Source organism: Salmo trutta, chromosome 30, assembly GCF_901001165.1.
Source record: "Salmo trutta chromosome 30, fSalTru1.1, whole genome shotgun sequence".
Lineage (NCBI taxonomy): Eukaryota > Metazoa > Chordata > Actinopteri > Salmoniformes > Salmonidae > Salmo > Salmo trutta.
The window spans coordinates 2,373,802-2,517,980 of NC_042986.1; the positions used below are offsets into that span (position 1 = coordinate 2,373,802).

The 144,179-nt window shown below is 42.7% G+C and overlaps 1 protein-coding gene across 4 annotated transcripts; it reads left to right on the plus strand.

Annotated features, from left to right (window-relative positions):
• The first annotated feature begins 318 nt into the window (after positions 1 to 318).
• On the plus strand, positions 319 to 96,458 carry LOC115168949 (MORN repeat-containing protein 1). Of its 4 annotated transcripts, XM_029724504.1 has the most exons (15): positions 324 to 701; positions 845 to 916; positions 1,351 to 1,449; positions 2,845 to 2,955; positions 3,443 to 3,533; positions 3,854 to 3,941; positions 8,737 to 8,833; positions 17,162 to 17,272; positions 17,495 to 17,621; positions 18,357 to 18,565; positions 30,627 to 30,698; positions 54,301 to 54,443; positions 54,712 to 54,788; positions 90,591 to 90,661; positions 95,982 to 96,458. In XM_029724504.1, the coding sequence occupies exons 1-15, from the start codon at positions 629 to 631 to the stop codon at positions 96,122 to 96,124; spliced, it is 1,584 nt and encodes a 527-aa protein (XP_029580364.1). In that variant the 5' UTR covers positions 324 to 628; the 3' UTR covers positions 96,125 to 96,458. The 4 variants fall into 4 exon arrangements, with proteins under 4 accessions (XP_029580368.1, XP_029580367.1, XP_029580364.1 ...); XM_029724508.1 differs by lacking the exons at positions 90,591 to 90,661; positions 95,982 to 96,458 and adding an exon at positions 62,630 to 62,834 and having other exon boundaries at positions 319 to 701; XM_029724507.1 differs by lacking the exon at positions 1,351 to 1,449 and having other exon boundaries at positions 320 to 701.
• The last annotated feature ends 47,721 nt before the right edge of the window (positions 96,459 to 144,179 follow it).

The window sequence follows — 144,179 nt, forward strand, 5'->3', positions numbered from 1 at the left end:
GGCAGCAAGAACCTATCGGTGGATGCTGCAGTGTACCCAAGTGGCATTGGGAGCAAGCATTACCACTCCACTGTCTCCCTGTCATGGCTTTTGCGCCATCGGTACAGATACCAACATGAGCAGCAGCTACGTTTAGCTACTTACGGACTGTTAGTGGAATTCCCGTGAGAGAGTAATGGTTAATGTGATTGGATGTTAATTACTTGACTAGGCTACCTGTATTTGTGTTGTTATTTCGTGCTGGAGCCGCCTTATTGGGGAGATGCACGTTTGGTAGCTATGTCACAAAATTGGAAGCCAGACTACCGCGTGTTAGCGTCTGTGGACTGTTGCTGCGTTCAAAACAACTGGGAAATCTGAAATCTTCGACTTCCGACTCCAGTGCGTCCAAGACAACTGGGAACTCAGAAACGAGCTCCAACTGGGAAACATCTTTAGAATTGTCATCCAACTTGGAATTCAACATCTTTCTAAAGGTCAACATTTCCGACATGAAGAGCACTTATGTCATGATTTGATCTCGTTTTTTCCCCCCGAAGCCCAGTTGTGTTGAAAGTGCCCTTTAATTTATGCTTGAGCCCTGCCCCGCCAGAGATGACTGTTGCTAAGGACGCATTTCCCAAGCAAGATGGCTGCTGTCAAAAAACAAATAAGAAACTCTCGCTACTATGTCGGAGAAGTAAACAATCTTACCCGGAACGGTAAGTTTAGACAGTATACGCTCAAAATAACACTTATGATTTTCTTCACGATTTAAGTAATGACAACCCGTCAAATATTTGCTATAAAAAGCGTATTATCAGCATGTGCGTGAATCTGTCTATCTATCCCCACCACCATGCAGGGTTTGGCGTGTATGTGTATCCAAACAGCTTTTTTCGCTATGAGGGAGAGTGGACTAAGGGCGAAAAACATGGTGTGTATGCCCTATGTCTTTGGTAGTAACTAACTACGTTCTTTTGGTAATAGCAGAAGGTTACACTTGGCTATGTTGCTGACAATATGATTGCTGATGATATGAGAAACAACAATAAATGAAAAACATAGCTGAACCTTATGTCTAGACTTTGCTACCATGTTTGCTTGTTATATTATGATATGCAAACTATATGTTTAGGCTATGCTATCTAGCTAATCGCCGTTTGACATAGCTAATCAAACACAATTATATAATGTTGTATAAGGGAGGGAAAGCATCGGCATGTCAGGCTTTGCTTTGATGCAAACAAGATCGTTTTTACAGAGTTTTTACATTGTGATGGAGGTAAAAAAGTATGTGTAAACTCTATTGGTTGCATTGAAGCTAGGCTAGGCTATGCACTTGAATGAAACTCCAACTTTTTTATCCAGGGCATGGAAAACTCTTGATGAAAGATGGAAGTTACTACGAGGGAGAGTTTGCTCGTGGGGAAATAGAGGGGAATGGGTCAAGGTTCTGGGCAAAAACAGGTACACGCACTCACCTAGCTTCGATGGAACCAAGAGAGTTTTCACATTGTGCTGGATTCTCTTGAACAGTAAAAACTCTCTTGGTTGAATCGAAGCTAGCACTCACCTAGGTTAGTCAGTTCCAGAGCCAAATATACACTACATGGCCAAAAGTATATGGACACCCCTTCAAATTTGTGGGTTTGGCTATTTCAGCCACACCCCATGCTGACCAGTGTATAAAATTGAGCACACAGCCATGCAGTCTCCATAGACAAACATTGGCAGTAGAAGAGCTCAGTGACTTTCAATGTGGCACTGCCATTGGATGCCACCTTTCCAACAAGTCAGTTCGTCAAATTTCTTCCCTGCGAGATCTGCCTGGGTCGACTGTAAGTGCTGTTATTGTGAAATGGAAACATCTAGGAGCAACAACGGCTCAGCCGCGAAGTGGTAGGCCACACAAGCTCACAGAACGGGACTGCCGAGTGCTGAAGCCTGTAAAAATTGTCTGTCCTCGGTTGCAACACTCACTGCCGATTTCCAAACTGCAGCTGCACACAAGCCTAAGATCACCATGCGCAAAGCTCGCTGCCATTGGACATGTGGAAACATGTTCTCTGGAGTGATGAATCACGCTTCACCATCTGGCAGTACAACTGACATATCTGGGTTTGGCGGATGCCAGGAGAACTCTACCTGCCCGAATGCATAGTGCCAACTGTAAAGTTTGGTGGAGGAGCAATAATGGTCTGGGGTTGTTTTTCATGGTTCGGGCTAGGCCCCTTAGTTCCAGTGAAGGGGAATCTTAATGCTTCAGCATACAATGACATTCTAGACCATTCTGTTCTTCCAACTTTGTGGCAACAGTTTGGGGAAAGCCCTTCCCTGTTTCAGCATGACAATGCCCAACTGCACAAAGCGAGGTCCATACAGAAATGGTTTGTCGAGATAGTTGTGGAAGAGCTTGACTGGCCTGCACTGACCTGAACCCCATCGATCACCTTTGGGATGAATTGGAACGCTGACTAAGAGCCAGGCCTAATCGCCCAACATCAGTGCCTGACCTCATTAATGCTCTTGTGGCTGAATGGAAGCAATTCCCCGCAGAAATGTTCCAACATCTAGTAGAAAGCCTTCCCAGAAGAGTGGAGGCTGTTATAGCAGCAAAGGGGGACCAACGCCATATTAATGCCCATGATTTTGGAATGAGATATTCGACAAGCAGGTGTCCACATACTTTTATCCATTTGTGTGTGTGTGTGTGTGTGTGTGGTACACACATACACTCTGGTCAGTCCACTTCCTAAATTTTATAAGAATTCAGTGCTAGAAGACTGTATAAAGCATCAGAATTGTAGCCTAAAATGTAATATCAAGTAGTTTTAATGAACAAAGTATTTATGAATCTCTCAGGTGTATCCTATTCTGGCCAGTTCAGTGGAGGGGAGCTTCATGGCTATGGTGTGATGCAGAAAGGCAATGGAGAGAGATACGAGGGAGAGTTCTCCTACGGACTCCGAGATGGTGGGTAATACTAGACCTATATCCCAAAAATACATGTCCTGCACCGGAAGCAAAGTATTTTTTGCATATTTTGACATATTAGCCTATGTGCTAATATGCATCTACTGCAGCGTAAAGGAAAATATCTATAGGACTTCTCTGGGTGTGTCTGCAATGGCACCTTTATGTGGTGCAGGAAAATGCCATTGTAACAGAGTGATGCTGAGACTCAGATTTTTCACTTTAAAATGTATGCCAAACAAAAACAAATGATTGCAAAGTTAAACAAACCATACAACTATGTGAACAAGGACGACTTAACAATTTCCACTGACAATTTTACAAAAACACGTTTACTTGAAGAACAGTGCAGATGCAACGTTTGGTAACAGAATGACAGCACCAACAGCACTGTACCATTTCAGATGTAGCCAGGACTTCTGTCTGACCTTGATATGTGAAGTCAAATGTCAAGATTGTGTCATTCAATTATATTTATATCATCCAGGCAATGGGTTTCTGGTGGATAAGGATGAACAAACATACGAGGGATCATTTCATCAAAACAAGCGGCATGGTGAAGGACAAATGCATTACAGGTACAACGTTGTCCCTCTCTTGATTACGTTGCAAATGACCAGATTTCTGAGTTAGATATTACTGTCTCAAGAATGTATTGCAAGTACTAAATGTTGTTCATACCAGTCAAGATTATTCATTAGATTATGCAATTTTCATCACACTGGAAATTTGAACCCTATAGGCTGGACAAAGTTGTTTCAAACTGAAAACATACCCAGATTAAGTTTAAACATGTTCATGGACAGAAGTATGCCAAACCCAATGAGCCATCCTGTTGGAAACCAATGTCCGGTTGTTGTTCAGATGAACTCGAGATGAACTTTGCTTAATTTGACAGGAATGGGGATCAATATGAAGGAGGTTGGCTTCTGGACCAACAACAAGGCCACGGAGTGATGCGCTTTGGGGATGGATCAGTGTACGAGGTGGGTGTCCATTTTGATTTCAATTTCTTCACAATGCATGTATGTTCAGTCAAATCAAATGATTGATACATGCGTGGTTTATTTTTCTTTCTTCGATGTGATATAATGTCCAGATGACAGTTTTTATTGGGGTGTACTATTCTCGTCCTCAAACTTTTATTCCCAAAAATAAGATTTGATTTGTCCTCAAGCTGGCCACAAATAAACACGTTGCTGTTTTGAGCACCTCATAATTAGAACATATATTTAGCTGCTGTTCATCCAAATTGCCACTGCGGGTCACCATTGTATTTCTACTTAGGAGCAGATAGTATGTCAAGCATGCCGTAATTTGCACTACATCCTAGGACAGGAGTGTCAAACAAATTTTGCCCCGGGGGCCGCATTTGGTCTTCAACGAAGTCCGGAGGGCCACACTGAAAATGTGTTATATTTCCTAGCTGTGAAAATGTGCAAATGTGCAATCCTTTTGGAAAATGTCGATGCTCCTTGACTGTCTAGCTTTCATTTCAGTGATTATTTGCAAGCTGAACACAGTCAAGAAAATGTATGATTGTAAGTCCAGTATCATTTCTACACAGTTTAAATTTGGTTTTAGTCATTTTAAAGTACATCAGCGCTTCAAAACACTTCTTAAATACGCTGACTGCACAAGCGGCAGGACTTCCGGTTTGTAATTTTGCCAAATAAAATATACACATTTCATTACGTTCAGACCACATAATAGGGCAACAGTATGTGATTATACAAATATACTAATCACGATATTTCACATTGTTCATCTGCATAATTTAAATCTAACATTCATTTGCAAGAGACAAAGCCCACTTGATCAGTAGTTATTGCTCTAATATCCTTAGCTCATTCATAGACACTAACTACTGCACCTCCAGCATCTATTCATTTAAGGATTCATTAAGGTTTCTTCTGGCAAGGGAAGTTTAAGAGCCCCGATGCTTGGTCTGAACGTTAACACGCAGTTAAATTACAGCACAACTTTATAGGGTTAGGGTTCCTACACGGCCATATCTCCATGTTACCGTGCTTGTTTACGGAAGTCAGACAGAAGACAGAGGCGACCAACTGTGCTAATTAGCTATCTAGCGTGCTTGAACACCTGTGTGTAAGCGTAACTGGGAAGTGTAATGGAAGTGTAGTTAATCACTGGAGCCACACACAGCCGTATTGATCTGTGCAAACCTGCTACAGTAAGTGTATATTTTTTTATTTTAAAGATTCTTTCTCGCTGATAGGAAAGAGCTATCTCTCTATAAAGGTAAAATGTTTCAAAAACCATATCGCAATCTATGATTATTGACATTTCTAAATGTTAAAACAGAGCGTCGGGATTGTAGTCCACACTGGTAAGCGGTGTTTATAGCTGAGAACCCTTGGGATAAGGCAGAATTCCTTGTTAATGCCTTGGGTTCTCGAGAGCAATTGTATCCTATAGTGCCACTGGTGCCAATGACATCTCTAGCCTATGTGCTAATATGCATCTACTGCAGCGTTTTCCCAACTCGGTCCTCGGGACCCCAAGGGGTGCACATTTTAGTTTTTGCCCTAACACTACACAGCTGATTAAAATGATCAAACTTGATTAGTTGATTATTTGAATCAGCTGTGTAGTGCTAGGGCAAAAACCTAAATGTGCACCCCTTGGTGTCCCGAGGACCGAGTTTGGAAACCTTGATCTACTGGTATAGTGTGGCCATCTTTGAATGCATCAACGCTATTTTCTCAAACTCTTTAGGGACTATTGTGATGCGTCTAAAGACCAAATTTGAAGTGAATCTGACTTTCAGTCCTTGAGAAAAAAAAGTTTGATTATTTTCAGCATTAGTGTTACATAGTCAAAGTGAATTGTTAATAGTTTCCTTATTTTTTTAAGAAATCAATGCCAAACTTAACATGGCTCATTATGGTAATGTCGCTGTTGACCCTAAAAAGTTGATAGGCCATTGTGAAGTGGATTTACAAAGGATTTAAATGCACACGTAAAATCAGATTTTCTGATTTATCAATAACTCTTATCCAATCCCTTAGCTTTTTTCAAAGTAAGTTACGATATGTACCATGAAGAGAAACAAAATGGTGCAGTTTCGGGCCGTGTGGCGGAAAGTGATGCGGGCGCTGGAGATGGGGGTGTGATGATGTTGTCGTTTGTATGTGTATATTTTGTATTGTTTATAAAATAAAATCTTATAAAAAAAAAAAATATGTACCATGGGCATACATACCGAATTTGGACTTATGGCTCATGACAATTTGTTTTTGAAAGATTTTCAAAAATGGCCAAGATGGAGGAAAATCAAACCTGACGGACCTTTCGGAAAATATGTTCAGCATGAGTAAAGACACCTACATACGAAGTTTCAAGTCTCTAGGTCAAATGAGACAGCAGGTATGAGGGTTTAATGGTAGACTTGGCGATATGACGTAGATTCAGAAAGTAAATAGCGTAGTGGCTCAATTTCCAGAACAACAACTAGCGTTGAAGCGCAAGGCCAACTGTGGAGATGGGAGAACCTTCCAGGAGGACAACCATCTCTACAGAACTCCACTAATCAGGCCTCTATGGTAGAGTGGCTAGATGGAAGGCACTCCTCAGTAAAAGGCACATGACAGCCTTCTTGGAGTTTGCTGGTCCCTAAAGGACTCTGACCATAAGAAACAAGATTCTCTGGTCTGATGAAACCAAGATTGTACTCTTTGGTCTGAATGACAAGCGTTACATCTGGAGGAAACCTGGCACCATCCCTACAATGAAGCATGATGGTGGCAGCATCATGCTGTGGGGATGTTTTTCAGCGGCAGGGACTGGGAGTCATGATCGAGTGAAAGATGAACGGAGCAAAGTACAGAGAGATCCTTTATGAAGTCCTGAGCGCCCTGGAGCAGGTTTTCAGACTGGCGTGAAGGTTCACCTTCCAACAGGACTATGACCTTAAGCACACAGCCAAGGTAATGCAGGAGTGGCATCGGGACAGGTCTCAATGTCCTTGAGTGGCCCAGACTTGAACCCGATCGAACATCTCTGGAGAGACCTGAAAATAGCTGTGCAGCGAAGCTCCCCATCCAACCTGACAGAGCTTGAGAGGATCTGCAGAGAAAAATGGGAGAAACTCCCCAAGTACAGGTGTGCCAAGCTTGTAGCGTCTTACCCATGAAGACTTGAGGCTGTAATCGCTGCCAAAGGTGCAAAAAATGTGCTAAAAGTTCGAAAAACCTGTTTTTGCTTCGTCATTATGGGGTATTGTGTGTAGATTGAACAGGGGACAAAAAAACAATTTAAACTATTTTAGAATAAGGCTGTAAGGTAGCAAAATGTGGAAAATTCAAGGGGTCTGAATACTTTCAGAAAGCACTGTATATACGTTTTATTGAAACAATTGAATAGTTTGTTTAAAATGTGTACAGTGAAAATAGCCCTGTACCCTACAGTAACTACCTACATTCACAGTAAACACAACTACAGTTGTTTGGATATTTACCCCCACCTAACCCTCGATCCAGTGTTTCTATTAAAATCTAAAGGAAACATATCTCTCCTCTGTGACCTGAACTTGAACTTTGTAATGAGTTGCAGGACTCATTGATTTAGAACTGGCAGCAGGCTGTGGCTATGGGGAGCCAGGGGGGGTAGAGACCCAGGAAAGACAAGTATTGACTATTCACCACACAGCTTCTTGACAGCTGCGCTAAGCCAGCACTAAACTTCCAACCAGAGAGAGAGAGAGAGGAAGAGAGAGAGACTGCCTAAGCAGATGACGCCATAATCCAAGTCGATTTCACCTATGACATGAAAAGTCTGATTATTGATGATTATGAATGTGGAAATATTATGTGCTTTGAAATGATCTAGCCTATATGCTGTCAACTGAAAGCATAGGGGTGAAGATCATTTTTCATTTACAAAGATAACGAACAACGTAGTTCACCAACATGAACTCATTGATATATGTGACGGTTGTCCAAAAGACACAAAGGTTGCAGTCAAACCTCTAGTTCTTCCCCTTGGTACTGTAGGTCATCAAAATTCCCACTGAACATGGTCCAGCAGCAATTACAGCTTTATTTCTTTACTGTATCCTGTTGAACAACTTTCTATCTACAACACCTCTCAAGGCCTCAAGACATTCAAAGGTTATGATTGATGTAAATCGTGATTTATTTTCTTTAGGTTTATTAAAGGAAATGGTGCATACTGTAGAATACCCATGGTAGTCTCTCTGTCTCTCTCTCTCGCTGTCTCTCACTGAGCAGTGGCCTAGTTTTTCTCTGCACATTTATGCCTGTGCCATAGCCTTAGGCCTGTCGATGCGATCAGAATTAGAAATTCTAATGGACGTGTCACCACTTTGAAGTAGTGTTCGAGAGCTTTGAGTCTGGAGCTCCCTTGGATCTGCCAGGCAAAGTCTGTGCATTGATCCCCCTGAATTTGTTTGACTTTGACACTCTTTCTCTGTCTCCCTTTCCCCCACTCTCTCTCGCCCACTCTCTCTCGCTCTCTTACTTTCTTTCTCTCACTCACTCTCCCCCCTCTGTCTCTCTCTCTCTCACATGCGCATGCACACACACACACACACATACACACACGCACCTGCATGCACACACACACACACACACACACACACACACACACACACACACACTCCTCCCCTCTTATCTCAGAGGTATTGCTTTCAGCGTCTCCTGATGTACGTCTTCCTTGTTTCTTAACGAGTTGTATACTAAGAATAGTACAGTAGTATAAATATGATGCCTCAAACCTAAAATACAATCTCCTTAAAAGGGCCAATGGCGTAATAACCTCTTCAACGGCCAGGGGACCATGATCCACTGTTCTGGGATTATCTATGAGGGGGTGTGGACCAACGGCAGACCGCTAGGTAAGTAGGACCGCAATATACCTACAAACATATTCACACACACAGCCTGGGTGTCAGGAGGTTTTCCAAGTCCCAAATCAACCCCTAGACTCTACCCCTAAAGGGTGAGAGCTTATTGGCCTTTTAACAAGACTAGACTAATGGCTCTGGCCCAGTCCAAGAAGACAGTGGCTGCATCCCAGATTATTCCCTATTTAGTGCACTACTTTTGACAATAACACTATGGGCCCTGGTCAAAAGTAGTGCACTTAAAAGGGCATAGGGTGCCATTTGGGATGCAAATTTAACCTTTTACTGCAGTGGGCTAAATCAGGGTCACACAGTATTTCTTGGTTGTTTTAAACAAGTCTACTTTGAATCAAAAGTATATACCTCACACACATGGTTATGGGCTTTAAAAAAGAAGACATCTGTACCATGTCAGATATAGAGTGTATTCAATTTTGAGTTTGCATCCCAATATTACACTTAATATACACTGAACAAAAATATAAACGCAACAATTTCAAAGACTTACAGTTCATATAAGGAAATCAGTCAATTTAAATAAATTCATTAGCCCCTTATCTATGGATTTCATATGACTGAGAATACAGATATGCATCTGTTGGTCACGGATATCTAAATAAAAAAGTAGGGGCGTGGATCAGAAAACCAGTCAGTATCTGGTGTGACCACGATTTGCCTCATGCAGCGCAACACATCTCCTTCGCATAGAGTTGATCAGGCTGTTGATTGTGGCCTGTGGAATGTTGTCCCACTCCTCTTCAATGGCTGTGCGAAGTTGCTGAAAATTGGCGTAACCTTGAACACGCTGTCGTACACGTTGATCCAGAGCATCCCAAACATGCTCAATGGGTGTCCTGTCTGATGAGCATGCAGGCCATGGAAGAACTGGGACATTTTCAGCTTCCAGGAATTGTGTACAGATCCTTGCAACATGGGACTGTGCATTATCATGCTGAAACATGAGGTGATGGCGGCAGATGAATTGCACGACACTGGGCCTCAGGATCTCCTCACGGTATCGCTGCATTCAAATTGCCATTGATAAAATGCAATTGTGTTCGTTGTCCGTAGCCTATGCCTGCCCATACCATAACCCTGACGCCACCATAGGGCAGGCACTCTGTTCACAACATTGACATCAGCAAACCGCTCGCCAACATGGCACCATACATGCTGTCTGCCATCTGCCCGGTACAGTTGAAACCGGGATTCATCCACGAAGAGCACACTTCTCCAGCGTACCAGTGACCATCGAAGGTGAGCACTTCCCCATTGAAGTCGGTTACGACACCGAACTGCAGTCAGGTCAAGACCCTGGTGAGGACGATGAGCACGCAGATGAGCTTCCCTGAGACGGTTTCTAGCAGTTTGTGCAGAAATTCTTCGGTTGTGCAAACCCACAGTTATATCAGCTGTCCGGGTGGCTGGTGTCAGATGGTCCCGCAGGTGAAGAAGCTGGATGTGGAGGTCCTGGACTGGGTTACATGTGCTTCTGCGGTTGTGAGGCCAGTTGGACGTCATTTTGAATTCTCTAAAACGACATTGGAGCGGCTTAGGGTGGAGAAATGAACATTACAATCTCTAGAAACAGCTCTGGTGGACATTCCTGCAGTCAGCATGCCAATTGCACGATCCATCAAAGCTTGAGACATCTTGGCATTGTGTTGTGACAAAACTGCACATTTTAGTGGCCTTTTATTGTCCCCAGCACAAGGTTTAATCAGCTTCTTGATATGCCAAACCTGTCATGTGGATGGATTTTCTTGGGAAAGGAGAAATGCTCACAAACAGTAATGTAAACAAATGTGTGCACAACATTTGAGAGAATAAGCTTTTTCTGGGATCTTTTATTTCAGCTCATGAAACATGGGACCAACACTTTACATGTTGCATTTATATTTTTGTTCACTGTACATCACAAAAGACTGAAATATAACAAAACCGTTTGAAATAGAAACACCAGATTTTCGGCTGTTGTTTTTAGTGCGGGCTCTGGTGAAAAGTAGTGCACTATATAGGGAATAGGGTGCCATTTGGGATAGCCAGCGACAAAGCAGGAACAGTATGTTACCTACCTAGGCTAACCTATCCCGTACATGACAGACACGAGCCTGTCGACCATACACTGCACCTTGTACAGTAGACTGAGTAGGTCATTGATTTAGCTGGTTTTTGGCCTTGAATTATGATCAGTCTATTCCTTGCCATAACAAAATCCTGGGATGTGTGCTGTTGTCATGGACATCGTCAGGCATGCACAGCAACATTTTTCCATCCAGAAATATCTAAGGAGCGTCCATGATGATGTGCGTCTCCTGATTGGTTTTTCGATGACAACTATAACTATACCATTGTTACATCTCGACGCTCTGCATCCTTCATATTCGTACTTCAATAAATAAAGCGTCCTCCTAATGGTTACTCTGTCCTCAGCCATTTCACAAACCACCATATTACACACCACTCAGACTGTGGAGTGGATCACATTGTCATTGTCACAGATCAAACCTGAGGCTTATTTAGGAAGGCGGAACGTTACAGAAAGTTTAGCTATAAATACATAATGTAGAAAATACTTTTGCCTTCGTCACTATGAGCTACATCGAAGCGACCCTCCGGAAACACACCCAAGAATGTATACAGTAATACGTCTAGTTAGGCTCAGCCCTTTTTCTTTTTTCTCTGTGGCTGACTGGCTGAGTGGTTAACTGGCTGAGGGAGGAGGGAGGGATTCGTATTGAGTGTGCCTACTAGTGCCTACTGATGTTTTAAGACATTCCATAGTCCTGCCTGCTGCAGACATCCACAGGTTGATCCCCCTCTGGTCGGTGTTGGGCTAGTTGCAAGACCCTGGACAGGTGTTGGACTGGGACTAGGAGAGGGGGGGGGTGGGGTGAGTGATGGGGGGGAGCAGAGCATGTGAGCAGAGTTGAGCGGTAGGAAAACCCACTCATCGTTTATGGAGCGGTCTTTGCACACCGCTACGGGGCTCAACGGCCTTTCTCCTGCTCTGCTAAAAAATCAATCACCACTCACAGAAAAAAACTGGCACTTTTAAATAAATGTAAAAAAATTATTTAACAAACACTTTTGTGACTATCGTAAGAAGCTTCAACACTTCAACAACTACTTGCTTTTTCTCTAATCTATTAATGATCAGATACTTCAGTTTTCACTGTGGCTCTGTTGTGTTTACATTTGACAGTTTATAGAAAACTTTAGCACCGTTACAAACTTAGACTCCTCTTTTATACAGTTCTGGAGCTGCGGAATGCACTCATTCGTTGTCTTGCTATCAATTACATAGGCTGTGTGACCTATTTCTTGGTCGATTCATATCAACATCTCTGCGCATTAGTGGTGTGGTAGGCTAAATAAATACATCAGAACAGGCATAATTAAAAGAACAATGATGAAGGAAATGAAAAATGCTGGGCCAAGCATGACCAAAGCTGGTGGCTGAGTGGGACCGGAGCGAGAGAGAAGGCCAAATCTCAAATTTTTTGAAAATCCAGCCAATCTACACACGCTCCGCTCCTCTCCGCCCACATCCTCTGAGGCTGAGAGGAAATGGCATTCCTCTGGAAAGCATGCAGGTAGGGATCTGGAACTTAAGCATTGTAAAAAAGGCTGGCCCTCTTGTTTGTTCATGTATGCCTTTTTGTATTGCCATATTATCATTAGCCGACTGCATTGCTACCGGTGTCCGCGTGAGTGTGTGTGTGGTGGTGACCAAGTTACTGTAAGGGGCCTCAACATCACGTTCTAACCGTGAGCAGATTTTAGTGAATCAGTTCAAGTGTACTAGCGGGTAAGGGCATTCACAGCTGACCGCTAAGACGAGCTCCAGCTAGCCATTTTTCATGGTCCTTAGAGCCTGATTTAGCATCCAACTGTGTTTTTCATGGTCCTTTATATAGCTGGATTCTGACCTGCTATAGTTTTGATGTTGAGGTACCCCGAAGAGGACTTTGTGCGTCTCACCACGAGACACCTGTCACCACCCACCTCAGCCCATACTGCCACAAGAAGCCGTCACGCACCTGAGGGGGATGAACTGCGAGGCCTTACACCCCTCTTTCATCCAAAATACTACAAGCCCTGCATCAGGCCTCCTCATTGATCATTGAGTGGAGTGATCACACCCTCTCCAGTTGGGGGATGCAGAGAGACTGTGAGGAGCTGCTCTATGAGAGGGAAGAGTCACCACCGCGGGATCACCGCCACTAATCTCCTGACTACCCCCCCCCCCCCCCCCCCCCCCCCCCGCCCCACTTAGAACCATCGTCAACGCCACGGGAGCACCATCACCGCCTCTACTCCCTGAGTTGGCTAGGCTACTCCCCTGAGAAACACTACACCGGGGCCCCCGGCCTCAGCGTTCATCTCCACGGTACTGTTGGGACTTCCACTATATCCCAAGGTAGCCTAGCTACTCACCAGATTGACGTCACTCCAGGCCCTCCCGGTTGGAGCATACTCCATATCTACCAGAACATCGGGAGCACCACACACTTCTCTAAAAGCTAAATGGAGCCTGGAGTCCAATCAATGAGACGAGATTGGAGATGTTGGTTAGAGCTGCCTTGCCCTATAAAAAAACACTCAAAAAATTTGAGTTTGCTATTCACAAGAAGCATTACTTGATGTGAACCATACCTCGAACAAAAGATCTCAGAAGACCTGAGATTAAGAATTGTTGACTTGCATAAAGCTGGAAAGGGTTACAAAAGTATCTCTAAAAGCCTTGATGTTCATCAGTCCACGGTAAGACAAATTGTCTATAAATGGAGAAAGTTCAGCACTGTTGCTACTGTCCCTAGGAGTGGCCGTCCTGCGAAGATGACTGCAAGAGCACAGCGCAGCATGCTCAATGAGGTTAAGAAGAATCCTAGAGTGTCAGTTAAAGACTTACAGAAATCTCTGGAAGATGCTAACATCTCGGTTGATGGGTCTACGATACATAAAACACTAAACAAGAATGGTGTTCATGGGAGGATACCACGGAAGAAGACACTGTTGTCCAGAAAAAGCATTACTGCACGTCTGAAGTTTGCAAAAGTGCACCTGCATGTTCCACAGCGCTACTGGCAAAATATTCTGTGGACAGATTAAACTACAGTTGAGTTGTTTGGAAGGAACACACAACACTATGGGTGGAGAAAAAAAGGCACAGCACACCAACATCAAAACCTCATCCCAACTGTAAAGTATGGTGGAGGAAGCATCATGGTTTGGGGCTACTTTTCTGCCTCAGGGCCTGGACAGCTTGCTCTAATAGACAGAAAAAAGAATTCCCAAGTTTATCAAGACATTTTGCAGGAGAATGTTAGGCTATCTGTCCACCAATTGAAGCTCAACAGAAGTTGGGTGACGCAACAGGACAACGACCCAAAACGCAGAAGTAAATCAATAACAGAATGGCTTCAACAGAAGAAAATACGCCTTCTGGAGTGGCCCAGTCAGAGTCCTGACCTCAACCCGATTGAGATGCTGTGGCATGACCTCAAGAGAATAGTTCACACCAGACATCCCAAGAATATTGCTGAACTGAAACAGTTTTGTAAAGAGGAATGGTGCAAAATTCCTCCTTACCGTTGTGCAGGTCTGATCCGCATCTACAGAAAACGTTTGGCTGAGGTTATTGCTGCCAAAGGAGGGTCAACCAGTTATTAAATCCAAGGGTTCACATACTTTTCCCACCCTGCACTGTGAATGTTTACACGGTTTGTTCAATAAAGACATGAACACTTATAATTGTTTGTGCCTATTGTTGTGACCTAGATGAAGATCAGATCAAATTTAATGACCAATTTATGCAGAAATCCAGGTATTTCCAAAGGGTTCTCATACTTTTTCTTGCCACTGTATGCAGTGGGTTAAACAGTATGTAAACATTATTAAAGTGACCAGTGTTCATGACTATGTAGGGCAGCAGTCTCTAAGGTGTAGGGTTGAGTGCCAGGTGATAGCTGCCTAGTAACAGTGACTAAAGTTCAGGGCAGGGTACTGGGCGGAGGCCAGCTAGTGGGGACTATTTATTATCAGACTGTTATAGCAGCAAAGAGGGGACAAACTCCATATTAATGGCCATGATTTTGGAATGAGATGTTTGACGAGCAGGTGTCCACATACATTTGGTCATCTAGTGTATGTTGGTGTGTGCAATGTCTGACCCTAGCAGGATTAGGCCGAGTTGTTAGGTTTGAGAGTTTGTTTTGTCATGCTTTGCTTATAGCTAATGCTAGTGCTATTGTTTGTTCATGCATGCCTTTTTGTATTTCCATATTATCATTTGCCTACTGCATTGCTACCTGTGTTAAGTGGCCATTAACTGTTATATTTGTAGTGTCTATATCACATGCATACCTCAGTGATTTCTATCGGTTTTTTTTTTATGGTACTGTTAGCAGGCTGCCGTTGCATAGTGTCTGCAGCTTTCCGACCCTATCCAGCCTGCTCTCGTGCTCTAGCACATGTGCAGTAGGCCAAGCCATCAGATGAACATCTGTAGCCAGGCCTGAGAGAGAACCATAAATCTTAATAACCCTAGGCTCAGTTCTCTCCCCCTCACTGGCAATAAGTTTACATCGCTGATGTGTGAATGTTATACTATAGCAGTCCTTGTTAGAACATCATGCTTTCTGTTTGCACATATTGTTATTGCATTCTTAATTATGTAGAGTCCACCTTTTACTATTGCATGATGTATATTTATCTCAGTGGTCTCTTAGAAATGGATCCTAATGATTGTTTTACTCTGCCTTTCCCTGTTAGAACGCAATGTTGAGGCCCATTACTGTAACTTGGTCACCACCACATACCATGCATATAAAACATCTTCAAATGGAAGCAGCAGTGTGTGTGTGTGTGTGTGTGTGTGTGTGTGTGTGTGTGTGTGTGTGTGTGTGTGTGTGTGTGTGTGTGTGTGTGTGTGTGTGTGTGTGTGTGGTGACCAAGTTGCAGTAATGGGCCTCAACACCCGTTCTAACCGGACAGCACTATAGTGGGTAGAACCAATCAGCATTAAGGACTAGCGGGTGAGGGAATATCCAGCCAACTGCTCAGACCAGCTCTAGGTAGCTGTTTTTTTTCAAGCAGGCTTGACGTCTCCTCTCCTTGGCAGGCTGCTGCTGCTCAGGGTGAGGCAGGTGTGGAGTGAAGGTGGGGGGGATCACTCCCATCGGGGGATTTCCTGTGTGTGTGTGCGTGCATGTGTACATGCACATGTTGGAGGAGGCAGGTTACTTACGCCTGATTCATTTGAACCAGCACTGAGCTGACAAGGGTGTAAATTGCTCCGATTAGGATTCTGAAGATTGTGGCATCTGTTTACTCTTCTCGGTAATGCCTGCTGTCAACGAGGAGCCATCGCTTCCAACGTTATTGATCTACCACTCTTCTCTGCCCGTTGTTTTCACCAGGTGCCCAACACAGGGGTGATCATCTCCAATCATAAGACTACTATGCATCGCGCCCTGCGTTGAATGCTAATGCCCATCGTGGATAGAACACACAGTGCTTCTTGGCACTAGGAGATGGCAGATTTCTGATTTCTGAGTGCTGCCCACTACTGAATGCTAAGCCAGTGTACCGTCCTGCATGGCAATGCACCACACACAACTTCTTGGGCCCATATTAATAACGTCTCAGAGTGCTGATCTAGGATCAGGCCCATGTAATCGTGTTCATTATGATCACGACTGTGGCAAGGCAACGCTGTTCCTAGATAAGCACTCCTACTTCGAGATGCTTTCTGAATACAGGCCCAGCTCTTCGACTTTTGGCGTCTGTTTTTGTTCTTGGTAGATTTGAAGCGGCGGTACATGAGTGTACATGACGTGGCGTGATGACTTCCTTGACATGACATGACAAGGTTTGTTAATGGAGTCGTCTGATCTGCATGCCAACTAATGGGTGGGGATGGGATGTAGTTGGGGATCTATTCATGAGGTGGGACCTGGCAGGCGCTTCGAGACGACTCAGAACAGTGACATATGCTAATTACCTATCCTACTGAGGGCAGAGAGAGAGAGGAGAAGGGGAGAGAGAGAAACCAACAGAGGGAGAGAAAGAAAAATAGTTTACTCAAACTAGAGAGTGAGGGGAGAGAGCGAGAGAAAGAGCGAGAGAGCTAGTTTCCTTTTGTTATACACTAACACGTTGACCTGTCTCAGCGTAGCTCCGATCAAGGGGTTTTAATGAGAGCGTGGTTTTGGATGTCGAGTGGTATTGAAAAGAAGTCTCTTTGGTGATGTGGTGCATGGAAAACTGAATGGCCTTGATTATTCATTGAAGCCCATTTGTATACCACGGCAGGTGGCGCTTCGAAAGTTGTAATAGAGGGAGGAGATGTCTTGGAGGTCTTCCAAGAGACTCCATTTTGTGTGGAAGTGCAACTGCAGACGGAGGTGGGAGAGAAGGCAACGGGTGAGACACAAAATGGACGCCAGATAGGAATATCACAAGAGTTTACTTTACGGTTACCAGGGTTGGGGATTGGGTCAATTTCAATTCAGTAAATTGAGGAAAATTCTAAACTGACTGTTACACAAAAATGCAGTTTTAAAAAATACAATGTGTACATCTGATTGAGAAGTGTGAACTGTAAACCGTGAACTGTAAACCATGTACAATCTCTTCTATTTCCAGGTGAAAATGGCAGAGTCTTACAAATATCCACTGCTATCAGACTCTGTGGTCTCTCCCTGTCAACAACTCCAGCGAGCCTGCTGAAGATGATGGAAGACATCAAGGAAACACCCATCCCCACACCATTGTAGGATATGCCAATCAAATAATTAAATAGAAAATGTATCCCTGACCAAGATGCCTGCCTTTATCAGAACATAAGAGCAGGGATGGGCAACAGGTGGATGCGGCCGGCAAGCCCATTAAATACAGCCGGCGGTCAATTTAGTAAATATAAATAAATTGGGGAAACAACACTTGAACTTCTAAAAGCTGATTATAATTATTTTTTGAATGGACCAATGTATTTTGAAATAACTGTCCTTTTTTTCCATTCTGCAAATGCATTTTTACATTTTTACGGTCCACATTTGTTTTTGCGTCACTGTTCAATTTCCAAGTCTCGATGTGGTCCTCGAGCCTTGACATTGCCTATCCCTGCTCTAGAGCTATGCAGGTCAATGACATTATCCACTCCGGTGTAATTTCTATGACGCAACTTTATTCCAACGTAGTTCCATGTTTCCACTGCTTCCGCCATGCCCATGTTTGTTAATCTTTTTTTTGTCCCATGGTTGGCAGGATGTGCTGTGTTTGAATTGCATGGTCTCTAGTTCTCTTGGCATAGCCTAGAGATTGGGAGCTGTGTGGATTACACGGATGTGTCATCTCTCTGTTTTCATTCTTTTTCATTCACTCGCTCTGTCACACTCTTTTTCTACCCCTTCTACGCCTTTCTCTCTACCTATTTCTTCTCGCTCCCTCTTTTTCTCACTCTCTCCCCCTCTTCCTATTTTATATCTATTTCTCTCCCCCCACTCAGTGGCTTTCAGGTTGTCAGCTACCCTTTGATGGAGAGAGCCTTTGGAAGCCAGGTCATAGACACTGCAGCCCCCCTAGCCGTGGCTGCGGTGGCTGCTAAATCGGGCTCAGCGCAGGCTGACTCGCCACTGCTTCTCGAGGGCGAGTGGGAGTCTGGAAGCGGATCAGACGGGCTGCCACTCATGGGGGGCACCCCCAGCTACCTGGATGGTAAGGGATAGCGAGATAGTCACGGAAAGTCATTCGCCACGCCACCCTTTATTTCTCTCTCGCGCTGTTTACTGGGCCTTCTGTTATTTGTACACACACTCACTCACTCACTCACTCACTCACTCACTCACTCACTCACTCACTCACTCACTCACTCACTCTCTCTTTCTCTCTCTCACTCTGTCTCTATTTTTCTATATTTCTCTTGCTTTCTCTTTCTCTCTTTAAAAAAACATGGCTTCTTTATAGGAGATGCCTGGAGAGCAGAGTCTCTACCAGTATGTGTGCCTATAAAGATGTCTTTAATGTTTTGGCTGCTGTAATGTACTTTGCTTAGGATTTTCCTCAGGGAGGTCCCATTTTATGGAGCGTTTCAAGTCTTCACAGACATCTCAATCAGCTACAGAGGTCTTGGCAGTAAAATGTTGTGTTTGATGAAGCAAAAACGAAATGTCTTAATTTGTTTAATTAATCGCAAACACAGGATAGACTTTGTCTTTCTTATAGAAAAGCTTGTGAACAAACACGAATAATCATATTTGTCGTATCCACTCACTACCATACCATGTGTCATTGACACTGTTTTAACCAATAGATTATTAAATTGTTCAAGCCATCGCGACATGCGACCTATCACATCTAAGTTGCCCCCTTTTAAAAAAAGGCTCTCCGCAATTCAGACGCCAATTCAGACGCTATTTTATCAACAGCATTAATCTCAGCTAAATGCCACTTTAACCTTAAGCTGCTGTTCCACCCCACTCACCATGCTACCAGCCCATCCCATCACCCTGACTCCGGGAGCTAGCGCGCCGCCCCTCGCTTACCGTTAGAATTCTTGAGACAATTACCTTGGCAGGCAGGATGTAGGGGTGATAAATATTTCATACGGGCGTCCATTAAAGACACAAGAGGCTCCTCTTCATCGAGATGAGAGACCAGGCCTCTCGCTGTCTAGAATGTTAATGATTGTGTAGTGCAGTGGTAGAAGGGTGTGTGTGTGTGTGTGTGTGTGTGTGTGTGTGTGTGTGTGTGTGTGTGTGTGTGTGTGTGTGTGTGTGTGTGTGTGTGTAGGAGGGTCGAAGGGAGAAGGCGGAGGATCAGTGATATTCCAAACAGATTGTTGTTGTGGTTTTTAAGTTAATTTGTGTTGTGCTGTTTGGTACACTCCATTGCTCTTGTCAGTGTTCTGGGTGCTTGGTAGTTTTTTAGTTTTTTTTTTAGGGGGTGGATCAGCTTTAATATTGCAAATAGATTGTGGCTTCTATCAATGTAATTGTCTGCATAATTTCAAATCCCCCATATATACATACAGTTGAAAGTAGGACGTTTACATACACTTAGGTTGGAGTCATTAAAACTAGTTTTTCAACCACTCCACAAATGTATTTTATTAACAAACTATAGTTTTGGCGAGTCGGTTAGGACATCTACTTTGTGCATGACACACAAGTAATTTTTCCAATATTTGTTTACAGACAGATTATTTCACTTATAATTCACTGTATCACAATTCCAGTGGGTCAGAAGTTTACAGACACGGAGTTGACTGTGCCTTTCAACAGCTTGGAGAATTCCAGAAAATGATGTCATGGCTTTAGAAGCTTCTGATAGGCTAATTGACATAATTTGAGTCAATTGGAGGTCAAATCAAATTTTGTCACATACACATGGTTAGCAGATGTTAATGCGAGTGTAGTGAAATGCGTGTGCTTCTAGTTCCGACCATGCAGTAATATATCTAACAAGTAATCTAACCTAACAATTTCACAACAACTACCTTATACACACAAGTGTAAAGGAATGAATATGTACATACAAATATATGAATGAGTGATGGCCCAACGGCATAGGCAAGATGCAGTAGATGGTATAGAGCACAGTATATACATATGAGATGAGTAATGTAGGGTATGTAAACATTATATAAAGTGGCATTGTTTAAAGTGGCTAGTGATACATTTATTACATCAATTTTTCCATTATTGAAGTGGCTAGAGCTGAGTCAGTATGTTGGCAGCAGCCACTCAATGTTAGTGATGGCTGTTTAACAGTCTGATGGCCTTGAGATAGAAGCTGTTTTTCTGTCTCTCGGTCCCCGCTTTGATGCACCTGTACTGACCTCGCCTTCTGGATGATAGCGGGGTGAACAGGCAGTGGCTCGGGTGGTTGTTGTCCTTGATGATCTTTTTGGCCTTCCTGTGACATTGGGTGCTGTAGGTGTCCTGGTGGGCAGGTAGTTTGCACCCGGTGATGCGTTGTGCAGACCTCACAACCCTCTGGTGAGCCTTACGGTTATGGGCGGAGCAGCTGCCGTACCAGGCGGTGATACAGCCCGACAGGATGCTCTTGATTGTGCATCTGTAAAAGTTTGAGTGTTTTTGGTGACAAGCCGAATTTCTTCAGCCTCCTGAGGTTGAAGAGGCGCTGCTGCGCCTTCTTCACCATGCTGTCTGTGTGGGGGGACCATTTCAGTTTGTCCGTGATGTGTACGCCGAGGAACTTAGCTTTCCACCCTCTCCACTACTGTCCCGTCAATGTAGATGGGGGGCTGCTCCCTCTGCTGTTTCCTGAAGTCCACGATCATCTCCTTTGTTTTGTTGACATTGAGCACTGAGTTTGAAGGCCTACCTTCAAACTCAGTGCCTCTTTTCTTGATATCATGGGAAAATCAGAAGAAATCAGCCAAGACCTCAGGAAAAAAATTGTAGACCTCCACAAGTCTGGTTCATCCTTGGGAGCAATTTCCAAATGCCTGAATGTACCACGTTTATCTGTACAAACAATAGTACGCAAGTATAAACACCATGGGACCACACAGCCGTCATACCACTCTCCCTCCTGAGTGGTATGATGGCTGCGTGGTCCCATGGTATTTATACTTTAAATTGTTTAACTTGGGTTATACATTTTGGGTAACCTTCCACAAGCTTCCCACAATAAGTTGGGTGAATTTTGGCCCATTCCTCCCGACAGAGCTGGTGTATCTGAGTCAGATTTGTAGGCCTCTTTGCTCGCACACGCTTTTTCAGTTCTGCCCACAAATATTCTATAGGATTGAGGCCAGGGCTTTGTGATGGCCACTCCAATACCTTGACTTTGTTGTCCTTAAGCCATTTTGCCACAACTTTGGAAGTATGCTTGGGGTCATTGTCCATTTGCAACAAAGCTTTAACTTCCTGACTGATGTCTTGAGATGTTTCTTCAATATATCCACATCATTTTCCATCCTCATGATGCCATCTATTTTGTGAAATGCACCAGTCCCTCCTGCAGCAAAGCACCCCCACAACATGTGCTGCCACCGCCGTGCTTCACGGTTGGGATGGTGTTCTTTGGCTTGCAAGCATCCCCCTTTTTCCTCCAAACATAACTATGGTCATTATGGCCAAACAGTTCTATTTTTGTTTAATCAGACAAGAGGACATTTCTCCAAAAAGTACATTCTTTGTCCCCATGTGCAGTTGCGAACCGTAGTCTGGCTTTTTTATGGCTGTTTTGGAGCAGTGGCTTCTTCCTTGCTGAGCGGCCTTCCAGGTTATGTTGATATAGGACTCGTTTTACTGTGGATATACATACTTTTGTACCTGTTTCCTCCAGCATCTTCACAAGGTCCTTTGCTGTTGTTCTGAGATTGATTTGCACTTTTTGCAACCAAAGTACATTCATCTCTAGGAGACGGAGCGTGTCTCCTTCCTGAGTGGTATGATGGCTGCGTGGTCCCATGGTGTTTATACTTGCGTACTATTGTTTGATGAACGTCGTACCTTCAGGCCTTTGGAAATTGCTCCCAAGGATGAACCAGAATTGTGGAGGTCTACAATTTTTTTTCTGAGGTCTTGGCTGATTTTTCATTTGATTTTCCCATGATGTCAAGCAAAGAGGCACTGAGTTTGAAGGTAGGTCTTGAAATACATCCACAGATACACCTTAAATTGAATCAAATGATGTCAATTAGCCTATCAGAAGCTTCTAAAGCCATGACATTTTCTGAAAATGTCCAAGCTGTTTAAAAGGCACAGTCAACTAAGTGTATGTAAACTTCTGACCCACTGGAATTGTGATCCAGTGACTTATAAGTGAAATAATCTGTCTGTAAACAATTGTTGGAAAAATTACTTGTGTCATGCACAAAGTAGATGTCCTAACCGACTTGCCAAACTATAGTTTGTTAACAAGAACTTTCTTCTGAAACTCAGTCTATTTCTTTCTTTCGGGATATGAATTCCGAGTATGTCCACTTCACCGTCAGACCATTTTTTAGGTAAACTATACGGTAATGTAAAAGTTGTATTTTTTTGTTATGTAATATGTACACTTATCATTATTTGGTTGCAGTCCAGAGAGGTTAGAACAATTTATCTAGATCCTCCATGAGGCTATGGAAGGATCCAAATTGTGGATTTAAAGGAAAACATGAATAATCAACATACAATGACACCTTTGTATTTAAGCCCTGGATTTCTAGCCCCTTGATATTATTGTTGGGTCTGATTTTAATAGCTAACATTTAGATATGCTGATAGTGGACAACCTTGTTTTACTCCTCTTTTCAGTGTCATACTTTCTGAGAAGTAGCCATTATTTACTATTTTACTCCTAGGGTTACTATACATAGCTTTAACCCATTGTATGAGATTCTCCTAAAATTCAATTTTCAAGGCATTATATATAAATTCCAGTCGTACTTTATCAAAAGCCTTTTCAAACTCAGCTATGAATACCAGGCCTGGTTTCCCAGATTTTTCATGGTGTTCTAATGTTTCCAATACTTGTCTTGTATTATCTCAAACGTTCCTTACAATTAGTGGAGATGGAGGAAACTGAAACGAAAACATATGCTGAACTGACTTTACTTCCTCTTTCAAAATATTATTTGGTGAATGATGGGTGACTCTGTCATTTGTAACAAGTTTCAGTAAATTATTTTTGGTAGCATTTCTATGTTGAATATAAAAAAATGATTTGGTGCATTTTCCCCCCCCATATTCCATTCTGTTCATTTTATTTTTAGAATATATTTGAGATTATTCAAATGGCCACCGTTTGCCTTGATGACAGCTTTGCACACATTTCACATTTTAGTCATTTAGCAGACGCTCTTATCCAGAGCGACTTACAGTAGTGAATGCATACATTTCATACATTTTTTTCTGTACTGGTCCCCCGTGGGAATCGAACCCACAACCCTGGCGTTGCAAACACCATGCTCTACCAACTGAGCCACACGGGACCACACTCTTGGCGTTCTCTCCAGCTTACCCTGGAATGCTTTTCCAACAGTCTTGAAGGAGTTCCCACATATGCTGAGCACTTGTTGGCTGCCTTTCCTTCACCCTGTGGTCCGACTCATCCCAAACCATCTCAGCTGGGTTAAGGTCGGGGGATTTTGGAGGCCAGGTCATCTGATACAGCACTCCATCACTCGCCTTCCTGTGTATAGTCCCACTAAGCCTAAACCAGATGGAATGGCGTATCGCTGCTGAATGCTGTAGTAGCCATGCTGGTCTGCCTTGACTTCAAAATAAAACACAGACAATGTCACCAGCAAAGCACCCTCACACCATAACACCTCCTCCATGCTTTACGGTGGGAATGCGGAGATCATCCGTTCACCCACACTGCATCTCATAAAGACACGGAGGTTGGAACAAAAGTTCTCCAATTTGGAGTCCAGACCAAAGGACAAATCTGCAACGGCCTAATGTCCATTGCTCGTGTTTCTTGGCCCAAGCAAGTCTCTTCTTCTTATTGGTGTCCTTTTAGTAGTGGTTTCTTTCCAGCAATTGAACTGTGAAGGCCTGATTCACACAGTCTCCTCTGAACAGTTGATGTTGATGTGTCTGTTACTTGAACTCTGTGAAGCATTTATTTGGGCTGCAATTTCTGAGGCTGATAACTCTAATGAACTTATCCTCTGCAGCAGAGGTAACTCTGGGTCTTCCATTCCTGCGGCGGTCCTCATGAGAGCCAGTTTCATCAGAGAGCTCAATGTTTTTTGCAACTGCACTTGAAGAAACTTTCAAAGTTCTTGAAATGTTCCCTATTGACTGACCTTCATGTTTTAAAGTAATGATGGACTGTTGTTTCTCTTTGCTTATTTGAGCTGTTCTTGCCATAATATGGACTTGGTCTTTTGCCAAATAGGGCTATTTTTTATATACCCCCTACCTTGTCACAACACAACTGATTGGCTCAAATTTTATTTACCAGGTAAGTTGACTAAGAACACATTCACAGCAACAACCTGAGGAATAGTTACAGGGGATGAATGAGCCAATTGTAAACTGTGGATTATTAGGTGAACATGATGGTTTGAGGGCCAGATTGGGAATTTAGCCAGGACACAAGGGTTAACCTCTAGGGGCTATGTGGGACGCAAGCGTGCCACCCCTGGTACACCCTATCAACAACAGGTGAAATATCAAGAGCTCCAAATTTGAAAACAATTAAATGTCATAATTCAAATTTCTCAAACATACAACTATCTTACACCCTTTGAAAGATAAACATCTCCTTAATCTAACCACGTTGTCCGATTTCAAAAAGGCTTTACGGCGAAAGCATAAAGTTAGATTATGTTAGGAGAGTACATTGACAATAGCTGTGTGCAATGTTTTGTCAATTCAAAGACAGGCGTCACCAAAAGCCGAAAACCAGCTAAAATTATGCACTAACCTTTGACAATCTCCATCAGATGACACTCCTAGGACATTATGTTAGACAATACATGCATTTTTAGTTCTATCAAGTTCATATTTATATCCAAAAACAGCGTTTTACTATGGCGTTCCCCTCCAATAACCGTTATCGTTTCCCTCCAACACTCCAAAGTTAACGAGAGTCTTGTCTTTAAAATGCTGTAAAATAGTCATATGTTTAAAAAATGGAAGTTTTGGGATTTTAGAGGAATTTGTATTTCGCGCCACGCCCATCATTGGATATTGGAGCAGGTGTTCCGCTAGCGGAACATCTAGATGTAAGAGGTTAAAAATGGGCACATATTTTTTTCTAAATTCTCAATACTGCCCCCTAGCCCTAAGAAGTTAACCTCTCTGGCGCAGGTGGGACGAATTCGTCCCACCTACGTAACAGCCACTTCAATCCAGTGGCGCGATTTTTGAATCGTTTGAAATACTATTACTTCAATTTCTCAAACATATGACAATTTTACAGCTATTTAAAGACAAGGCTCTCGTTAATCTAACCACACTGTCCGATTTCAAAAAGGCTTTACAACGAAAGCAAAACATTAGATTATGTCAGGAGAGTGCCCAGCCAGAAATAATCAGACACCCATTTTTCAAGCTAGCATATAATGTCACATAAACCCAAACCACAGCTAAATGCAGCACTAACCTTTTATGATCTTCATCAGATGACACACCTGGGACATTATGTTATACAATACATGCATGTCTGTTCAATCAAGTTCATATTTATATCAAAAAACAGCTTTTTACATTAGCATGTGACGTTCAGAAAAAGCATACCCCCCGCAAACTTCCGGGGAATTTACTAACAGTTTGCTAAATTACTCACGATAAACGTTTACAAAAAGCATAACAATTATTTTAAGAATTATAGATACATTACTCCTCTATGCACTCGATATGTCCGATTTTAAAATAGCTTTTCGGATGAAGCACATTTTGCAATATTCTAAGTACATAGCCCAGCCATCACGGGCTAGCTATTTAGACACCCGGCAAGATTAGCCTTCACCAAAATCACATTTCCTATAAGAAAAATTGTATTACCTTTCCTGTTCTTCGTCAGAATGCACTCCCAGGACTTCTACTTCAATAACAAATGTAGGTTTGGTCCCAAATAATCCATCGTTATGTTCCATCAGCGACGTTTTGTTCATGCGTTCTAGACACTATCAGAATACTAAATCACGGTCACGAGCATGGCGCATGGCGTGACAAAAAATTTCTAAATATTCCATTACCGTACTTCGAAGCATGTCAACCGCTGTTTAAAATCAATTTTTATGCCTGCCATAGGAGTTCTGTTATACTCACAGACACCATTCAAACAGTTTTAGAAACTTTAGGGTGTTTTCTATCCAAACCTGAACAATAATATGCATATTCTAGCTTCTGAGTTGGTGTAGGAGGCAGTTAAAAATGGGCACATATTTTTTCCAAAATTCTCAATACTGCCCCCTATCCCAAACAGGTTAACAGCCCTACTCTTACAATAAGTGCCATGGGATCTTTAATGACCTCAGAGAGTCAGGACACCCGTTTTAACATCCCATCCAAAAGACCACACCCTACACAGGGCAGTGTCCCCAGTCACTGCCTTGGGGCATTGGGATATTTTTTAGACCAGAGGAAAGAGTGCCCTCCAACACCACTTCCAGCAGCATCTGGTCTCCCATCCAGGGACTGACCAGGACCAACCCTGCTTAGCTTCAGAAGCAAGCCAGCAGTGGTATACAGGGTGGTATGCTGCTGGCTTATGCATTAAGAAGGAAAGAAATTCCACAAATTAACTTTTAACAAGGCTCACCTGTTAATTGAAATGCATTCCAGGTGACTCCCTCATGAAGCTAGTTGAGAGAATGCCAAAAGGGTGGCTGTTTAAAGAATCTCAAATATATTTAACACTTTTTTTTGGTTACTACATGATTCCATATGTGTTATTTTATAATTTTGATGTCTTCACTATTATTCTACAATGTAGGAAATAGTAATAATTAAGAAAAAACGTTGAATGAGTATGTGTTTTAAAACTTTTGACCGGTAGTGTATTTAAAAGAATCCATCTACTTGCAGATCGGTTTGTGCAATTTGCACATTCGGATCAAAATGATTGTTAATTAAAATCATCACCCCTTTTGAGTTTCTTTGCCCATGGTAGAACTATATTTCACCCCCACAGTCCTTTTCCACACAACTTAAAGAACTTTTCCACACAACTCTAAAATTGTTGAATGCGTTTCCTATAAACAATAGATATTATATTCCTTCTCTTTTAGCCAGGTAAATACTGATCTGCTAAGCCATTACAATTATAACTGGCTATACTTATTTCACCGTTTACCATAATGATATACAAGTTTCAATTCTATTTATTATTGTGTTTGTAAACTTACCATTTAAAATGTACCACAATGATTGAGTGTCCATATACTGTAGCAGTACCATGATATTTGCACAGCAACTGAGTCAACCTCCAATTGTTCTCCACTATTGCCATCCCGGTGACTGGCAGACCACCCCTGTCCACCTGTATCCTAGGGCCTTTGAGAGATTGAGAACCGTCCTTTAAAAAGAGCACACAGGTTGTCGTCCCAGTGACTGGCAGACCACCCCTGTCCATCTGTATCCTAGGGCCTTTGAGAGATTGGGACCCATCCTTTTAAAAGAGCACACAGTGCCACCCACAGAACAGAAGCAGATTAACTGCCAAAAGCATTTCCAAAACACTCACCCCAATTGCATACTGTTATTTGAAAATATATATATGCAAGATTTTTTTACATATATATATATATCTTAATTTATTTCCTCAATTAACAAATACTAATATGTAGGCATTTCATACGAAGGATTGTTATCTATAACCAGGACCGGCATTACGAAAATATATTTTTTTGGCAAGCACTGATTATTTTGGGAAACAATTATTGTGATTCATCCTATACTGTCCCTGACATCATTACCCCTTAGCAACAAATGTGGGATACATACCCTTCCCCCACAAACAACCACAAGCTCAGATGTTCAACAGTTGGGCTCGGGGATGGAACAACTCAAGAGAAGACTTGATGTGCAAATGCATATACAGTTGTAGCTGTTTGAGAAGGCATGCAAAATTGAGCAAGAATGGGGAGATTTGCTTAACCAATGTCAAGTCCTAGCCGATGGAGCTCATATACATCCCTTTCCCCTGAAAAACAAACACACGCTGGTCCCCCGTTGTGACCATTTTCCCAAGTGTCTCTGAGTAGTCAGACCTTTGGATTATTTTTGTGCCGCAAGGGCCACATTAGTTTGCCCCCTCTCTGATTGTCTGAGTGTGACCCCCTCCCCATGGGTTACTGCAGCTAGTGTTGCCAGCCCTGCCACTACCTGCGTGGGGGTTTCCACCGGAATTCCCACCGGCTAGGTACAAGGTCGTCAAGGTTCTCATTAGCAGCTTTGAGAAATCCTTGTATATTATGCTTACCCACCCGGGGCTTTGGCTTTGTTGGACCAACACTGCCAGGCAGGCTCAAACTCTTGAGGATGCTGCTTTAGTGGGTCTCTGACCATGTTTATCTTTCTGTCTTGGCTACGTATAGGCTACTTGCAGTAGGCCTATAAAACAGATAAGGACTTCTCCTTAGTGTGTCTGTTGCTCAGATGGGTGTCAAGGGTATAGGGTTCGGGATCGTTCGATCATGATTGAACAATAAATAAATAGACCTATATTTGTAATTTATTTTTAAATGTGTATCCCATATCTGCACAAAATGTAAAACTGTCACAACTCCTGCTCGCAGACGCACATGGGCTCTGGCATTTGCAACCATTTTCCTTTTTCAGTCACTTAACTCACCACACTTTTCCAATCACAAAAACACACACCCCATCTTCCATTGCAACCACACTCCCCCACATATACACCCGCACATACCCACACTCTGCCTTCTATGTCCTCTGTTTGGTGTGTTTTTATCCCTACTATGTTGATTCCTACTTCATTTTCGGCTTTTGAGTACTTTTGTGTTCCAGTGCCTTATATTTGAAGATGATTATTATTATTATTATTATTTCAATAATGATCCATTCTTCTAATGCTATCTTTTATCTGTTAATAAATACTCGAAATTATTTTACAACATTCCCTATCTTGAATGGTATAGTGTATTTGTAGTTTTATTTCTTCATCAATTTATGTATTTTAATATTTTCCGTTTTTTTATTTTTTATTACAATTCCTACCATGGATAGTATTGCGTGTTCCATTATTCGACTCCTCTATGGGAACTTGGTATTATTTAGAATAGCCATGGAGTAGTCTTGGTGTCTCAGAACAGCTGGTTATCAATGTACAGTTTATCTACTGCGAGAGCTACACGTTTCCCTTTTAGTCTATTCGCTTTGAAGAGTGGGTACAGAACTTTGCGCCGTTTTGCAATTTCCTTCGGGAACTGATTATTCATGCCTATCTTCGTGCCAGCGAGTCTTTTGCCCAGGTTTTTAACCATTATTTTATTGTTAAAGAATGCAAATTTGGCAACAATCGGGTGCTCATTTCTCTGTCCGAAAAGATGTACACATTCGATTTTGATTTTGTCGACCGTATTGCCTGGGATCTGTAACACTCTCTGGATCTTCATCCTCATTCTCTTTAATACCGTTAGTACCATATTTTCTCTCATAGATCTAGTCTGTACTTCAAGTAAGGCTTCTCTCAGAAACATGTTCGTTAACATCCGTTTCAAAAGTATGGATTGTAGCGTTTAGATTTTTTGTTTCTTTCTCTATTGTCATAGATTTTTCGTCACTCATCTCGAGGCTCGACTTTAACTCCTTTATATCTTTACCAACTAGTTCAAGTATGCCCAACTTATCATTAATCGTCTTTAGCAAGACAGTCTCTACACATATACATTGTTTTGTGTTGTTATCCAGATTGAAGCTTATTGCCCACAGGTAGGTGGAGTGAAGTGCTGATATTTAGTCAGATTTACAGATATTGAATATTACGTTTTTATCTTGAGGCATTCTGTTCCGCTGTCTTCAGTCTGCCATTGTTCCTCCCTACGCTCTGTCCTGCTTGGTTGTTTTTTGTTTTGTGAGGGAAGTGTATTCTAATTCCATTACTACTATCCATAATATTATAGCCGGCCCTACACATTCCATTTCCCTAACCAAACTGAGACACTGTCACTCTATGGCCTGCAGAGTTCTGATTCTGTGTTGTTCTGAATTAGGCAGATAATGACGATATACTATCTGGACATGATGCATTATATCATATATACCAGAGCCTTATCGATATACTATCTAGTAGTGTATGTCAGGACCATGATAGAGTTGAGTGTGCTTTCTCTGCTCAGGAAAGGAAGCGAGTGGGGAGCAGAATCAGTCAGGAGAAGGGGAATCGACCATCATCACCGAGTTCTTCTCAGGTAATCATGCCTCTCGTTAACTTCTTATGGGCAGGTGGGATGGTAGCATCCCACCTGGCCAACATCTGGTGAAATTGCAGAGCGCGAAATTCAAACTACAGTATTATAAATATTTTACTTTCATAAATTCACAAGTGAAATATATCAAAATAAACCTTAACTTCTTGTTAATCCAGCCGATGTGTCAGATTTCAAGAAGGCTTTATGGCGAAAGCATGCTATTATCTGAGGACAGCGCCCTGCATACAAACACATGAAAAACATATTTCAACCAGGCAGGTGCGACACGAAAGTCAGAAATAGTGATATCTTTGATGATCTTCTTCTGTTGGCACTCCAAAAGGTCCCAGTTACATCACAAATGGTCCTTTTGTTCGATAATGTCCTTCTTTATATCCATAAAAACTCAGTTTAGCTGGCGCGCTTCAGTCAATAATCCACCCAGTTTCCCTCCATCAAAATGCATACAAAATGAATCCCAAACGTTACTAAGAAACTTTTCCAAACAAGTCAAACAACGTTTATAATCAAACCTTAGGTACCCTAATACGTAAATAAACGATAAAATTTAAGACGGAGAATCGTTATTGTCTTTAACGGAGAAAAATACCGAAGAACGCGCTCTCTTCCACGCACTTGGAAACACTACAGCCAAAATGGGAGCCACCTAGAAAAACAACAATTTCTAGCTCATTTTTCTAAAAAACAGCCTGAAACTCTTTCTAAAGACTGTTGACGTCTAGTGGAAGCCCTAGGAACTGCAATCTGGGAGGACTTGGCCTTATAATAAAAGTGATAGCCATTGAAAATAGGGGTAGGCTGATTTAAAAAAAATAAATTAGGGGGGGTATGGTTTGTCCTCGGGTTTCGCCTGCCATATCAGTTCTGTTATACTCACAGACATAATTTTAACAGTTTTAGAAACGTTAGAGTGTTTTCTATCCAAATCTACGAATTATATGCATATCCTTCAAAATACTGCCCCCTACCCAGGAGAGGTTAACACATCTGCGTCTTTAACTTCTTCAAGATTCATGCAAATGGTTTGGAGATCTGGATTGCCGTATAAGTTATAGGCTAGAGTTGCCAAGAGGGTCCATCAAGTTCACTACCTTAAAACCTTTTAAATGTAATTGTCAAAATGTAGATTTACACCTAAATAGATGTACCCAAAAGTAATGATTTACCATGAGGGCCATAAACAATACCTAGTAATGCTTATACTGTCTGAAAGATTAAAATCTCACCTTTCTGGTAAAACATAATTATAAATTGCTGAGATGTAGTCACATTTATGGACACAAGCTGAAGTACACAGTACAAATATGATAAAAATATGAACAATTATATGGGAATAGGACTTGAACTGATTTGAAATGCTTTCTAAATATAGTAACAATCAAATTATAAACTACTTAAAACATTTCACCTTTCTTATAACTGTAAAATAAATATGATCATACTTAGTACAAAATTGGCAGTATTTCATATAACTGATGACCGAGTATTTCTGCCCAGCGTCCTCTGAGTGAAGCACAGACACCATTCAAATGCCTGCTGACTCGCTACCACTTCAGCTTTAAGCATGTCTCTGTTACCAAGAGAAAGTGGTCTTGTTAAAATTCTACAAAATAATTTTGTATTTTTTCTTGTTGAGAAAAATCCAGATGAGACTGCATTTGCTGCAATCGCTAGAGACTCCGGTTTAATATGACATATTGTTAGCAGAGCTGCGAGGTTCACAACAAGGGGAGTTTGATCCTTTGTCTGGATAGGCCCGAAAATGTGACGTATCGCTTCCTATGAGGTCTCAGATTTCACATACTGCATCTCAGATGAGAGCCGAGAACTGCATGCAAAGCGGGACAACCAAAGGTGTGACGGCCAAAGTGCAATCATTGGATAATAAAATTGATGCGCTCCGATCAAAACTAACCTACCAATGGGACATTAAAAATTGTAATATCTTGTGTTTCACCGAGTCGTGGCTAAACGACAACATGGATAACATACAGCTGCTTGGGTTTTCCGTGCAGCAGGAAGATGGAACAGCTGCCTCTGGTAAGACAAGGGGTGGCGGTCTGTGCCTATTTGTAAATAACAGTTGGTGCACAAAATCTAATATTAAGGAAGTATCAAGATTTTGCTCGCTTGAGGTAGAGTATCTCATGATAAGCTGTAGACCACAGACTGGAATATGTTCCGGGATTCTTCCGATGGTATTGAGGAGTACACAACATCAGTCACTGGCAAGAAGCACAGGCATTTCGCTACACTCGCATTAACATCTGCTAACCATGTGTATGTGACCAATAACATTTGGTTTCGTCAATAAGTGCAACGACGCTTGTCGGATGTGGCATGGCTCGCAAACTATTATGGACTACAAAGGGAAGCACGTCCACGAGCTGCCCAGTGACACGAGCCTACAAAACGAGCTAAATGACTTCTGTGCTCGCTTCGAGGCAAGCAACACTGAAGAATGCATGAGAGCACCAGCTGTTCCGGACGACTGTGTGATCACACTCTCCGTAGCCGATGTGTTTAAGACCTTTAAAACCGGTCAACATTCACAAGGCTGCAGGGCCAGACGAATTACCAGGATGTGTCTTCACTGACATTTTCAACCTGTCCCTGTAACACCAACATGTTTCAAGCAGACCACCATAGTCCCTGTGCCCAAGAACACCAAGGTAAACTGCCTAAATGACTACCGACCCAAGGCACTCACGTCAGTAGCCATGAAGTGCTTTGAAAGGCTGGTCATGGCTCACATCAACACATCCAGAAATCATAGACCCACCCTAATTTGTATACCGCCCAACAAATCTACAGATGACGCAATCTCTATTGCACTCCACACTGCCCTTTCCCACCTGGACAAAACGAACACCTACGTGAGAATGCTGTTCATTGACTACAGCTCAGCGTTCAACATCATAGTGCAGTCAAAGCTCATTGCTAAGTTCAGGACTCTGGGACAAAATACCTCTGCAACTGGATCCTGGACTTCCTGACGGGCTGCCCCCAGGTAGTAAGGGTAGGTAACAACACATCCGCCACGCTGATCCTTAACACGGGGGCCCCTCAGGTGTGAGTGCTCAGTCCCCTTCTGTACTCCCTGTTCACCCATGACTGCATGGCCAGGCACGACTCCAACACCATCATTAAGTTTTCCCGACGACACAACAGTGGTAGGCCTGATCACCAACAACGCTGAGACAGCCTGTAGGGAGGAGGTCAGCGACCTGGCAGTGTGGTGACAGGATAACAACCTCTCCCTCCACGTGATTAAGACAAAGGAGATGATCGTGGACAACAGAAAAAGGAGGGCTGACCACGCCCCCATTCTCCTCGACAGGGCTGTAGTGGAGCAGGTTGAGAGCTTCAAGTTCCTTGGTGTCCACATCACCATCGAACTATCATGGTCCAAACACACTAAGACAGTCGTGAAGAGGGCACGACAACGCCTATTCCCCCTCAGGAGACTGAAAAGATGTGGCATGGGTCCTCAGATCCTCAAAAAGTTCTACTGCTGCACCATCAAGAGCATCCTGACTGGTTGCATGGTCAGGAGTCTTATGGCTTGGGGGTAGAAGCTGTGCGCAACATTTGCCTTGCAGTCGGAGGCCGAGCAGTTGCCATACCAGGCCACCGCCTGGTATGGCAACTGCTCGGCGTCCGACTGCAAGGCACTACAGAGGGTAGTGCGTACGGTCCAGTACATCACTGGGGCCAAACTTCCTGCCATTCAGGACCTCTATACCAGGCGGTGTCAGAGGAAGGCCATAAAAATTGCCAAAGACTCCAGCCACCCTAGTCATAGACCGCATGGTAAGCAGTAGAGGTCAACCGATTATGATTTTTCAACGCCAATACCGATTATTGGAGGACCAAAAAATGGCGATACCGATTAATCAGCTGATATCTTTCTTTCTTCATATTTAAAAAAAAAAAATGTATTATTACTAATTTGTTTTAATTATATATATATATATATATTAAAAAAAAATGTAAATGTATTTATTTGTAATAATGACAATTACAACGATACTGAATGAACACTTATTTTAACTTAATATAATACATCAATAAAATCAATTTAGCCTCAAATAAATAATGAAACAAACATGTTCAATTTGGTATAAATAATGTAAAAACAAAGTGTTGGAGAAGAAAGTGAAAGTGCAATATGTGCCATGTAAGAAAGCTAACATTTAAGTTCCTTGCTCAGAACATATGAAAGTTGGTGGTTCCTTTTAACATGAGTCTTCAATTTTCCCAGGTAAGATGTTTTAGGTTGTAGTTATTATAGGAATTATAGGACTATTTCTCTCTATACAATTTGTTTTTCATATACTTTTGACTATTGGATGTTCTTATAGGCACTTTAGTATTGCCAGTGTAACAGTATAGCTTCCGTCCCTCTCCTCCCTCCTACCTGGGCTTGAACCAGGAACACATCGACAAAAGCCACCCTTGAAAGCAGCGTTACCCATGCAGAGCAAGGGGAAACAACTTCTCCAAGTCTCAGAGCGAGGTACGTTTGAAACGCTATTAGCGCGCACCCCGCTAACTAGCTAGCCATTTCACATCGGTTACACCAGCCTAATCTTGGGAGTTGATAGGCTTGAAGTCATAAACAGCGCAATGCATTGCGAAGGGCTGCTGGCAAAACGGACGAAAGTGCTATTTTGAATGAATGCTTACGAGCCTGCTGCTGCCTACCATCGCTCAGTCAGACTGCTCTATCAAATCATAGACTTAATTATAACATAATAACACACAGAAATATGAGCCTTAGGTCATTAATATGGTCGAATCCGGAAACTATCATCTCGAAAACAAAACGTTATTGCACAACCTTCAATGTTATGTCATAATTACGTAAAATTCAGGCAAATTAGTTTGCAACGAGCCAGGTGGCCCAAACTGTTGCATATACCCTGACTGCATGCAATGAACGCAAAATGACACAATTTCACTTGGTTAATATTGCCTGCTAACCTTTCTTTTAGCTAAATATGCAGGTTTAAAAATATATACTTCTTTGTATTGATTTTAACCTCTCTGGGCTATGTGGGACGATTTCGTCCCACCTACGTAACAGCCACTTCAATCCAGTGGCGCGATTTTTGAATCGTTAGAAATGCTATAACTTCAATTTCTCAAACATATGACTATTTCACAGCTATTTAAAGACAAGAATCTCGTTAATCTAACCCCACTGTCCGATTTCAAAAAGGCTTTACAACAAAAGCAAAACATTAGATTATGTCAGCAGAGTACCCAGCCAGAAATAATCACACAGCCATTTTTCAAGCTAGCATATCATGTCACATAAACCCAAACCATATCTAAATGCAGCACTAACCTTTGATGATCTTCATCAGATGACACACCTAGGACATTGTGTTATACAATACATGCATGTCTGTTCAATCAAGTTCATATTTATATCAAAAAACAGCTTTTCGCATTAGCATGTGACGTTCAGAAAACGCATAACCCCCGGCAAACTTCCGTTGAATTTACTAACAGTTTGCTAAATTACTCACGATAAACGTTCACAAAAAGCATAACAATTATTTTAAGAATTATAGATACATTACTCCTCTATGCACTCGATATGTCCGATTTTAAAATAGCTTTTCGGATGAAGCACATTTTGCAATAATCTAAGTACATAGCCCGGCATTACAGGGCTAGCTATTTAGATACCCACCCAGGTCAGCATCCACCAAAATCACATTTCCTATAAGAAAAATGTTCTTACCTTGCTTGTTCTTCATCAGAATACACTGCCAGGACTTCTACTTCAATAACAAATGTTGGTTTGGTCCCAAATAATCCATCGTTATGTTCCAACAGCGACGTTTTGTTCGTGAGTTCTAGAATGCTTCTTCGCGGTGTCGCGCATGGCGCATTGGCGTGTCAAAAATGTCTAAATATTCCATTACCGTACTTCGAAGCATGTCAACCGCTGTTTAAAACCAATTTTTATGCCATTTATGTCATAGAGAAGTGTTAATATTCCGACCGGGAGTATGCATTGAGCCTAAACAGCCGAATAAAATTTCTCCTCAGAAGCGACTCATGCACGCGCATCATTGAAAGGTCCTCCGAGCATCCACTTACAAAAGGCGATAATATATTTCAACCTGAGGTTCCCTCGTAAACCTTCAGTTATTTCGCGGGCTCTGAGAGCCTATTGGAGCCCTGGGAATTGTCACGTTACAGCTAAGATCCTTACTTTTCAATAAAAAGAGGTAAGACGCACGACTCCTTGTCAGACAGGGTACTTCCTGCTTGAAGCCTTGTCAGGTTTTTGCCTGCCATAGGAGTTCTGTTATACTCACAGACACCATTCAAACAGTTTTAGAAAATTCAGAGTGTTTTCTATCCAAACCTGAACAATAATATGCATATTCTAGCTTCTGAGTTGGTGTAGGAGGCAGTTAAAAATGGGAACATATTTTTTCCAAAAATTCTCAATACTGCCCCCTATACCAAAGAGGTTAAGAAAGGCATTGATGTTTATGGTTAGGTACAGTTGTGCACCGATTGTGCTTTTTTCGCAAATGCGCTTTTGTTAAATCATCCCCCGTTTGGCGAAGTCGGCTGTCTTTGTTAGGAAGAAATAGTCTTCACAGTTCGCAACGAGCCAGGCGGCCCAAACTGCTGCATATACCCTGACTCTGTTTGCAAGAGAAGTGACACATTTTCCCTAGTTAAAAGAAATTCATGTAAGCAGGCAATATTAACTAAATATGCAGGTTTAAATATATATACTTGTGTATTCATTTTAAGAAAGGCATTGATGTTTATGGTTGGAGCAACGTGTACCTAAGCGATTATATGCAATGCAGGACAGGCTAGATAAACTAGTAATATCATCAACCATGTTTAGTTAACTAGTGATTATGATTGATTGATTGTTTTTTATAAGATAAGATTAATGCTAGCTAGCAACTTACCTTGGCTTCTTGCTGCATTCCCGTAACAGGCAGGCTCCTCGTGGAGTGCAATGTAAAGCAGGTGGTTAGAGCGTTGGACTAGTTAACCGTAAGGTTGCAAGATTGAATCCCTGAGCTGACAAGGTAAAAATCAGTCGTTCTGCCCCTGAACAAGGCAGTTAACCCACCTAGGCCGTCATTGAAAGTAAGAATGTGTTCTTAACTGACTTGCCTAGTTAAATAAAGGTCTAAATAAAATATATATATAAAAAATTGGCCAAAGAATTTGCCAAATCGGCATCCAAAAATACGATTTCCGATTGTTATGAAAACTTGAAATCGGCCCTAATTAATCGGCCATTCCGATTAATCGGTTGACCTCTAGTAAGCAGTACAGGAGCGCCAAGTCTAGGTCCAAAAGGCTTCTTAACAGCTTCTACCCCCAATCCATAAGACTCCTGAACAGCCAATGAGATGGCTACTCAGACTATTTGCATTGACCCCTCCCCCCCTTTTTACGCTGCTGCTATTCTCTGTTTTTTATCTATGCATAGTCACTTTACCTCTAGCTACATGAACATATTACCTCGACTAACCTGTGCCCCCACACATTGAATCTGTACCGGTACCCACTGTATATAGCCTCACTACTGTTATTTTATTGTTGCTTATTAATTATTTGTTATTTTTCTATAGTTAAAAAAAAAATGTTTTACATCAGTTTATTTTAGTAAATACTTCAACACTTATTTTTCTTAACTGCATTGTTGTCTAAGGGTTTGTAAGTAAGCATTTCACTGTAAGGTCTACGCCTGTTGTATTTGGCACATGTGACAAATAATATTTGATTTGATTTTGAAATAGGGGACTAAATGTTTTTAAATGGTGAAAGCCTACATTGGCGCTCCCCGTGTGGCAAGTGTGCCCTTCCGGCCTGGAATTTCGTGATTTTAGGGGCAAGGCCAATTTGCCTTGAAATGGTACCCAATCTTCCAGGGCATCAAGGCCATCTGCTAGGCCAGCAAGGCCATTAACCGAAATATCCAATTAAATTGATTTGAAAATCGAAAAACGCAAGCTAAGAATCTATGTACATAAATAATTAGCCTACATGTCAAAGTGTAGGTGATAGCCTATGCATATTAGCTACAGCCTGTCATGTCCAGACCGATGCCGACATGAGGGAGGCGCTTGAAAATGTAGCCAAACTTTAATGGGACTTTTAAGGGCATATATACTGTATAGGCTAAACGCCTGTCAAGTTTGAGAAATATAACGCATGATCATTATTAATATTAACATCTAAAGGCTTCTGTTGACATTCTCAAGGCACTGTTCATTCAGATAGGAGAGAAAGGCAAGTGCCTGTTGCGCACTGCAACCTCAGTCATCTTGCAATCTGAGCGGAGACAGTCAACATGTTGAAACCATAAACGTAATTTTTTTTAAACTGTACTTTTTTTGTCATTTTTCTGTGTTCCGACCATAAGAATGATAAGAGGATTATTTTACAAACAATTCCCCATATGCCATTGAACCCAGAATTTCTGTCATGTGCTCTACTGTCTTTTGTTGTCCAGCAGCCAAAGACGCATTTGCAGTGTGCTTTTCAATCATTTAATTTTGGAACATTTGCGCTTATAGACAACTGCTGTGCGCGCATTGCTGCGTTCATAATGTGAAGAAAGCCTAATAGTTTATCAACATTTTAAGTTAAATGTTCTGATCTGTAGCAGCAGCCTCATTAGCTTTTAAAAGTTGTATTTTATGTACAGTTGTATTCTTTTGGGATCTATCATCCCACAACTGTCCCAGTTGAGTCTGTTATTTATTTCTCTCACAGAATGACAAGCTGACCAATAGAATAGGGAAATGTTGTACTATGGAGGATAGATTGACATACAGTAGGTTTGTGCTTTTGATGTTTGTTGCTCATTTTGTTGGCTGACGAAAAGTAAATGTGGACAGTTCTTCTAACATCTTCAATATGCATCTTGGAATTCGATAAGCACGTGTGCCATTGCATCCCCAATGTTTCCGTCTTCACTTGTAGCCAACTTCGGAGCTGCTAGGTCTTTGGAAAGGAACCGATCATGTGACGGCATTGGCTAATAAGAATTGAGATATCTGAGTGAGCCACCTGAGTGATAGGTGCTTTGGGGCACTGCGATTGGCAGCCGGGAGAAGGGAATTATAATTATTATATTCAGCCCAAGGGCACAATGGCCACTTTTTCCGCAAGGCATGGATTGTTTTTGGGGACATTACAACAACACAAGGGGGCATTGGCGGCCATAGCCGTCGTTGCCACCGGGTCCTTTCTCAACTTCACCACCAATGACCTTGAAATCAAATTTTTTGTCTGAACAATGTTCCTCCCTATGGTCGCTTAGTCCTCTTGTTAAGTTGTTATTGACAGCATTAAGATGTTCTCTTGGAATTAAGTGAAAGTACACTATTAGTGTATTTTATTTTCCTCTTAAGGGACTCTTTTGCGGGCCTTGTTTTTTGACCGATTTACAGTTGTTTGTGTTCTCTGTTGTCCAAACTCTGAGGATCAATGCTATTTGATCGAGCCTGAGCTCTACTTCGAGTCGAGAACTTGCTCTTATCTCTGTTCAAAGTGCCACTGATAGTGAAAATCCATCGAGGCTCTCTTCGGACAGCACGAGCAGCTCTTTTACTTTATCTCTCTCGCTCTCTCTTGCTCCCCAAGCGCATCTCCCATTCATTTGCACTGAACAACAGTGGACTGCGCAGGGCTTCGCCCGCAAAGTTCAAAGGAAGCCCTCTCAGTTAAGTGGAAATGCACAGGGGATGATAATTCACTGCTCTCCATGCTGCGAGAGAGAAAGAGGGAGGGAGAAAGTAATGGAGTAACTGAGAAGGAGAGAAAGGAGTGAGTAAATGAGATGAAAAGGAGAGATGAAGGGCAGAGAAGTAGGAGCGAGAGAATAATTAAGAGTTTACAGAAGCAGCACAACTGAGTACATTCGTGACTACTAAAACAGAGCTTAAATTGTATTAACTTTGATAAAGTATCAGGACATAGAGATGGGATTGTGAGGAAAAGAGAGGCCGTGCAAGAGACCGAGATGAATTGCGAGGACGTGTGTTTGTATGCGCGGGTGTGTGCGTGAGTGTGTCAAAAGAGAGTAGAAGGTCAGAGTGCCGGCGAGGCTGCTTCCGACTCGCCTCGTTAATTTCCTGACGACCTCGGCTCATTTCGCAGCAGTTAAGCTAGGTGAGAAAGCAACTGACCCCTAAGGCTAATCCTCCCCCCGCTGGCACCTTCTCTCTCTCTCTCTCTCTCTCATACCTCTTTATCTCTCTCCCCTCCCCCCCTCTCTCTCCCCCCCTCTTCCTCTCTACTGGTGTATATGGTTGCTGTGTTTTCACCATCAAGCCACTCCCATAGGAGCTGCAGCTTCAACAAGTCTAGGAGCATACGAAAGGGCATCATCATTAGGTTAGTCTCTGATCGCCCTCCCTAAGTAATTATCCCTCGCCTAGACTCTGGCAGCAGACATAATTGATTTAATGGAGTGTTCTCTCTCTCCACTTCTTTTACGACGCTCAGGAGTATGTTTTCTCTTGTTAAAGATTGGGATACATTTTTGATTAATGGCGTACAACACCGCATAACACTTTTATTGAAATCTGAATGGGATTTAATGTGGAGTGTAAATGGTTAATGTCATAAATGGAGATCCTTTTGTAAGGGGTGTTCTGTATTTCATCTGCTTATTTATTTCTGTATCAAGGAGAGAATCTTTCTCTCACCATAGAAAAGACCCAGAGACATTGGAGGTGTCAATTTGAAACGATTATAACTTTTTATCGGTACAGTACATCACACATAAAAGGCCCATAGCCATTTCAGAGAGATTTATTTACCGAAGGTGCCATTGACGGGCATTAAAACACGGAATTTACAGTTTTCCATCTGGTTTTATAATACTTCTGGTCAAATATGTGCGAAAAATCCAATTACGTTTTATTGATCATCAAAACTATCTGGAAGCTTTGGCCTTGAATTTATGAGAGTGGGGTGCAGACGTGATTCAGACCTGATAAATCAAGGTAATTTCAGTTGGCCTCCAGAGGTGGGGTGCTTGTAGAGGTGCGCCTCTACCTCCTTCATCCATCCATCCATTCCTCTCTCTTTCACCCTCTCTCTGATGATTTAATCATGGCGTTTGCTTAAGGACCATACCTTGAATGTGATGTATATCTTAAAGGGTGCCCCGTCGACTGGAACAGAAAACAGACATGCATTTAAATGTCCCCCCCAAATTCTTCAATCTTTTTATACCTTCATCGATAGATGTTGAACCTGGTTAGTAATGTTAAAGAAGCAGCACTCTACCGTAATGGCTTTTTCCTGGCTGTGGCTTAAGACGAACGGTCCTTATTGTGGTTTAGAGTGATTCCATATGAAACCAGGACAAAAAAAGACAAGGATTTGGGGGATTTATGACATTTATATCTAAAAGCATAATTGAGAAATAATGTATCAAAGTTGGCATATTTCTGACATTTTGGCCTTTCCTTAGCCTCCTTTAAGACGCCATAATATTTCATCTGTAGGTGCTAGAAAGCAACAATTGGTGTCAAATGAAGCTTTACCACTTGCTCTGTAATATTAGTATTTTGATTTCAGTAACATTTTGTTTTACATTAATTTATGAATATTGTAAAATATAAACATGAATATTGAAAAATACATTTTGGATTTGGCTAATATACGGTAAAGGCCTATCAAAGTTCCAGAGTGGGATCTCTGCTCCTTTAAGGGTTATGATCCAATTTGTAAGCATTACAACAGAGTGAATGTGAAAATGGATTCAAAATGGTCACCCTATGCTGGTAATTTGCAGGATGTGCAATGATACAAGTAAAAGAAGGGCTGTGATTGGTTACATTGCCTTCTATTCCAATTTCTCTGTATAAAAATGGGCCATAACTTTAAACCTAGCAGAGATCCCACTCTGAAACTTTGATATACCCATAGAATATGTTCAACAATATAGAACAATTAGCAACATCCAAAATGATGTTTTCAATATTCATTTTTATATTTTCAAATATTTTGATCAATGTAAAAAAACATTATTGAAATTAAAATACTACACATACTGTATTACAGAGCAAGCGGTAAAACTTTGACACCAATGTTTGCTTTGTACACTGAACAAAAATATAAACGCAACATGGAACAATTTCAAAGATTTTACTGAGTTACAGTTCACAGGAAATCAGTCAATTTGAAATAAATTAATTAGGCCGTAGTCGATGGATTTCACATGACTGGGTGGCAGGTAGCCTAGTGGTTATAGCGTTGGGCCAGTAACCGAAAGGTTGCTGGATAGAATCCTCAAGCTGACAAGGTAAAAATCTGTCGTTCTGCCCCTGAGGAAGCCAGTTAACCCACTATTCCCTGGGCGCCGAAGACGATTATGGCAGCCCCTCGCACCTGCTCCTTCGGATAGACTTGATCAGGTTGATGATTGTGGCATGTGGAATGTTGTCCCACTCCTGCAATGGCTGTGTGAAGTTGCTGGATATTGGCGGGAACTGGAACACGCTGTAGTACACGTCAATCCAGAGCATCCAAAACATGCTCATTGGGGTGACATGTCTGAGTATGCAGGCCATGGAAGAACTGGGACATTTTCAGCTTCCAGGAATTGTGTACAGATCCTTGCGATATGGGCCCGTGCATTATCATTCTGAAGCATGAGATGATGGCGGCGGATGAATGGCACGACAATGGGCCTCAGGATCTCATCATGGTATCTCTGGGCACTCAAACCGCCATCGATAAAATGCAATTGTGTTTGTTGTCCGTAGCTTATGACTGCCCATACCATAACCCCACCGCTACCATGGGGCACTCTGTTCACAACGTTGACTTCAGCAAACCGCTTGCCCACCCGACGCCATCTGCCCAGTACTATTGAAACCTGGATTCATCCGTGAAGAGCACACTTCACCAGCGTTTCAGGGGCCATCGAAGGTGAGCATTTACCCACTGAAGTCGGTTACGACGCCAGTCAGGTCAAGACCCAGGTGAGGACAACAAGCACTCAAATGAGCTTCCCTGAGACTGTTTTTGACAGTTTGTGCAGAACTTCTTCAGTTGTGCAAACCCACAGTTTTGTGGCTGATCTCAGACGATCCCACAGGTGATGAAGCCGGATGTGGAGGTCCTGGGCTGGCGTGGTTACATGTGTTCTGCGGTTGTGAGGCCGTTTGGACGTACTGCCAAATTCTCTAAAACAACGTTGGAGGTGGCTTATGGTAGAGAAACAAAAATGTAATTATCTGGAAACAGCTCTGGAGGGCATTCCTGCAGTCAGGATGCCAAATCCACGCTCCCTCATAACTTGAGACATCAAATTTTATTTGTCAGTGAAATGCTTTCTTACAAGCCCCTAACCAACAATGCAGTTTAAAAAACACAAATAAGAAATAAAAGTAACAAGTAGTTAAAGAGCAGCAGTAAAATAACAATAGTGAGACTATATACAGGGCGTACCGGTACAGAGTCAATGTTCGGGGGCACCGGTTAGTCGAGGTAATTGAGGTAATATGTACATGTAGGTAGAGTTAAAGTGACTATGCATAGATAATAACAGAGTAGCAGCTGCGTAAAAGAGGGGGGGGGGGGGAGTCTTATGGCTTGGGGGTAGAAGCTGTTAAGAAGCCTCTTGGACCTAGACTTGGTGTTCTGGTACCACTTGCCGTGTGGTAGCAGGGAGAACAGTCTATGACTAGGGTGGCTGGAGGGCCTTCCTCTGACACCGCCTGGTATAGAGGTCCTGGATGTCAGGAAGCTTGGCCCCAGTGATGTACTGGGCCGTACGCGCTACCCTCTGTAGTGCCTTGCAGTCAGAGGCAGAGTAGTTGCCATACCAGGCAGTGATGCAACCAGTCAGAATGCTCTCAATGGTGCAGCTGTAAAACCTTTTGAGGATCTGAGGACCCATGCCAAATCTTTTCAGTCTCCTGAGGGGAAATAGGCTTTGTCGTGCCCTCTTCACGTCTGTCTTAGTTTGTTTTTGATGTGGACACCAAGGAACTTGAAGCTCTCCTCCTGCACCACTACCGCCCCGTCAACAAGAATGGGGCCGTGCTCGGTTATCCTTTTCCGGTAGTTCACAATCATCTCTTTGGTCTTGATCATGTTGAAGGAGAAGTTGTTGTCCTGGCACCACACGGCCAGGTCTCTGAACTCTTCCCTATAGGCTGTCTCATAGTTGTCAGTGATCAGGCCTACCACTGTTGTGTCATCAGCAAACTTCATGGTAATCCTTCTGGCCTTGCGTCCTTGTGAATGTTGACCTGTTTAAAGGTCTTACTCACATCGGCTGCGGAGAGCGCGATCACACAGTCATCCAGAACAGCTGATGCGCTCATGCATGTTTCAGTGTTATTTGCCTCAAAGCGAGCATAGAAGTAGTTTAGCTTGTCTGGTATGCTCATGTCACTGGGCAACTCACGGCTGTGCCTCCCTTTGTAGTCTGTAATGGTTTGCAAGCCCTGCCACATCTGACGAGTGTCGGAGCCATTGTAGTACGATTCGATCTTAGTCCTGTATTGACACTTTGCCTGTTTTGATGGTTTGTCGGAGGGCATAGCAGGATTTCTTATAAGCTTCCAGGTTAGAGTCCTGCTCCTTGGAAGCAGCAGCTCTACCCTTTAGCTCTGTGCGGCTGCTGCCTGTAATCCATGGCTTCTGGTTGGGGTATGTACGTACGGTCACTGTGGGGACGACGTCATTGATGCACTTATTGATGAAGCCAATGACGGATGTGGTGTACTCCTCAATGCCATCGGAAGAATCCCAGAACATATTCCAGCCCATGCTAGCAAAACAGTCCTATAGTATAGCATCTGCTTCATCTGACAACTTTCTTATTGACTGAGTCACTGCTGCTTCCTGCTTTAATTTTTGCTTGTGAGCAGGAATCAGGATAATAGAATTATGGTCAGATTTGCCTAAATGAGGGTGAGGGAGAGCTTTGTACGCTTCTCTGTGTGTGGAGTAAAGGTGGTCTAACATGCTGATAGAAATTTAGTGAAACAGATTTAAGTTTCCCTGCATTAAAGTCTCTGGCCACTAGGAGCGTGTTTTGGATGAGTGTTTTCCTGTTTGCTTATGGCGGAATACAGCTCATTGAGTTCCTTACATATATGCATAGCAGCAACATTTATGTACAAAATAAGTTTTAAAAAACTTGCAAAAAATGAAAATAAAAACGCAATCGGTTAGGAGCACGTAAAACATCAGCCATCTTCTCCGGCGCCGTCTCTCACATCTGTGGCGTTGTGACAGAACTCCACATTTTAGAGTGGCCTTTTATTTTCCCCAGCACAAGTTGCACCTGTGTAACGATCATGCTGTTTAATCAGCTTCTTGATATGCCACACCTGTCAGGTGGATGGATTATCTTGGCAAAGGAGAAATGCTCACTAACAGGGAAGTAAACAAATTTGAGCACAACATTTGAGAGAAATAAGCTTTTTGTGCATATGGAACATTTCTGGGATGTTTTATTTCAGCTCATGCAACCAACACTTTTATCAGGTATCAAGGTAAGACCCAGATGCAGACCGTGTCGAAGTAACAATGTTTATTATAGCAACAGAGGCAAAGATACAGGACGGCGGTCAGGCAAAGGCACAGGACGGCAGCCAGGGTCAGGGGCAGGCAGATTGGTCAGGCGGGCGGGTTCAGAGTCGGGACAGGCAAGGGTCAAAAACCAGGAGGGCGAGGAAAAAGAGAGGCTGGGAAAAGACAGGAGCTGACAGGACAAACGCTGGTAAGCTTGACAAACAAGACTAACTGGCAACAGACAATCAGAAAACACAGGTATAAGTACACTGGATAATGGGGAAGATGGGCAACACCTGGAGGGGGGGTGAAGACAAGCACAAGGACAGGTGAAACTGATCAGGGTGTGAGAACTTTACAGGTTGCATTTATATTTGTTAAGTGTAGCACCTATATTATGGAGTCTTAAAGGAGACCTGAGTAAGGGCAAACTGTCATAAAAATTCCTAGTTTGATCAATTATTTATCAAATATGCTTTTGAGATTCAGCCTTATTTTAAAAGGGATTAAATAAAACATTTTCCTCATCAATCTACAGTGAGGGATACAAGTATTTGATCCCCTGCTGATTTTGTACGTTTGCCCACTGACAAAGAAATGATCCGTCTATAATTTTAATGGTAGGTTTATTTGAACAGTGAGAGACAGAATAAAAATAAAAAAATCCAGAAAAACACATGTCAAAAATTTTATAAATTGATTTGCATTTTAATGAGGAAAATAAGTATTTGACCCCCTCTCAATCAGAAAGATTTCTGGCTCCCAGGTGTCTTTTATACAGGTAACGAGCTGAGATTAGGAGCACACTCTTAAAGGGAGTGCTCCTAATCTCAGTTTGTTACCTGTATAAAAGACACCTGTCCACAGAAGCAATCAATCAATCAGATTCCAAACTCTCCACCATGACCAAGACCAAAGAGCTCTCCAAGGATGTCAGGGACAAGATTGTAGACCTACACAAGGCTGGAATGGACTACAAGACCATCGCCAAGCAGCTTGGTGAGAATGTGACAAAAGTTGGTGCGATTATTCGCAAATGGAAGAAACACAAAAGAACTGTCAATCTCCCTCGGCCTGGGGCTCCATGCAAGATCTCACCTTTGTGGAGTTGCAATGATCATGAGAATGGTGAGGAATCAGCCCAGAACTACACGGGAGGATCTTGTCAATGATCTCAAGGCAGCTGGGACCATAGTCACCAAGAAAACAATTGGTAACACACTACGCCATGAAGGACTGAAATCCTGCAGCGCCCGCAAGGTCCCCCTGCTCAAGAAAGCACATATACATGCCCGTCTGAAGTTTGCCAATGAACATCTGAATGATTCAGAGGACAACTGGGTGAAAGTGTTGTGGTCAGATGAGACCAAAATGGAGCTCTTTGGCATCAACTCAACTCGCTGTGTTTGGAGGAGGAGGAATGCTGCCTATGACCCCAAGAGCACCATCCCCACCGTCAAAAATGGAGGTGGAAACATTATGCTTTGGGGGTGTTTTTCTGCTAAGGGGACAGGACAACTTCACTGCATCAAAGGGACGATGGACGGGGCCATGTACCGTCAACTCTTGGGTGAGAACCTCCTTTCTTCAGCCAGGGCATTGAAAATGGGTCGTGGATGGGTATTCCAGCATGACAAGTTCACTTTTAGAAACACGAGTTTGGCCAGAGTCTGTGACTTCAGGCTCATGCGATGGTGCCTGGAGATCAGGCCAGCATCGGAGAATACCATCTCCGCCCTTGCTGAGACACTGAGGATGCTAAACACCCTTCAAGCGATTCTTGCCAGGCTGGGCAGAGTGGTTGGCCTAAAGGTTTTTAGGCAAATAACTTTCCAGATTCTAGAGTGATTCTTTAGTTGTGGACACTACATCACCGCACTCCCGCTCTTGCTTTTGGTCCTCCTCATCTTTGTCACCTTGATTATGCACCTGTTTTATCAGTTTCTTTCTGAAAACTCCATGACAGTAGCTCAAGCAAGGGTCTTTAGCAGCACACAAGTAGCCTGCAAATACATGCTGGGCTGGTCATGCCTTGAGCTCGCGAAGTGCGCGGTACTGGAGCGAGATTGAAGCGGGAGAGAAGGCCTCACTCCAGTCAAATTGGGCATGCTCCGCTCACGTACTCTGATCCATTGAAAGGGATGATCATCACCATTTGTGCTCCACTCATCATTCATTATGGTTACAAAGTAAATGCTCAAACTAAAATTTAAAACTAAAATGGTTCCGCGTGGCTCAGTTGGTAGAGCATGGCGCTTGCAACGCCAGGGTTGTGTGTTCAATTCCCACAAGGGACCAGTAATAGAAATTATGAACATATATGCATAGACTACTGTAAGTCAGTGTCTGCTAAAATGTCAAATCCAAATGCCTGTTTTATGCATGTCCCTGTCAAAACGCATCAAAAATCCATTTCTTAATCCACATGTAAGCAATCCATATTCCCCTCAATTATTAACAAAACTGGTTGCACTGTGTAAGCAAAAACATGCACACATGCTGCGCTGTCCTGCACCAACACTTATATACTTAAGTTAATGAGAAAGCCCGGCAATCAGAGAGACCGGCTCAGGCATATTCTGTGCTGTGAGGTGCAGCTTGCCACTCCAGCATGTTAATTGGCTGTAGCGCAGCACAGACACCCAGACACAGGCATTAAACCTGAGGGGAGTTGGTTAAACAAGGCCTCGGATTTGAAACACAGGGACCATATGCTCCATGTCAATCCATTTACGACTAAGGACAAAACTGGTGCACGGCAGGGAATGCTTGATTTGAAAATGAATGGGCCGTGTTTCCCCCCCCTCTTCTGCCACTTCAGGTCCAGGTAGTAGATAACGGACCTTATCAGATATGTAGTTGGTGCTGTATATTAACTAATTTGCATGGGTTCTAACTTGAACAATTACTCTAAGTTTACAATTGTACAATTTATGCTCTCTGCATATAAAATCCACAAAGACTGCCGGAAAGTCCCGAATGCAAGATGGTAATTTCTATGACTCACATGGTGGAGGAACATATTGCCTGTAGCCTACTGTACATGGCAAGCTGGTGCTCACCTAGTGGCTGTGAGGATTTTTCTACAATATTCACAACATAGACACAATTACTATATTTATAGAATAAAAATCTAATTTCATCAATTACATGTGTAAAAAGTTATGAGTGAACATTAGCAAGCCAGCAGCAGATGAAACAGAAAGTGAATTCTATCCTTCTTTCCACGATTTTAGCTTGTGTATATCACTGTCTAACTGGATAGGTTTAGGATATTTACTAGCCCATACCAGTGACAAACATAGCTATGTTATCGTCATATGGCAGTACACAAACAAAATCTAGCTCACTTATTTTGCTAGCTAGAAGGATAGCCACAAATTCATTCAGAAATGGAGGAAGGGGATAGCTAGCTATACCAAGCTAACGTCATCTGCTTCAACAAGAAGCAACTGACCACATTGATCCTAAAATAAAAAAATACACAATCCACCCCTCCAAAGAAAGCATGGCTCCAGGGCTTCTCCGAAATACTACCTGGTCCACGATCAGATCCATTTCAGTTTAGCCCGTACTCAGAAGGCCATATAGAAAACTCCCCCAGAGCCACAGAACGACCGAATTATCGCAACTTGCAGCCCCCACAAACACACAAAAAATAAACCAGATTGACCAAAATCCACAATCCACACCTCCAAAGAAAGCCTGGCTCCTGGGCTTCTCTGAAATGCCAACCAATCCGAGATCGGAACCATGGTCTAAGCATCGCATTTCAATTTAGCCCGCAGTCGGCAGGCTGTATAGAAAAGTCCCCCAGAGCCACAGAACAACCGAATTACCGCAATGCACAGCCCCACAAACACCTTGAAAACGACTCTTTCCATAGGCTTTTACTATTTATGACAGCATCAGAAGTTGGCTACCAACAGCTGGCAGACGTTTACATTTGGTTAGTTTTATCAGTGTTATTTAGATGGAAGACGTGAGCTAAATGCGGTAGCTCTATAGCTAGCTAACGTAAGAATAGAGGTAGCAAGCTAGCTCTTACATTTACCCGGTTTACTTCCATGCCAGTGACAATGCTCAGTCTCTGCTGGTGCTACTGGCTGTTTTAGAAGCCACGTTAATGGTAGGGACAGCATCTACTTTGAGAAGTAACTTCTTGCTGAAGCCTTCCTTCCATTATTGATAGCTGTGGAAGTTCTCAGGAATTAAATTTGCCTCGCAGATTGACGAGGAGACATCCAATTCACCCACCTCATTCTCACAAATGTATCCCACTTTTTTACAACGTTTTTCATTCACCATGTGACACTGACCGCAGGGCATTGTGGGATTGTTTCCGAAGTTAGAGCTGATTTGAAGTAAACCTCAAAGTTTGTAATTTGGAAACGTTTTTTTTTTGGTGTGCTCTAAGTTACTATTATATGCATTTCTGGCATTGGGAAATAAGTGCTACACTGCCTTTGCAGTCACAACGTCACTCCTCCCCCTCCTCCCACTTTTACTGCTGTTCCTCTGGCCGTGGATGAGGAGATCTTGCAGTTATAGCGCTGCTAATTTAATTAAATATTGGTGTGTCCTTGTTGCAAGTGCAGTGGGAGGTGCCCGGCAGATTTTGATTGAGTCGTGCATGCAGACCAAACTGTTGGATTTTTAGGGTTCATGGTTTATGGGTTTGTCTGAATTTAAAAGTAAAACCCCAGCTGTGTATACCTCTGTATTTTGACCAATCAGGCATTGTCTAACCTTTAAAGGGGAAGGTATTGCATGAAAGTTTTGAGAACAAATACCTTTTAATGGATCGTTTTCCAACATGAGTTGTCAGTCTAGCTGAATAGATGTTTTATTATCACAGGCAGATCAGTTGAGGTTCTAGGTGACTTTGACTGCCTTGAAGGCTCTTCTCTGGCAAAACAGCTCGGTGCGATAGTCCTTCACCTGGCTTTCATCTTGGGTTTTAGTGTTATTAAAAGTGACACCTTGGTTTTGAGGTCACGACCCTATTGCTTACATTTGAACTGAACCGTTACAGGACCTGCTGGGCTCTCACACCCAAACAATCTTGACACCAGCAGCCAGAGTACACAACCCCACTAAAAACAATGTTTTGAAAAGAGAGTTGAGTCGCAATAGCCTGTCAAGGACGGATGTTGGTGAATGGATTGTACTGGTTTTGGAGCTACTGACTGACTGTTGACTGAAGAAAAGGAAGAGGTTAGAGACAGCAGTTTGGTGACATAAGTGATGACAAGACCGCACAGCATAATTAGAGCAATAGAGGCCCCGTGCTCTGAGTGAACCTCGAGTTTCAAAGTTGATCATTTACTATATGATAATTGGAATGTGTCTATTGAAAACAAAATTATTTCACACTCACATCCATTACAGATGATGCTTTACCTCCAATGTATTGTGCTTTTAATCATCCCTTTACATTTAATTTTCATGACTTATTCAACTTCAGTAACAGCAAGTAATGACAGTTCAGTACAAAAGCTACTTATCAAGATGACATGGCAGTTCACCTGAAGTAAGCCTGCCTGTCCTTTATATGCCTGTTTTGTTCTGACTTGACTTGATGTGGGAGGTCCTTTTATGAAGCCCTTTCAACCCCCCCGTAACTCTATTGAAGTCATATAAAATAACTTACGGTACGTAGACTGAACTTTTTACCGGACCAGTAAAAAAGAAGCGTAGGCATATGCAATTTTCTATTATCAAAATGAACAACTTTTTGGTCATGAATATTGTTCCGTGGTTGGAAAAAGAGTCCCTCATATGGTGAAATTATGGCCTTTTTCAATGCTTTGGATAAAGGAAGAGCAGTGTTGGAATCTGGATATGATTTTATCTTACAGTATATCAGTATATAACCTTTGTGTAAAAGACATAAAATATCTTTAGTGACAAGTCAAATGGTTCACTTTCTCAGTAAAAGGGCAACGTCCCATACTTTGAAGCAAACACTCTTCAAGGCATCTTCCCCAGTATTTGTTGACGGAACGCTTGAATTGAGAGTGGTGAGGATTTGTTGTATTTCAGACATCAAAGAGCAATGACAGCTGCAAATTGGTGTTGGGTGAGAATTTAGTATATATAAAAAAATGCAGCTAAATCTGTCTACTTGGGCTGGTTATATTCAGAGTGGCTGACACATAGACGTGAGTAATATTTAACTAAACCTCATTTCAAATGATTAAATCCAGCTTGCTAGGTCGATAATGCCAATCAATTTTCTCTGAGGAGAATGCCCACCTCTTATGTGATGACTAGCCCATGAAATGGGGTGTTTTTTTACAGGCACTAATGTACTCTATTGTGCTGCTTCTGTAAACTCTTAATTACTCCTTCTCTCCTACTTTTCTAGCCTTTCTCTCATTTTCCTCTAGTTTACTTACTCCTTTCTCACCTTCTCTCCATCACTCAATTGTTCTCTCCGTACCTACTCTTTCATCCCCGATTCTTGGCAACAACCCTGTATTTACCCCCTTTCTCTCTCGACCTTCCATTATCCTCTCTCCTCCCTTTCCCCACACTCTATCTGCCTCTTCCTTCAGTGTCCTCTCTACCCCTCTCTCCTCCTCAACCCCTTTCTCTCTCCCTTCCATTATCCTCTCGTCTCTCTCTTTCCCCTCACTCACGCTCCCTTTCTCGCTCTGCCTCTTCCCTCAGTGTTCACTCTCCTGGGGTGCAGGAGAGTATGCTAATTAGCCGCTGGCTGCGCAGTGCCGGGAGGTCAAACGATCCTAGCCAGCAGCATACCACCCTGCATCCCACAGATGGCTTGCCTCTGAAGCTAAGTAAGGTTGCTCCTGGTCAGTCCCTGGATGGGAGACCAGATGCTGCTGGAAGTGGTGTTGGAGGGACAGTAGGGGACACTCTTTCCTCTGGTCTAAGGAGATCCCAGGGCAGTGAAGTGGATATTGGGCTGCGTAGGGTGCTGTCTTTCGGATTGGACGCTAAACATGTGTCCTGACTCTCTGGTCATTAAAAATCCCATGGCACTTATCATAAGAGTAGGGATGATAACTCTGGTGTCATGACTAAATTCCCAACCTGGCCCCATTCCATCATGGCCACCTAATTATCCCCCTCATTCCTTATTTGGTGTATATCACTCCTCACCTCTGTAGCTGTGTGGTGAGTGTTCTGGCACAAGAAAACGGTCGCTGTGCATCACCCAGGTGGTGGATGAGGTGTGTTTTCCCCCTACTATGTAAAGTGCTTTGAGTACCTCAGTTGGTAGAAAAGCGCTATATAAATCCAATCAGTAATAAACACAGGGGATGTGTTTGGCATCCATATTAGGATATCATCAGTTGTCGTACATGTGGGCTAGCATCATGTAACGATATTAATGTTGGCTCACTTGATGTTATTCGCTGAAGATACTTGTGGTCTTCTATATCTGGAGATGCAGCCTCTATTTTAGCGTCAACCCCATCAAGGTAAATCCTATTTTTCTCTGCGAAATGGTATCCTCTTCAGTTCTTTTCTTTTCTTAAAAACAACGCCAAATTGCACTAATGAGCTATTTCCCTCCCTTTGTGCTTTTGTGCCTTATTGTACAGTACCAATGGTTCCACTCCACCACTCTCAGTGAGCTAGCTAGCTGAAGTCATCGCTATTTCAGCGTCGGGTGCATTAAGTAAATGAGCCTCTCGCCCAGAGAAAGCGCTGCCTGAGCACTGCCAGAAAAGGGCTCTCATCCACTTAACGCTTCCTTAAATGATGCCGTACGGAGTCACCGTGCCCGTGGTTTCCAGGGAGACGCAGTACCAAAAAACGAAAGGAAAATAAATAACAGCCTGACTGAGACAAAGTATAAGGCAGACTTGTACTGTAGGGTTTCACTTAGCTGTTTAGCTACAATGAATTATAATATAATAGAAAAGGAACAGAAGGATTATAAAAATGATGTATGATGTCACAGCGTATTCAATTGGTTTATGCTATTTGTGTCTTACGGTTTCCATCTGCTTTTGTACAAAAAAAGATATATATATATCTCCACCAATCACAGGACTCTTTGCTGGACAAGAGGAGGACTCCACCCCTCCTCCAGCCAATCAGAGGGTGTTAGAAGGCCAAGCTAAATTCCAAAATCTACTGTTGGCCCCTCCCCCTCATGACTTCATCCCTTATCAGCTGATGGATGAGTTGAAGGTGAATGGTTTTACTATGACCTTTCTCACAAAGTATTGTCTAACTTTCAATCAAAGTCAGACAGCCACATATTAGGAATTAGTTGTAGATGATCCGTTGCATAATTATTTTTGAATTATCTGAGGTGTTCATTTTGAGGGTAGATAATCATTAACCACAGCTTGCACTGTTATTGCAGTTCTTTATGTGACCAAGTGTAGTTGTCTCTATACTTATGTAAAGTGTTAATGATCTAGATGGTTCATTTCTATGATATTTTTATTCACAGAGAAACATCAAGAAGCCGTCCAACAGAGCACCAACTGATAGACCGGGCCTCTCCCAGGAAAAGAACTCAGAGCGCAGGTATGTACCACACATACACAATGAATTTGCATTAGGACAATAAAATATCACACATGTGGACACTTGGAGAAAACACCGACTGTGCAATTTGCACTGACTGTGACTGAGTTTTCCCAATATCTCGCCACATGGAAGCTTTTCATTGAAGGCAACTGGGCTAGCCACCAATTTGGGGCCTTTTGAGAAGTATGACTTGGTCCCAAAGATTTTGAATTTTGTGATATTTTAACATTGTCATAAAGACCACATTCCTAACTTAAAAAACACGTTTTCCAATCTCAAGAGGTTAAATAACAAAATGACTACAGTAATTGCATATTAAATGGCAAATAAAGTAACAGGGTTGACCGTGACAAGGTTGATGATTTCTTCTTAAATATGCCTTGTGACAGGGGGAATGCAAGCTTCACCTCAAAAAATGTAATTAGTAAACTATTTGTAGCCTTTCTATCTATGGGTAACAGGGTTGATGTGTTATGCTCGACCCACTTAGGTTTCCACCACAAAACACCAGAAAATTGCTAAAAAGAATAGAAACAGTTCACCTGCTTTTACTTTATGGTTTGACTATATGTTAAATGTTTCTTTTGAAAAAAATATTTTAAAAGGAATAGTTTCACCATTGACCATAAAATGAGGGACAGATGTAAATGAATCACTAATCAATATTAAATAAATAATAATCTTCAGAAATGACTGTCAAAGCAACAGAAAAACTAGGACTTTACAATGATGGTGAAACTTGGAGAAATTTGTGAATTAAGTGGATTGATGGATGGGCATGTCAAAATGCATATTCATATTAAAAATACGATTTATTGAATTCTCTACTTAAAATATCAAAGGGACTAATTTCATGGAATGACCCACATCTCTATGCATGCAGGTGTTTTGAGATTGTTTGATGCTTTAGACACATCAGCACCCGAAACAGACAAACAGTATTTATGTAGCATGTTATTTGGCGGCAAAGAGCTGTCTGATTTATCCTTTGTGCACTCAACATTTTGTGTAATGGAACAATTAGTTGTACACCATGACCAGTTTGTTTTTTCACCCACTCTGTAGCGCTAGCATTTCAAAATGGTGGATTTAAGGTAATTGCAGCACACTCACCTGCATCTACTTAATGGAATCATGTACTGTAGGGACAGATGGCTGGGGGTACTGGAATAGGGAACGTGCATCATTAACTCAATTAGCCTGCCAATGGAGGTTGAGGAGGCCTTTGTGTGCTTTCTCCCGCATATTTGACACTAATACACAATACATTTTCATTTCTCCAACTCCCCATCCCTTCATCCCGCCCACTTCTCTTTGTTGTCCCTCCTTCCTGTGTTCCACCATCTGCACATACTTTGAGAGCTGTGCAAGCCATTGGGGCACCAGCTCCTCTTTGACTGACAATAAAAACATGTTTTTTTATATAGATTTTTTGGAAGAGCAGAAATTCTATTGTTTTCAGCTGAAACACAATGCCTAGAGCTTGCCCATGATGTTGCACAACGATTGAAGTCAATAAGTCATCGTTTTATTCAAATTATGATATATTTGGGCGTGAAGTTTGAAATCTAAAGGGCTAATACTTTTCAGTTTCTTTTCAAGGCTGGGGGTTTATTTGAATGTTACCACCCACCAGCATGGTATTGTTTATTAATCAGAAACAGCTGCAAAGTTATTCTTCTTCGCGACTGAGTTTAGCCAAACAGTCTTGCGTCCACTTTGTCGCCTGAGCTATGGAGCAAATAAAAATATGGGGTGCAAATGTATGTTTTTGCACCTCTATTTTTTTTTACCAGAAAATGTTAATAATTTGTACATTTTCACTTATGTTTGAGCTATTCTGTATTAAAAAAAAATATATATATATATATATATACTGCTCAATAAAATAAAGGGAACACTAAAATAACACATCCTAGATCTGAATCAATGAAATAATCTTATTAAATACTTTTTTCTTTACATAGTTGAATGTGCTGACAACAAAATCACACAAAAATAATCAATGGAAATCCAATTTATCAACCCATGGAGGTCTGGATTTGGAGTCACACTCAAACTTAAAGTGGAAAACCACACTACAGGCTGATCCAACTTTGATGTAATGTCCTTAAAACAAGTTAAAATGAGGCTCAGTAGTGTGTGTGGCCTCCACGTGCCTGTATGACCTCCCTACAATGCCTGGGCATGCTCCTGATGAGGTGGCGGATGGTCTCCTGAGGGATCTCCTCCCAGACCTGGACTAAAGCATCCGCCAACTCCTGAACAGTCTGTGGTGCAACGTGGCGTTGGTGGATGGAGCGAGACATGATGTCCCAGATGTGCTCAATTGGATTCAGGTCTGGGGTACGGGTGGGCCAGTCGATAGTATCAATGCTTTCCTCTTGCAGGAACTGCTGAAACACTCCAGCCAAATGAGGTCTAGCATTGTCTTGCATTAGGAGGAACCCAGGGCCAACCGCACCAGCATATGGTCTCACAAGGGGTCTGAGGATCTCATCTCGGTACCTAATGGCAGTCAGCCTACCTCTGGCGAGCACATGGAGGGCTGTGCGGCCCCCCAAAGAAATGCCACCCCACACCATGACTGACCCACCGCCAAACCGGTCATGCTGGAGGATGTTGCAGGCACCAGAACGTTCTCCACGGCGTCTCCAGACTCTGTCACATGTGCTCAGTGTGAACCTGCTTTCATCTGTGAAGAGCACAGGGCGCCAGTGGCGAATTTGCTAATCTTGGTGTTCTCTGGCAAATGCCAAACGTCCTGCACGGTGTTGGGCTGTAAGCACAACCCCCACCTGTGGACGTCGGGCCCTCATACCACCCTCATGGAGTCTGTTTCTGACCGTTTGAGCAGACACATGCACATTTGTGGCCTGCTGGAGGTCATTTTGCAGGGCTCTGGCAGTGCTCCTACAGCTCCTCCTTGCACAAAGGCGGAGGTAGCGGTCCTGCTGCTGGGTTGTTCCCCTCCTACGGCCTCCTCCACGTCTCCTGATGTACTGGCCTGTCTCCTGGTAGCGCCTCCATGCTCTGGACACTACGCTGACAGACACAGCAAACCTTCTTGCCACAGCTCGCATTGATGTGCCATCCTGGATGAGCTGCACTACCTGAGCAACTTGTGTGGGTTGTAGACTCCGTCTCATGCTACCACTAGAGTGAAAGCACCGCCAGCATTCAAAAGTGACCAAAACATCAGCCAGGAAGCATAGGAACTGAGAAGTGGTCTGTGGTCTCCACCTGCAGAACCACTCCTTTATTGGGGGTGTCTTGCTAATTGCCTATAATTTCCCCCTGTTGTCTATTCCATTTGCACAACAGCATGTGAAATTTATTGTCAATCAGTGTTGCTTCCTAAGTGGACAGTTTGATTTCACAGAAGTGTGATTGACTTGGAGTTACATTGTGTTGTTTAAGTGTTCCCTTTATTTTTTTGAGCAGTGTATATGACCATTTTACAAACGGTATAATTGCGTAATATGTTTGCATTTTGCAACCCTGCTCCCCCCGTCACTCCAAGATGACTGGTTTTGACCACTAAAGTCTTGCTTCATTACACACTTTACTACTTTGATTGGTGCAGCTAGAAACCACAGTGTCTTATCTTATTTTTTATTATTTTTATTTCACCTTTATTTAACCAGGTAGGCAAGTTGAGAACAAGTTCTCATTTACAATTGCGACCTGGCCAAGATAAAGCAAAGCAGTTCGACAACATACAAAAACACAGAGTTACACATGGAGTAAAACAACATCCAATCAATGATGCAGTAGAAAAAAATAAGACTATATACAATGTGAGCAAATGATGTGAGATAATGGAGGTAAAGGCAAAAAAATGCCATGGTGGCAGAGTAAATAAAGTATGGCAAGAAAAACACTGGAATGGTAGATTTGTAGTTTGAAGAAAGTTAAAAGTTAAAATATAAATAATATGGTGCAAAGGAGCAAAATAAATAAAATAAATAAATACAGTAGGGGAAAAGGTAGTAGTTTGGGCTCAATTAAAGATGGGCTATGTACAGGTGCAGAGATCTGTGAGCTGCTCTGACAGCTGGTGCTTAAAGCTAGTGAGGGAGATAAGTGTTTCCAGTTTTAGAGATTTTTGTAGTTCGTTCCAGTCATTGGCAGCTGAGAACTGGAAGGAGAGACGACCAAAGGAGGAGTTGGCTTTAGGGGTGACCAGAGAGATATACCTGCTGGAGCGCGTGCTACAGGTGGGTGCTGCTATGGTGACCAGTGAGCGGAGATAAGGGGGGACTTTACCTAGCAGGGTCTTGTAGATGACCTGGAGCCAATGTGTTTGGCGACGATTATGAAGTGAAGGCCAGCCAACGAGAGCATACAGGTCGCAGTGGTGGGTTGTATATGGGGCTTTGGTGACAAAACGGATGGCACTGTGATAGACTGCATCCAGCTTGTTGAGTAGGGTATTGGAGGCTATTTTGTAAATGACATCGCCGAAGTCGAGGATTGGTAGGATGGTCAGTTTTACGAGGGTATGTTTGGCAGCATGAGTGAAGGATGCTTTGTTGCGAAATAGGAAGCCAATTCTAGATTTCACTTTGGATTGGAGATGATTGATGTGAGTCTGGAAGGAGAGTTTACAGTCTAACCAGACACCTAGGTATTTGTAGTTGTCCACAAATTCTAAGTTAGAACCGTCCAGAGAAGTTATGCTGGATGGGCGGGCAGGTGCAGGCAGCGATCGGTTGAAGAGCATGCATTTAGTTTTACTTGTGTTTAGGAGCAGTTGGAGACCACGGAAGGAGAGTTGAATGGCATTGAAGCTTGTCTGGAGGGTTGTTAACACAGTGTCCAAAGAAGGGCCAGAAGTATACAGAATGGTGTCGTCTGCGTAGAGGTGGATCAGAGATTCACCAGCAGCAAGAGCGACATCATTTATGTATACAGAGAAAAGAGTTGGCCCAAGAATTGAACCCTGTGGTACCCCCATAGAGACTGCCAGAGGTCCAGACAGTAGGCCCTCCGATTTGACACACTGAACTCTGTCAGAGAAGTAGTTGGTGAACCAGGCGACGCAATCGTTTGAGAAACCAAGGCTACTAAGTCTGCCGATGAGGATGTGGTGATTAACAGAGTCAAAAGCTTTGGCCAGGTCAATGAATACGGCAGCACAGTAATGTTTCTTATCGATGGCGGTTACGATGTCGTTTAGGACCTTGAGCGTGGCTGAGGTGCACCCATGACCAGCTCTGAAACCAGATTGCATAGCGGAGAGGGTGCGGTGGGATTCAAAATGTATAATTTATAAATTTATAATGAACAGGCACACGCAGAAGAAAATTCATGGAACTTTTTTATCTGTTTTGTTGTGCTGTTATATTTGTATTGATGTTTCATGTCCAATGCGCTCATGGTGTTACATGTTATTTGCAAAGTCATTGTAGTCTATCATTTCACTTCCCTTTTGAGAGCCATGAGCAAGGATTGACTTGGCTTTGCTGTACCGCAGCTGAAGCCTGCCAGCAGCCTACCTACCAAAGGTTGCACCGTGTCCATAGCAATGTAGAAAAACGTATGTGTTTTGTACAAGATACCCAAGGTAACAATAGATGACGAAGACAAAGATACTGGTTTCCATCTGTGGTGAAGTCTTCACTAAATGCTTATGACAAATCCAGCTCCAGAAGCAGCATAGCCTAGCCAGCTAGCTAATTTTTTAATTACGGTGTAGTTAAAAAAAAAAAACATCAACAACCGATAACATTAGCTAGCTAGATAAGGTTAGGAAGCTAGCTAATTTCACTGACAGCTGTCAGTTCCCTATTTGTTTATGTTTCTGGACTCCATGTGGAAATCACAATCATCAGAGGTGGAACCTAAACAAGCATTTCCGCTCTAGGGCATGAATTGCGTTGAAATAGGGATGCCTTTTAAGTTTTAATGTCACATGCACAATTACAGTGAAATGCCTTTCCTGCAAAGTCAAAACCCAACAATGGAATAATCAATAACAATGTGTTTCTAGAAAGAAAGAAAAACACACAAGAAATAAGAATATTAAATACAAAGTAATTAGGTATGCATACTGTATACAGAAAATATTTAAAAAGTCAGATCCAATTCCATATTTACATGTGCAGGGATAGTGGAGGGTTAGAGGTAGATATGTATAGGGGTAAGCGGACTAGGTAACAGGCTATAAGATAAACAGAGTAGCAACAGTTTTCATGTGAGTGGGTGTGCGGGTGTGTAGAGTCTGTATAAATGTATGTGCATGTTATGTGTGAGTGAGCAAATGATGGCGTGAGTGTTTGTGTGTGTTGGAGTGACAGTGTGTGCGAGTGTATAGGGCCCTGTGAGTGTGCAGAGATAAAAGGTCAATACAAATACAAGGTAAACTCAGTCTGTGTAGCTATTTTGTTAGCAATTTATTAGTATTGATAGGAGGTAGAAGACGTTCAAGAGCCTGTTGGTGTCAGACTTGATTCACCTGTACCGGCAGCAGAGAAAATAGTCTTTGGCTTGGGTGGTTGGGATCTTTGACGATTTTCCGGGCCTTCTTTTCACACCACCTGATATAGAGGTCCTGGATTGCAGGGTGCTCTGCCCAAGTGATGTACATGGCTGTCCGCACAACCCTCTGTAGTGCCATGCGGTCGAGGGCGGTACTGTTGCCATACCAACAGATGCTTGGTTTGACATTTCCCAACGGGGTTGAGAATTTCGAATGATTTATTGATAGTTTAGAAGAATTGCGAGAGATGCCCCTTACTGGTTTGTTTTGGTCTAATCATATATTCTTCCCTAGTGGAATGCACACAATTAGCTAGCTCGATCAAATAGTGACTAGTATCAAGGAAATACACATTCCCACCGATTTATGAACATGTGATTTGAAACCAGATATTTTCTTAGAAATGTTTTTCTCCCTTTTTTTTTTGCTAAATTATCTTTGTGTCTAAGCTAGTCAACTCAAATACAATTACGAGTGGTTCTTTTGACAGAGCAAAAAATCACTTATGCTTTCCCCCAAAGGAATGCGGTGTGAAATTTCTTCATTCATCATGTTGTTATGAAGTCCATTAATGTAGTCATTTAGAAACCCGGCAGTGAGTGCCCTCTTTGTATACCTTCATTTTTCTAGATAGGTTGACTGAAAGTGCATTCTCTCAACAGCAAGAGGGACGCAGGAGCTGGTAGTGATTTAGTGGCTATGGTAGTACGAGTTGCCAGGTTGCGAACTTTAAAGATAACGTTCTTCATTGAGAAACACAAAACTTCCATGCACTTTATCCATTGACATAACTGCAAATATCGACAACCTTAGATCTCAAGCATACAGTTACATTTGGTTTGCAGAGATTGCCTTGTTTTTCTGATAGTACATCTGTAGGCCTGATATCAGACCATGTTCATTCGGGACAAATCACTGAATGTAAATACCATGTTTTAAACAACAGAAAAGCCATGCATTTCAAACAAATGCCCTTTTATGCCATTTGTAACAAGACTTGACCAGGTTGAGCAGTAGAAGTACTGGGAAAGAGTATTTGTATGAGGGGAAAAACACATTTACTGAGATTGTCCTACATTCATCTCTTCCCCAAATCAATATCCCAAGAGGTTCAAGTCTCTCATGTCAACAACAATGTGTGAGCAAAGGCGAAGGACCTCCATGTAGACCCCACACAGATAGGCATTCACTGCTTTATCCTGCCTATTCTTCCTTATGTAATTCAAGTGTAAATTTACCACTGGCTCCTATGTAGAGTATTTTTGCGCCTATTGTCTAAGCCTAGTCAAGTGAGATGGCTCCCTCTTAATCATTGATCCAATTAATTTGGACAACCTTGTCCCTCTCTCCCCAGAAGAAAGGACCGCACTGAAAGAACACTGTTACAAAAGGAGTGACTTCATACCGACCAACTTTTTTGATTGACACCGGTGCCAAAACGGCGCCAGGTCACTATTATAGGGGATGAAGTTATAGAACTTTGGAATGAGAGAGTGGAATCACTGAAAGAGCTAAACATGTCTCTATGCCAAATAAATGTTCTCAATTATTCAACTAACTGAAACAACCCCAATGGCCTTTTTTTACTGCATACTTTCCTACAATGTATTGGAGGGCAGAGCTTAGAATCCTGTCATATTAGCCACGTTTTTTTTCTTCCTGTGGACACCTGGCATTTCTATGCACCATTCTTAACTCCCTCCACAAGGGAAACATTGAGTTTCTCTACAGTAGGTCCAGAAGTGTATGAATCTGTTTGTTCCATTAACCAACAGACCCAGAGAGAATGATGTTCAAGGTTTTTTACTCTATTCAGCCTAAATCATGCAGCCAAATTATAAAACTTCTCAGCAGTTTGGGAAAAAAGTACTGAACCAATGCTTTAATGCTCATAGATTTGTTGTTTGTGTAAGTTAAGTTCTGACTCAATTCATGTCAGATGATTCTGGTTCCTAATGTGTTTCTTAAAATATTACATACATTATCTAAGGAACAAATACGCATGATATTCTTGTATTTGAAGAAACACAGAATGATCCATTTCTGACAAACTGACATTTTCCTCTCGCAAAGACACAAGTAGCGGTAATTGGAATATGTTCTGGGACTCCGCCGATAGCATCGACGAGCTAAGCACTTCCTTCATTGGCTTCATTAGGAAATGCATAGCCAACATTGTCCCCACAGTGAAGGTTTGCTGCTGCCCCAATCAAAAGCCAAAATGTATGGGCCTCCCGAGTGGCGCAGCTGTCTAAGGCACTGCAGTGCTTGAGGCGTCGCTACAGATCCAGGTTCGATCCCGGGCTGTGTCACAGCCAGCCGCGACCGGGAGACCCATGAGACGACGCACCCTTTGGCCCAGCGTCGTCCGGGTTAGGGGATGTTCTTGTCCTATCGCGCTCTAGTGACTCCTGTGGCGGGCCTGGCACATGCATGCTGACACGGTCGCCAGTTGTACGGTGTTTCCTCCGACACATTGGCGCGGCTGGCTTCCGGGTTAAACGAGCAGTGTGTCAAGAAGCAGTGCAAGGGAGTGTGCACATGCCACTATTCTGTGTTGAGCATTTAACAAAGTGATCATTTGAAACAGGTCCTCATATATGCTTAGTATAGTTACTTATGCAACTTTAGTTGTGATACAAACCTTAGGCAATATGTTTGGAGTTCTAATACATTCTAAGGCTGCATGATGCAACTCTTTTGGGGTGGCACCCCGAGCTAAAAATCTGTCGTTCTGCCCCTGAGCAAGGCAGTTAACCCAGTGTTCCTAGGCCGTCATTGTAAATAAGAATTTGTTCTTAACTGACTTGCCTAGTTAAATAGAGGTTAAAAAAATAAATGTTATAAAAATGTATGATGATTTGAAAAAGTTGCATCTCATTCACAATTTGACAAGCATTTGATAATATTCTCAACCAGCAGACTATTCTCAATTTAATCTGGTCTTTACATATATCCTACTAATATATATGTGAAATTATTTTCAGCCACAAAATAACATGTCATCCCGTAGCCTGCACTCGAAAAGCGAATGGAGGAAGCTCTTCCTACGTTTACGTTTTTTTTTAATATGCCAGCCAAGTAGGCTACGCTGGTTCTAAAGCAAAACAATGTGCTTAACCTCTCTGGGGTATGTGGGACGCTAGCGTCCCACCTGCGGGACACACTATTCAACAGCCAGTGAAATAGCAGGGCGGCAAATTCAAAACAACAAAAATCTCATAATTCAAATTTCTCAAACATACAACTATTATATCCCATTTTAAAGATACACTTCTCGTTAATCCAACCGCATTGTCCGATTTCAAAAAGGCTTTACGACAAAAGCATAACATTAGATTATGTTAGGACAGCACCTAAACAAGAAAAACCACACAGCCATTTTCCAAGCAAGGAGAGGCGTCACAAAAACCAGAAATACAGCTAGAATTAATCACTAACCTTTGATCTTCATCAGATGGCACTCATAGGACTTCATGTTACACAATACATGTATGTTTTGCTCGATAAAGTTCATATTTATATTCAAAAACCCCATTTTACATTGGCGTGTAATGTTCAGAAATGTTTTGCCTCCCAAAACTTACGATGAATGAGCACATCAATTTACAGAAATACTCATCATAAACGTTGATAAAATATTCAACAGTTATTTAAAGAATTATAGATACACTTCTCCTTAATCCAACCGCTGTGTCAAATTTCAAAAAAGCTTTACGGCGAAAGCAAATTTTGCAGTAATCTGAGTACAGCGTTCAGACACTAAACCAAACCCGCCATTTTGTGGAGTCAACAAAACTCAGAAATAATATTATAAATATTCACTTACCTTTGATGATCTTCATCAGAATGCACTCCCAGGTATCCCAGGTCCACAATAAATGTTGTTTTGTTCGATAAAGTCCACCATTTATGTCCAAATACCGCCTTTTGTTCGCGCGTTCAGTCCACTACTCCAAATGCAGGAAACGTGCGCAAATGTCACAACGAAAAGTCAAAAAAAGTTATACTTACGTTCGTAGAAATATGTCAAACGATGTATAGCATCAATCTTTAGGACGTTTTTAACATAAATCTTCAGTCATATTCCAACCGGACAATTACAATGTCTATAGAAATGAAAAGGAACACAGCTAACACTCATGTGAGTGCGCGCCTCTGAGCTCATGTCATTTTCTCACTCATCAACTTCTTGTTCGCTCCATATTCACAGTAGAAGCATGAAACAACGTTCTAAAGACTGTTGACATCTAGTGGAAGCTTTAGGAAGTGCAACATGACCCCGTTAACCTCTGGACGGGCTCCGTCCTGAATGCGGGATCAACATCCAGCGAAAAATCCTATCGCCATTTTCTTTACAAAATGTATTTTTTTTTTTCAAATATAGGACTATTGTATATCGTTTTATAGATACACCTCTCCTGAATCGAACCACGTTGTCCGATTTCAAAAAGGCTTTACAGCAAAAGCAAAACATTATATTATGTTAGAGGAGTATATCGTAAAAGTAGCCACATAGCCATTTTCCGACCAACCACATGCATCACAAATAACCAAAAAACAGCTAAATGCAGCACTAACCGTTTGACAATCTTCATCAGATGACACTCCTAGGACATCATGTTACACAATACATGCATTCTTTTGTTCGATAAAGTTCATATTTATATATAAAAACAGCATTTTACATCGGCGCGTGACGTTGACTAACTATTTTCCCTCAAATGCATCCGGTGAAACAGGGCTACAATTTACTAAATTACTATTCGAAAACATTTTTTAAATGTAATATTGTCATTCTAAGATTTATAGATTAACATCTCTTGAAAGCACCTGTAATGCCAGATTTAAAAATAACTTTACTGGGTAATCACACTTTGCGATAAAAGGGGATGCGATACTCAGAAAAATAGGCTACCGTTACAGGTCAGCGCCATCTTGGCACAATCGCATATCAAATCTACTCTTGTATACTATTGTCAATAATCCCTTACCTTTGATTATCTTCATCAGAAGGCACTTCCAGGATTCCCAGGTCCACAACAAATGTATTTTCGTTCGAAAAAGTTAATCCTTTATGTCCCAATAGCTTGTTGTTGTTAGCGCATTCTGAAGGCTGCTCCAAAAGTACCGTCGTTCGCGGGACTTCTCTCTCAACAAAATGCATTTTTTTTTATTTAGGTTCGTTCAAACATGTCAAACGTTGTATAACATAAATCTTTAGGGCCTTTTTCAACCAGAGCTCCAATAAGATTCAAGGGGGACGGTTGCATTGTCTTTCTAAATGTTTCGAAAGGGGAGGGTAGCCAGGGGCGCCGGCGTCATAATGGTGATGGCCCTCTCCATGTGACCACTTTCCACAGACTCTCATTCTGTCAGTTTTCACAGTAGAAGGCTCAAACCACTTTGTAAAGACTGGGGACATCTAGTGGAAGCAATAGGAAGTGCTCAATGAACCACAGCTCACGGTGTGATTTATAGGCAAAGTGTTGAAGTTGAGTCCTCAATTCAGAATTCCACATCCTGTTACGATCTGTCTCGGGGTTTTGACTGCCATATGAGTTCTGTTATACTCACAGACACCATTCAAACAGTTTTAGAAACTTTAGGGTGTTTTCTATCCACAAGTATTAATTATATGCATATCCTAGCTTCTGAGTTTGAGTAGGAGGCCGTTTAAAATGGGCACACATTTTTTTCAAAAATAGCAGTAGCGCCTCCTATCCTAGGCGACCGTCAAGAGGTTAACACTACAAATTGGATAGGGATTCACTTGAAAAACTACAAGCCTCAGATTTCCCACTTCCTGGTTGTAATTTTCTCCGGTTTTTGCCTGCCATATGAGTTCTGTTATACTCACAAACATCATTCAAACAGTTCTAGAAACTTCAGAGTGTTTCCTATCCAAATCTAATAATATACTAATAATATGCATATCCTACCTTCTGAGCCTGAGTAGCAGGCAGTTTAATTTGGGCACGCCTTTCATCCGGATGTCAAAATACTGCCCCTACCCTAGAGAAGTTAATATTAGGAAAGTTAAGAAATAAATATATTAGGCCTTATCAAGGCTCAGGCTAAGACCCAGATGCAAACACAGGAGGCAGATAGTATGAGTCTGAGTTTATTGTAGTTCAAGGGGCAGGCAAAAGGTAAGTCAAGGCAGGGTCGTAATCCAAATTAGTCAGGCAGGTACAGGACGTCAGGAAGGATCAGGACAGGCAGAAAGGTCAGAACTGGGAAGACTAGGAAAAACTAGCGCACAGGGAACATGGGAACACGCTGGTAGGACTTGACGGGACAAGACGAACTGGTAACAGAAAACCAGGTATTAATACACAGGGGATAAAGAGGGGAGATGGGAGACACCTGGTGGGGGTTGGAGATAAGCACAAAGACGGGTGAAACAGATCAGGGTGTGACAGGCCTAGCCTATAGAAAGCTGATGGGACACTGGTTGTAAAGCAGATTAATGTGCTTAATTTTAAGAATTGAGCAATAAATATAGCAGCACCGGAAAGCTGGGATCCTCTTTTAAATAGTGTCCAGTTAAAACTCTGTTTTCACACGTAAATGTGCAATTACTGGGCTGATAGGAACATATTTTCACTACTAGGTTCTGTAGGCTATGGGCTCTGCAACCCCTTCAGTTGTGATACAAACCTTATCAGAACATTTAGGCCTATGGGCTAGGCTACATGCGACTCTGATTTGAAAAACTCGCAAAAAAAATGCATATGCTGTTTCTTGCCTTAGACTGCACACACTGGGCATCATTCACAAGTACTAATATTCTCACCCGTCAGACTATTATCAATTTAATCGTCTTTACATATACTAAATAATATACAGTATCAGTCAAAAGTTTGGACACACCAACTCATTCAATGGTTTTTCTCTATTTTTACTATTTTCTACATTGTAGAATAATAGTGAAGACATCAAAACTATGAAATGACCCATATGGAATCATGTAGTAACAAAAACAGTGTTTGTCACACTCGTTGTTGGAATGAGACCAAGGTGCAGCGTGATAGGCGTACATTTTACTTTTAATAAAAATGACACCGGAAAAAACAACAAAATACAAAAACGAACGTAAAGCTACATGCAGTGCAGAAAGCAACTACACACAAACAAGATCCCACAATCACAGGTGGGAAAAAGGGCTGCCTAAGTATGATCCCCAATCAGAGATAACGATAAACAGCTGCCTCTGATTGGGAACCATACTAGGCCAACAAAGAAATAGAAATACAGATATGCCCACCCAAGTCACACCCTGACCTAACAAAATAGAGAATAAAAAAGTCTCTCTAAGGTCAGGGCGTGACAGTGTTTTAAACAAATCAACATATATTTGAGATTCTTCAAAGTAGCTACCCTTTGCCTTGATGACAGCTTTGCACATGCTTGGCATTCTCTCAACCAGCTTCATGAGGTAGTCACCTGGAATGCATTTCAATTAACAGGTATGCCTTGTTAAACGTTCATTTGTGGAATTTCTTTCCTTCTTAATGTGTTTGTGACAAGGTAGGGGTGATATACAGAAGATAGCCCTATTTGGTAAAAGACCAAGTCCATATTATGGCAAGAACAGCTCAAATAAGCAAAGAGAAATGACAGTCCATCATTACTTTAAGACATAGTCAGTCAATCTGGAATATTTCAAGAACTTTAAAAGTGTTTTCAAATGCAGTCGCAAAAACCATCAAGCGCTATGATGAAACTGTCGCTCATGAGGACCGCCACAGGAAAGGAAGGCCCAGAGTTACCTCTGCTGCAGAGGATAAGTTCATTAGAGTTATCAGCCTCAGAAATTGCATCCCAAATAAATGCTTCACAGAGTTCAAGTAACAGACACATCTCAACATCAACTGTTCAGAGGAGACTGTGTGAATCAGGCCTTCATGGTCGAATTGCTGCAAAGAAACCACTACTAAAGGACACCAATAAGAAGAAGAGATTTGCTTGGGCTAAGAAACACAAGCAATGGACATTAGAAATGGAAATCTGTTCTATGGTCTGATGAGTCCAAATTTTAGATTTTTGGTTCAAACCGCCATGTATTTTGTGAGACGTAGAGTAGGTGAACGGACGATCTCCGAGGCACACTTAACCAGCATGGCTACCACAGCGATACGCCATCCCATCTGGTTTGCGCTTAGTGGGACTATCATTTGTTTTTCAGCAGGACAATGACACAACACACCTCCAGGCTGTGTAAGGGCTATTTGACCAAGAAGGAGAGTGACGGGAGTGCTGCATCAGATGACCTGGCCTCGACCTCAACCCAATTGAGATGGTTTGGGATGAGTTGGACCGCAGAGTGAAGGAAAAGCAGCCAGCAAATGCTCAGCATATGTGGGAACTCCTTCAAGACTGTTGGAAAAACATTCCAGGTGAAGCTGTTTGAGAGAATGCCAAGAGTGTCCAAAGCTGTCATCAAGGCAAAGGGTGGCTACTTTGAATAATCTCAAATATAAAATATATTTTGATTTGTTTAACACTTTGGTTACTACATGATTCCAAAAGGGTTATTTCATAGTTTTGATGTCTTCACTATTATTCTACAATGTTGAAAATAGTAAAAAATTAAGAAAGTCCCTTGAATGAGTAAGTGTGTCCAAACTTTTGGCTGGTACAGTATGTGTGAAATTTGGTTTTGATTTAGAATGGGCCATTATCATGCACCTGTCGTTACAAGGGCAGGGGAAAAAATGACATGTCATGCATATGCACTTGAATAGCGAATGGAAGACACTTTTCCCGTGGTTAATTTTCATGCCAGGCAGGTAGGATACTCCAGTTGTAAAGCGAAGCAATGTGCATAATATTAGGAAAGTTGATCAATAAATATCTTAGGCCTAGCCTATAGAAAGCTGATGGCTCCTCCTCTTTTTAATAGAGGCCATCAAAACTATTTACTCACACAATTGTATAGTATAGCCTAAAGAAATGTTGTGCAACATGGGCTTATATGAACACTTATTTCACTCCGTGCATCAACCAGCTATGAGGAGCTGGCTCTCGCTGCGCATCAGGTGAACCTATTCTGCTCAAACTGAATGTCAGGGCTCTCATGAAGTGTTTGATTTGATTTTCGATTGCATTTGAATTGATGTCAGTGTGATTAGAGGGACAATAGAGCGTTGAGTCCTTGGCCATTAGCAACTGGCTGTTAGCAAAAAAAACAAAAAAGCAACTGGCTGTTAGCAAGTTTGGTAGGCTACTAATAGCCATCAGCGGCATCAGAGCACAGTTTTGGAGAAGCCTAGTTACCGTGACTCAACGGTCACGTGGAATTTGACTGCAGTCATGACTCGTGAGTGCCGGTGTGGCCTTAATACGGTCACCATAACAGCCCTAGACATGAGTAAGGTATTTAATCAGGTCAACACTAGTAAGGCCGCGGGGCTGGGCAGTATTCCAGGGCACGTTATTAGAGCATGCGCAAAACAGCTGGCAGGCATAGTCATGGTCATTTTTCAATTTCTCCTTGTCAGAGTCTGTAATTCCCATGTCTCAAGCAGACCACCGTCGTTCCTGTTCCCAAGAACTCTAAGGCTAACTGCCACAATGACTACCACCCTGTAAATCAAATCAAATGTTATTTGTCACATACACATGGTTAGCCGACGTTAATGCGAGTGTAGCGAAATGCTTGTGCTTCTAGTTCCGACAGCGCAGTAATATCTAACAAGTAATGTAACCATTCCCCAACAACTACCTAATACACACAAATCTAAAGGGGTGAATGAGAATATGTATATGTAAGTATATGGATGAGCGATGGCCGAGCGGCATAGGCAAGGTGCAATAAATGGTATAAAATACAGTATATATGTACATGTGATGTAAGTTATGTAAACATTATTAAAGTGGCATTGTATAAAGTGACTAGTGATCCATTTATTCAAGTGGCCAGTGATTGGGTCTCAATGTTGGCAGCAGCCTCTCTGAGTTAGTGATTGCTGTTTAGCAGTCTGATGGCCTTGAGATAGAAGCTGTTTTTCAGTCTCTCGGTCCCAGCTTTGATGCACCTGTACTGACCTCGCCTTATGGATGATAGCGGTGTGAACAGGCAGTGGCTTGGGTGGTTGATGTCCTTGATGATCTTTTTGGCCTTCCTGTGACATCGGGTGTTGTTGGTCAATTTCTTCAACAGATGATCAGGTCTATATAATTATCAAACATATATTAGTAATGGAAAGGAAACCCAGACTCTTTGTTTAAGTATTAAAATGATCCTTTAGTAATATAATTGTAGGCAGAAGTTGGTACAGAGTACAGTATATGATCGCTCTCCCCAGGTTCTGCAAAGTGTCTAAGACATCCTGTAACTTATAGCATCCCCAGTTCCCCTTGCGTGACTTTCCCTGGAAACAACATTTTAATAAATCTAACCTCCCCCTGACAGCAGCAACCATCTTGTCAGCAGTTAAAAGCTCAGAAGTGGGTTTGACCGAAACTTGACCTTTCATCACAAGTATAGGGTCATAACAAGGTGAACGAGTCTAAGCATACTCTGACAGGTGGCTGTTTTCATCAGGCCTGCGGCAGCCTTGTGTTCTCAGAGAACCAGTCGTATTCTCAGAACCTCAGATAGCCACAGTGGGGCCCAAACAGGAGGAGTATGAGCGTAGTATGAGCGTCTGATGGTGTCTGAAGGGCACTCAAAACAGGTGTTAACACACACACAGAGGTCTCCTGAGAGGGGACATAACAGTTTATCATAACACAATTTATTAACCCTTTAAAAGGTATAAGGCCTTGGTTTAATCCCTTCAGTATCATGGAGGGTAGGTAGTTTGCCCCGGTGATGCGTTGTGGAGACCGGACCACCCTCTGGAGAGTGTTTGAGGGCGGTGCAGTTGCCGTACCAGGCTGTGATACAGCCCGACAGGATGGTCTCGATTGTGCATCTGTAAAAGTTTGTCAGGGTTTTGGATGACAAAACAAATTTCTTCAGCCTCCTAAGGTTGAAGAGGCGCTGTTGCGCATTCTTCACCACACTGTCTGTGTGGGTGGACCATTTCAGTTTGTCTGTGATGTGTACGCCGAGGAACTTAAAACTTTCTACCTTCTCCACTGCTGTCCCTTCGATGTGGATAGGGGGTGCTCCCTCTGCTGTTTCCTGAAGTCCACGATCATCTCCTTTGTTTTGTTGACGTTGAGTGAGAGGTTGTTTTCCTGATACCATACTTCGAGTGCCCTCACCTCCTCCCTGTCGGCTGTCTCGTCGTTGTTGGTAATCAAGTCCACTACTGTTGTGTCTGCAAACTTGATGATTGAGTTGGAGGCGTGCATGGCCATGCGGTCATGGGGGAACAGGGAGTACAGGAGGGGGCTGAGCACGTACCCTTGTGGGGCCCCAGTGTTGAGGGTCAGCAAAGTGATGATGTTGTTTCCTTCACCACCTGGGGGCGGCCCGTCAAAGTCCAGGACCCATAGTTATTCCTTTTGTCCAGATGGGATAGGGAAGTGTGCAGTGTGATGGCGATTGCGTCGTCTGTGGACCTGTTGGGGCGGTATGCAAACTGATGGGGGTCTAGGGTGGCCGGTAAGGTGGAGGTGATATGATCCTTGACTAGTTTCTCAAAGCACTTCATGATGACAGAAGTGAGTGCTATGGGGCGGTAGTCATTTAGTTCAGTTATCTTTGCCTTCTTGGGTACAGCAACAATGGTAGCCATCTTGAAGCATGTGGGGACAACAGACTGTGATAGGGAGTGATTGAATATGTCCGTAAACACACCAGCCAGCTGGTCTGTGCATGCTCCGAGGACGCGGATGCTGTCTGGGCCAGCAGCCTTGCGAGGGTTAACATGTTTAAATGTTTTACTCACATCAGCCATGGAGAAGGGGTGGGGGGGGGGGGTTGCAGTTTGTTAGCGGGCTGCAACGGTGGCACTTTATTATCCTCAAAGTGGGCAAAGAAGGTGTTTAGTTTGTCTGGAAGCGTGACGTCAGTGTCCGGGACATAGCTGGTTTTCTTTTTGTAGTCTCTGATTTCCTGTAGACCCCGCCATCCATCCACGGTTTCTGGTTAGGGTAAGTTTTAATAGTCACAGTGGGTACAACATCTCCAATGCACTTCTTTATAAACACACTCACCGAAGCAGCATATAGGTTGATGTTGTTCTCTTGAGGCTTCCCGGAACATTTCCCAGTCTGTGTGATCAAAACAATCTTGAAGCTTGGCAACCGATTGGTCGGACCAACGTTGAATGGTTCTCGTCACTGATACATCCTGTTTGAGTCTCTGCCTATAAAGATGGTAGGAGCAAGATGGCGTTGTGGTTGGATTTGCCGAAGGGAGGGTGGGGGAGGGCATTGTATCCATTGCGGAAGTTAGAGTAGCAGTGGTCGAGGGTATTGCCATTGTGCATAGCGCAATCAATATGCTGGTAGAATTTAGGTAGCCTTGTTCTCAAATTTGTTTTGTTAAAATCCCCAGCTACAATAAATGCAGCCTCAGGATGTATGCTTTCCAGTTTGCATATAGTCCAGTGAAGTTCCTTGATGGCTGTCTTGGTGTCTGCTTGAGGGGGAATGTATACAGCTGTGACTATAACAGACGAAAATTCTCTTGGTTTGATTGTAATCTCGGTGGGGTGAGCAGAAGGACTTGAGTTCCTGTATGTTGTTATGATTACACCATCAGTCGTTAATCATGAAGCATACACCCCCGCTCTTCCTCTTCCCAGAGAGGTGTTTATCTCTGTCGGTGCGTTGCATGGAGAAGCCCGGTGGCTGAACCGATTCCGACAACATATCCCATGAGAGCCATGTTTCCATGAATCAGAGAATGTTTTACAATCTCTGATGTCTCTCTGGAAGGCAACCCTTGCTCGAATTTTGTCTACCTTGTTGTCAAGAGACTGGACATTGGCTAGTAGTATACTCGGTAGCGGTGGGCGATGTGCACGTCTATGGAGCCTGACCAGGTGGCCGCTTCATCTGCCCCTTCTGTGTCGCTGTTGTTTTGGGTCGACTACTGGAATTAGATCCATTGTCCTGGGTGGTGGTCCGAACACAGGATCCGCTTCGGGAAGGTCTTATTCCTGCTCGTAATGTTGGTTAGTTAACGTTGCTCTTATATCCAATAGTTCTTCCCGGCTGTATGTAATAAGACTTAAGATGTCCTGGGGTTACAATGTAAGGAATAATACATAAAAAAACAAAATACTGCATAGTTTCCTAAGAACTCAAAGCGAGGCGACCATCTCTGTCGGTGAGATCTTGGGCTTCGCCATCTAGCACTCACATTTGTAATCATGAAATGCTTTGAAAGGCTGGTTATGGCAATCCATCATCCCAGACAATCTAGACCCACTCAAATTTGCATACTGCCCCAACACATCCATAGACGATGCAATCTCAATTGCACTCCACACTGCCCTCACCCACCAAGATTAGAGGAATACGTATGTGAGTACACCATAGTCCCCTCCAAGCTCGTCACCAAGCTTGAGATCCTGGGACTGAACACCTCCCTCTGCAACTGGATCCTGGACTTCCTGATGGGCTGACACCAGGTGGTGAGGGTAGGCAACATTACCTCCACCACGCTGACCCTCAACATGGGGGCCCCAGAGGGGTGTGTGCTTAGTCCCCTCCTGTACTCCCTGTTCATCCTCGATTTTGTGGCCACGCACGACTCCAATGGCCATCATCGAGTTTGCTGACGACACAACAGTGGTAGGCCTGATAACCTGCGATGATGAGACTACAGGGAGGTCGTCAGTGACACTGCCAGGACAACATACTCTCCCTCAATGTCAGTAAGACCAAGGAGCTGATTGTGGGGGGTGCAGACAGCCCAGTACATCACTGGGGCAAAGCTCCCTTCTATCCAGGACATATATCAGGCGACGTGAAAGGAAGGCCGGAAAATTGTTAGACTCCAGCCACCCAAGCCATAGACTGTTCTCTTTGCTTCCGCACGGCAAGCGGTACCGGCGCATCAAGTCTGACACCAACAGGTTGCTGAACAGTTTTTCTATCCCCGAGCCATAACATGCCGATTAGACGCGCATGCGTGCGTCCACATGTGCCATTGCATTACCACCACAAACTGGACTGGAGTGTGGACCCCAGTTCATCTGTCAATCACCCACGTGGGTATATTACACGTTTCTAACCCTAACCCTAGCTAACGTTATGTGTGACATTATTATTCGTATCCTAGAGCTGTTTGCTTTGCTAGTTAGAGCTTAATGTTAGCTAGAAACATTGAACCTGGTTGGTTGGCTCCCAGCAGATTCATGCATGGTAGTAACGACATGATTTGGCACTATGTTCATTGTTGTTTAACTAGCTAACATTAGCTGGCTGGCGTGTTTGCTAACGTGACGTTGTTTACCTAGCTAGGTTCATTGTTTACCTAGCTAACTAGCTACATGTCTTAAGCTAAGTGTACAACACCCGTTGAATATGGCCGGTGTCAGTAAACATTGGCAGAAAAGCGTAATGAAATTGTTGCCAGCAGAGCTGGTTAGGTTGTTTTCATGTTATCCAGAGGTAAACAAATCATCGGCCAGAGCATCAAGTGTGCGCTCTGAACGCTCTGAGAGCTAAACGAGATGGGTGAGGCTAAAGCTTAAGAGGGTGTGAACGATGTTGAATGGGTGTAGACAAAGGATAGCTCTTCAGTAGATAACAAAACATTCAAAGGCCATTTTCTCAAGTGAGTTTACAAGTTTCTCAACTGTCAAAGCAGAATTACTTTCCAATTGTTCCTCAAAAATGCAGTGTATGATATACAATTTTGTACCTCTGAGTCTCTACCTTTCTGCAATGTAAAGAACACAATTTCAAATTTTGCTACATAAGTCCAATTCCAGGTGGTGAGTCACATATGCTCCTATAAACCAATGAGGAGATGGGAGAAGCAGGACTTGCAGCGCATCAAAAATAGAACCAAGTTCTACTTTAGTGCCTGGCTACGAAGATGCTTGCAAGCAGTTTGGATGAAATGATTGAATAACATCTTTGTGTAAATTGGCTACATGGACTATCTGCATTGACCCTTCTATTTTATTCTCTATGCACACTCACTCTATGCACATTCTACACACTCACTCACTCACTCACTCACTCACTCACTCACTCACTCACTCACACATTCATACTGACTCTATACACACGCATACCTAGTTACCTTACCCTACCACAAATATGGTATTGGCACTGACCCTGCCGCTTATTTCTATTTCTTGTGTTTTTGTTCCACTTGACTTGTTTATAAATGTTTTATAGTACTACTGCATTGTTGGGAAAGAGCAAGATCCTCATGGATCCTTGCAGAGAGGAAAAGTTACAGCATAAAGGGAAAGGTGACACCTAGTCAGTTGCACAACTGAATGCATTCAACCGAAATGTGTCTTCCGCATTAAACCCAACCCCTCTAGGTTACATTGGATAGATTTTACTCATTCTGTATATTGAAAACGTTAAGGTGTCTTTGCTCACAGCGTGTGTGCCATTGCGAGAGGAAAATGTCACCCTTAACGATATGGTTACATCAGCAACCGTTTTCCCAAAAATATTATTGAAAAAACTCTGACTTTAACAAGAGAACTAAAGCAAACAATAACAATCAGAGTGTAGTCTGGAACTCAGGTAATGGAGCCACGGGCACTGGCGACATGATCAACACGAAATAAATAATGTGTAACCATGGGGGGGCTAACCGCCCGCCCGGCCTCCACGCTGCCACTGCTGGGAGTATTCATGTTTTACTGTACAGCTGCTGCACTGTTTTAATGAACTACACAATGAGAGCTGGGTTGCCACTCCATCAAATACTACATTCCCTCTCTCACTGCGGTCTGCAGCACTGTCTCGTAATTACTCCAATTGTAAATTCCATTCCATAGAATACAGCTGCATGTATTGCCGTTCAGAGTTGTTGGCAGCTGAGATTTCACTTGTTTTCTTGAACTAAAGCAAGGGTGTTGAAGAAGTTTTACATTTAAGAGATGTTGCAATGTATTGGATTAGCATTTTTTAAGTATCAGAAATTATGGAGTAAATCAGCAAATTGTCATTTACAAGGGTCATTTTGCTCTAACTATAAATGTTTGTGCTGTATGTACAGTGGGGTCTGAAATGATTGACATCCTTGATAAAAATGAGCAAAAATGAATGATACATACTGTAATAAAACATTTGGAAAGTATGTCTTTTTAAACTACAAACGTAACATGTAACGTTTTGTTCCCATGTTTCATGAGCTGAAATAAAAGATCCTCAAAATTTTCAATATGCACAAAAAGCGTATTTCTTTCAAATTTTTGCACAAATTTGTTTACATGCCTGATAGTGAGCATTTCTCCTTTGCCAAGATAATTAATCCACCCGACAGGTGTGGCATATCAAGAAGCTGATTAAACAGCATGATCATTACACAGGTGCACCTTGTGCTGGAGACAGTAAAAGGCCACAAAAATTTGCAGTTTTGTCACACAACACAATGCCACAGATGTCTCAAGTTTTGATGGTGTGTGCAATTGGCATGCTGACTGCAGGAAGGTCTAATGATCAATTAGCCTTTTAAAATGATAAACTTGGATTAGCTAACACAACGTGCCATTGGGAACACAGGAGGGATGGTTGCTGATAATGGGCCTCTGTACGCTTATGTAGATATACTGTCACACCCTGACCGTAGAGAGCCTTTTTATTTCTCTATTTGGTTAGGTCAGGGTGTGATTTGGGTGGGTATTCTAGATTATGTATATCTATGTTTTTTTTATTTCTATGTTGGCCTGATATGGTTCCCAATCAGAGGCAGCTGTCTTTCGTTGTCTCTGATTGGGGATCATATTTAGGCAGCCTTTTCCCACTGGGTTTTTGTGGGATCTTGTTTTTGTTTGTTACTGTGTAGCCTGCAGAACTTTACGTTCGTTCTTGTATTTCATGTTTTGACGGTGTTCATTTTTAATAAAGGAAAAATGTTTGCCTGCCACGCTGCACCTTGGTCTCATCCTTCTTACGACGGACGTAACATATACCATTAAAAAATCAGCTGTTTCCAGCTACGATAGTCATTTACAACATTAACAATGTCTACACTGTATTTCAGATCAATTTGATGTTATTTTAATGGACAACAAAATGTGTTTTTCTTTCAAAAACAAGGACATTTCTAAGTGACCCCAAACTTTGGAACGGTAGTGTAATTGGCAAAAGTGGGCATGTAAGTAATCCATCCATACCCGTCGTGACACACTCACTTCCAAATCTTGTTTTGGACACGACTGACGTTATGACCAAATTTATCCTATTTACACTTTGTAGTAAATCTTGACACTAGAATTAATGTTTCTGATTCATACTGATGGCACATAGGCCATTTGTAACCAAGAAGTTGATCCTAGGAGGCAGTGAGGCAGTTCCACTTTAAGGTAAACGGCATCATGAACTTTACCCAGTACCAGGACATTTTACCCCAAAACCTGGTTGCCTCTGCCAGCAGGCAAAAACAAGACAATAACCCCAAGCACATATCAAAATCCACAAAAATGGTTAATTAGCCACAACATCAAAATTGTTCTATGCCCATCTCAGTTTCTCTGGATTTGAAACCCATTAAAAATCTGTGGTTTGAATGGAAGAGAGCAGTCCATAAGTGCAGACGAAGGATATCAAGGAGTTGGAAGGGTTCTGTATGGATGAATGGTCTAAGATACCTCCCACTGTTCTCTAACTCATAAAACATTTTAGAAAAAGGCTCAGTGCTGTTATCCTCGCACGGTGAGGAATTGGAAGGTATTACAAATAATTTTGACTCCTTCCATATTTTGAATGTTTTATCACTTGTTAAACAAATTATCTTTCTCTGAGCAATTGTAGTAGTATAAAATAATATAATTTCCCAATGCTTTTGAGTGTACAATACAGTTCATTATTTCAATTATTTATTTTATACAGTTATTTTTGCAAGGGTGTCAATCATTTCAGACCCCACTGTACACTGAGTGTACAAAACATTAGGAAAAGCTGCTCTTTCCATGATAGAGACTGACTAGGTGAATCCAGGTGAAAGCTATAATCCCTTTTTGATCCACTTCAATAAGTGTAGATGAAGGGGAGGAGACAGGTTAAAAACATATTTTTATGCCTTGAGACAATTGAGACATGGATTGTGTATGTGTTCCATTCAGAGGGTGAATGGACAAGACAAAATATTTAAGTGCCTTTGAACGGTGTATGGTAGTAGGTGCCAATTGCACCGGTTTGAGTGTGTCAAGAACTGCAATGCTGCTGGGTTTTTCACGCTCAACGTGTATCAAGAATGGTCCACCACCCAAAGGACATCCAGCCAACGTGACACAACTGTGGGAAGCATTGGAGTCAACATGGGCCAGCATCCCTGTGGAACGCTTTCGACACCTTGTAGAGTTGAGACTGGTCTGAGGGAAAAAGGGGGTGCAACTCAGTATTAGGAAAGTGTTCTTAAAGTTTTGAACACTCAGTGTATGTTTGTGCTGTATGCTCTGTCCACTACCAGAAACACAAGTCTATTTACTTAATCTGTCATCAATATTGATACTTTACACTTTTCCCCCATATTTCTGTGTAGCTCAGAAGGGCCTATTGCTTCTGCAGTTGGTCCATCTCTAAGCACAGTCTTTCACTGACGTGATTTACAGTAGCAGGAGGTAAACCAGCGGGTACGACAACCACACATGCACACATACACACATCCTCCAAAGGCTGCACACAAAGGTTGAATCATAAGAAAACACACAATGGCACAAGCGAGACAGCTCCCACCACTCTCTATGCACCAGCCAGGAGAATACATTGTACATTAACAATACCGGAGAAGAAAAAGTGGCTTTTTATACACCTACTGAATAGGTCTGAAAAGCTAGGCTCTGTTCCCATTGGCGGTGGGGGATAATAACTAAAAGTATGTGCGCTGGGGGGGAGCTTTGGTTTACTCTGGGGTTTCACTGTCTTCACTCCCTAATCCCCCCAGCTCTGCTGGAATAGCTCTTCTGTGACGTAATGCAGGGAGGGAGCTGAAGAAAAAAAACTCCTAGCCAAACATATTGAGGGGGGAATGTATAGTATTGCAAGGGGACCTAGCTAACCCCCTCTGAATAAAAAAAGCCTATTGTATGGAGTGTGCATGTTTGGTACGTGCATGCGTGCCTGAGACATACCCAGGGTAGAACACAGTAAACCATTAGGCAAAGGCAAGAGAAGTGTTGAAGAAAAGTTCCCCCAACTCTCAGACATAAATATAAATCTGGACTCTGTAGAAAAGGTAAACGCTGCTGGTGGAACCGTGAAAAGTTACATCCTACCTAGATGGTGGAACTCGAAGTGTGCATCTTTGATTTGTTGCATCAGGTGAATTGAGTAAAGGCGATTTACAGGGATCATTGGTCGCCCCTTGAGTGACGTCCCCCTCTCAAAAGGCAGCTCCATATCCTGTTTACAATAAACCCCTGCACTCCATGGGTTCTCGCTCTTTCACTCTCCCGCTTCTCGGTCTCTTTCGTCTTCTGCCGCTGTCTCGACAAGACGTATAGTAAAGGAAAGGGATCCTCTCTCTTTCCCCCCCGAGGGGCAGTTTCAGACAGAGAAGCACACTCTCAAAGACATACTCATCACCTTGTGTATTCATTGAAAAGGAACCGCCTGGGGGGGGGAGAGACTGTGTCTCCCGGGGGTCCTTTGTAACCTTGATTTTTTTCCCTCTGTCTTTTTTCGTAAAGATCTTTGGAATGTGCTCTCCAGCTGTAGGAACCCTAGGTGGCTGACGGGGGGGCGTTAACAATTCCCCCCCCCCCCTCCTTCTTACACCCCCAGCTCCATCTCCGTGTTCTTATTCACAGAAGTAGGTCTAGGGCTAGTTTCCTCAGAATGGCACCACTTCGTATTTTGAAGGCCCCATGTCTGAAACCACAGGTTTGAACCCTCCCTCCCTTTAGTCCCGCAGCGTTCTCATCTTTTGAATGCTTTTCAACCACAATAGTGAAATCTCTTGCATTGGTACCCCAGCATAATGCCATAGACGGAGCCTCAGAGAATGTTGCGGAAAAAGCAAATTAATGGCAACAGACAGCCTTGTGACAGGAAAGCCATTATGTGACGGCTTCATAATGCGACAGTCTCGGATTCCAAAGCAAAACAGCCCCAAAATAATTGCTATACTCCCTAGGAAAACCAGACCACTCTCATGCACGACTATGGCTAACCAATGTAATTCCATCATTAGAACCCAGTCCCTAAAATCCTTGCCAAGTTTTTTGAATTTTACAATGCTAAAACCTAAATGAGCGAAAATAATTATTCACACACCGACAATTCCCTCCAAAATGTCACATTGGTTGTTTATGGACAATATGAATTATAGTATGAAAAATCGGTGACCTTTGGGGGGGTGTTCTATATCTTGGTTCAGTTTCTGTGGCTCTTTCTTCAACCTTCAGCAATGCCTTGACTTCCCCCATAACTTCCTCTCCAAAGTATAGGCTTGCATAGCCTTTCAGTCAATCTCAGGTTACAGGAAAATACAAAAATGTAAGCTTGGAGCCGAAGTAAAAAGGCTTTGTTTGAAATGAGGGACCTTGAGTAACCTATTACGTACAGTACTTGAATCCTGTTAATTATTTCCTATTGAATTGAGTGGGTTATATAACTTAGCTTGGATCTGTCTTCTGACACGTTTTTCCACTGCTGGAAGGAAATAGCTCGAAGTCCACCATATTAATGAACCCCATGTGGACAGTGGGCGTTAATGTATGTAGAGTTCTTGAAATTAAGAGTTTTGCCTGTCTATTTCATTACATATAGTATGTATGTTGGCTACTTTAGTGTGTCTGTACTTTTCAAAAGTTTAGTTTGATTTAATATTACTGTTCTGTTTTTCTATTCAGCTGGTATTGATTATAGAGGCATTAAATACCAAAAGAAAGGTTCTGAATAAACCATTTTTTTTAGAAGATGTCAGCCCTGGGATTGTTATGTACTTGCCCAAAGATGCTGTGGGAGCAGGAACAGAATGTTAAATCACAAGTCACTATTAGACTTCATAATGCGACCCCCAACCTAGTTAATAGTGATATTTCAGCCCAAATCAACATTTCTGTCATTTCCATATCATTAAATCAGCATGATTTCCAAGGCATGTATTGCATATTCGCCCAAAACCTCAACAGTCTTCATTTCCAAAAGGAATGGAAAGAATGTAACCTCACCTTATTACAACTCAATGTCCTTAAATGCATCTTGAAATCGGCAAAATAAGTTAAATGTGTAACATAGGTGCCGGCCGACTTCAGGACACTTAAAGGGGAACGTGGCTTCATTTTTTGGCTTGCTCCTCAAGAAATGGTGGTGGCCATGACAGAAGCCAAACTTCAGTTGGCTTGGTGGTGTGGTTTGATGTGGGTGTTTCTTGGCTGTGTCCTTGCCACCACTAAGACACACCCATCTGTCAGAAACTTGCCTGCGGCTGTTTCCCCCAACTCAATCACAACAAACAAACCTCCTGCAGGTTAAGTTCAATAACTACAGGTGAGATGCTGGAGGAAGCTTTGAACAGGTCAGTATCCTTCAGAGTAATATGAGGAGAATGCAATTGCTGAATTTACATAGATAGAAATGTAGTAAGACGTCCATGTATAGAATAAACAACACTTTACATAATATCATAGAAGCAGTGTTCTGCTAAGGTAACAATGTGCACATTTCATCGTTCATTGTCATTTCCAGCCAATACAGATATTGTGACTATCTGCGTTTTGTCTGGTGGTAATGGGGTTACCTTGGCAAACATGTCAGAGTGGTCATACCTCCCTGTGTGGTGTCCTGTATACAACAGGAGTTCCCTGATCCTAGTGCAGAAGACAATACAAGTAAAAGTTGTGTCTAGAAAATGTTTTATGCAGAGTTCCAGGTCTCTCTCCAATCAGAGACATCAGTATCAAGCCTGTCAGTCTGGACTTCACAGCATCTTGCAAGTCTCCATGAACAAAATTGCATTTTGTTCTAAAGAAAGGACAAAGCTTTTTGCTAATGCACTTCACAACCAAAATGAGTCGACTAATTGTATCTGCTTGGCTGGGGAATTTGCCTCCTAATTTGTCAAGCCGTGTATACAACTCTTCAGATTTCACATAACATACATTACCTGCCGTTGTTGATGAAGCCGTCTGTGTTATCTGGGCAGTAACTCTGAGCACTATCGGAGGCCTCATGATGGCGTATCCTTTTCATAGGAGTCGAGGGAGAATCTGGCAACAATGGAGGTGGTGTCGTAAGGGTACTTATGTCACATGACACACGTTTATTCTGAGGTCTTGCCTGACAAGCTGTGAAAATAGCAAGGGATCAGTTAATGAAATTATTTTTTGAGGTGGCTAAACGATTCCAATCATATTGCTGGGCATGATTTGATACCCACCTTTTCTCTTTTTGGTAGGTCCCGGCATGACCAAGGGATCAATCATGCCTCAATTATAAGCATAGCTCGAGAAAATAATGGAATCTGGTTTGGAAGCTAATTCTATGCTTTACATACACTACTGTTCAAAAGTTTGGGGTCACTTAGAAATGTCCTTGTTTTTGAAAGAAAAGAAAAAACAAATTCCATTAAAATAACATCAAATTGATCAGAAATACAGTGTAGACATTGTTAATGTTGTAAATGACTATTGTAGCTGGAAACGGCAGATTTCTTTATGGAACATCTACATAGGCGTACAGAGGCCCATTATCAGCAACCATCACTCCTGTGTTCCAATGGCACGATGTGTTAGCTAATCCAAGTTTATCATTTTAAAAGGCTAATTGATCATTAGAAAACCCTTTTGCAATTATATTAGCACAGCTGAAAATGTCCTGATTAAGAAGCAAAAAAACTGGCCTTCTTTAGACTAGTTGTGCAGTTTTGTCACATCAGCGCTGTTGCCGGAGAATTGAATGTTAATTTCTCTAGCATAAAGTCGTTTTAGAGAAAATGGCAGAACGTCCAACCGGCCTCAAAACCTCAGACCACGTGTAACCACGCCAGCCCAAGTACTCCACATCCGGCTTCTTCACCTGTGGGATCATCTGAGACCAGCCACCCGGATTACCTGTGGGTTGGCACAACTGAAGAATTTCTGCAAAAACTGTCAGAAACCATCTCAGTGAAGCTCATCTGCGTGCTCGTCATCCTCACCAGGATCTTGACTTGACTGCAGTTCGGCGCCTTTACCAACTTCAGTGGGCAAATGCTCACCTTCGATGACCACTGGCATTCTGGAGAAGTGTGATCTTCATGGATGAATCCCGCTTTCAACTGTACCGGGCAGACGTATGGCGTTGTGTGGGCGAGCAATTTGCTGATGTCAACGTTGTGAACAGAGTGCCCCGTAGTGGCGGTGGGGTTATGATATTGGTAGGCATAAGCTTCGGACAACTAAAACAATTGCATTTTATCGATGGCAATTTGAATACACAGAGTTACCGTGACGAGATCCTGAGGCCCAGTATCGTGCCATTCATCTGCCGCCATCACCTCATGATTTAGCATGATAAATCATGGCCCCATGTTGCAAGGATCTGTCTACAATTCCTGCAAGCTGAAAATGTCTCAGTTCTTTCATGGCCTGCATACTCACCAGACATGTCACCCATTGAGCATTTTTGGGATGCTCTGGATCGACCTGTACGACAGCGTGTTCCAGTTCCCGCCAGTATCCAGCAACTTTTCACAGCCATTGAAGAGGAGTGAGACAACATTCCACAGGCCACAATCAACAGACTGATTAACTCTATGCGAAGGAGATGTGTCGCGCTGCATGAGGCAAATGGTGGTCACACCAGATACTGACTGGTTTTCGGATCCACGCCCCTACTTTTATTTTATAAGGTACAGTATCTTTGACCAACAGATGCATATCTGTATTTCCAGTGAAATCCACAGATTAGGGCCTAATGAATTTATTTAAATTAACTGATTTTCTTATATGAACTGGAACTCAGTAAGATTTTGAAATTGTTGCATGTCGCGTTTATATTTTTGTTCAGTGTACTTATAATCTCAAAATGGTATGTACCCTATATCAGTCAACAGAATCCAAGCAGTCTTATCAGTCTACTCTTGGCCTACTTGAAGTAGGCTACACATTGAGAGCGTGCGTAATTGTGCATGCTGAACGGCTTTCAATATCTGGGAAAAGATTCACATCAGGCAGCAGTGTCGTAGAATGCGGTGATGATGCTTGTGGAACCTTACATTGGCAAGGAGAGAAATGTCACCATGGACAATTTCTTCACTTCACTGTCATTGGTGAACAAGTTGCTTGCAAAGAAAACAAGCCACAAAGTGAGACGGGAGCTCCTACCCTCTGCTCAAAATAAGGCACCTGCACAGCCGTTGTATTCCACAACAGTGCTGAAGAATGACAAGACAACAGGGACACAATAGAGAGAAAACCGGAAACTATTACACACTACAACCAAAAAAAGGTATGTCACAGTGTGTCAAGCAAGTGAAAGTTACGAAGATTTATGTCAACAAGGGATAACAGCTAAATTAAATCCAACTAATGTCATTGCGTGAAGACGCACACAATGTACGCATGAGCTGACAATAGTTGATTATTTTTGACTGCTGTCATAGCTACACTTACAGTGCATTCGGAAAGTATTCAGACCCCTTTTTTGAGAAATGTTTGTAAATGTATTAAAAATAAACAGAAATACCTTATTTACATATATATTCAGACCCGTTGCTATGAGAGTCCAAATCATCCTTGAAATGTTTCTACAACTTGATTGGAGTCCACCGGTGGTAAATTCAATTGATTGGACATGATTTGGAAAGGTACCCACCTGTCTATATAAGGTCCCACAGTTGACAGTGCATGACAGAGCAAAAACCAAGCCATGAGGTCGAAGGAATTGTCCGTAGAGCTCAGAGACAGGATTGTGTTGAGGCACAGATCTGGGGTACTAAAACATTTCTGCAGCATTGAAGGTCCCCAAGAACACAGTGGCCTCATCATCTTAAATGGAAGAAGTTTGGAACCACCTAGAGCTGGCCGCACGGCCAAACTGAGTAATCAGGGGAGATGGACCTTGGTCAGGGAGGTGACCAAGAACTTGATGGTCACTCTGACAGAGCTCCAGAGTTCCTCTGTGGAGATGGGAGAACCTTCCAGAAGGACAACCATCTCTACAGCACTCCACCAATCAGGCCTTTATGGTAGAGTGGCCAGACGGAAGCCACAGTAAAAGGCACATGGCAGCCCGCTTGGAGTTTGCCAAAAGGCACCTAAAGGACTCTCAGACCATGAGAAACAAGATCTTCTGGTCTGAGGAAACCAAGATTAAACTATTTGGCCTGAATGCCAAGTCACGTCTGGCGGAAACCTTGCACCATTCCTACGGTGAAGTATGGTGGTGGCAGCATGCTATGGGGATGTTTTTCAGCGGCAGGGACTGGGAGGATAGTCAGGATCGAGGGAAAGATGAACGGAGCAAAGTACAGAGAGATCCTTGATGAAAACCTGCTCTAGATCGCTCAGGACCTCAGACTGGGGCAAAGGTTCACCTTCCAACAGGACAACGACCCTAAGCACACAGCCAAGACAACACAGGAGTGGCTTCAGGACAAGTCTCTGAATGTCCTTGAGGGGCCCAGCCAGAGCCCGGACTTGATGCCGATCGAACATCTCTAGAAAAACCTGAAAATAGCTGTGCTGCAACGCTCCCCATCCAACCTGACAGAGCTTGAGAGGATCTGCAGAGAAGAATGGGAGAAACTCCCTACATTTAATTGTGCCAAGCTTGTAGCATCATAACCAAGAAGACTCAAGGTTGCTGCCAAAGGTGTTTCAACAAAGTACTGAGTAAAGGGTCTGAATATTTATGTAAATGTGATATTTCAGTTTAAACATTTTTTTATATATATTTGCAAACATATATAAAAACCTATTTTTACATTTTCATTATGGGGTATTGTGTGGAACTTTGTATCCATTCACTGATTGTTATAATATACAGCAAATTTCAACTGAGTTCCGTAGACTGGTCCTCCCCGGCTGTATGACCCTGCTGGGACACCTGTCACCATCTGATCCTGCTAAGACATGATGAGCATAGTGTTGTGTACTGACTGTGCACCATGACAGTGTAGAGCTGTTTATACCGTGTCATTGTGAAAAGATAGGGAAATAGCTAGGGAAATTGGCAGATCAATAACGTTACATTGCAATACTGACTAATAAAAACTCACATTGATTTTCTGACGTTTTTTGACAGCCCAGTCTTCAATTGTTTGGCTTCTGGTTTCATCATTTGATTCAGGTCTAGTGTGATTGAGACAAAAATAATAGCTAAAGTTAGCTAATGGTACATTAAAAAAAAACGTCTCCAAAACTTTCCCATACACACAACAGCTGTTAGATACTGCTGCCTAACAGAGCTGAACTGCCTGTAATAGCTACCGTAATAGCTAGCTAGCTAGTTCATTCCCTTCAGACAGAACTTCAGTTGAGAGGGAATGAAACTTTAGCTAACGGTACATGTCAGTTACAATACTCAGCCCTGGGAATAAATACTTTTTAACATTTTAAGTCAAACAGCAGTTACAGTATCTCACAAAAGTGAGTACACCCCTCACATTTTTGTAAATTTTTTAGTATATCTTTTCATTTGACAACACTGAAGAAATGACACTTTGCTACAATGTAAAGTAGTGAGTGTACAGCTTGTATAACAGTGTAAATTTGCTGTCCCCTCAAAATAACTCAACACAGCCATTAATGTCTAAACCGCTGTGAGTATACCCCTAAGTGAAAATGTCCAAATTGGGCCCAATTAGCCATTTTCCCTCCCCGGTGTCATGTGACTCGTTAGTGTTACAAGGTCTCAGGTGTGAATGGGGAGCAGGTGTGTTAAATTTGGTGTCATCGCTCTCACACTCCCTCATACTGACTGGTCACTGGAAGTTCAACATGGCACCTCGTGGCAAAGAACTCTCTGAGGATCTGAAAAAAATAATTGTTGCTCTACATAAAGATGGCCTGGGCTATAAGAAGATTGCCAAGACCCTGAAACTGAGCTGCAGCACGGTGGCCAAGACCATACAGCGGTTTAACAGGACAGGTTCCGCTCAGAACAGGCCTCGCCATGGTCGACCAAAGAAGTTGAGTGCACGTGCTCAGCGTCATATCCAGAGGTTGTCTTTGGGAAATAGACGTATGAGTGCTGCCAGCATTGCTGCAGAGGTCAAAGGGGTGGGGGGTCAGCCTGTCAGTGCTCAGACCATACGCCGCACACTGCATCAAATTGGTCTGCATGTCTGTCGTCCCAGAAGGAAGCCTCTTCTAAAGATGATGCACAAGAAAGCCCGCAAACAGTTTGCTGAAGACAAGCAGACTAAGGACATGGATTACTGGAACCATGTCCTGTGGTCTGATGAGACCAAGATAAACGTATTTGGTTCAGATGGTGTCAAGCGTGTGTGGAGGCAACCAGGTGAGGAGTACAAAGACAAGTGTGTCTTGCCTACAGTCAAGCATGGTGGTGGGAGTGTCATGGTCTGGGGCTGCATGAGTGCTGCCGGCACTGGGGAGCTACAGTTCATTGAGGGAACCATGAATGCCAACATGTACTGTGACATACTGAAGCAGAGCATGATCCCCTCCCTTCGGAGACTGGGCCACAGGGCAGTATTCCAACTTGATAACGACCCCAAACACACCTCCAAGACGACCACTGCCTTGCTAAAGAAGCTGAGGGTAAAGGTGATGGACTGTCCAAGCATGTCTCCAGACCTAAACCCTATTGAGCATCTGTGGGGCATCCTCAAAAGGTGGAGGAGTGCAAGGTCTCTAACATCCACCAGCTCCGTGATGTCGTCATGGAGTAGTGGAAGAGGACGCCAGTGGCAACCTGTGAAACTCTGGTGAACTCCATGCCCAAGAGGGTTAAGGCAGTGCTGGAAAATGATGGTGGCCACACAAAATATCGACACTTTGGGCCCAATTTGGATATTTTCACTTAGGGGTGTACTCACTTTTGTTGCCAGTGGTTTAGACATTAATGGCTGTGTGTTGTGTTATGTTGAGGGGACAGCAAATTTGCACTGTTATACAAGCTGTACACCCACTACTTTACATTGTAGCAAAGTGTCATTTCTTCAGTGTTGTCACATGAAAAGATGTACTCAAATATTTACAAAAATGTGAGGGGTGTACTCACTTTTGTGAGATACTGTACCTTGCCGTACATCAATCAAATAAAGAGTAGCCAGTTTCTGCTCTGTTTGCTTTTACAACTTGGAGAAAAGGCGTCATATCCAGAGACAGCAGCTGCAGTCAGCAGCACCGTGCTGGTCTTATAAGCTAGCCTTTCAGAAGCTTTGCACGCCAAACAGCCTGCCCAACTACTGTGAGGTGCTTTTTGTATCACTGTGCAATCATAAAGCAATTTTAGAATGTGGGGGGATCATGTCCCCCCCGTCCCCCCACCCCGTCCCCAGTGAAAGTTGCCCACCTGGGTTTTTGGATGAACTCAGAAAATAAGGTCTGTGGTTAACGTAGGCTTAGGAGATCTTATACGTTTTGTTCTATGAGATCATCGTCATCAGTAAACCTAACATTTTCAAGCATTTATGTCATTTAAAAAAGCACATAAAGGCTTCATAAAGGTCATGTTAATTGACAGATATTATTTCATAGAACAAAACCTATAAGATCTCCTAAGCGTGTGTCCTTATTTTCAGTGTTTACCCAAAAACCTATTCTTTCCCCATTCATTTTCTCCATAGCAATGGTTGAACGAACAGAGGTAACTTATTTCCAGGTTTTAGGACTACAAGCTGGTGAGATCTATAATCCTCTCTTATGGCCCTCTCAATATCTTTTTGATCTTATGCAGCATTCATATGCATGTAGGTATGGATGCAGTCGAGATAGCAGACCCTTACTACACTGTAAGATTGCTTTCCGCTCTTCCGTACTCCGTCAAAAACATAGTATGTACTGTTTGATTCTATGTTTCCCATGCTAAAATATTTGTGAAGGTACACTGGGTTTTTTGTGGCAATAGATAACAGTGGATAGAATGGACTCCGTGCCCAGTTTAATCAATTGATTTGTAGGCCCCAATTCCGTGATGTTCTTTAAATGAATTGATCAAGCTTCTCTCTCTCTCTCTCTACCTCTCTCTGCCTCTCTCTCTCTCTCTCTCTCTCTACCTCTCTCTCTCTCTCTCTCTGCCTCTCTCTCTCTCTCTGCCTCTCTCTCTGCCTCTCTCTCTCTCTCTCTCTGCCTCTCTCTCCCTCTCTGCAGGTCAAGCACGGGGTCTTGTTTTACCAGCAACATAAAGAAAAGCTCCATTGACAGCAGGAGTGTGAGGCCAGGTGACACAGGCGTCTTGCACCCATTATTTTAGAGGGTGCACGAAGTACGTGAGGATGGGGTGGGGCCTCCGGAAGTCTGACACTTCAACTGTATCTAGCTGGCTAGCTAAAGCCAACTTCATAAAATTGCTAGGTGGCTAGTATTACAAAGAAACAACAAAACCTTTTTGTTTTATTTATTCATCAAGAAGGAATCAATAGCTTGATCAAATTAATTTACAAACATACCTCCTGTGAGTCCTGCCCATCATCGGCAGCGAAAATCAAACGTTGTGGTCGTCATTCAAAACTCTTTCTCCTCCTCCACTACCGTAGCACATCTTTTGCTCTGTGATGCACCTTGGAGTGAACCGCTTGCTAGGGAGAATGGGGGGTACTCTTTGCGTGGTCCAGTCAGTGTGCCCCCTCCACAAAGTACGGATGACAGATCTTTTTATAAATAATTATGATAAAACGTGAGCTTGAAAATGAAGTTTAGTAATTAATTTAAAGGGTAATTCTGCCATTTTTCAACCTCAAATTCATTATTTCCAGCTCCATACCAGTGTCTAGATATGTGAAAATGGTGTGTTTCTATGATCTCTGGTTAAAAAGATAAGAATAAAGGGCTTAAAAAATGCTTCTCTGTGACATCACAGGGTAGGATTAAAAAGTAAGAAAACAAGTTTCTAGCCAGAGGGAGGACATTTTATTGCTCCCCAAGCCACCGCAAATCTTATATTGTTTGAAAAATCACTGTTTTGAACATTTTTTAACTTTTGATGATGTCATCGGGTAGAACTTTTTAACTTTATATATATATTTTTTGAAATACACCATTTTCACATACTATGTGATGTAAATCAAATCAAATTGTATTCGTCACATGCGGCGAATACAACAGACCTCACAGTGAAATGTTTACTTACAAGCCCTTAATAACCAACAATTCTTTAAGAAGTTTAAGAAAAAATATATTAATGAGTGTTAAGTAAAAAATAGAAAATAAATGTAACAAATTATTAAACAGCAGCAGTAAAATAACAAGCGAGGCTATATTTTGAGGCTGATTCCCTGACCTGTCAATGTTTTTAATTTGCTGTTTTATGATTTTGTTATACTCTTGTGAATTCAATGGTTTTTACTAGATTACTTGTAGTTTTTCATGTTGTCTGTCTGTAATTGTGTAATGACATGGCGCTGCCTATCTTGGCAGGACGCTCTTGAAAAAGAGATTTCAAATCTCAATGAGCCCTTCCTGGTTAAATAAATAAATAAATATACAGGGGGTACCGGTACAGAGTCAATGTGCAGGGGCACAGGTTAGTCGAGGTAATTGAGGTAATATGTACAGTGGGGGGAAAAAGTATTTGATCCCCTGCTGATTTTGTACGTTTGCCCACTTACAAAGAAATGATCAGTCTATAATTTTAATAGTAGGTTTATTTGAACAGTGAGAGACAGAATAACAACAAAAAATCCAGAAAAACACATGTCAAAAATGTTATAAAATGATTTGCATTTTAATGAGGGAAATAAGTATTTGCAAAACATGACTTAGTACTTGGTGGCAAAACCCTTGTTGGCAATCACAGAGGTCAGACGTTTCTTGTAGTTGGCCACCAGGTTTGCACACATCTCAGGAAGGATTTTGTCCCACTCCTCTTTGCAGATCTTCTCCAAGTCATTAAGGTTTCGAGGCTGACGTTTGGCAACTCAAACCTTCAGCTCCCTCCACAGATTTTCTATGAGATTAAGGTCTGGAGACTGGCTAGGCCACTCCAGGACCTTAATGTGCTTCTTCTTGAGCCACTCCTTTGTTGCCTTGGCCGTGTGTTTTGGGTCATTGTCATGCTGGAATACCCATCCACGACCCATTTTCAATGCCCTGGCTGAGGGAAGGAGGTTCTCACCCAAGATTTGACGGTGCATGGCCCCGTCCATCGTCCCTTTGATGCGGTGAAGTTGTCCTGTCCCCTTAGCAGAAAAACACCCCCAAAGCATAATGTTTCCACCTCCATGTTTGACGGTGGAGATGGTGTTCTTGGGGTCATAGGCAGCATTCCTCCTCCTCCAAACACGGCGAGTTGAGTTGATGTCAAAGAGCTCCATTTTGGTCTCATCTGACCACAACACTTTCACCAGTTGTCCTCTGAATCATTCAGATGTTCATTGGCAAACTTCAGACGGGCATGTATGTGTATTCTTGAGCAGGGGGACCTTGCGGGCGCTGCAGGATTTCAGTCCTTCACGGCGTAGTGTGTTACCAATTGTTTTCTTGGTGACTATGGTCCTAGCTGCCTTGAGATCATTGACAAGATCCTCCCGTGTAGTTCTGGGCTGATTCCTCACCGTTCTCATGATCATTGCAACTCCACGAGGTGAGATCTTGCATGGAGCCCCAGGCCGAGGGATATTGACAGTTCTTTTGTGTTTCTTCCATTTGCGAATAATTGCACAAAATGTTGTCACCTTCTCACCAAGCTGCTTGGCGATGGTCTTGTAGCCCATTCCAGCCTTGTGTAGGTCTACAATCTTGTCCCTGACATCCTTGGAGAGCTCTTTGGTCTTGGCCATGGTGGAGAGTTTGGAATCTGATTGATTGATTGCTTCTGTGGACAGACGTCTTTTTTACAGGTAGCAAGCTGCGGTTAGGAGCACTCTCTTTAAGAGTGTGCTCCTAATCTCAGCTCGTTACCTGCATAAAAGACACCTGCGAGCCAGAAATCTTTCTGATTGAGAGGGGGTCAAATACTTATTTCCCTCATTAAAATGCTAATCAATTTATAACATTTCTGACATGCGTTTTTCTGGATATTTTTGTTGTTATTCTGTCTCTCACTGTTCAAATACACCTACCATTAAAATGATAGACTGATCCTTTTTTTGTCAGTGGGCAAACGTACAAAATCAGCAGGGGATCAAATACTTTTTTCCACCACTGTACATGTAGGTAGAGTTAAAGTGACTATGCATAGATTATAAACAGAGAGTAGCAGCAGCGTAAAAGAGGGGTCTGGGTAGCCCTTTGATTAGCTGTTCAGGAGTCTTATGGCTTGGGGGTAGAAGCTGTTAAGAAGCCTTTTGGACCTTGACTTGACTGGTATTGTGCTGGAGATAATGAAGTTGAAAAGTGGTGGAATTGCCCTTTAACATCTGAAAAATGTGAGGGGGCACGTGCCCTATGGGCATGACTCTTCTGCCAAGTGAGATTGAGTCAGACCTGCCCTATGGTCAAGGTAAGCCTTTTGCTCATTTTCAAGAATTGAAACTTTCTTTAAGACCCCTGGCAACAAAGTGGAAAGCAAATCAAAAAACAAAAATGAAACGAAAGTTTAAAGCAAGTGTTTTTATCAGATAATAACAGAGAGGAGCTTCCTACAGCAATTCCATTACCCTCTCCTTTCACAGTGTTTTGTGTATAAAAAGACTCATTATATAAATATATGGGGGGATATGAAATTAGATTGTGCCTGGTGACGACCATGCAGAAACTGAGCACCTGTCCGCCCATATCCCTTCCCCTCTGAAGTAACCTGCATGCTGGAGTTTTATTTCCAGTACTGTAGACCTCTGTGGATGTTTTTCTTGGTCTTCTCCCTTCAATGAGTGCTCTGGGAGCATTGCGGCGAGGAGCAGGGAACAGGCAGCAGCTCTGTAAATTTGCGTTCCTCTTGCTTTTGGAACTAAAGATGCTCTCTTTTCAGTTTTTTGTAGATTTATTTTTCCTTAATGATATTTCCAGCCTTGCCTAAGGACACATTATCTAAGATGGAGGATCAAACACAATACGAAATGTGAGAAATCTCACTCTGCATTATGTTTAACTAGCATACTGTCTGCGTGCAAACACATGCACACATTTGCACATTCAAACAATTGTGAACAAAAAAAGTGAAATTTAGATGTTCCCCTAGTTACTTATACATGGAATATGAGTTGTACATAGTTTATCTATACGAAATATACAATGCAAAATAATTTGACTTGTACTTTATGTTAAGAATATTCTCCGAACTGTTTTAGATATTGCCTTTTATGCCTCTCACACACACAACACACACAAAACTCTCCTTCAGCAAGTCATTCAGCCCTCGACGGTGGTATTTCATTCATCAGGGGACATGTGTGGCGGGCCCATAACTCAGGAAGTGGGGCTTATGTTCGGGGAAGCCTACCCGCTATAGATACTATACCCCCTAAGCTTACAGACCGAATTCCTCCATCCCATAACACTACCTTTGCCTCTGTGCGGAGGCATGGTATACGTCCCAAATTGCACCCTTTTCACTAGTGCACCATTTTTTTTACCAGAGCCCTATGGGGGCTATAAAGTGCCCTGGTCAAAAGTAATACACTACATAGGGAATAGGGTGCTATTTGGGATGCAACCATGATGAAGTGATAGCCCGGAGGAAGAATGCCTGCCCCACGGTAAAACGATCGCCTGGCTGCCACTGCTACTGAGCTCTCTGTGGACTCGAGCAGTTGGCCAGAGGACAACAGCTGAGGAACCTATCGGTCTAGAGGGCCAGGGCTCTGATGTCTTTGTGCCATGTTAACCCAGCGGATTTACAAGACATAGTGTGATGTCATGGGATATGCCCTGTCAGCTGTGATAGTCCTCCCTTTCTTCGCCTCTCTATCTCTTTCTCTCTCTCTCCGCCTATCTCTTTCTGGTGAGTATATACGCAAGGCGGATTGACCATTTTTTAAAATGTTTATTTAACCTTTATTTAACTAGGCTAGTCAGTTAAGAACAAATTCTTATTTACAATGACGGCCTACCCCTGCCAAACCTGGACGACGCTGGGCCAATTGTGCGCCGCCCTATTACCAGAGGACAAAGGAAGAAAGTGAACTCAGATGTGATCTTTCTGCACATGTGGCGAACCATTTGCTTCTGAACAGCCTTTCTATCTGTGCAATCGCTGTGGTCTATGTGCTGTCATTCATGGTTTGATTTCATTCATGGTGCTATGTACCAGGAATCTAACATAAAGCATGAACTCAACCAGCTACAGTTAGCATTAGCTCCATCATTTTCTTCAGGGACTAAAGGATATTTAATCCAGATCAAAATGATTGTGTTGATAGTGTTAAACATTATGGAAATGTAACTGTCCCCTCGTCTCAGACAAGGTCATACCACTGCAGCAGCCAACGCCAACCTTCTGTATCAAACAAAGTCCCTTTGACCCCAGGGAGCACTGAGTCTGAAGCCACCAGCCAACCTGTTAACCCATTGACGACTAGACCCATATTTCCTCAACCTTTGTGAGTTGGGAGTACAATGTCACTTAATATTTACATTTGAATTACTTTTTTCTCTCTGCCATAGGTGAATATGTGATTATGGTGAAAGATGTAACCAACCCACCATTTCAAGGCCAGACCTTACCCCCAGCATTTGCCCTGCTGCGCTTGTTTCCTGCCAAGACCAAAAGTAAAAACAGCCAGACGGACAAAACCAAGAGTAAGTGACGTCCTTCTCAACACGTCAGAGACTTTCATAGAAGACTTTAGAAGAGAAGCATGACATGACCTTCAGCACTCAGAATCTCACAATAAACTCTTCAATGGGACATAAACATGTTTGTTCTAGCATCAACTGTCACATCAACTTTGGCATTTATTACTTCAAATTGTTTATACATGGTCATGTTTTCAGTATGGAAGAATCCAGACATGGTTTTAGTGACAGTTGTGATAGAAGGGGTTTATACTTTACTGGAAATGCCCTAAATTATTCTAATAAGGTTCTATATGATTGGAAGCAGCCTCATTTAACCTCAAATAAAAATGAGTGAAATAAAAATGACTGGTGAATGACAATTACTCAGCGACCAGCATGGCCTCAAAGAATAGACATAACATAGTAAATGTAAATCTCTGACCCGCCAATTAGTATGATATGTTACATTTGGTATGACAGAAGGTTACTTAAGCCAAAAGGGTCGGTCCGGGAAATGAGTGCCTTTTGAAATTTAAAGGTCGACTTTGGGCACGAAAAACTGACCAACTCCACCCCTTTCTCAATATTCAAACAGAAATAGGGTGTGCCTTTGGTGGTTTGTCTGTGCCATTCTGGTCATGCGCGCCACAACCGACGTAGCTAGTTCGTTAGCTAAGCTAGCCAGTAACTCCCCCAGTATGTGTTGACGTCATTTCACAGGATTCGTTTTTGGACTGAAGCTGTAGAGATTGGTACGAAAGGGCACTTCTGTAGCCAAATATCTTATTCATATTTTTTGTTTGTTTTTAAGCATTAAATGACCTGGTATGATGGTGCATTGATTAGTTATACAGTTTAAAGGCCTGTGACACATACGAACACACAGGTGATCATTCTACAGTGGTCGCTGCAGCGTACACTCAAACCGGTGTGATTAGAACACTTATTTAGAATGTCCCCTTACGATTGATACAACAGTCAGCATTTGAGCTGGTTACACTGTTTTTTCACAGAATTGTTTTGGCACAAACACAGTCTTTACAATGTTATGTCCTCAAAAATTCAGACATTCACAGTAGAGACAGCATAACACAATTCTCTTCCAAACTGGAAAATGTAGGCTACATTAGTTACTAACTAATTACTAACTGAGGTAAGAGTGACCTAACTCAAGCGGTCATATTTAGCTAACTCTCGGCTGACAGAAACCATAATATGAATTAACTAATAGCAATTACTATTTACAATTTATCACATCACGGATGACCTCACCATTGATCAAAATAATTTAGTAAAACACTTTCTAAAAATCAAACGTAATCTGATGATGGGTAGTTTATGCATGCCACCATGTTTGTTTTTTAGCATCAAAGATAAGATAAGAGGTTACAAGATTAGTTGGGTTTGTTTGCAGTATGCGTGTTGAAGGGGGTGTGTCGTCTACCATCATTTATTTACATCATTCACTTCTGGAAGTTTACTCGAAAGATGAGTGAACCATCCCTTCACCTCATTTTGTTATAACATCTTTGGACTGACAGACGTTTACGTGACAATCAGAATGCATTGTATGATGTCAACAAACATGGTGCCCCAAATAGCTGGCAATTAGCTTGGCTCATCATATTCAGTACAACTTTCATATGTGTCCATTACAATCTATGCCGTAATTGGAATGCATGACTTGTCACCAGTATTTGAAAACATGTGAATAAAACAGTAAATACATTATCCTCCATATATACATACGGTGTGCTACACTGGAAACGACAACACGATATACATAAACTATAATGATAACGTAATAAGGCACTTACTTTGATAGGAACGCACACATGTCCAAAGTTATTATTAGTAAGGAAAACAACAATTAAGGAAATGCGGGTGCCAGACGGAAAAGTTCATGCAAATTATGTTCTGACTGGAGATGTGCAAATGTCTGCATAGTTGATCTGGGGAAGTGCTTGGGCTCTCCTTGAAGAGAGAAGTTTATCTGGCTCAGTAATGCCTCAAATGTAAATCGTCCGTGAAATGGGATACTTTTGAAGTGGAATGGGCTACTTCTATGTGCATTAATGAGGAGGCGGAACACACCTCAATTCAAACTGTTGTTAGAAAATAAAACTTGTTTGAAAATAATTTGAAATCGACAGGTTGAAACATAGCCTATGAATAATTAGCAGGCAGTGTGCCTTGGTTTGAGGGCAGCCTGGGTTAACTGTCCTGTTGCGTAACAATCCCATTTTAGAACAGTGAGTGCATTCTGACATCACGTGCATAACAAAACTCACACTGAGGTGACCGTTAGAGATATTTGGAACTCAGGCATGAAGCCTGTTATATTAAAATAAAATAAAAGCCTGTTATGTTAAATGAAGTGCCATTTAATATAGACCACATGGGGATTTTTTTTATATAAATAAAGACTTGCTAAAGTGCTCAAATTCAGCATTTTGACATGTCCCTCCGTGCGCCCTCTGTGACGTCTAGGAAGATTTTAACCCACTCATCCCCAAGAATTCCGTTTTTTCCACCGTCATTGCAAAGCCCTAGTTATTTTGTTACTTTAATTATTATTTATTTCATGTGGTTAGTGATTCACGTCTGTCCCTCATTTTAAGGTCAACCCTGTTACGTAAACCAAACTCTCAATTTAATATGGTGAAAATATTCCTTTTGAAAAAAAAAATTCAAAAGAAATGTTGAACATCTAATAGTTAAATCATAGTGCAAAGCATGTGAGCTAGTTCTACTCTTTTTGTAACTTTTCTGATGTTTATGCTGAAAAACTGGGTGGGTCAAGCATAACACTTCAACCTCTGTTACCCAAAGATAGACAGGTTAGCAATAAAAAAAAAATCTGAAGCTTGCATTCAATTGCCACACCTTGTTGCACACAACAAGCTTCCATTCCCCCTGTCACATGGGGATTTATGGCTGATTTAAGATGAAATCGTCAACCCTGTTACGGTCTACCCTGTTACTTTATTTGGCAGTTGATATGCAATTACTATAGTAATTTTTTTATTTAACCTCTTGATATGTGAAAATATGTTTTTGTCTGAAGTTGAATATGTGCTCTTTTTTATGCCAGAATGTTTTTTTTTTTTAAATGACCTGAAAACAAAAGGAGGGAGGTTAGTCGGGGAGGATAGGTGGGCATATAACGCAAACGTCTTGGAACCCAAAAGTTGCGTGTTCGAATCACAAAACAACTTTGCAACTGCTTACTATATACTTTTTAGCTATTTTGCAACTTAGCATGTTAGCGAACCCTAACTACCAACCATAACCCTAACCTTAAACCTAACTCTAACCTTAACCCCAAACCCCTAGCCTAACTTACATTACCACAACAAATTCGGAATTCGTAACATATCATACGTATTGCAATTTCGTAACATATTGTACAAATTGCAATTCGTAACATATATGAATTGTAGTTTGTAACATATACGAAATGGATGATTGAAATTCACATGAATACATACCATACGAAACGTGATATATCATACTAAACGGAGGGAGACAGGTTTACGTTTGTGTACCTGAGATAAGATTGCAACGACGGCAACTCTGCGAAGGCTTGAGGTTATTCCAGGGCTGTGTGTGTTTATTTTCACTCGTTATACATGTGCTGAACGGTGTCATTCCTGAGAAATGTTCATTTTAGTATGTTTGAAAGACCAGGATGTCAGACTACTACAGTCAATGAAAAATGAAGTATATGATAATAATTGGCATGAGAGGAAGGGGGAGAACACCATAAGTACTTAAAAATGTCTTTCACTCAGTATAGTAATTTAACCTTGTACCAGCTATTTACAAGCTAATGGGAGGAAACAGGCTCTCGTGGGGAGGTATCATTTATGGAAGTGTTACCCAATTCTGTTCTCAAGGTATTCCTGTATATTGTTGTTCCATTCCTGGACTGTGTCATGTGCAGCTCATTAACGTTGGATCGTGTCGAGCTGAGAACCTAAATCACGGCTGACATTAACCTTGTGCTGGAATTCCCCCCTGTCTTTCTCTCCAAAGGAATAGCAATAGCTTATAACAGACTGCGTTTTAACCCCTGCCTCGGTTCAAGCGTTCGGCTCTAACGAAAGTAATTGGACTCAATTAGATTTAAAAGTTGAATTATGCACCGTAATGAAACACAAGGAAAACTAACATGTGCACCTCACTGCTTAGAAAACAACAACATGTTTAGTAATTAAGTTTTTAGTGGTCCCACATGACTGGTGCCCCCAAGCTACAATAGCAGAAGTTATGCTGGCTCAGTTATTGCAATACTTAAATAAAATGTATTCATCCTTCCCTCTTATCTATTCATTTATTTATACATGTATTCGGATAAATAATTGAGGATAAGCCATGACAAACCATAATTGTGAAATTAAATGTTCAACTCCTACGTAGATATAATGTATTATTGTATAAAAAGGGTGTTGAGTTATCTAAATTCAATTAAACATCTGACAATAGTTAGATAATTATATTGGCACGGCATCAGAGACAAACGTTTCAATTTAATTTCAGTCAAGACATGTTACATATTGCCTCAAATCCAGAAGTGGATCAATCATGTGATTATTGAGTAGCCAATCAGACTGCACATTGATTGATTAGCCCAAAGAGGGGCTAGAAAAGCCATATTTTGGCACCAGCTGATCATCATAGTTTATTAGCTTTCCAATCAGGTATTATGTTCTTGTCATGTCTTTGTGGGAGTAGGCTTAGTGTACAAAACATTAGGAACACCTGGCCAGGTGAAAGCTATGATCCCTTATTGATGTCACGTGTAAAATCCACTTTAATCAGTATAGAAGAAGGGGAGGAGACAAGTTAAAGAAGGATTTGTAAGCCTTGAAATAATTGATACATGGATTGTGTATGTGTGCCATTTAGCTGTGAATGGGCAAGAAAAATGTAAGTGCCTTTGAACGGGGTATGGTAGTAGGTGCAAGGCGCACCACTTTGAGTGTGTCAAGAACTGCTATGCTGCTGGGTTTTTTACCCTCATCAGTTTCCCGTGTGTATGAAGGTCCACCACCCAAAGGACATCCAGCCGACTTGACACAACTATGGGAAGCATTGGAGTCAACATGGGCCAGCATCTTTTGACACCTTGTAGAATCCGTGCCCCGACGAATTGAGGCTGTTCTGATGACAAAAGTGGGTGGACAAAAGGTGTTCCTAATGTTTTGTACACTCAGTGTATATTGTCCTCCATCCATCCACAACTTAACATTAAAGATAACCATGCCTGGTTCAATGTAATGGAAGTGGATGCTCTTCATGGTTCCATGGTCCAAGCTAAATGTGACTCAAACAATTGCACGCTCTTACTTCAATGAAAGATCCCTACATGAAGAACCTGCCTGAGACTTGTAAGTTGAAGCCGCTTGACCAATGATTCCAATTATGTGCATCACTTGCCTGCTTTTGCATCATCCTACTGCAGTGTCCAGAGGGGTATACACAGGGTGCGTATTGTGAGGGTGGCAGGGCTCAGCTTCCCTGAATGAGGCATTAGCTCCCCTAAATGCAACAAAAGTAAGTAGCGGTGTGGGTAAAAACAGGGAAGCCAGTAAAAAAGCCATATTACAACCTATGTTGTGATATTTGCGTTGTTTGCTCTATAACCCATTCGTTCATATGCCAGCGTGACATAGGCCTACAATAAGGCCCTAACAACAAAAAGACAAGTCACACAGTGGCGGAATAAATTGAACTACACATACATTTTTTTCATCATAAAACCGGAGAGCAACATCTGTCTAGTGAAATCCACAAAGCAAATATTGCATGTAACAAACAGTTATATGACCTGCAGCATGGTCAAGCAAGTTAATGTTTTCCACAGTTTACTAAACAACAACAGAGTTACCGCAAGTCAGCACAAAGACAGGAGCACTGCCTCCACTATTTCAGCAGCATTTCAAGTTAAACATTTAAACATCATCAAATCAACAAGGCTATACAGTGGGGCAAAAAAGTATTTAATCAGCCACCAATTGTGCAAGTTCTCCCACTTAAAAAGATGAGAGAGGCCAGAAAATCACATTTTTAATGAATTTATTTGCAAATTATGGTGGAAAATAAGTATTTGGTCACCTACAAACAAGCAAGATTTCTGGCTCTCACAGACCTGTAACTTCTTCTTTAAGAGGCGCCTCTGTCCTCCACTCGTTACCTGTATTAATGGCACCTGTTTGAACTTGTTATCAGTATAAAATACACCTGTCCACAACCTCAAACAGTCACACTCCAAACTCCACTATGGCCAAGACCAAAGAGCTGTCAAAGGACAACAGAAACAAAATTGTAGACCTGCACCAGGCTGGGAAGACTGAATCTGCAATAGGTAAGCAGCTTGGTTTCAAGAAATCAACTGTGGGAGCAATTATTAGGAAATGGAAGACATACAAGACCACTGATCATCTCCGTCGATCTGGGGCTCCACGCAAGATCTCACCCGTGGGGTCAAAATGATCACAAGAACGGTGAGCAAAAATCCCAGAAGCACACGGGGGGACCTAGTGAATGACCTGTAGAGAGCTGGGACCAAAGTAACAAAGCCTACCATCAGTAACACACTACGCCGCCAGGGACTCAAATCCTGCAGTGCCAGACATGTCCCCCTGCTTAAGCCAGTACATGTCCAGGCCCGTCTGAAGTTTGCTAGAGAGCATTTGGATGATCCAGAAGAGGATTGGGAGAATGTTATATGGTCAGATGAAACCAAAATAGAACTTTTTGGTAAAAACTCAACTCGTCGTGTTTGGAGGACAAAGAATGCTGAGTTGCATCCAAAGAACACCATACCTACTGTGAAGCATGGGGGTGGAAACATCATGCTTTGGGGCTGTTTTTCTGCAAAAGGACCAGGACGACTGATCCGTGTAAAGGAAAGAATGAATGGGGCCATGTATCGTGAGATTTTGAGTGAAAACCTCCTTCCATCAGCAAGGGCATTGAAGATGAAACTAGGCTGGGTCTTTCAGCATGACAATGATCCCAAACACACCGCCTGGGCAACGAAGGAGTGGCTTCGTAAGAAGCATTTCAAGGTCCTGGAGTGGCCTAGCCAGTCTCCAGATCTCAACCCCATAGAAAATCTTTGGAGGGAGTTGAAAGTCCGTGTTGCCCAGCGACAGCCCCAAAACATCACTGCTATAGAGGAGATCTGCATGGAGGAATGGGCCAAAATACCAGCAACAGTGTGTGAAAACCTTGTGAAGACTTACAGAAAACGTTTGACCTGTGTCATTGCCAACAAATGGTATATAACAAAGTATTGAGAAACTTTTGTTATTGACCAAATACTTATTTTCCACCATAATTTGCAAATAAATTTATTAAAAATCCTACAATGTGATTTTCTGGATTTTTTTTTCTCATTTTGTCTGTCATAGTTGAAGTGTACCTATGATGAAAATTACAGGCCTCTCTCATCTTTTTAAGTGGGAGAACTTGCATAATTGGTGGCTGACTAAATACTTTTTTGCCCCACTGTATATGCTTAGTTTATTACACTGAAAAAACAAACTTAAAGATACCAAAAACCATTTAGTCCATCAATATTGCTAAATACCATGGCACTGATTTCTGTATGTGTGTGTGTGTGTGTGTGTGTGTGTGTGCTTCTACACCTGCATTGCTTGCTGTTTGGGGTTTTAGGCTGGGTTTCTGTACAGCACTTTGATATATCAGCTGATGTAAGAAGGGCTATATAAATTGATTGTATGTATGTATGTATGTATGTATGTATGAATGTATGTATGTATGTATGTATGTATGTATGTATGTATGTATGTATGTATATATGTATGTATGTGCGCAAGTAAAAAAAAAAGTTGACTCACGCTGTAGACTAGTTGAATGCCAATGCCATCCTCCCTTTCATGTTGGCAAAACAGTTTATGGCTCTGTCATACAGTACGCTTTTAGTTTTTGTTGTCATAGGCTAGCAAGCATTTTAGCTAAGTAGCCTAACTTCCTCACATGGGCAACAATGAACCAGCTAAGTTAGAGAGCTAGCTAGTTAATATGAGCCTACTAGTCTACATATTGAACTTCAATCGTCTCAGGCCAGTGGCACAATAAATTAATTTATTGTTAGATCAGAATCGCCGTCATAATCATGGGCCTGTACAGAGAATTATACAGAGAAGTTCAAATCCCCATCTCCATCCATGACTTAGGAAAGGGCCAATTTAGCAAGCTAGCTACTACAGGACATCAACACAAGTTCCAGCATCAGATACGTGTGCTACACACTGAGACAGAGGGGCACTGTTTCCCTGCACAAACCGTCTCCCTGTCCAAGGCGCTGTCCACTCAGTAGGGCTGAATTTCAGCCTCAACTGAGCTCCTTTATCGCACAGATTTTTCTTTGTACTTGGTCAGTTTTGCCAATTGTTTGCCATGTGCCCTTGATAACAATAACCTATGCCTTTATTCCAATGCATTAAATGTATCCGTTGTTTTATCGTTGTTTGATTTTGTCAGTCAGCTGTTTAGGGCACTCATTGCATTGTTTTTCATTGCTTTATTGATGTTCTCTGTGCTGTCCGTGGCCAGAAGAAGTAGACCATTTATTTAGCTTGATTCTTTTCTATCAATATCCGTTTTCTTTCCTGGATCAGCTGATGACTGTCTCCAATATCACTAGACAACAGCTAAACACCAATGCACATCCAATCCATCCAACATTAATGACAGTAGGCCTGTAGTTGACTCTTTCGGTTAGAAGCATTTGATTTTGCATTGGCATAGGCCTACATTATTTTGGATTTGTGTGCCCATGAGAACTGTTTTCACGGCAAAACATAATGACATTTTACATACAGGGCATTTTCCGAGATCTCCAAGATCCAGGAATCATACAGGGTTTAAGTTCAATCTTCTAATTCAATTGTTAAATACTTAGTAATTACAAATAATACTGTGAAATGTAATTAATGTAAGGAAGGAAAGAAAGATAGTGGTTTATGTCACAGGATCTGTGAAGTGGGGTGGGCCTAGTGGAGGGTAAATGCAACAAAACGCAGTTTAGCCACCTTTTTCATAAAAATGCATCGGAAGTATAGGGAGCTTTACTTTTCACCGCAACCGGCAATGAGTTTGCCCACCTATTTTTTTCACCGCTACATCACTGGCTACCGGGCTATTTGAAGTTCATGTTATTAGGGCTACACATTGTAGCCTAGTCTAGTAAATTGACTATGTATTAAGGTCAGACCCATTTCAGGTGTCCTGACTTTTCAAGCTACAAGAAAGATACATTTATCAACAAGACGCATCAATTAATGGATGCCTAATCAATGGCAATCGCCAAATGTCATTAGGCACACTCTGGTTTTGTAAACAGATGTCTATTTCCATCCATCAAATGGCGCGAGTGGGACATGCATTGCACTGTTTGGATTATTTTGGAGTGGACTAACATGCACAGGTACTTTTTGAAGTGATTTGTTTGACAGTCAGATGAAAGCATCATGACTGGTTGTGTTCATGCCAAGTTAAAAGGTCATTCATTTTTACCGTTAAATTACCCAATAGAGACCCACCGAATATCATGGTGTAATTCGCACTCTGTGTATACTACGTACGTAGCTAGATAGTACCCATGCTTTTCTGAAATTAGCTATCCTTCTGTGCTCCTCTGTATTTGACTTGGTTTCACAGAACAGGCATGTGTGAAATACCCAGCCTCAGGGTTTGTCCTCGTGTGTACTGTAATAACAGTAAATACCAGTATGGTTCACCAAACCCATGGTTAGGTACATATTGCGGTTTTGGGGTCGCGGTTAGGCTAGGTTTCGGTACAGCGGGAAAATGAAATGCCATCAGTTACTGTAGTTAATTTTTGTTTATTTAAGAAATGACAATGTATTGCTTTTCCTGATTCCATATATAATCATGAGTCATATAATGCCTGGTGAGAGGACGATTTCTTAAATGAAAACACGATTACAAATTTTCTTAGATGAAAACCCAATTACTCAACAACACTTCAATAAAGTGCAATATGCGTCTGAAATCAATATGTAAACATGGCTCAGACTTTGCTATAATGTTTTCTTACAAAGAGAAAAGTATGCGCACTTCTGTGACTCATAAAGGGGGCGTGTCTGTAGCATGGTACTTCTCATTTCCCACTCTGGGGTAATGTGATGGGCTGTTACTGCTAACTCGCTGTAGCACTGGAGGTCCATCCATCTGTAGTAGGTACGACACAGGGTGCATTGGCCAATTCATAGACAACTTCACCTTTTAGCTTGCTTACATAGAGCGGGTACAACCTGTTTGCTGAACTTGGTTCATAACGTGGCTCGAGCACTTTCACAAGGTGCTGAAACCCCCTATTCTCAACGACCCATAATGAGCACATATCCGCAGCTATAAACATACCTATCGCTCTTGTAATCAGCTGCGAAGGGCTGCTTGAATTCAGAATCATCTGCAAAGGGCTGTATGAAGAGTGGACGATTTGGTCTTGCTCTGGTGGTAGGAATACTTGGTTTAAATGTGTAATTGTTATTATTTATTAAAAACAAATGTACCCCTTTTTCCTCCCAAATATCATGATATCCAATTGGAAGTCACAGTCTTGTCCCATCGCTGTAACTTCCATACAGACTTGGGAGAGGCGAAGGTCGAGAGCCATGCGTCCTCCAAAACACGACCCCGCCAAGCCGCACTGCTTCTTGACACGCTGCTCGCTTAATCCGGAAGCCAGTCGTGTTGGAGGAAACGCCATACAGCTGGCGACTGAAGTCAGCGTGCATGTGCCCGGCCGCCACAAGGAGTCGCTAGAGCGCGATGAGACAAGGACATCCCAGCCTGCCAAACCTTCCCCTAACCCGGACGACGCTGGGCAAATTGTGCACCGCCTCATGGGTCTTCCGGTCGCGGCCTGCTGCGACACAGCCTGGAATCAAACCCTGATCTGCAGTGCCTTAGACCACTTGGCCACTCAGCTGCCCCCTAAATGTGTCAACATGTTTAAGGTGTTGGCAGCTGCATAGGCTATTCTCATTGAGCGCTGGCGACATACACTCTCTTTCCATCGCCGTTGTAATCTACTGGGAAGCCAAAATATCCCCAAACTGGAGATTTAATAGATAATGGAGAATCCTCCTGATTTATCGACCCCACCACTCGCCATCATAGAGAACTAGTTCCTGGCTGCGCCTCAGTTTGAAATGCAGCAAATAAGATTTACATTTTGATTACAGCATGCACATAGGCTCTATTTGTTTTAACGGAATAGCCAGAAAAAATGTATCCTTGATGTTTCTACAACTTGATTGAAGTCCACCTGTGGTAAATTCAATTGATTGGACATGATTTGGAAAACACACACTTGTCTATATAAGGTCCCACAGTTGTCAGAGCAAAAACCAAGCCATGAGGTCGAAGGAATTATCCGTAGAGCTCGGAGACAGGATTGTGTTGAGGCAGAGATCTGCGGTACCAAAACATTTCTGCAGCATTGAAGGTCCCCAAGAACACAGTGGCCTCATCATCTTAAATGGAAGAAGTTTGGAACCACCTAGAGCTGGCCGCACGGCCAAACTGAGCAATCAGGGGAGATGGACCTTGGTCAGGGAGGTGACCCGATCGTCACTGACAGAGCTCCAGAGTTCCTCTGTAGAGATGGGAGAACCTTCCAGAAGGACGACAATCTCTGCAGCACTCCACAAATCAGGCCTTTATGGTAGAGTGGCCAGACGGAAGCCACTCCTCAGTAAAAGGCACATGATAGTCCGCTTGGAGTTTGCCAAAAGGCACCTAAAGGACTCTCAGAGCATGGGAAACAAGATTCTCTGGTCTGATGAAACCAAGATTGAATTCCATCCCTACGGTGAAGCATGGTGGTGGCAGCATCATGCAGTGAGGATGTTTTTCAGCAGCAGGGACTGGAAAACAAGTCAGGATTGAGGGAGAGATGAACAGAGCCAAGTGCAGAGAGATCCTTGATGAAAACCTGCTCCAGAGCGCTCAGAACCTCAGACTGGGGCGACATTTCACCTTCCAACAGGACAACGACCCTAAGAGCACAGGATAAGTCTCTGAATGTTCTTGAGTGGCCCAGCCAGAGCCCGGACTTGAACCCGATCGAACATCTCTGGAGAGAGATGTAAATATATTCACGTCACCAAATAATTAATTAAAATATATTGTTTTGCAATGAAGGTTTACAGTAACCTCAGCAGCACTCTGTATGGTAGCACCATGGTCTAGCCGGAGGACAGCTAGCTTCTGTCCTCTTCTGGGTACATTGATTTCAATACAAAACCTAGGAGGCTCATGGTTCTCACCCCCTTCCATAGACATACACAGTAATTATGACAGGTTGGAGGACGTCCTCTGGAAGTTATCAGAGCTCTTACAGCATGAACTGATATGTTGTCCACCCAATCAAAGGATCAAAGCATGAATCTAGTACTGAAAGCACAAGCTACAGCTAGCTAGCACTGCAAATTGTAGGTAAGTAGTTGACTCAAAGAGAGAGAAATAGAATAGTTGAACAGTTTTGAACAAATTAATTACTTCCAACATTAAGGAGAAGCAGGAGAAAGAGAGAGCTAGCTACAGTATATTTGGTTGTATTTTTTTCTCACTTTCACTTAGCTAGCAAATGCAGCTAGCTAGTTTAGCCTACTTGAACAGAGAGGGATGCTGTGTTACCAAGCTGGCTATGGCTTTCCAACACCGGAACTCTTCCAAGTCAAGGTAAGATTTTGGTTTTATTAATTTATTGCCACTAGGGCCAACTGGTGTAACTACGGGGCGGCAGGTAACCTAGTGGTTAGAGCGTTGGGCCAGTAACCGAAAGGTTGCTAGATAGAATCCTCGAGCTGACAAGGTAAAAATCTGTCGTTCTGCCCCTGAACAAGGCAGTTAACCCACTGTTCCCCGGTAGGCCGTCATTGTAAATAAGAATTTGTTCTTAACTGACTTGCCTAGTTAAATAAAGGTTCAATAAAAAAAAACTGCTTATGCAGCTAGCTAGTTTACCCTACTCAAACAGAGAGGTGTGCTATGTTAGCTAGCTGGCTATGGCTACCCAACACTGGAACTCTTCCAAGTCAGGGTAAGATTTTGGTTTTATTAATTTATTTCCACCAGGGCCCACCAGTGTAACTGCTAAACTGCTTTCTAGCTCTACCTATTGTACTGCATGATTGTAGTGGGTTTACGAATGCGTTAGTTCTAGTAGTTCTAGTTGACTATGACGTGACAACAATGTAGGCTGTGTGTAGCGGTCAGGATATGAAGGTTTGGCTTGTAAAGTTTTTTTCTGTGATCTGTTTTGCACTGAAGTCCACAAGCAAGGGAAAAGGTGAGAAGGAGACCGCGTAGATAGTTGCGAAAATGAATTATATATACAACGAGCAAATATATCATGCTGTTTTTATGTGGCTGCTATGAAAGTGTAGTGTTTGCTTGTGATCAGGGTGAATTCAGTCCGGCGATTCTGTTGAAAAACGTTTCTTAAACGGAACAAACGGAACAAAATGGGGATAAACATACCTGAATTTGTCCAATGGAAACTCTCATTTGCAACTGTTGGACTAATGATTACACCCTAGATCAGCTAGATGCAGGCAAGAGTGTACAAGGCGGTATTGAATGTGTCACTGTCTGTCACCTTGATTACTCAAAATTATTTCGACCTGTGCACCTACTTTGTAAACTTTCTTTCATAGGCTAGGTTGTAGCAACCTCATGATGAGTGAATGGAATATGAATAACAGCCATCCAATATGCTGCAATAGAAATAAGCCCATGCTCATAAAACAATAATCATCCTCCCTCATCTTAAACGGCACTGACCGCCGCTACTTTGGAGCATTGGGAGTACCTTTGGCTATAGGCTTGTTAGCTGCTGCTCATTTTTTCCAGTACTTTTAAAGGCGCTTTAAATTCAATGTGTTATTATTATTGTTATTATTATTAGCAGTGGTGTATGCTGCTTGGTTTGTTTTGAAGCCTGTTGCTGTGTGGTTTTGACATTTGGTTGTTGTGTTCTGTATTGCATTACATTTACATTTAAGTCATTTAGCAGACGCTCTTATCCAGAGCGACTTACAAATTGGTGCATTCACCTATTGGATCTCAAGATTATGTGTTAGATGCTCGTTTCAGTAAAGATCAGGCATGCTTACTTTAAGGAGCACAGACAACGCCCCCTGTTGGAAAGGTACTAGGTAGTACACATAATTACAAATTCTTCAAATCTGTTTTTTTGCTCAAATCTAAATCCTCTTGGAAAGGTCTCTGTGTGGTCATGGATGGCTAAGCTTTCACACCACATTCATTCTGTCACATTTAGAGTGTAGCCTTGTGTACAGCCATTATATACAATCAGCAACTTGCCTCAAATTATATCTGCATCCGATTTTATACAATCGCTCTGATGTCAAGCCCCAAAGGTACATTAAAGCTTTGTTCACACTGGCAGTTTGAAGTGACTCAAAAAAATAATAATTGCATATCCGAATCAGATCTTTTTCCTGCGGTCTGAACAGCCAAAAAGCACATGGAATCGGATATTTCAAGCCACATTTCAAACCACCTTCATAGGAATTGTTGTCACCTTAGCTTGCTAGTTGCTACACAACAACTTCTGAGTGAGAGGAAACACGAGCACCATCACCAATCATTCTATGCCACTGCACACACACCCACAGTTAGCATGACAACTAGCGTGGCAATGTCAGCAAATGACTACCAATCCGATTTGGACAGGCAGTATTCCAAAACTGATTTAAAAAACAAAACTAATTTGAGCATTAAGGCCTGCAGTGTGAACAAGTCTTAAGTCTCAGCGGTTGGATTTAACTTAATCCTCTGTCATATTGTTGTATAGGTAACATAATAATCACTGTACATTGTCTTTGCTTAAATACCATTTTTCCCACCCTTCTTTTGTCAAACATTTTGTATGGCAATGCAACAGATATTTTGAGTATGTATCACATCCACCGACTACAACCGGCTGAATCTGAAATTATTTTTCACTCATGTCTGGCCCTTCCTGCAGCCCCCCCTAGCCCTTTATCCTTGCCCCCCCCCCCCCCCCATCCTGCAGATGTTGGCTTGACTTTGTGGTTTGTCATTTCAGCACAAAGCCTGCTCTGTTGATCAGGAACACTGGAAGAAAGGGGCTGGCACTGGCTTGGCCGGCTGCCAGCATAATCTGTCCTAGACAGCCGCCCAGAGTGCAAGGGGGGCGGGCAGAGGCTCACTCTCAACAGCCTTCCTCACTCTCACTCCCACCCCTGCTAGCCTCACTACCACCAGCCAGTTTCAATGAATGGGGTCTGTGCCCATTGCCCGGGCATGCAGATCTCAACATGGCAACCCCATCGCGAGACAGACAAGCCAACTCAGTCGACTGCAGTGTCCTTATTTTGCTTCTGAGAGAAGGAAATGTTCTTAGTATGGAACAATGAAAGCTGTCTGGCTCGTAGGATCAATTTAGAACATTTGTATTCATTAGCCATCTAGCTAGGGTCCTAGCTGGTAACAGTGGCGGTTCTAGACCATTTCAATTGGGGTGGCCAAGCTGGGGCCAGTTGTACTGTTAGAGGGGCCAGTTACATTAGACGTTATTGTTATATAATTTTCTTCACTGCATTGCAGGCATTAGCAGGCAAAAGACCATGTTCATAATCATTCAACAATTTATTTGCATTTTCTGTCTAATAATGGATGTAAAAAAAGAACGATAGCAAAAATTAGTTATGTAAAAATTATTTCATATACTGTGTATGTATGTGTATATATATATATATCCTCTTGGATATATATATATATAAAATGGGTCTATAGTTTTCATGAAACTATTCTCTATGGAGTATGTGCAGTGTGGAATCAGGTTAACATGACCAGGTGGAAAATCCAGTGCAGCCACAGTTTCCTGCTTTGCCATGGAAACGGGGGATGTGCTAATCGGAAAAACATGCAGTGCGGTGCAAAGGCCTGAAACACTTCATGCAAATTCAAAGGAATCACACAGGCTCGGTTCTGAAGTATTTAACCGCATTGCTAATAGCCGTTTAGACCTCTGTATGCTATGCGCCGTTTAGAAATGGCTGATTTGTGTGTACAAAATCTCCTTTGTCAAACGCGCTATAGTTGGCACGTCTGACTTCACCCCAACTTTTCGGGCTCGACTCTTACTTTGGCCTGCATGGTTTAAACTTGGTGTTATGAGTTGAACAGCTGTGGCAGAGTTAGAGACAATGGTGTATTCTCAAACATGCCTGCACAAATCCAGAGTCTGGGGAAGATTTATCGGTCCCAGAGACGGCAGCAATGAGATGCTGTCATCTCCTGGCTCCTGGCCGTACTATCGCTGGATCGGACGGAGGTGATACCGGGCCAAGGTCTGCACTCGCTCCCCCACTGGCCCACATTGCAAAGGGCAGGAGGTGCCCCTGTCAGAGCCTACCAAACTCACACTGACTCAGGAAATGGCATGTTAGCCTGGCTAGCTGAGAGGCATGTTAGCCGCACACTAGATAGCATAGAGGACTGTTATCGTAGGCTAGGTACAGTAGCTGCTAGGACAACGTTATGTTAGCAGCATGTTTAGCTGTGGGGCGTGTTAGCCAATGTTAGTGGAGTAGTTAAGAGTTAGCTTAGGTTAGCAGGACAGCATGCTCACTTGGCTGGAAGAGCAGCATGTTTAGCACTGTAGCATGCTAGCCCAGACTAGTGACATAGCCTAATGCAGGGATGGTGAATTCCAGTCCTCTGGGGCCACACCTTTGCCCCAGTCCCACACCTGACTCCAATAATCAACTAATCATGGTCTTCATTTTAGATTGCAATTAGTTTAATCAAGTGTGTTAGCTGTAGGGCTGGGAGAAAAGTGTGACACCAATCTGGCTCCCAAGGATTTGAGTTGCATATTCCTGGCCTAATAAATGAGTGGAGGCTAGTAAGAGTTGTGTGCTTTTCTGGCTTGCAGCAATCTATAAGCCTCAGCCGTGCTATAATTATTACAATTAATTTTCTGTGTAGGACTGAGGTTTGTAGTGCTTTTAAATCCAGACTGTCATTAAACTTGTTAAGAGATTACCTTTCATAATGCTATGTGGCCATACCAGTATAGGATGACAGCCCACAGATGAGGGGATTTTTTTGTTGTTGGAACATGCTTGTTAAAATGTACACACAAATGTGCCTCATTTATTCAAGTCTGGCCTGAAAAGTGTGTGATGTTATCATAGCCCTCCATGCTGCCCAGCAACAGACAAGGCGGCAAAGTGAATCACCAGGAGGACCATCTGGGGAGCTGAGTGCTCCATGCTGTGCCAAACTGCGGTAAAATAACTCACTATCATGCTGCCCTCAGATAGAGGGAGAAATGGGGAAATGGAGAAGGGGTAGACGGAGGGAGAGAGAGGTGGTGCACATTGAATATTTCCTGTAATAGATGCTCCCCTCCCCCATTCTACCCTCTGTCTGGTCTGTCTGTCTGTCTGTGTATGGCTTGCTGAATGGATGTCTGCTCCACTGTATTTTTCCCCATGGCCACTTGGGAAGCCTGCATTATTTTGTCACCCTGCAGTCTCTTCAAAGTTTTCTCTCCCCTGGATTGTGATGGACTCTCACTTCAACCCAGAATGAGTGTGTCCCAAATGGCACCATATTTCCTATATAGGCTGCATTTACACAGGAAGCCCAATTCTGATCATTTCTCAACTAATTGGTCTTTTAACCAATCAGATCTTTCACATCAGATTTTTCCAGAGATGATCTGATTGGTCAAAAGACCAATTAGAGAAAGAACTATCAGAATTGGGCTACCTGTGTAAACGCAGCCTTATTGCACTACTTTTGACTCGGGCCCTAAGGTCTCTGAGGCCTCATTTATCAAAGGTGCGTGCACACGACAAATGCTTTAAACCTGCAGGCGCCAGTTTTCCCGCAAAGGTTGGTATTGATAAATATTTCACTTGAGAGGAAAGTGTAAGTATCTCCACGCAAATCTCAGACCATGCGTAAGCATAACTTCTAGTGGTTGATCAACTGTTTTGCAAGAAAATATTGTTCTTTTGTGGAAAATGTAGGTTTTGCTCGAATAGACAATCAGTTGCAGAATGCGCTGCCAGTGTTTGGCACTCGCTATATGCATTTTTTGTTTGAAAAAGTCATTCTGCCCATACTTCTACAGAAAAGTGATAAATGAAATTGTGCTTTCTTTTAGGAACTGTCCTGTCCCACTTCCAACATCTCCAAATCATACAGCAAATCAGGCATTTTTGTCACCAAAAAGGGGAATGGAAGGGACCGTTTTCCAGGTGGGGTTATAATGCTTGTTTACTAGCGCACATAGTATTGCTTTGATTTAGCAATGAAAGCATGTAAATGTTGCATGCGGCAGTTAGATAAATCCCAATAATCATTTGCATATGCAAATCCTACAATCTCCACGTACGCCAGAATTTAGTGGGTAATGTACGCACGGTTGATAGAATGTCAAAAGTAGTGCACTATGTAGGGAATATGGTGCCATTTGGGATGCAAACACTGACGTGACTCAGTGCAACCAGACTGCCTTCTCCAGACCAGCTTGACTAGGGTGCTGTCATCCTCCACTGACTAATGTATTGGAGCAGGATAGCAAGACTAGAGCATCGCTTACTTCATTGTTTCGCTTCATCTACTGTTGGCACAAAGATGTAGGCCACAGATTGGAGAAAAAGTTAATCATTCATCTTGTTTAGGTCATCAAATGGACAGGCAGTGATGGAATGGTATGACTATGGTCGTCTATAATTATGTTTATTAATATTCTAACAGTGACTTAAAGGCGCAATATGCAAATTTGTATGAAATCCGACAAAATTCACATAGACATGTGAGTTGTAGATCTGGCATTCTCATTGAAAGCAAGCCTGATAAGTGTTCTCTGTGCGCTTTTTTGATGCTTCCCTACCTTAGTTCTTGCTTCTTTTAACTTTCGGTAAGTCATTTTTCAAAGAAATAAAATGTTATTTGTCACATGCACCTAATACAACAGGTGTAGACCTTACAGTGAAATGCTTACTTACAAGCCCTTAACCAGCAATGCAGTTAAGAAGAATAAGTGTTTAGAAAGTATTTACTAAAAGAAAGTTTAAAAAAATAAAAAATAAAAACTAACAGTATATATACATGGGGTACCGGTACAGAGTCAATGTGCAGGGGCACAGGTTAGTCGAGGTAATATGTACATGTAGGTAAAGTGACTATGCATGGATAATAAATCAATCAATCAAATGTATATATAAAGCCCTTCTTACATCAGCTGATGTCACAAAGTGCTGTACAGAAACCCAGTCTAAAACCCCAAACAGCAAGCAATGCAGGTGTAGAAGCACGGTGGCTAGGAAAAATCCCCTAGAAAGGCCGGAACCTAGGAAGAAACCTAGAATGGAATCAGGCTAGGAGGGGTGGCCAGTCCTCTTCTGGCTGTGCCGGGTGGAGATTATAATAGAACATGGCCAAGATGTTCAAATGTTCATAGATGACCAGCAGGGTCAAATAATAATAATCACAGTGGTTGTAGAGGGTGCAACAGGTCAGCACCTCAGGAGCAAAGCCGATCAGAGTATCACTACCGCTCTTGCTGTCTCTTGAGAGTTGAAAACAGCAGGTCTGGAACAAGGGAGCATGTCCGGTTAACAGGTCAGGGTTCCATAGCCGCAGGCAGAACAGTTGAAACTGGAGCAGCAGCACGACCAGGTGGACTGGGGACAGCAAGGAGTCATCAGGCCAGGTAGTCCTGAGGCATGGTCCTAGGGCTCACGTCCTCAGAGAGAGAGAGAGAAAAAAAAGAGAGAGAGAGCATATTTAAATTCATACAGGACAAGGCAGAAATAAGGCAGAAATACTCCAAATATAACAGACTGACCCTAGCCCCCCCACACAAACTATTGCAGCTGAGACAGGAGGGGTCAGGAGACACTGTGGCCACGTCCGACGATACCCCCGGACCGGGCCAAACAGGAAGGATATAACCCCACCCACTTTGCCAAAGCACAGCCTCCACACCACTAGAGGGATATCTTCAACCACCAACTCATCACTGTCAAACGCTCCCTGAAACACTTCAGCGAGCAGGCCTTTCTAATCGACCTGGCCCTGGTATCCTGGAAGGATATTGACCTCATCCCTTCAGTAGAGGATGCCTGGTTATTTTTTTTAAATGCCTTCCTCACCATCTTAAATAAGCATGCCCCATTCAAGAAATGTAGAACCAGGAACAGATATAGCCCTTGGTTCTCTCCAGACCTGACTGCCCTTAACCAACACAAAAACATCCTGTGGCGTTCTGCATTAGCATTGAACAGCCCTCGTGATATGCCTTTCAGGGAAGTTAGATACCAATATACACAGGCAGTTAGAAAAGCCAAGGCTAGCTTTTTCAAGCAGAAATTTGCTTCCTGCAACACAAACTCAAAAAAGTTCTGCGACACTGTAAAGTCCTTGGAGAATAAGAGCACCTCCTCCCAGCTGCCCACTGCACGGAGGATAGGAAACTCTGTCACCACCGATAAATCCACTATAATTGAGAATTTCAATAGGCATTTTTCTACGGCTGGCCATGCTTTCCACCTGGCTACCCCTACTCCGGTCAACAGCACGGCACCCCCCACAGCAACTCGCCCAAGCCTTCCCCATTTCTCCTTCTCCCAAATTCAGTCAGCTGATATTCTGAAAGAGCTGCAAAATCTGGACCCCTACAAATCAGCCGGGTTAGACAATCTGGACCCTTTCTTTCTAAAATTATCTGCCGAAATTGTTGCGACCCATATTACTAGCCTGTTCAACCTCTCGTTCGTGCCGTCTGAGATTCCCAAAGATTGGAAAGCAGCTGCGGTCATCCCCCTCTTCAAAGGGGGGGACACTCTTGACCCAAACTGCTACAGACCTATATCTATCCTACCCTGCCTGTCTAAAGTCTTTGAAAGCCAAGTCAACAAACAGATTACCGACCGTTTCGAATCCCACCGCACCTTCTCCGCTATGCAATCTGGTTTCAGAGCTGGTCATGGGTGCATCTCAGCCACGCTCAAGGTCCTAAACGATATCTTAACCGCCATCGATAAGAAACAATACTGTGCTGCCGTATTCATTGACCTGGCCAAGGCTTTTGACTCTGTCAATCACCACATCCTCATCAGCAGACTCAATAGCCTTGGTTTCTCAAATGATTGCCTCGCCTGGTTCACCAACTACTTCTCCGATAGAGTTCAGTGTGTCAAATCGGAGGGCATGTTGTCCGGACCTCTGGCACTCTCTATGGGGGTGCCACAGGGTTAAATTCTTGGGCCGACTCTTTTCTCTGTATACATCAATGATGTTCGTCTTGCTGCTGGTGAGTCTCTGATCCACCTCTACGCAGACGACACCATTCTGTATACTTCTGGCCCTTCTTTGGACACTGTGTTAACTACCCTCCAGACGAGCTTCAATGCCATACAACTCTCCTTCCGTGGCCTCCAACTGCTCTTAAATACAAGTAAAACTAAATGCATGTCCTTCAACCGATCGCTGCCTGCACCTGCCCGCCTGTCCACCATCACTATTCTGGACGGTTCTGACTTAGAATATGTGGACAACTACAAATACCTAGGTGTCTGGTTAGACTGTAAACTCTCCTTCCAGACTCACATCAAACATCTCCAATCCAAAGTTAAATCTAGAATTGGCTTCCAATTTCGCAACAAAGCATCTTTCACTCATGCTGCCAAACATACCCTCGTAAAACTGACCATCCTACCAATCCTCGACTTCGGCGATGTCATTTACAAAATAGCCTCCAATACCCTACTCAATAAATTGGATGCAGTCTATCACAGTGCCATCCGTTTTGTCACCAAAAGCTCCATATACTACCCACCACTGTGACCTGTACGCTCTCGTTGGCTGGCCCTCGCTTCATACTCGTCGCCAAACCCACTGGCTCCAGGTCATCTACAAAACCCTGCTAGGTAAAGTTCCCTCTTATCTCAGCTCGCTGGTCACCATAGCAGCACCCAACTGTAGCACGCGCTCCAGCAGGTATATCTCTCTGGTCACCTCCAAAGCCAATTCCTCCTTCGGTCGCCTCTCCTTCCAGTTCTCTGCTGCCAATGAATGGAACGAACTACAAAAATCTCTAAAACTGGAAACACTTATCTCCCTCACTAGCTTTAAGCACCAGCTGTCAGAGCAGCTCAGAGATTACTGCACCTGTACATATCCCATCTATAATTTAGCCCAAACAACGACCTCTTCCCCTACTGTATTTATTTATTTTGCTCCTTTGCACCCCATTATTTCTATTTCTACTTTGCACTTTCTTCGACTGCAAATCTACCATTCCAGTGTTTTACTTGCTATATTGTTTTTACTTCGCCACCATGGCCTTTTTTGCCTTTACCTCCCTTATCTCACCTCATTTGCTCACTTTGTATATAGACTTATTTTTCTACTATATTATTAACTGTAAGTTTGTTTTACTCCATGTGTAACTCTACGTTGTTGTATGTGTCAAACTGCTTGCTTTACCTTGGCCAGGTCACAATTGTAAATGAGAACTTGTTCTCAACTTGCCTACCAGTTAAATAAAGGTGAAATGAAAATATATTTTTTAAATAAAATAAATAAATAAAAAATGTACTATCCTGAGACAAGGCTGAGTATAGCCCACGAAGATCTCCCCCACGGCACAAACCCAAGAGGGGGCGCCAACACGGACAGGAAGATCACTCAAGTAGCACACCGCTCCTAGGGACGGCATGGAATTGCACCAGTAAGCCAGTGACTCAGCCCCTGTAATAGGGTTTAAGGCAGAGAATCACAGTGGAGAGAGGGAAACCGGCCAGGCAGAGACGGCAAGGGCAGTTTGTTGGTCCAGTGCCTTTCCGTTCACCTTCACACTCCTGGGCCAGACTACAGTCATTCATAGGACCTACTGAAGAGATGAGTCTTCAATAAAGACCTAAAGTTCAAGACCGAGTCTGCGTATCTCACATGGATAGGCAGACCATTCCATAAAAATTGAGCGCGATAGGACAAAGCCCTGCCTCCAGCTGTTTGCTTAGAAATTCTAGGGACAGTAAGGAGGCTTGCGTCTTGTGACCGTAGTGTACGTTTAGGTATGTACGGCAGGACCAAATCGGAAATATAGGTAGGAGCAAGCCCATGTAATGCTTTGTAGGTTAGTAGTAAAACCTTGAAATCAGCCCTTGCCTTAACAAGAAGCCAGTGTAGAGAGGCTAGCACTGGAGTTATATGATCAAATGTGTGGGTTCTAGTAAAGATTCTAGCAGCCGTGTTTAGCACTAACTGAATTTTATTTAGTGCTTTATCCAGGTAGCCGGAAAGTAGAGCATTGCAGTAGTCTAACCTAGAAGTGACAAAAGCATGGATGAATTTTTCTGCATCATTTTTGGACAGAAAGTTTCTGATTTTTGCAATGTTACGTAGATGGAAAAAAGCTGTCCTTGTAACAGTCTTGATATGTTTGTCAAAAAAGAGATCAGAGTAACGCCGAGGTCCTTAACAGTTTTATTTGAGACGACTGTACAACCATCAAGTTTATTTGTAAGATTCAACAGAAGATCTCTTTGTTTCTTGGGACCTAGAACTAGCATCTTTGTTTTGTCCTAGTTTAAAAGTAGAACATTTGCCGTCATCCACTTCCTTATGTCTGAAACACAGACTTCCAGGGAGGGCAATTTTGGGGCTTCACCATGTTTCATTGAAATGTACAGCTGTGTGTCATCCGCATAGCAGTGAAAGTTAACCTTATGTTTCCAAATGACATCAGCAAGAGGTAAAATATATATAGTGAAAACAATAGTGGTCCTAAAATGGAGCGTTGAGGAACACTGAAATTTACAGTTGATTTGTCAGAGGACAAACCATCTACAGAGACAAACTGATATCTTTCTGACAGATAAGATCTAAACCAGGCCAGAACTTGTCCATGTAGACCCATTTAGGATTCCAATCTCTCCAAAAGGATGTGGTGATCGATGTAATCAAAAGCAGCGCTAAGGTCTAGGAGCACGAGGACAGATGCAGAGCCTTGGTCTGACACCATTACCACCTTCACAAGTGCAGTCTCATTGCTATGATGGGGTCTAAAACTAGACAGAAGCATTTCATATACATTGTTTGTCGTCAGGAAGGCTTTTTTTGAGAGGAATTTTTGGAGATTCGATATAGGAATGGGAGATTTGATATAGGCCGATTAGTTAAAAAAATAATAATTCTGGGTCAAGGTTTGGCTTTTTCAGGAGAGACTTTATTACTGGCACTTTTAGTGACTTTGGTACACATCCCGTGGATAGAAAGACGTTTATTATGTTCAACATAGGAGGGCCAAGCACAGGAAGCAGCTCTTTCAGTAGTTCAGTTGGAATAGGGTCCAGTATGCAACTTGAAGGTTTAGAGGCCATGACTATTTTCATCATTGTGTCAAGAGATATAGTATTAAAAAACTTCAGTAATAAACAGAGAGTAGCAGCAGCGTAAAAATGGGAGTGGGTGGGGGGCGGCAATGTAAATAGTCCAGGTAGCCATTTGAATAGCTGTTCAGGAGTGTTATGGCTTGAGGGTAGAAGCTGTTAAGAAGCCTTTTTGACCTAGACTTGGCACTCCGGTACCTCTTGCCGTGTAGTAGCAGAGAGAACAGTCTGTGACTAGGGTGGCTGGAGTCTTTGGCAATTCTAGGGCCTTCCTCTGACACCGCCTGGTTTAGAGGTCCTGGATGGCAGGATGCTTGGCCCCAGTGATGTACTGGTCTGTACGCACTACCCTCTGTAGTGCCTTACGGTTGGAGGCAGAGCAGTTGCCATACCAGGTGTTGATGCAACCAGTCAGGATGCTCTCGATGGTGCAGCTGTATAACTTTTTGAGGATCTGAGGACCCATGCCAAATCTTTTCAGTCTCCTGAGGTGGAATAGGCATTGACGTGCCCTCTTCATGACTGTCTTGGTGTGTTTCGACCATGATAGTTTGTTGGTGATGTGGACACCAAGGAACTTGAAGCTCTCAACCTGCTCCACTACAGCCCCGTCGATGAGAATGGGGGTGTCCTTGGTCCTTCTTTTCCTGTAGTCCACAATCATCTCCTTTGTCTTGATCATGTTGAGTGAGAGGTTGTTATCCTGGCACCACACTGTCAGGTCTCTGACCTCCTCCCTATAGGCTGTTTCAGCATTGCCAACGACACATCCTACAATTGTTGTGTCGTTGGCAAACTTAAGGATGGTGTTGGAGTCGTGCTTGGCCATGCAGTCTGGGGTGAACAGGGTGTACATTTACATTTTAGTCATTTAGCAGACGCTCTTATCCAGAGCGACTTATATTTCATAATTTTTTTTTTTTTTGTACTGACTGAGTACAGAAGGGGACTGACTGAGTACGCCCCCATGTTGGGGATCAGCGTGGAAGATGTGTTGTTACCTACCCTTACCACCTGGGGGTGGCCCATCAGGAAGTACAGGATCCAGTTGCAGAGGGAGTTGTTTAGTCCCAGGGTCCTTAGCTTGTGATGAGCTTTGACAGCACTATGGTGTTGAACGCTGAGCTGTAGTCAATGATTAGCATTCTCACGTAGGTGTTCCTTTTGTCCAGGTGGGAAAGGGCAGTGTGGAGTGCAATAGAGATTGCATCATCTGTGGATTTGTTGGGTTGGTATGCAAATTGGTGTGGGTCTAGGGTTTCTGAGATAATGGTGTTGATGTGAGCCATGACCAGCCTTTCAAAGCACTTCATGGCTACAGACGTGAGTGCTACGGGTCGGTAGTCATTTAGGCAGGTTACCTTGGTGTTCTTGGGCACAGGGACTATGGTGGTCTTCATGAAACATGTTGGTATTACAGACTCGGTAAGGGACAGGTTGAAAATGTCAGTGAAGACACTTGCTAGTTGGTCAGCGCACGCTTGGAGTACATGTCCTGATAATCCGTCTGGCCCTGCGACCTTGTGAATGTTGACCTGTTTAAAGGTCTTAATCATTGGTAGGATAGTCTTGATTGGAGCTTGTCCATTTTATTATCCAATGATTGCACATTGGCTAATAGGACTGATGGTAAAGGCGGTTTACACACTCGCCGTCGGAACCCGACCTACGTCCCTGTCTCTTCTTCATGCGAAGGATGGTGATTTGGGTCTTGTTGGGTGTCTGAAGTAAATCCTTTGCGTCCGACTCGTTAAAGAAAAAATCTTTGTCCAGTACGAGGTGAGTAATCGCTGTCCTGATATCTAGAAGTTATTTTTGGTCATAAGAGATTGTGGCAGAAACATTATGTACAAACTAAATTACAAATAAAGCGAAGAAATGCACACAATTGGTTAGGAACCCGTAAAACGGCAGCCATCACCTCCGGTGCCATCATCATCAACGGCCCATTGGACACAGTCTCCGACTGCATTAATCTTAGTCAACGACATTCAGGAAGGATACTTTGGACAAACTCTAAAGCCATCCATTTTGAAAGCAATACGCTATGGGCCGTATTGCTCCACACCACCACAGAGCATGGTGCTCTGAAGAGGAATGGTCGGTGTCGGTGCCAAATGATCCCCTCTGCAGCACAGGTTTGACTAATCTCCAGATGTCTGAGACGCCTTTGAGCTCTCTCCAACACTGGACACCGACCCCTCCTCCTCCTTTCCCCGCTCCTCTGTCTTAATTGACTACCAGGAAAGCCCGTGTGGAGGCTTTGTGAATAATGCAGATGGAACAAAAAAACAGTGTGATTGATCACTACCATTTTCATAACGGGATTAATAGGGGGCCTCCCTGTGTATTCAAGGGCAGTGGTTGAGGCGGTAGAACGGTTGGACTGGCTCGGGAGGGGATGGTGGACTGGCATCTGCACAAGGACACACCTGCTCCACCGGCCATCACCGTCACCACCCACTGCTGATCAACAGTTTGATATAGCGTGGCGGCCGTGGCCCCTGGGAGACACACAGCTAAGAGGGCCCCACTGGGCGGGAGGAGACCGGACCCTCTTCCCAAATGTGCAGTACGGCAGTCAGATGGAATTATATGGCTAATTTATTAGCTATGGCCGCCGCACAGGTTGGTGTCCTCTGGGGCTGGCTAAGATGAGTTGCACTGCTGTGTTTCTGCGCTAGATTCTGCATTGCGATACAGTGGTGGATCGGCTAATCACAACGTCTGTTGCTAACTATAAGGACAGCCTTGAGATGCTTCACTGTGGGCAAATCCATTTGAATCCAGTCACTTTTTGACAGCACCCCTTTTTGATTTAAACATAACCTTCCATACATATTTGCCGATTTGTAGAAGTGCTCAGAAAGTGAGTGACTTTCGACCTGAATGCCAAAACATTCAAGAGATAAAGGTGCTCAAAGTTGACCTATTTTGCATACCCCACTTCATCACTGGAAAAGACAAATGGTTGACATTGTTCTCCTTGCAGTGCAAGGGGAACAACTACTTCAAGGTCTCAGAGCGAGTGACGTCACCGATTGAAACGGTATTAGCGGGCACCCCGCTAACTAGCTAGCCATTTCACATCTGTTACACTCATAAAAAAATAATAATCCTCCCTCATCTTAAACGGCACTGACCGCCACTGGGATGATGGTGCTGGTAGGTCAAAGTTTAATTCATGGAATGGGGGTATTATATTTTGTATATCTTAAATGTACGCCTACTTTCAGATATAGATCTCTCTGTTCAATATCACTTCCACTTCCAGTTGTCTGGGACAGGGATGTTGTTTTGGTGTGCCAATTTGTAAGCTGGGCTACTAAGCCCTTGAAACTAGTCCGCAAAATTCTTGATATGTTTAGCAAGCTCAGTCTCTATGCCAACAGATAAGACCTTGTGTGTCTCTGCTGCTCTATCATATCCTTCACTTTCACATAGGTACATGTTCGTTTTCTTTTTTTGTACCTCTTCAGTGTCTTTCACTTTATTTTTTCATCTCTTTCTGCTGCTTGAATGGACTTCTTCCCTTCTCTCACTTCCTTGGCTGCTTTCTCAAAAACCTCAAGGGGGGGCTGATGTCTGTTCTCAAACAATAAAAATACTATCTTGAGTTCATATGCATGATATTGCAAAAATACTATAAATAAAACTGAACAAATGTAATAATCATTTGTATGGGGTATGGTGGCCATTGGCTCAACTTACCCCATGGCCATTCGCTCAACTGACCCCACGGCAAACATTTTGACTATATTAGACCACACAGCTATAAGGATGAACTTTCATGCTAGGTTTAGGACTTCATATTGTAGCTTATAGAGACCCAACTAAAGTATAAACAATCTAATTTGGATTAGAGCAAAGAATCAAATAAGCAAAGAAGAAAATGCTCACCCAGAAGTGGCGCTCCTAGTGGCCGGGGACTTTAAAGCAGGCAAACTTCAGTTTTACCAGGTTTTTACCAGCATGTCACATGTGCAACCAGGGGAAAGAAAATCCTAGACCACCTTTACTCCACGCACAGAGATGCATACAAAGCTCTCCCCCGCCCTCCATTTGGCAAATCTGACCATAATTCTATCCTCCTGATTCCTGCTTACAAGCAAAAACTAAAGCAGGAAGTACCAGTGACTCGCTCAATAAGGAACTGGTCAGATGACGCAGATGCTACACTATAGGACTGTTTTGCTAGCACAGACTGGAATATGTTCCGGGATTCATCCAATGGCATTGAGTAATACACCACCTCAGTCATTGGCTTCATCAATAAGTGCATTGGCAATGTCGTTCCCACAGTGACTGTATGTACATATCCCAACCAGAAGCCATGGATTACAGGCAACATCCGCATCGAGCTAAAGGTTAGAGCTGCCGCTTTCAAGGAGCGGGAGACTAATCCGGACACTTATAAGAAATCCCGCTATGCCCTCAGACGACCCATTAAACAAGCAAAGCGTCAATGCAGGATTAAGATTGAATCCTACTACACCGGCTCTGACGCTCGTCGGATGTGGTAGGGCTTGAAAACTAATAAGGACTACAAAGGGAACTCAGACGCGAGCTGCCCAGTGACGCAAGCCTACCAGACGAGCTAAATGCCTTTTATGCTTGCTTCGAGACAAGCAACACTGAAGCATGTATGAGAACACCAGCTGTTCTGGATGACTGTGTGATAACGCTCTCAGTAGCCGATGTGAACAAAACCTTGAAATAGGTCAACATTCACAAATCCACTGGGCCAGACGTATTACCAGGACGTGTACTCAAAGCATGTTCGGACCAACTGTCAAGAGTCTTCACTGACATTTTCAACCTGTTCCTGACCGAGTCTGTAATACCTACATGTTTCAAGCAGACCACCATTGTCCCTGTGCCCAAGGGAGCTGTCTAAGTGATTAGCCGTCCCATGGCACTCACGTCGGTAGCCATGAAGTGTTTTGAAAGGCTGGTCATGGCTCACATCAACAGCATCCTCCCAGACACCCTAGACCCATTTCAATTCGCATACCGCCCCAACAGATCCACAGATGACTCAATCTCAATCGCACTCCACACCCCCATTAATAACTTCAACCTAAGTGTATGTAAACCTCCGACTTCAACTGTACGTGTATGTTTTTTATCTTTGTTTGCTCCTCTCTCTGTATTTTTTAGACGCTCCTCACCCTGTGGCTGTGACCTTTCTAATTAAGAGTACCCTGTGCACATGACCCATGTGGAATTCTTAGTCTCTGGCACCGCTTGGAACTGCCTATCTGCACTCAATAAGGCAGAGTACAACTCAGACTATATTGCCCTTCTGCAGCTACACATTTTTAGCCCTGACGGAGACATGGATTACTCTAGAGAATAGTGGTACTCCAGCTGCTCTCTCGTCATCTGACTATGTGTTCTCTCACGGTCTGAGAGCATCTGGTCGTGGTGGTGGTGGCACAGGATTACTAATTTCTCCTAAACAGAGATTTTCTCTTTTCTCCCTCTCTCACCTGACTATCTCCTAATTTGAATTCCATGTGGTCACTGTCACTTGTCCACTCAAGCTTAACATTGTTGTCACCTATCACCCACCAGGTGCCCTTGGAGAGTCCCTCAAAGAGCTTGACACCTGACAATGGCTCACCACTCATTGTACTGGGCGACTTTAATCTCCCGACGCCTGACATCAATTTCTTTCTTTCCACTCCTTTCATCTTTTGACCTCACCCTTTCTCAGTCACCTCCCAGTCACAAGGCAGGCAATACCCTTGACCTCATCTTCACTAGAGGCTGTTCGCCTACTAATCTCACTGGAGGGTTTGGCCGGGGTAGGCCGTCATTGTATTTAAGAATTTGTTCTTAACTGACTTGCCTAGTTAAATCAAGGTTAAATAAAATACCCCCTCCATGTCTCTGATCACTACTTTGTTCCCTTTTCTCTCCATCTCTCCTCCAAAACTATCCACTCAGCTACTACCCAGATGGTCATGCGCTGCCTCAATCTTCGCTCTCTCTCTCTCCCACTATTCTCTCCTCTTCTATCCTGTTCTCTCTCCCTTCTGCTAAATCCTTCTCCCTCCTGTCTCCTGACTCTGCCTCGTTGACCCTACTCTTTTCCCATTCCGAATCCTTTGACAGTCACTCTTCCCTTTCCTCCAGATGACTCGACCTTCCCCTCCCATTCCGTGGCTGAGTGACTTACTGTGTGCCTACAGCACAGGGCTGCGGGCAGCTGAGCGGAAATGGAGGAAAACTAAACTTCCAGAGGACCTATCCTTCCACTGCCTCCTCTTTACCTTCTCTTCCTCTGTATATGTTGCTAAAGCCACTTTCTATGACTGTAAATGTCAAGCTTCCCAGTGTTTACTTTCCCATTGTTTCCTCAAATGCAGTGTATGATATACCATTTTGTAGCTCTGAGTCTCTACTTTTATCCAATGTAAAACACAGAAATTAAAATGTTGCTACATAAGACAGAATCACATTTTGTTACATTACTGTCACGGTTGTCGTAGGAATGAGCGGACCAAAGTACAGCGTGTGTGTCGTTCCACAATTTATTTATACTGTGAAACTATGCAATACATAAATAAACTGAATGACAAAAAACAACAAACCGTGACGCAGAGGTGAAACATACACTACTCAAAATTAATCTCCCACAAACCCAGGTGGGACAAACACCAACTTAAATATGACCTCCAATTAGAGACAACGATGACCAGCTGCCTCTAATTGGAGATCATCTCAAACAAAGCCCAACATAGAAATACAAAAACTAGAACAACCCAACATAGAAATCCAAAACTAGAACATAACAACATAGAAAAAACGAAACTAGAAAACCCCCCTGTCATGCCCTGACCTACTCTACCATAGAAAATAACAGCTTACCATGGTCAGGACGTGACAATTACAGCCTTATTCTAAAATTGCTTACATTTCTTTTCTCATCAATCTACACACAATACCCCATTAAGTCACAATACCCCCATCAAGTCTTTGGTATGACGCTACAAGCTTGGCACACCTGTATTTGGGGAGTTTCTCCCATTCAAGCTCTGTCAGGTTGGATGGGGAGCATCGCTGCACAGCTATTTTCAGGTCTCTCCAGAGATGTTCGATCGGGTTCAAGTCCGGGCTCTGGCTGGGCCACTCAAGGACATTCATAGACTTGTCCCAAAGCCACTCCTGCACTGGTTTGTCTATGTGCTTAGGGTCATTGTCCTGTTGGAAGGTAAACCTTCGCCCCAGTCTGAGGTCCTGAGCGCCCTGGAGCAGGTTTTCATCACTTTGCTCCGTTCATCTTTCCCTCGATCCTGTCTAGTCTGCCAGTCCCTGCCATTGAAAAACATCCCCACAGCATGATTCTGCCACCACCATGCTTCAGCGTAGGGATGGTGCAAGGTTTCCTCCAGGCGTTACGCTTGGCATTCAGGCCAAAGAGTTCAATCTTGGTTTCATCACACATGAGAATCTTGTTTCTTATGGTTTGAGGTGTCTTTTAAGTGCCTTTTGGTAAACTCCAAGCAGGCTGTCATGTGCCTTTTACTGAGGAGTGGCTTCCATCTGGCCACTCTACCATAAAGGCCTGATTGGTGGAGTCATGCGGAGATGGTTGTGCTTCTGGAAAGTTCTTCTATCTCCACAGAGGAACTCTAGAGCTCTGTCAGAGTGACCATCAGGTTCTTTTCCAAATCATGTTCAATCAATTGAATTTAACACAATCAAGTTGTAGAAACATCTCAAGGATGATCAATGGAAAGGATGCACCTCAGCTCAATTTCAAGTATCATAGCAAAGGGTCTGAATACTTACGAAAATAAGGTATTTATGTTTTTATTTTTAATACATTTGTAAAAAAATTTTTTATCCATTTTAGAATAAGGCTGTAACGTAACAAAATTTGGAAAAAGTTAAGTGGTCGGAACACTTTCCAAATGCACTGTAGCTATTAAAATGCTTGATGAACAGTTGATTAGTTGAAATGGAAAAATGTGTTCAGAAAAATGTTCACCTCTGTGAGTCTCCTGACAAGAATTACCCTGGTTTAGTCACTCCACATCACTGGTGGTCGACAACCCAACAAATTAACATTACCTTATGCTTGTCAACCCAGCAATTGTGTGCCAAAGTGCAAGCAGCACACACTGACTGTAAGCAGTTGGACTGCGAATATGAATCCCAAAGTAATTATGATGATTTGCTTTTCAATTGTGGCGCATTTACTGTATTGTGTATGTATGCCACAGAGCCCCTGCGTAGCCGTCTTCCTCTATGTTTCTCAGATAAGGGAAACACTGAATGCCTCAGATCTCCCGCAATCCCTGGAGCCTCGTTTAAGCTCTGGGTTCCCGGTGTGCCACCCCTAATTTAATTACCTTCCTGCTTTCTCCCCCTTGTCTTTGTCGGGTCTGCCTGCTGTACGCTCTGGCTTCCAGCCCCACATTCCATTAAAACACACACACACACAGACACACTCGCAGAGACACACACACACACACACACACACACACACACACACACACACACACACACACACACACACACACACACACACACACACACACACACACACACACACACACACACACACACACACACAGATGCACACACACGCTGTTATTCTTGCAGTAGGCGAGCCGACACACACATGCTCATCCACATCCCCCTGAGCAGGTGAGAGGAGTGCAGATGCACTCGAGTCAGCAGGATAATAAGCCCATAATTACTACCCCAGTCTGCCTTTCCTCACCTCTATGTTCCTCTCCTCTTCCCCCTATGCACTTCACTGTGGTTGCGGCGTTCGCCTCAAGGCTGGCGTTTGCGGTGTAGGGCTTCTCAAAGTCTTCCCTTGTTATTATCCTTAAACAAGCCGTTACAGCCATGTCTCCAAGTGGAGAAAATAGAGGGGGCACACCCAGAGCAAAGTGCTGTGTTTTTTCTAGACATACAAATGGAAAGCTCTCTGGCAAGTTGATTGGACAAAGTTCTCGACGGTTAAAAAAGCAACATAAGTAGTAGTGCTATGTTTCTGATTCTGGTTACAAAACATCTTTCTATTTTTGAAAAAGGCATCACAGTCATTTTTCTGCCGTCTGGTTTTGGGGAGACACTACATTAGAAAGGAGGGATGCCTTACAGGGAGCTGCGAGTTAGGAGCATCTCTGTATTCACACAGGCAGCCCAATTCTGATCTTTTTTCAACTAATTGGTTTTTTGACCAATCACATCAGATCTTTTCAGGTTAGATCATTTTCAGAACTGATCTGATTGGTCAAAAGACCAATTATTGAAAATAATTGGTCTACCTGTCAACACAACCACCCTTATGTAACTAAGGAAAGACATGTAGCTGCCTTTCAGTGTAGATGCATAAACTTGACTGAAGTCGTATAACGGCCTTGTTTGAGAGGAAAGGGGGTTGGGCGTTAGCGTCGACCTCAAGGTTATCACTCGGCGGCCTTGCCCGTGTGATTTAGGGAAACCGTTTCTAGGTCGATATGCCTTTCTCCTGTTTCCTGCCTGCCTGGTGCACATTAGCGAAATCCCACCACAGCCTCAGCCTTTCGTCCCCCGCTGCCCTGACCCCTTATGCAGGCCTGTCCCCAGGCACAAGCAACAAAAGTGGTTTACTATAAAGGGCTTGTAGTTGCGTCACAAATCCCTTGGCAACCGCACCATGCGCCATGTTGGAAGACCAAAGTCGGTCTGTTAGAAGTCCTCCAAATGTCTACATGGCTGGCTGAATTTTCCTACCACCGGAAACTTTGGGAAGATTGCCCATTATTTAGTTTCTCTAAGGACCCAGGAAATGGAGGCAGTGGGAGAACCTATTCAAGTAAGTAAATATATTTTGAAAATGATCAATGTATTATTAGCAAGCTAGCTTGCTACATAAACTTCGTGTGAAGGCTAACTCAAGTGAGCTGCTAACAGGATGTTCGCTAGTTAGGTAACTTGACATACTGTAGCAAGCTAAGGGAATTAAATATCTGAATACTTTTGTAAATGTCATATTTCAGTTTATTTTTTTTATACATTTGCAAACAATTCTAAAAACCAGTTTTTGCTTTGTCATTATGGGTATTGTGTGTAGACTGATGAGGGGATTTAAAAACATATATATATTTTAGAATATGGCTGTAAAGTAACAAAATGTGGAATAAGTCAAGTGGTCTGAATACTGCAGAATGTAGTGATGAGTACCCCAACTACTGCCTATGGTATACATATCTAAGCTCTGAAACTCCCAAATAATCTATAAACAATTTACAAACATGTATAACTGCTTAAAGTATACCTTATTTTAAAGTGACAGACCTTTGAACATTTATAAATGATTTGCCAGCATTTATAACTGCTGAAACTATACCTAAGGATCGGTATCCCGCTAGCGGGACAACTTCCGGTGAAACTGGAGAGCGCGCAATTCAAATAAATAATCATAAATATTATGGATTTTAAACATTTAGATACATAGAAGTGTCTTATATTGGCTGAAAGCTTAAATTCTTGTTAATCTAACTGCACTGTCTGATTTACATTAACTACCACAGCGAAAACATGCCATGCGATTGTTTGAGGACGGCGCCCCACGTCAAAATATTTTTCCACCGGCACAGGTTTCATACATTCACATATAACAATTAAATATTCACTTACTTTTTGAAAATCTTCCTCTGATTTGCCATCCAAAGGGTCCAAGCTATTACATGTAGTGTCGTTTTGTTAGATAAAATTATTTTTTGTATCCCAAAAAGTCAGTTTAGTTACATTTACATTTAAGTCATTTAGCAGACGCTCTTATCCAGAGCGACTTACAAATTGGTGCATTCACCTTATGATATCCAGTGGAACCACCACTTTACAATAGTGCATCTAAATCTTTTAAGGGGGGGGTTAGAAGGATTACTTTATCCTATCCCAGGTATTCCTTAAAGAGGTGGGGTTTCAGGTGTCTCCGGAAGGTGGTGATTGACTCCGCTGTCCTGGCGTCGTGAGGGAGCTTGTTCCACCATTGGGGTGCCAGAGCAGCGAACAGTTTGGACTGGGCTGAGCGGGAACCATGCTTCCTCAGAGGTAGGGGGGCCAGCAGGCCAGAGGTGGATGAACAAAGTGCCCTTGTTTGGGTGTAGGGCCTGATCAGAGCCTGAAGGTATGGAGGTGCCATTCCCCTCACAGCTCCGTAGGCAAGCACCATGGTCTTGTAGCGGATGCGAGCTTTCAACTGGAAGCCAGTGGAGAGAGCGGAGGAGCGGGGTGACGTGAGAGAACTTGGGAAGGTTGAACACCAGACGGGCTGCGGCGTTCTGGATGAGTTGTAGGGGTTTAATGGCACAGGCAGGGAGCCCAGCCAACAGCGAGTTGCAGTAATCCAGACGGGAGATGACAAGTGCCTGGATTAGGACCTGCGTCGCTTCCTGTGTGAGGCAGGGTAGTTGTAGTTGGCGCCATTGATTTGACTAATCCACTCGTTCAACTTGCAAAGAAAGGAATCCGAAAATCTACCCCTAAACTTTGTTTCAACAAGTCAAAATACGTTTCTATTTACTCCTCAGGCACCCTAAAATGTAATCAAGTTATAATATTTTTTTCTGAAAGAAGTTCAATAGGAAACCGATTTTAGCAGGTGCGCAACTTTGTCATTACACGCGATGACACGGATTTTGAGGTCTGTGTCCACATAGAAAAACACATTTCTTATTCGTTTTTGAAGTTACAACCCTGAAACTTTGAATATAGACTGCTGACACCCTGTGGAAGCCATAGGAATTGCATGGAGCTATTATTTTACAATATCTTTTTTTTACATTTTAGTCATTTAGCAGACGCTCTTATCCAGAGCGACTTTCAGTAGGGAATGCATACATTTCATTTCATGCATTTTTTTTGTACTGGCCCCCCGTGGGAATCAAACCCACAACCCTGGCGTTGCACACACCATGCTGGCGTTGCAAATACCATGCTCTACCAACTGAGCCACAGGGAAGATATGACCTTTCTCTTGCATTTGAAAGAGGATGGTCTCTCAACAAAAAAAAATTCTGGTTGGTTTTTCATTGGATTTTCTTCTACCATATCTATTGTGTTATATTCTCCTACATTACTTTAACATTTCTTCAAACTTAAAAGTGTTCTCTTTCCAATGGTACAGGTAGTTTTCCAGCTTCTACAGGCAGTTTACTTTGGGAACGTCATTCAAACAGGAAATGGAGAAAAAAGGGGCCTATTCCTAAGAAGTTTTAAAAGAAAGTGGAAACCTACTGCCCATTTATTAATGAGTTACAAACATTTATAACATAATGTAACTTCCTCAAACGTGCAACACATAGTAAAACTAAAATTGTATTTAATAGGATACATTGGGGAAACAATTTTATTTGCAGTGACTCAAATCTGTAGCCTGTCATTGGTATGGTGAGTAGCCATAACTAACATTTCCTAGCTTGAAAGCTTTAGGACAGAGATGCTAGCATACATTAGCTAGCTAGCTACAGTACTTAGCTAGTTGAGCAGTGTGCTAAATCCTCCAGCAGAACTTCTGTATCCAAAAGTGAAACAAATTGCATAGAACTTACCCTCTCTCCTCTGTCAACATTTTTTCTTGTGAACGTATCTTTTGCACAATCTCTTTTGTCTGGTCTTTGCTCACTTCTCCCAAAGATAGTTTGAAAACTGTGCTCCTAGCCACCTCCATCCTGATTCTTCGCAATGCACTGTCACATCACGTCAGTGTCAACACAGAATGCAGGACTTGTTTCAGATCATCTTTATTTGAAGCGCATTTCACAGATCAGGAGATCTCACAAAGTCTGTGGAATTGCTCAGAAAACAGCTAACCACAGCAATAATATGGCTTGAAATCTTGAGATGATGCCTTAATTCCTGGAATAAATAAGTGTACCAATGCCTCATCAGGATTTAAAACGTGGGGCAAGACACATCATGGGACTTGACCATTGGTCTGAAAACCAAATAGTTCTGTTCCTGGGACAGAGCAACAATGTATCACACCAAAAGTGAGAAAATAACCATTGTTCAACTGTGCAACCATTGAAAATAAAGTTGCATGATGACACAAAAGGGTTCAATATTATAAGCATCTGTAAGTACATTTATAAATGGTTAAGTAGAGGTTAAAAAAAAATAGGAACTCATGCAGGGTTTCAATTTACTGTTGCAAGTTAGAATAGTAGAATACACTATAGGGTGCAAGTCTGAAATGTGGTTGTGCATTAGCAGTTTTTATTTTGTTATCTCAGTCACTCAATTAACCATGTCAGCTAACTATTTGTAGATTGGTAAATTAATCTAGCTAGCTATCTAAACTTATAGTAATCATGGTTGAATAACCTTCATATTTTGAAGAGTAACTCTCACTTGGTTATAATTAATATGGCATAAGGATAGTAAAATGTGTAGAATTGCAGGAAATTAGCTTCAAATCTGCAAAAATGTATATCCAACCCATGGCAAAATGGGTAGAATAGCAGGAAATTTGCTGTAAAACTGCAATTTTTTCTCTCTGCCGTCATCGCAAAATGTGTAGAACTGCCAAAAACTTGCTTTAAAACTTTACATTTTTTCTATGCCCCATTTGTAAAATGTGTTGAATTGCAGGAACTTTACTTTAAACTGTAAATGTCTATCAGCCATGAAGAGGAGGGTCACAAATGTTTTGCCCACGAGGTGGTGGGGCCAGCCCTGCCCTACTTTACATCACCAGCATTACCTCACTGCACAGCCCGGTCTAGTCTAAACACACCCAAACTGCTGTTGCCATAACAATGTGTTCCACTGGCTTGGCCGCTGGGATCCTCCTCGACTCTAACTCCGGGCCCTGTCCTGCATGAGGCATTCCATCAGTCATACATCTGTAACTCCAGTCACCCGAGAGGCTGCAGGGTCTCCGTACCGCTCCTCTCCGCAGCCCCTATGACGACAAGATTATTTTTCACGAGGAGAAGGAGAATGTATTAAATAGACACAAGGACAATGGGAAAGCTCTCTATAAAAATAATGGTGCAATTTAAAAAATTACTCCATGCTTCAGTCTCCCAAGCATTAACTAACATTGTAAATCATGTTCAATTTGACAATTTGTATTGCTAGAAGTTCCCTTTTATTAGGTCAAATACCGTCAAATACTCTCATTTTCATGGCAAGCCAAAACAAGGGCTGGTCTTTCTATACTGCAAGACATCTGTATAGTGGTCATATTACATGGGCTTGTGGGTCCTTCGTCTTATCACTGATGAAGGAGGATGAATCAGCTTTTTTCAGAGCTGTTGATGTGACTGATGGGAGGACGAGTGAATAAATTGTATTAACCCCTCCAGAAGTCGTGGTCATCTAGTCTGATGGTGGACCAACCAATTAATGGATGGAGTCATGGTCACTATACAAATCTGTACTGGGAACATGGGTGCACCAGGGGAGAATGACTGCCTTCTCTCATTGAAGCCACAAAGTTCACGGCCGACCGGAGTATTGCAGGCATTGTTTGCAGAAAACAGGATCCCCCATTATAGTGAAGGGGAAAATAGCAATCTTCGTGGTCAATCTTTGTGTAAATGAATAAGAATTTAGAAGACAATCATGGTACTCAGATGTACTTCAACGTGACCTCTATCCACATCGATGGGACCCCAGTGGAGCAGGTGGAAAGCATCAAGTTCCTCGGCGTACACATCACTGACAATCTGAAATGGTCCACCCACACAGACAGTGTGGTGAAGAAGGTGCAATAGCGCCTTTTCAACCTCAGGAGGCTAAAGAAATTTGGATTGGCACCTAAAACCCTCACAAGCTTTTACAGATGCACAATTGAGAGCATCCTGTCAGGCTGTATCACCGCCTGGTATGACAACTGCACTGCCCGCAACCGCAGGGCTCTCCAGAGGGTGGTGCTGTCACGACTTCCACCGAAGTCAGCTCCTCTCCTTGTTCGGGCGGTGTTCGGCGATCAACGTCACCGGCTTTCTAGCCATCGCCGCTCCATTTTTCATATTTTTATTTGTTTTGTCTTGTTTCCATACACACCTGGTTTTCATTATCTAATCACACTGCATGTATTTAGTCCTCTGTTCCCCTCCATGTCTTTGTGTGTAATTGTTTATAGTTATGTGAGATGTTCACGTGCTATACCTTTGTACATGTTCCGTGTTTTCTTTTGGGCACTTTGATGTCATTTTGTGCCTATTTCTTGACCGGAATAAAAGTGCGCCTGTTAAATCTACTCTGCTCTCCTGCACCTGACTTCGCCTCCCGTACACAGCCGTAACAGGTGTGGTCTGCCCAACGCATCATCGGGGGCAAACTACCTGCCCTCCGGGACACCTACAGCACCCGATGTCACAGGAAGGCCAAAAAGATCATCAAGGACAACAACCACCCCAGCTATTTTAAAATCGGACATAGCGAGTGCATATAGGAGTTCTGTATCTATAATTCTTAAATAATTGTTATTTGTGAACGTTTATCGTGAGTAATTTAGTAAATTCACCGGAAGTGTTCGGTGGGAATGCTAGTCACATGCTAGTCACATGCTAATGTAAAAAGCTGGTTTTTGATATAAATATGAACTTGATTGAACAGACATGCATGTATTGTATAACATAATGTCCTAAGATTGTCATCTGATGAAGATCATCAAAGGTTAGTGCTGCATTTAGCTGTGGTTTGGGTTTATGTGACATTATATGCTAGCTTGAAAAATGGGTGTCTGATTATTTATGGCTGGGTACTCTGCTGACATAATCTAATGTTTTGCTTTCGTTGTAAAGCCTTTTTGAAATCGGACAGTGTGGTTCGATTAACGAGAGTCTTGTCTTTAAAATGGTGTAAAATAGTCATATGTTTGAGAAATTGAAGTAATAGCATTTCTAAGGTATTTGAATAACGCACCACGGGATTCCACTGGCTGTTCACTGGCCCAGAGAGGTTAAGCAGTACACCTAGCCCAGAGAGACTGACTTGCCTACATTTACATTTTCATCATTTAGCAGACACTCTTATCCAGAGCAACTTACAGTAGTGAATGCATTTCATGCATTTTTTTTTGTACTGGCCCCCTGTGGGAATTGAACCCACAACCCTGGCATTGCACACACCTGCTGGCATTGCAAACACCATGCTCTACCAACTGAGCCACACACACACACACCACACTGACCAAAAAGTTATTCTGTTGGCATTAACGTATGTCCCCATTACCAGCAAAACATAATCAAAACCTATTTCTTTCATTTACTTGCTGTGCTGTTTCGTTGTTCATTTGTTCAATCGTTTCATCCTCAACCAGGATTTCTATGGAACGGCGTTTGGGTCTTTGCCTGTCAATAAAGAAACATGTCAAATAACACCATTTGACGTGTCAAATAACACAACATAATCTGTTTCAGTAGCTTTAGTTAGCTAGCTAACTATATAGCTAGGTGTCATCATCTAAAATAACCCTAATTTATAAAACAGTTCTTATTTGATTAATGGTGTTCGGACCCCATCTGTGAAGCTAGCCACAATAAGGATTAGCCACAATAGTGGATTTTGCGGTTAGCCTTCAAAATATAAATATGGCATAATTCTACTATTTGTATTCATTTGCAACACTGTCAATGACATACTTTTACTTTGAAGGCAAACTGCAAATTCCACTATTGTACCTAATCCTTATTGTGGCTTGTTTCACAACACATAACCCGATCCGGTCAAGCCTCGCTAGCCATATTAAGCTAAATGGCTGCTTATAACGTTAGCTTTGGGCAACAGGGTTAAGTAGCTGGCTAGCTATTTATTTTCATGAACTGATGTTCAATTTCAATTGGCGAACAACAAGTGGCAGCCTAGCTAATACTTACTCACAAGGATTCCTAAATCATTGCTAAGAATAATGAAAATGACTGTAGTTTCTACTGGTCATTGTTTTCAGGCTGGTTGTATTGGTGCTAGCTAGGTACCAAGCTAAAGCTAGCTAACCCAGAAGTTGCGGTCAAACAAATGATGCTTTATTACCAACGCGGTATTGTAAACACATCGTTTGTGGCTGGTGTTTGCTTGTTTGCAGACTTTTTTGTACAGCTTTGACAGTGCTACTGTATCTTTTGTGACACGCAAAGACCCAAACGCCGTTCCATAGTATGTATGTCGTAAAACTAATAGCACTGACACTATTATTGTGTAACTCCGGTAGGGCAACATCTGAAAAATAGTGCACTTGGTAGTGTCTACCGGTGCTCGACCAGTTCTTGAAAGCCAACATCACCCACAACAGAGAACGGTTGATTGTCAAGTGCAATGAATTCCATTATCTTGGCATTAATGGTTTTCGTCTTTGAGTTGTCTCGCTGAAATGTTCTTACTCTTTCAAATGACTGCTCGACGTGTTGACTGCTCGATCCACAGACACAGATATTGTGTGGGCTAGGTTACGAATGCTGTGTTGTACTTGTAGCACAAAATGTTACGTGGCGTTATTACGTCAGGTACATTCATTATATAGGTATACACGGTAGCTTTGACATCGGTTTTTAACATTAGCATTAAACTAGACATCGGGCCGATACCGATGTTGGCATTTTTAGCTAATATCAGCCGATTCCGATATGTTCACCGATATATTGTGCATCCCTAGTTGTGTGTATTGTTGTGAATTGTTAGATATTATTGCACTGTTGGAGCTAGAAACACAAGCATTTCGCTACACCCACAATAAAATCTGCTAAACATGTGCACAATATGTGACAAATCAAATTAGATTTGATTTTGAAACAGGAAACTGCATCATCATGCAGCCGGCATCAACAAAGCTAGCTTTTATGCTGTTTACATTGTACTTATTTCCCTCATTAAAATGCAAATCAATTTATAACATTTTTGACATGCGTTTTTCTGGATATTTTTGTTGTTATTCTGTCTCTCACTGTTCAAATAAACCTACCATTAAAATGATAGACTGATCCTTTCTTTGTCAGTGGACAAACGTACAAAATCAGCAGGGGATCAAATGCTTTTTTCCCCCACTGTAAGTATTCAGATCCTTTACTCAGTACTTTGTTGACGCACCTTTTGCAGCGATTACAGACTCAAGTCTTCTTAGGTAGTACGCTACAAGCTCGTCACACCTGTATTTGGGGATTTTTTTCCTATTCTTCTCTGCATGTCCTCTCAAGCTCTGTCAGGTTGGATGGGGAGCGTCGCTGCACAAATATTTTCCGGTCTCTCCAGAGATGTTTGATCGGGTTCAAGTCCGGGCGGTGGATGGGTCACTTACAGACATTGAGACTTGTCCAGAAGCCACTCTTGCGTTGTCTTGGCTGTGTGTTTAGGGTCGTTGTCCTGTTGGAAGGTGAACCTTTGCCCCAGTCTGAGGTCCTGAGCGCTCTGGAGCAGGTTTTCATCAATGATCTCTCTGTACTTTGCTCCGTTCATCTTTCCCTTGATCCTGACTAGTCTCCCAGTCCCTGCCGCTGAAAAACATCCCCACAGCATGATGCTGCCACCACCATGCTTCACCGTAGGGATGGTGCAAGGTTTCCTCCAGACATGACGCTTGGCATTCAGGCCAAAGATTAAAATTTTGGTTTCATCAGACCAGAGAATTTTGTTTCTCATGGTCTGAGAGTCCTTTAGCCTTTAGGTGCCTTTTTGCAATCTCCAAGTGGGATGTCATGTGCCTTTTACTGAGGAGTGGCCTCCGTCTGGCCACCTTACCATAAAGGCCTGATTGGTGGAGTGCTGTAGAGATGGTTGTCCTTCTGGAACGTTCTCCCATCTCCACAGAGGAACTCTGGAGCTCTGTCAGAGTGACCATCGGGTTCTTGGTCACCTCCCTGACCAAGGCCCATCTCCCCGAATTCCTCAATTTGTCCAGTTCTTGGTGGTTCCAAACTTCTTCCATTTAAGAATGATGGAGGCAACTGTGTTCTTGGGGACCTTCAATGCGGCATAGACTTTTTTGGTACCCTTCCCCTGATCTGTGCCTCAACATAGTCCTGTCTCTCAGCTCTACAGACAATTCCTCATGGCTTGGTTTTTGCTCTGACAAGCACTGTCAACCGTGGGGACTTATATAGTGTGTGTGCCTTTCCAAATCTTGTCCAATGAATTTGTATTTGTTTTTATTTTGGCAGCAGCTACTCTTCCTGGTGTCTGGCAAAATTAAGGCAGTTATAAAAAATGTAAATGTAAAATTTGACATTACAGTACATTCATAACAGATTTCTAAACACACTAAGTGTGTGCCCTAAGGCCACTACTCCACTACCACACATCTACATCACAAAATCCATGTGTACGTGTGTGTATAGTGCATATGTTACGCTGTGTGTATGCATCAAATCAAATTTTATTTGTCACATGCGCTGAATACAGCAGGTGTAGACCTTAGTGAAATTGTTACTTTCAAGCCCTTAACCAACTATGCAGTTTTTTAAAGAAAAATACAAAATAAATAAATAAAAAGAACAAATATTTAAAGAGCAGCAGTAAAATAACAGGGGGTACCAGTACAGAGTCAATGTGCGGGGGCACCGGTTAGTTGAGGTAATATGTACATGTAGGTAGAGTTATTAAAGTGACTATGCATAGATAATAACAGAGAGTAGGAGCAGCGTAAAAGAGTGGGGGGGGGCAAAGCATTTGATTAGATGTTCAGGCGTCTTATGGCTTGGGGGTAGAAGCTGTTTAGAAGCCTCTTTGACCTAGACTTGGTGCTCCGGTACCACTTGCCGTGCGGTAGCAGAGAGAACAGTCTATGACTAGGGTGGCTTGCGTCTTTGACAATTTTTAGGCCTTCCTCTGACACCGCCTGGTATAGAGGTCCTGGATGGCAGGAAGCTTGGCCCCAGTGATGTACTGGGCTGTACGCACTACCCTCTGTAGTGCCTTACGGTCAGATGCCGAGCAGTTGCCATACCAGACAGTGATGCAACTGGTCAGGATGCTCTCGATGGTGCAGCTGTAGAACCTTTTGAGGATCTGGGGACCAATGCAAAATCTTTTCAGTCTCCTGAGGGGGAAAAGGTTTTGTCGTGCCCTCTTCACGACTGTCTTGGTATGTTTGGACCATGATAGTTCGTTGGTGATGTGGATGCCAAGGACCTTGAAAATCTCGACCCGCTCCACTACAGCCCCGTCGATGTTAATGGGGGCCTGTTCGGCCTGACTTTTCCTGTAGTCTACGATCAGCTCTTTTGTCTTGCTCACTTTGAGGGAGATGTTGTTGTCCTGGCACCACACTGCCAGTTCTCTGACCTCCTCCCTATAGGCCGTCTCATTGTTGTCGGTGATTAGGCTTACCACTGTTGTGTCGTCAGCAAACTTAATGATGGTGTTGGAGTCGTGTTTGGCCACGCAGTCGTGGGTGAACAGGAAATACAAGAGGGGACTAAGTACACACCCCTGATGGGCCCCAGTTTTAAGGATCAGCATGGCAGACTTGTTGTTGCCTACTCTTACCACCTGGGGGTGGCCCGTCAGGAAGTCCAGGATCCAGTTGCAGAGGGAGGTGTTTAGTCCCAGAGTCCTTAGCTTTGTGATGAGATTTGTGGGCACTATGGTGTTGAACGCTGAGCTGTAGTCAATGAACAGCATTCTCATATAGGTGTTCCTTTTGTCCAGGTCAGAAAGGGCGGTGTGGAGTGCGATTGAGATTGCGTCGTCTGTGGATCTGTTTGGGTGGCATACGAATTGGAGTGGGTCTAGGGTGTCCGGGAGGATGCTGTTGATGGGAGCCATGACCAGCCTTTCAATACACTTCATGGCTACCGACGTGAGTGCCACGGCAAGTTACCTTCGCTTCCCCGGGCACAGGGACTATGGTGATCTGCTTGAAACATGTACAGACTCGGTCAGGGAGAGGTTGAAAATGTCAGTGAAGACACTTGACAGTTGGTCCGCGCATGCTTTTAGAACACGTCCTAGTAATCCATCTGACCCAACGGTTTTGTGAATGTTGACAGGTTTTGTTCACATCGGCTACCAAGAGCGCTATCACAAAGTCATCCACAACAGCTGGTGCTCTCGTGCATACTTCAGTGTTGCTTGCCTCGAAGCGATCATAAAAGGCATTTAGCTCGTCTGGTTGGCTCGCGTCACTGGGCAGCTCGCGTCTGGGTTTCCCTTTGTAGTCTGTAATAGTTTTCAAGCCATGCCACATCCGCCGAGCATCAGAGCCGGTGTTGTAGGCTTCAATCCTACAACACCTGTAATCCTGTATTGACGCTTTGCTTGTTTGATGGTTCGTCTAAGGGCATAGTGGGATTTCTTATGATGAAGCCAATGACTGAGGTGGTGCATTCCTCAATGCCATTGGATGAATCCCGGAACATATTCCAGTCTGTGCTAGCAAAACAGTCCTGTAGTGTAGCATCCGCGTCATCTGACCTCTTCCGTATTGAGCGAGTCACTGCTACTTCCTGCTTTAGTTTTTGCTTGTAAGCAGGAATCAGGATGATAAAATTATGGTCAGATGTGCCAAATGGAGGGTGAGGGAGAGCTTTGTATGCATCTCTGTGTGTGGAGTTTCCACTATATAGTAGGGTGATGTAAAGCCATAACACATGCGTTTTTCCAGCAACATATGATCAATAATATCAAAAGCCGCAATGATGTCTAACAAAACAGTTGGACTCTTTACCACAGATGGAGTCCAGTAAAGTTGTAGAAACATCTCAACGGTGATAAATGGAAACAGGATGCACATGAGCTCAACTTCGAGTCTCATAGCAAAGGGTCTGAATACTTATGTAAATAAGGTATTTCTGTTTTTTATTTAGCAAAAAAATCTAAAAACCTGTTTTCGCGTCATCATTATGGCGTATTGTGTGTAGATTGATGAGGAAAACATTTAGTTTAATCAATTTTAGAATAAGGCTGTAACGTAACAAAAAGTGGAAAAAGTCAAGAGGTCTGAATACTTTCCGAATACACTGTATGCACACCAGTGTGAAGACACCCCCCCCCCCCCCCCTTTTAGAGACGACCACCTTAGGACAGCCCCAGGCATAAATGTCTCAAAAGCTGACCAAAAAGCATTGTCCCCCTATGCCTGGAAGCCACAGACTGATCAGTCTAACTTAAGTGGGGACAGACGTGGGGACAAAGGGGGTAATGTCCCCCACAACCGCGCTACTGGCGTCTCCCTTCTTGGAAGAAAACGCACCCCTTCCCGACATGCTTCATATGTGTCTCACCTCAACCGCAGCCAGCCTCCAACAGAAGAGCCACACAGCGTGGTTATTTGACCAACAAGTAGCCGCCGATCTTAATGTTGAAACAAGAATCTTACAAAGACATATGGAAGTCACTGTTTATTTGTTGACAAGAATGTACACTTTCCGAGTACGCTGCACACACAAACATTGACAGTGTTGTAAAAACAAAGCGTCTACAGATCTGGCCTGCCCTTCGAAGGGGGGGGGGGGCATTTTATGATTGTGTTTTTATAACTAAGACAAACAGGCTTTGATGGCGAGGAGGGGGAGGTGGAGTGTGGGAAGGCGTTCATGCTAGCCGCCTTTTTCTGGTGTTTGCATGTTCTCAGGGCCCTTTCAGAACAGGGGGCACGGTTGTCGGGAAGCGTGTGGGTTTGGGATCAGGGGGATTGGGGCAGGGGGCATCATAGGTATCTGAGGAAATGTCTTTCAGTGGTGGTGCAGCAGTGACACTGGGGAGAGCTCTAGAGGCAGAATGCAGCCTGGCCCTTCCTCCTGTGTGAACGGTTCCAGGAGCAGGCCCCTGTCCCTGGGTTGGAACGGCTCACCACATCCAGAGCCCCTGATACCACACAGGCGAAGGTTAATCCACCAACCCTTTTCTTCTCTGCTCTCCTCTGGCTCATAATTGCATGTATTCCTTTTATTCTCACAATTGTGTGAAGTTTGACAATGTACATAAACTAAATTCCAGAATAGCAGCGGGGTATGGAAAAAGCACATGTGGAAGCAGTTTGGCCGCCCAGAAGACTAGGAATCTAGAGTTTTATAGATTTGTTCTGAGCAGAGGAGGATGCAGCTATTAGAGCCCAGCAGACAGTTGGAAGAGAGGACAGGAAGGGAAGACTTAGTGGCAGTTTTTTATTTCTTCAGAGACTACCTTGTGCTACTCACTCTATAACTTGTAAGGAGTCCAGAGAGCGAACCAGAGGATTTTTGTTCCACCTCCTTGGTTTACCTCCAATGTGTTCAGTTCTAATTTACGCATGGCCTCAAACTTGGACGTCGTAGATCAGGGTTGTATTCCAGCCAGGTCACACTAGATCCAAGGCGATATTCGATGCTCTTCCAGGTCCCTAGGATGTTGGGAGATGCCTTCAATACGTCTACTAGGGGCAATGGTGAGCGTTATTACCATAAAGTAAGCTAGCGGCTTGCTAGGGCATTGTGGACGGAGATGCTGTATGGGTGTAAGCTCCGGGGAGCGCTGGTTCAATCCCAGTGCTAGGCACTCATTTCTTTTTTGGTTTGTTTTAACCCTATCCCAAACCTTAACCCTTAACCATTTGTAGTTAATGCCTAAGGTTAACTGTCAAAATTGGTAATTTATGGACAACGTTGAACACTGCAGTCAAACCGTGAGATCTTGTTGCGTATTTATTAGGACACACCATAGCGATTCATAG

Coding starts and splice junctions, on each gene's coding strand:
- LOC115168949 (XM_029724504.1), top strand. CDS start 629: ATGGCTGCTGTCAAAAAACAAATAAGAAACTCTCGCTACTATGTCGGA. Junction 917..1,350: donor GACTAAGGGCGAAAAACATG/GTGTGTATGCCC, acceptor TTTTTTATCCAG/GGCATGGAAAACTCTTGATG. Junction 17,273..17,494: donor GGTGGGAGAGAAGGCAACGG/GTGAGACACAAA, acceptor TTCTATTTCCAG/GTGAAAATGGCAGAGTCTTA.